Source organism: Platalea leucorodia (genome assembly GCF_965183815.1).
Source record: "Platalea leucorodia genome assembly, chromosome: 7".
NCBI classification, from domain to species: Eukaryota; Metazoa; Chordata; class Aves; order Pelecaniformes; family Threskiornithidae; genus Platalea; species Platalea leucorodia.
Window position 1 is genome coordinate 6,660,959 of NC_138829.1, and position 139,062 is coordinate 6,800,020.

General features: G+C 49.6%; 4 protein-coding genes across 7 annotated transcripts; 2 read left to right on the forward strand and 2 right to left on the reverse strand.

Moving 5' to 3' along the window:
* Nucleotides 1–38,514: 38,514 nt before the first annotated feature.
* DAAM1 (dishevelled associated activator of morphogenesis 1) lies at nt 38,515–97,843 on the forward strand (the record flags this gene model as incomplete). Of its 2 annotated transcripts, XM_082316815.1 has the most annotated exons (25): nt 38,515–38,697; nt 52,339–52,428; nt 64,121–64,192; nt 66,858–66,952; nt 68,806–69,139; nt 69,603–69,713; nt 69,831–69,934; nt 70,401–70,467; nt 70,804–70,921; nt 71,046–71,184; nt 71,671–71,729; nt 72,068–72,255; nt 72,576–72,884; nt 72,999–73,106; nt 78,106–78,135; nt 79,541–79,644; nt 84,980–85,064; nt 85,848–85,954; nt 87,702–87,790; nt 88,034–88,202; nt 88,952–89,059; nt 91,194–91,254; nt 91,903–92,034; nt 94,437–94,607; nt 95,061–97,843. In XM_082316815.1, the coding sequence occupies 25 exons, from the start codon at nt 38,515–38,517 to the stop codon at nt 95,268–95,270; spliced, it is 3,243 nt and encodes a 1,080-aa protein (XP_082172941.1). In that variant the 3' UTR covers nt 95,271–97,843. The 2 variants fall into 2 exon arrangements, with proteins under 2 accessions (XP_082172941.1, XP_082172940.1); XM_082316814.1 differs by lacking the exon at nt 78,106–78,135.
* Nucleotides 97,844–109,387: 11,544 nt separating this feature from the next.
* On the reverse strand, nt 109,388–110,677 carry GPR135 (G protein-coupled receptor 135; the record flags this gene model as incomplete). Its single annotated transcript, XM_082316924.1, has 1 exon — nt 109,388–110,677. The coding sequence occupies one exon, from the start codon at nt 110,675–110,677 to the stop codon at nt 109,388–109,390; it is 1,290 nt and encodes a 429-aa protein (XP_082173050.1).
* Nucleotides 110,678–112,633: 1,956 nt separating this feature from the next.
* Nucleotides 112,634–115,886, reverse strand: L3HYPDH (trans-L-3-hydroxyproline dehydratase; the record flags this gene model as incomplete). The annotated part of the gene is made up of 5 exons (XM_082318624.1): nt 112,634–112,915; nt 113,459–113,596; nt 114,473–114,595; nt 114,931–115,100; nt 115,346–115,886. 5 exons carry the CDS (start codon nt 115,884–115,886, stop codon nt 112,790–112,792), a joined length of 1,098 nt encoding a protein of 365 aa, XP_082174750.1. The 3' UTR covers nt 112,634–112,789.
* Nucleotides 115,887–116,028: 142 nt separating this feature from the next.
* On the forward strand, nt 116,029–121,568 carry JKAMP (JNK1/MAPK8 associated membrane protein). Of its 3 annotated transcripts, XM_082317117.1 has the most exons (7): nt 116,029–116,097; nt 116,312–116,403; nt 117,822–117,976; nt 119,044–119,250; nt 119,698–119,879; nt 120,601–120,677; nt 120,988–121,568. In XM_082317117.1, exons 1-7 carry the CDS (start codon nt 116,085–116,087, stop codon nt 121,204–121,206), a joined length of 945 nt encoding a protein of 314 aa, XP_082173243.1. In that variant the 5' UTR covers nt 116,029–116,084; the 3' UTR covers nt 121,207–121,568. The 3 variants fall into 3 exon arrangements, with proteins under 3 accessions (XP_082173243.1, XP_082173245.1, XP_082173244.1); XM_082317119.1 differs by lacking the exon at nt 116,312–116,403 and having other exon boundaries at nt 116,052–116,097; XM_082317118.1 differs by lacking the exons at nt 116,029–116,097; nt 116,312–116,403 and adding an exon at nt 117,008–117,392.
* Nucleotides 121,569–139,062: the final 17,494 nt, after the last annotated feature.

Sequence of the window (139,062 nt, forward strand, 5' to 3'; positions counted from 1 at the left end):
TGGAAATCCAGCCACGGATCAGATCGCTGCTCTGATTTATGTGAAACGGGAACCCCTGGCAAATCGATTTCTTAGATTCCGCGCTGACAAGCGGAGAATGTCGTAGCTTGGGAGAACTTTGTCAGGCAGCTGGGACGCTGATGCTGCGTGTCCACGATCACCCACGTCGCCAGCGGGATGGAACCCCATTTCTCGGCTGGGTGGGAGCTGGACCCTCCCTGCCCTGCTCCCCTCCCGCCGCCGGGAGATGCCGCGGGCTTCCTCTGCCGCACACGCAGCGGCGGGAGACCCGCACCGCGGCCCCTGCTCTGCGCCAGGCCGCCGGCCGAGGCGGTGCCCCCGGACTCGGACACCGACACTGGCCCCGGTCCCGCCGCCCTCCGCCGCCGCCCCTCCCTCCCCGCAACTCCCGGCGGCGGGAGGGGGCGTGGCGCCGGCGCCGGCGGCGGGGTGACGTCAGCGCGCGGGGCGGGGCCAAGCCGCGCGGGCGGGGCGGGGCGGCCGCGGCCCATTGTGGGCAGGGGCCGGGCGGGCTCCGCGCCGCGCAGCGCAGCGCCGCGCCGGCAGGTACGGCCGTCCGCGCCCGCGGGGTGAGTCCTCCGCGCCCGGGGCAGCGGCTCCGCCGCCGCTCGCCTCTCCGCCGCGTGTTTTTCGGTGTGTGTGTGGGGGGGGAGTTGCCGTTCTCCCGTGCCCCGGGGGCGCTGGGCGTGTTGGGGGGGTCGGGTGCGCCGGCGGCGGGGCGGGGGGGCCGGGGCCTCTCTCCGCTCGGGGGCTGCTTTCGCCCCGCCGTGAGGGAGGTGGGGAGGGCGGGAGCCGAGCCCACGCCCCACCGCAACCTGGTGCGCTGCGTGGGGTTGTCCCCGCGGCGCCCACCGCCCGCGCCCCCCCCCCCCCCCCCCCCCGCCCCGGCATCCCGGGTCTGCGGTCCGGCGGGGCCTGGCGTGCCCTCCGGCCCCGGTGTGGCCGTGGAGGGGCGCGGGGAGAAGAGCGGGGCCCCGCCGCCGTGCCCGGGCGGTGCCCGCCCCTCTGGACGCCGGGCAGGGGGCGCCCACCCGCGGGCGTGGGATGCGGGATGCTGCTGCGCTGCTTTCTCCATGGCAACGCCTCTGAGGGCTGCTTCGTCCCCGGCTCCTGCTGGCACGGCGGCTCCCACCCCTGCGGCAGCTCCCAAACCGGGCTTGGGCCCCGCAGGGGCGGGGTGTCACCCCCTGCTTATCCACAGAGCCCCGGGGTTGGGGTCCCCCGGCTGAGCAAAGCGGGTTTGGGGGGGGGTCTCTGTCTGCCCTCCCATGCCTCCCCACCAGGCACAGCAATTTGGGGCTGCTTAATCGTCTGTCTGTGCTGAGCCACCAGCGCTGGTGTAAAACACCTTGCTGCAGGCGCGCTCTGGTCCAACCCAATGCTCTGATGCAGGAGCCGGGGTGGGATTAGGATTTTGGCATGTCTTGGTGTCAGGCTACAGCCGCATCAGTGGCGGAAGATGAGCGGGTTTGTAGCTCGGGCACCAGCCTGAGAGCTGCTGTGGGTAGGTCAGGTCTGTCGCTGGCTGCACTGGGCTGGAAATTCAGGGAGATTCAGGCCAGGGGGCCTGCACGGAGGAAGGACGATGCCCTTGCTACGTGCGAGCCTTGGGGGTTGGCACCCGCTGCCATTGGCATGCGATGGCTGCAGTCGGATCCTGCCTGATCTTGACTCGCTTGGCACAAAGTCATCGGTATTAACAGTGGGGCTTCATCCTTGGGCTCCGCACAGCTTGCAGATGGCCATGCTGCCTCGCGCGTCAGCGCCTATGTGAAACAGGCTTGCTGCATCTTTAAGTGATCAAGGTTAATTTAAGGCAAAAATGGATGATAATTCTCCTCCTGATGAAAGCCACTTGAACTGGCGGGGCTGCATGCTGCCAAACGTGGGGCGAGGAGCTCCCCATGGAAATTGGAGGCGGGTGGGAGATCACGGGGCGTGGCTGAGCCCCCTTTGCCAGGTGCTGGGGTGAGGGGAGGGCATGGGCTGCCCTGGTGGTTTCGGCCAGTCCTGAGCGCTGCGGATACTTAGTATTGTACAACCAGCTGGCTTCTGGGTGCACTGAGAGGGATGGCAGAACAAGGCTTTTTCTTCCCCCCCCCCCCCCTGTCTAGAGGTTGATTCTGATACTGCATACAAAATCAAGTGGTGGTGTGTATTAAGGCCACCGTGGTGAACCACAATGCAACCTCATTATCCTCCCTTGCTGAAAACAATGTATGCCAAAGCCATTGGCATTCCCTGCCTGCCCCTCTTTCAGTCCCACCAGGAGTAAATGGGTCCTGCAGCGTCTGGACCTTTTTCCCTGGGTGCTGGGGTTCATTTCGGCATGCGTTGCCCCCCAAGCCCTGCAAGTCGGGCATCCACCTTGCTGTTCCTCGATTAATGAGCGACTCGCCTTGTTCTCCCGGTGGCCGTGCGCCGGGACCTGCCCCTGCTCCGTCAGGAGCAGGAAGCAAAAGCCAAAGTCCACGATCTCCGACCGCCCGATGTGTGACACGGGACAGCAGGAAGCACTGACGCTTCCTGGCTCCGGCCAGCTCTCGGCTGGCGTGTGGCTCTGCCGGTGGTGCCCCTGCCATGGCCCCAGGGCTTTTGGGTCCAGCCAGCCAGGCGTGCATGCCGCTCTGAGTCCCGGCCTCCGCCCTGGGGAGGCAAACAGGATGGGTGAGGTGTAAAATCAGCGCCGAATCTGCTCCCCTGGGCTTGAAACGGAGTCAAACCAGTCTTGACCTGAGCTGGCTCCTTATCTGACCCTTTGTTTGCAGCAGGGGTGCGGGAGGGAGCAGGAAAGGGATGGCTGTGGCGGGCCGATTCCTCTGGTCCCAGACCAGCCCTCCCGCAGAGGATGGGCAGGAGCTGGGGACAGCCAGTCTAACTGGGTCATGTTTATCTCCCTTTGCTTCTATGCTTTGTTTTGGTTTCTTTCCCCTCTTCTCCCGTGCTGTCATTGCCACGGCTGAGGAGCCCAGCACAGGGGAGGCACGGAGCTGTTGGGCAGCCAGGCTCCTTGCGAATACTGTTTACCAGCCGGCCAGGAGTGAGTCCCCTCTTGCTCCATACTCCTGCTTTGCAGTTTGCGTGCGTCGACCATCGGCACTGGCTTGCTACCTGAAGGTCTTTGGCTGATGTGCTTATGGCAGCCCACCACATGCACAGGTAGCAAATTTACCTGCTGTGTTTATAACCTGAGCTGGTTAAAAACCAGCTGGGGATGCCGAGAGATGCACCACCCAGACTGGGTGGTCTTCTTCTGCCCATCCTCCTGCCGTGCAGATACACACTGAGCCACTCCTACACAGACGCTTTTATCTCAGAAGTATTAATAAATGAAGCTTGTCTATTTATATGAGCCTTTTTAAGAGGCCGGCAGGGCTGCCTTGAAGGCTTGCTCGGCACTGCAAGTATTCAGAGCTTTTTTTGTGCGTGCTCTAGCAGTCGATAAGCCAGGGCATCCAGCTGTCAGCTTTGGAGATTGCCAAAGCCTGCTCAACGAGATTTCTGCAGGCTTCGCTCACAAATAAGGATTTTGTTGGACGCTTCGGTTTCTGACTTGATGCTGGTAATTAAATATCTTAACTTGGCTTCGGAAAGCTGCCACTGCCATGGAGTGACTGGTGAGGCCATGTGAAGCAGGATGCACTTGTTCTGCTGGAATTGAGTGTGACCTAACTACGGTCCTTCAGCCTGTGATTTTTTTTTTTTTTTTAAAATAAGTTTTTTATATAAGTAAAACTCTTTTAAAAGGGGAAGAAAAATCTTGTGTTTTACTGCTGTGCTGTTAAGCTTGTATGGACCTGCTGGGACAGCTGTTTATTTGCAAGTCGTGGCAGCCGAATGCTGTAAAATTCAAATCATGTCCATATTGATTCCCCCTCCCCTTTAAGGTAATCATGTATGTACTTTTCACTCCTGCACCACAACAGACGTCAGCGCTGTGCTAAAAAAAAGGGGTGATCTGAACACAGGGCTATAGATTGGGGAGGAAATACTGAATGTCTGATCCTGACTTCTGTATTGGTTAATCTAGATGCTGAGTCATATAGATTTACTTATTCTATATGCTTACCATAACTAGGGGATGAGACAAACAACTAGTAAAGGGTTGGAAAGAAGTTAAATATGCCAGCAGAAGCTCTTCTGCATATTGCATTAGCTCCCTCACCCTTAATGACATATTTCCAACTTTCTATTTCATGCAAAAAAAATAGAGGGTCCTCAGCCCCTTGCAAAGACGCTGGTTGTGATTTGCTGTTTGCCTTTGATTCTTCTTTCCCCCCACCGCTTCTTCAGCCTGAGTTGGGTTGGGAGGAAAACTGCGCTGGTGCCTTCTTACCCTCTTGCCCTCTCAGGAGATCATTTGCACTTGGTATCTCCTGTCCTTGTGGCGTGTCGTAATGTTTTGGAATACATTGAAGAACCAGGAGTTCTGGGGTAGCGTAGAAAGTCTCAGCTCAGTGAGTCATAAAGCTTTCAAATCTTTGTGGCCACTGAGAAGAAAACCAAAGGAGGTGGAGATGAAAGAAGCAGCCTGGCACACCGTGAAGATGTGGTTAGTTGACTGGAGAGTTTCATGATCTGAGCTGACAGTGCTTTGTTTCATGATTGGTGTGGCCTGAGGACCAGCCGCCTGAATTATAGCAAATTAACCAAATTAACGCGTGAAGTTTTCTGAACATCTGGCCCATGTTTTCCTCGTGGTAATGTTGGGTGGGGTCATTCCCAAGGGCATCCCATCCCGTGCTGCACCCAGGTCTGTAACAACCTCTGTGCACTCCGCATGAATTTCCGATCACCCTGTCCTGTTCGTGCTCCCTCCTGCGTTCACCCCCAGCCCTTTGGGGGAGTTTGTTGTGAATTTGCTAAATGGAAGAGGTCTGTGCTGCTTGGAGCACCTGGGCGAGGAGGTCGCTGCTGGCCTCTTCCTAAATCAGCCAAATGGATGGGGTGGCCCAACCTAGTGACAGTCATTGATGAGTCATTACTATAATGACTCAATAAATTGCTGAATATATTACTCCTTGTGGACTGAGTTGCCTTGAGCATCTTTGTACTCAAAACATTGCCTTGACCCACCGGCGGGGCAGTGTTGGTGGATGGGCATGTTCCCACTCACCACGGCATGCGCCGGCCCATCATCGCAGCGGCGCTGACTGGCCCTAACGTGTCAAACCACTGGAGCTGGGTTGCTTTTCACGCCTTGTCTCTTCCTGGAGGACACGCTGGTTGCTTTGCTGCTGATTGGATTTTTCTTTTATGCCGTTTTGGAGCTCTCTCACTGAACTCTTCTGGACTTGGCACTGAGGAAATACAGCAGCACGTCCACAGTGTGGTTAGTAAGAGGTGGTACGTTGCTGGTTTGGAGGCATCCTTGTCTTTCTCAACTCAGAACTCACCGAGCTCCCCGACGCTTGCAGGGCCTGGCAGATGATTGAAGGGTTATTCGCCTTGCCAGACAAGTGGCTTCATGTTTTGCCTTCTGCATTCCTCCGGGTGAGCATTGCATAGCTACGTGCTGCTTACCTGAATCATGTCTTCCCTGTGCACGCAGCTTCACCACCTGGAAGTCAGAGCTGTCCCTCTCCAAGCTGCTCCGTCAACGTGCAAGTGTTTTTTGGGTTTTTTGTTTGTTTGTTTGGTGTTTTTTTTTTTTTTTTTTTACAAGAGGGTAAATGAAATAACATGTGGAGGGTGTGGTGGAGAAGCAGCAGAAGGGTCCAGCTCTGGCTTCAGCAGCGAAGGTGACTGTTGCTGCTTTTGCCACCCCTCTTGAAGGGATGATTTTCAGAAGCTGAACCCAGTGACCCCATTCCCAACCTCTGGATTTGGGCTGTTGCCAGGAGTTTTGCATGGAGGTTCCTCATCCCTCCTTGCATGGGCTCAGGGTGGAAAGCAGCCACGCCAAAGCTCAAAGCAACCCGGCAGCAGCCAGACACCGGTGAGATAAAGAGAGGGGGAAGGACCCAGTTAATTGATCTGACCTGTGCCCATCCTCAGGACAGCAGAGGAAAATGCAGTAGGATCTCCAGGGGTTCGTCATTCCCTGCTGCTTGTCTTTCATGTGGGGCATTCATGCCCATCTGCCCATGGCGATGGGCTGGGTGGCTGGCAGATCCCGCCCCAGGGCACTACGGCAGGAGGAAGGCAGTTCAAAATTGTGCTATTCAGAGGCTGACTTGTGGGGGTTTTGCACGAAAGACCAGGAGCTGGGCTCTGTACCAATATGCAAAACTTAGCTACAGAGCTTGGCAGCTTTTGGGGAAGGCTCTGTGGGGCATTGGTTCTTTCCATGCTTTGCAGGGGTGAGGATCAGCTTGCTTTCCTGATGGAGATCCTTCTAACAAGCAGGGCATCCTCAGAGACTTTAGGGTTGAGCATTTGTGGGTGGACTATCAGCAAGCAGGAAAGTGCGCGCACCGGTTTTGGACAGGAACAAAACTGCCTGTACCCTGAGGCTGCAGGGCAGGTGAGCTGGGGCTGTGCTCTGCACCCAGGAGCCAGCTTTGCACTGCTTGGGCCAGGAGGAGAGGGAGCTACTTGTCCTAAAAATCAAAGAAAACTGAAGTGTGAGAATGGAGGGTGCAGAGACACTTTGTTCTGGGGCGGGACCTGCAGTTGCTCAGGTCTGGGGTATAAGGGGAAGCACAGCAGGTCAGGATGGTGGAATGACCCACAGCGTTTTATGCTGCTCAGGTGATGTCCTAGCAGCTTGGTGCCTCTGCTAGCAGCAGATCTTGCTCCTAGCTCCAGCAGGGAGGAGAAGGATGGAGGAACAGTCCAGAGACCATTCCCCCCACCCTAAACAAGCAAAATTAATTGCTTGCTATGGCATGGTCGTGGAGGCAGCGCAGCCGCGATGTTTTCTGGCTCAGATGTGTTGTATGACATTTAGCTTAGGCTCTGGTGGGTCTGCCCTGCTTCTGCTCTTGAGTGTTTCTTTTGTGCAGACCTTTCTGAGGCAGCTCTCTGGAGCCGCATGTCCATCTGCCTTTCACGTAGTCATGAGTGTGGTTTTGTTTTTGTTTTTGTTTTTTTTTTTTCTGGGTGCCTGTTCCTTGCTTGGCCTCAGCATCTTCAAAGTGAACAGTGCTTAGAGGAGCTGTGAACTCTTGCGTGCCACTCTGGAGAGTCTGTGGTAGCTGAGGTCCAGTGCAGCTGTTTTCTTCAAGGATGCTTGTGTGGATGTAAGCGACTGTAAATCTGTTTGTGTAACACTTTCTCTCCCGTGGCTGCCAGGCACCCTTCGCACTCCCATTCCTTCACGCTGCTGCTCCTGGAAACCACTGCACCTTCTTGCCCGAGCCAGAGCTGAGAATGGGGGAGATGTAGCTGGGAAGGTGGATATGCTCGCTGTGCCTGGCTTTCACAGAAATCACACGCAAAGGATGCTTCATTTGCTGATGTTTTTCTGCCCTCTGCCCCCAAGGCGCTAGGAGTGTCTTGGCTGCGGCTGTGTGCCCAGTGCAGGGAAGAGAGGCTGCTCTCTGCCTTAATATCAGGTTAAGCCTTTCGGATGCATGGTGATTTTCAACTGCCCTGTTTTGCTTGGCACTGTTCTCCTTGCATATCCCATGCATAACTTTCGGCTGCCGGGCCTCTGCCAAGGGACACTTGCCCAGCTTGCTCGTGGACACCGTGGTGTTGGAGCTCCTCCAGCTGTAAGGGAGAAGAGCAGCCCTGTGGTGATGCTGCCTTGGGTTTTCTGCCATCAGGTCCTGTGGTCAAGCATGGGGCTTCTCCCATCCCTGTTTCTCAGCCTCCATGTGCAGGAGTCGGCAGGGTTAAGGCTTTCAGGAGCCTGGGTGTTGCTCGGCAGTGCCAGGCAAACGTTGGGCAGGAGAAAAGCTGAACTTGCAAATCTGTTCCTGGGCGCTCCGGTAAGTCACACCAAGGATTGTTTGAACTGTGCTAATCCCCAGTGCCTCCAGAGCAACCTTGTTTACAAGAGCTGGTGCTTCAAACGGGTATCCTGACAGATATTTTACATAAGCCATTTGCTTACCGAAGCTCTCTGGGTACAAGAGGTTGGTTTTGAGACCTCAGCCCATGTGCTGCCTTCTTGCCCTGGCATTTCAGAAGCATCCTGCAAAGAGGCTGGAGGCTTTTTGGGGACAACTTCGATCCATTTATAAACTCCAGCCCCTTTTATCTTCTGTGGAGAGTGCTGCCTGGCAAGTTGCATGTGAAATAGCTGGTGGCTCTGGAGCCACAAGATACCTCTACCCATCACACAGAGCAAAAAGATGTCAAGGAAAATTTTTGGAGAGTGCTAAATACTGTAATCCCTACAGTCAGTTTGCTTTTGGGTATGGAGCTGGAAATGAGTCTTTATGCTCACTGTTTTCTCACATTTACTTTTGTATTAAATGCTGTTCTTCCATTCACCGGGTTCAACAAAAATTGCCATTTCTTAAGTGATGCAGCAGTGGTTGTAGTTGTGTTCAAACAGCAGTGATGTGCAATGGGCTGTGATTTGGGTTACACAGTCATGAAATTGTGCCATTCCCTTAGTTGGCATGCCAGGACTTTCCTTACATCCATAAAATACAGTATCTCCCTGGCTTTTCAAGCCATCCTATAGTGTGGCAGCTTTCAGCATGAGAAAAAGAGAGTAAAGAGGGACTTTAACCTCAAAATACTCAGCAGTTGGATTTCTAAAGGATCACTTGTAGTTGCATCAGAAGAAACTCTGTTGGCTTTGCACCGGGGATGACGCTGAACTAGGTGAGGGACGCGTGAGACAGTGGTGATAATGTATCTCGCAGCTGTAGCTCAGTTGCCTCACGTCCACACTTTCTTTCATTTGCCTTGTGCTTTGGACTACATCTTTCATTTTGGTGGGAGTCAGGGGTGAGACTGTGTCTTTGGGGTCTGGCACCCCTGGTATGCCATGGGGTGTTGGAGCAATTAAGGAGTAACCCATCCTTGGGGATGCCAAGAGCTGAGCTCCAGCTATGGCAGTGGGCTGTTACAGTCCATCCCGAGATGCATGTTCTTGTTCTGGGAAATCAACTCTTTGGACAACACAGAAAAACTGACCCGTGAAAAATGGGTGCTCATTTTTCCAGGGAGTGAAAAAAGCCAAACAAAACACATCCAGCAGTCACCTTGTCAGAAAACGTCACGGGGATGTCTGTACCGAGCCTCTGGGCTGTACTCGATGCTGCTAATTACAGCTTCTCTTGCTGCTGAAAGTAAAAGTTTGAATCTGTTCACTCTGGGGTTCCCACGGCAGCTTTTTGGGACAGCACCAGCCCCATATCTCCATGCCTGGCAGCCCTTGTGCAAGGCCAAGGACCGGGTTGCCGTTTGCTTGCACCAAGCCTTGGATTTGCGAGCACCCGTCGTGGTTGAGGAAGGTACTTGGAAAAACACCTCTCTGGCTCTCTGCCCTATAGCGAACCCACCTGCTGCAAAAGGCTCTTGCAAAGGTGCTCTGGAGCTTGAGGGATGTTGCTGTAAAGGTCCAAAACACACGACCGCTGTCCTGTCCGGTGCTGGCCTTGCTTTTGCCTCTGTCCTGCCAGAGGATCTGCAGCTCCGCTCTCCCTTGGGTGCAGTGCTTCCTGCCATGCAGAATTGGCTCGGATTCAGGAAAACAAACAGACCTTCTACGCTGGAGCTGGGAGTCCCGGGCTGCCGCACAAGGGGAGAAGGTTGTAACCAAATGGCCCTTTCATCGCCTCTCTACCTGTGCCGCTGCTGCAGCTGGCTCTGCAGCACTGTAATTGCATTGCCGTCTAATTTATAATATGCTGCGTTTGGAGGACAGCTTTATATTCTTGTTTCTAAATTCTTGTGTAGCTCCAAGAGGGGAAATTATCACTAACCTTTCCATTTTGGATGTGATTTTCTTTCTGTTCGGAGTTCTGCATTATGAAAGCTTGCGGGATGCTGCTGTTGGGGATGTGGCGTTGGCGAGCCCGTGCCACACGTCTGGGCAGAGGAGCAGGGTGGTCTCGTATCTGTGCCCATAGGATGCTCGGTGCTTTCCCAGCACCAGCTCCAGGTCTTGCAGCACCCAGTGCAGGTGGATGTTAACCGCTTGCCAGTGCTAGTCTAACCCGAAGCCTATTAAAATCCCACAGGACTGAGTCTTCCCCTTCCTCCCCCTGCTTCCTCCCCCTCCCTTGCTTTTCAACACCAGGTTTTTGAATAAATCATCTAGGATGTGATCACACAGGAAACTCGTGATTTTTCTTTTTTCCTTTTTTTTTTTTTTTTTTTTTAGCGAAGTTAGGAAGTGAATTCAGCTCTCCAGGGTTTCAGTCCTGTGCTTTTTAATCACAAGGTTCTCCATCCTTTCTACTCTGTCACTTGTGACATGACATCTCCTTGGCCGCGTAAGCTTTTTCCCTGCTTCTGCCTGCCTGCAGGAACAATAGCTGCTGGAAATGCTCTTCAGGAACCTGAAATGGATGGAGATTGCCTGTGGAAAATGCAGATTTGATCTACGTTAGGTCTTTCTGTTGCTATTTTGTTTACTACTTGGTTATCCTTTTCCTTCAAAGAAAAGCAAAGCCCTTGTTCTTGCAGAATTCATCGCTTCTGATGTGTTACTCACTGGAAGTAACATGCTCAAAATACTGCATTCCTTTGTGTCTTTATTTTCTTTTTCTTTGTCGGTGGGAGCTTAGGGAGTATAATGGGCAGATTAGCAACTGTATTTGTGGAGTAACCCATCTTTGTGCAGGTCTGGCTAGAAACCAATTAAGCTTGTCTTGATCTCTAAATGAGATTTTTGTCGAACGCCTTACTCGACTGCGTTTTGCATCCATTAATAGCAGGGCACGATGAAAATAGCTGAACTTGTAAAGATCACATGTTGGATAAGTAAAGAGGCGTTGGTTGCAGGGAGGTTCCCCAGGATGCGTGCGAACCGCTGCCTCTTTGTGCAGTGGTTTTGTAGCTCCGGTTCTTGAAATCTGGGATTAGGTATATTTGGCTGCTAGTGTGCAAACCTCCGCAGTAGCGTGCCTGGTGCGGGGTCAGAGGCAGAGCTGCTGGATAAATAGGGAACATCCCATGGACTTCATTAACATGCCGGTCCCCATCCCTGTAACATCCTTTGGATGAGACCAGGACGTGTTTGGGAGCTCCTGGTGACTCTCAGTCCCCCAAAGTGCCTTGCCCTGGGCTTATCTGCCTGGACCTGGGTTGCTTTTTAGCCTGGGAAAACCCTGTGGCTTTCCAGGGGGCATCACTGGGCTGGGGGACCCTGCCTGGGTGGTGTTTGCTGCCGCTGTGATGAAAACTGGTCCGGGAACGGCACTTCAGTGTGGTGTTTTTGAAGAGAACCGACTAAATAAAGATGCCTTTAATAAACCATGCCTTCGGGGAACCCTTATCTCTGTCCCAGACTGTTTCTGCGTCAAGATAAGATCGCAGAGCAGCTGGATTTGTGCTCTGCTTTGGGAGGTGTAGGTGGGGGAAGAGCACTGGGATTTCTTTTAGGGTGCAAACATTCGTTATGGTCACCTTTATTTGTGAAATAACTACAGACAAGCAGTGCACAGCCTAATATTTTCTTCCCTGAATGCCTGGCTTCTCTATCATGGCCAAACGGTGGGGAGAGTGATCTCAAGGGAAGGAGGGAAAGAAAACACCGGGCGAACTGTGCTCCCTTTGTTGGAAAGGATCCTGTTTTCCCCATCCCAGCCCTCCTGGCTGTCACCCGACTGCTGCTGCCCCAGCTCTGTGGGCTCTGCTGGCGGTGGGTCATGGGGTGTTGGTGGTGAGATCACGATGTTGCGCTTGTGCAAGGACGTAGCTGCTGCAAATGAGCCAAGTTGTGGAGCTAGGAGGAATAAACCCATGCGAGGCGTGGTTGATGGCAGACGAGAGCTCCTGGCGTAAACAGGCTCAGCTAATTTAATCTGCGGTGGACCCATTCTCCTTTGTCTTCCAGTTGAGTTAAATATACCCTTCAAGTTGTGGTTGCGGAGGCTAACTCCAATTTTGATTATGCTAAACGCGCTAACGCAGGATGCAGCTGGCTGCCTCCGAACAGAGCCGGGAAGAGAGTGGGATGAGGCATCCCATGGCCAAGACCCTCATTGCTCTCTCCTGCTAACCTCTATCTGGACCATGGTCGAGGTGCAGGATGCTTAATAGGCAGCCACGTGGAAACCTCTAGCTCTGGGTTTTCGGGCAATGAAGATTTTGGAAGCACTCTAGGTCTTGCAGCGTAGCTATAAGCTTTCCATCTTCTTACAGATTTTAAAGTTTAGTGGCTGTGCTGCAGCTACCTGGGCATGGCTGGTGGCTTCAGGACAGAGAAAAGGGCCCTCTGCATATTTGCAGAATTCCCAGAGGCAGCAGTTCAGTATTTCTGGATGTAAAGGAATAAAAAGCTGTTGGTCAGCTTGAGCAGCAATTGGAAGAAGTTTTAGTCTTGGAAGGCAAAAGGGAAATTAAATGACAGTGGGGAAATGTAATGTATTAGTCCAAAGGTGCTACCTGGGAATTTATGCACCTGGGATTAAGATCAGCAAGTTGTGGCTGTGTGTTGCCTGTTTGCACCCCTGTCCATCTGTGTTGGTGCTCTGCTGGAGCTGCTGTGTGGGTCTCTGGCTGCTTCATCTCCCAGGGTTTGTCTCGTGTGACAGCATCTCAGATTCTTCTGTGTCTGGCCCCATGAGAGTCCTTGAAAGACCAAAAAGTCACAACAGGTAAAAAGCGCTGCTGTATCTTCTCCGGGGTGCCAGCCTCAAAGCCAAGAATCACTTTATCTTTTCAGCCTTCTCTATTGCAGGCTTCAAAATAGCCAAGAGAGCAGTTCATCAGGAGCATTTTAACGAAATGTGGCTTCAGGGTCTCCAATATCGGCAACTTCTGAGTTAAACACCTGGCGACAGTCATGCAAGTGACTTGTGCCGGTATTTGCTGTAGGCTGGCAAACCGCTATTCGCCGTTTGCTTATCTGCAGTATGTGACCAGCTTATCCGTGAGCGGCTGGATTTAACCCTCTTATTCACCTGTGTGTTGGCAGCATGGTGTGCTCTGCCAGCCCAGCACGCTCTCCCAGTGTGCCGGGAGGAGCCCGGATGGCTGCAGCCGTGGCTGGGGGTGGGGGTTTCCAGGGGAAATGGGTGTTTGCCCTCTGTGGATGATTGATTGCTTCTGTTATTTAAAAAAAAAAAACAAAATAAACTCCTGGAGAGGGATAATTAAGCTGATTGAAGTGTTTAAGTGAATGAGTTTCCCCTTCATTTTAAAAAAAAATAAATGTGAATATATATATCTCATCATGGTACCTAAAAGAACGGCCCACTGACCTGCTTAATCCCTGATTTGGCTTACAGATGGAGAGGGGAGGCAAATTTTAGATAAAAGGTGGGGGGAATCAGCTTTACCCTTGAAAGAGCAGCTCCTTGGCTTCGGTGGCAATGCCTTCAGTTTGTTGGTTGAGAAAAGCAGAGATTGCTTTCCAAAGGCAGGGCAGTTTGTGCTTTCCTGGTGTCTGGGAGCAGAGCAGCACTTGTACAGTCAGAAGAAGGTCCCCTGGCAAGGGTGAAAACTACGGCGGGTGGTGGCGCATCCTCAGCCCTCTGTTCCTTCATCCCCGCAGCATTTGCTCGCGTTGACTTCGGCCTTGTGCTCTGCCTTTCCTCTTTGCCATTTTAAATGATTTCCAGTGAGCAAAGAAGTGGGTATTTTTGCTGGCCGCATATCCCTGCGTTGCACTTACTTTAGAGGTATATCTGTATTGCTTCATGTGTGCATGGGCAGCAGCTGAAGGGAAGCGCCTGGTGCTCAGGGATGCTCGCGGGCTTACCTGCCTTGTCTGGGTACCAGCCACGCCATGGCGAGAGCGCAGAGCTCGTTTTAGGACTGCAGCGGAGAGCAATAGTCCCCAAACACTGCTATGCCTGGCCTCAAAGATATTCACAATGAGGGTAATTTCTGAGATGGCGCAACCAGAAAGCGTTTGGACCCGGCAGCCAGGAGTGTAAGGACCTGCACAAAGCACACTTGCCAGCTCGCTCTCCCTCTCACCCAGGCTGGGAAGGGCTGATAGGGCTTGCAGCCTTCCCAGCTCCGAGCTCTGTGGTGTTATTTATTATGTCCCCGAGAGCTATGAGCAGCAGCCAGTGCCCTCCATTTCGATCGCCTGCACTCATATTGGGTGCTCCCCAGTGCTGTGTGCAGCCCGTCTGCTGCAAGGGGATGATTGCAAGCGTCCCAGGATGCTGCAGTGATACAAAACCATTGATTTTTTTTTTTATTTTTTTTTTTTTATTCTCATCATGTAAAGGAGCTGTTTTCTCCCCACCACTGCCAAATAGCAGGGTGGGGGCAGGTGGTCCACCCAGGGTGGCAGTTCCCAGTCCTCAAGCCAGAAGGATGCTATGGAGCCAGGAGCTGTGCCCTGGGGCTGGGAGGAGGGACGGTGTCACACTGGGGATGCGAAACCCGTTAGCGTTTTATTCTGCAAAGCCAATGCATGTGGGGATGGCAACCCCTCGATGGCGAGTTAAGTGAATAGATGTGACGAGACATGTTTGTTTATCAAAATACTAATCGGTGCCAGGGGGATGGGGTGTGTTTTGGGTTCGGGTGAGGCAGCATGGCAGGGCGTGGGTGACTGCGAGTGATGGGGACCACAAACACAGCTGTGTGTGCCTGCGCACCCTGATTACTTGAACTCATCGCTGCTGGGAGTCCCTGCCTCAGATTGCTGCCAGAGATGTGGTACCCTTTATTAATATCTGCAGAGATAATTGTAGTTTTAATGTTATCAGCGGGGGCGTTCGCGTGAGGCGGAGGCATTCCTAGAAGACCTCTGCAGGTACCATCCTGGAGGCATCCAATGTGACTCAGCATCTTCACTGATGGTTTTTTAAAGTAGGTCTCAAATTGGTGACAATTTTAAAAACTAGGAAATGATCTGAAGATGAGGATGGTGGGAAGTGATCCCAGAAGGTGATGTGGAGCCATGGAAAGCAGTTCAAGCTGTGATCAGCTGCAACCATTCCTGCCAAAGGTAGTTTGGGAGCAGGGCTGCTGCTGAGCCCACGGTGGAAGGGCAGTGCCTGGCCCTGCCCTCAGCATTTGTCAGGGCTGGTTTGACTGATGAGGGCGTGGGGAAGTGCCACATGTGCATAAAAGCTGGGGAAATGCTTCATTCTGGGGGAACGCGAGCGTTCCTCTCACTTTTTCATCAAGAAGCTAGAAATTGGAAGTGTCTGTTGCTTTGTCAGGGGGGCAGTGGTGGGCACCCAGTGGCTCTTCAGTCTAGCAAACAGCCTGCATCTGGAAGCCAAAGCCAGATGCGTGCTATCCAGAGCAAGGCACAGGTACATCTGTATACTTACTTATTTTTGAGCTGCATTTAAGCACTAGAACAAACACTCAGAGAAAACAGCCTCAGCCTCATCTTGACATCCTGGTTCCAGACCGCTGGCAGCTCCAAGATGGAGCTTGAGCTTGACAAAAGTGCATTTAGCCCTTGGTAACAAGAGAAGTGGGTAAGATTAACAGGCTGCAATGCTTGGGAGTCCCAGAATCCAGGAGAAATCACTCTTTCAGGGTGATGGGGCTGGAGGAGGACGATGCAGAAGAGGTCAGTGTGGATCTGTGCCATGTCTCACCAGGTCCCCACCTCCCTGCCCCATGGCAGGCAGCCCCATTTGGATGAGCGGCGCGTGGGCTGCCATCAGCAACAGCAGCTTCTGCGTCCAGCCCCTGCATCCCACCCTGCCTGGCACCTGCAGCCCTATGCGAGCCAACAAGCAGGTGTGCATGGAAGTTCTGTGGATGCAAAGCAGATGTCAAGCAGCATTTTTACATAGTTGCTTGCAAAAATCATCCATCAGGTCTGCCTGCCATGGTGCAGAGAGGTAGGGACCAGGTGAGACATGGCACAGATCCACGCTGGCCTCTGTATTGTCCTCCACCAGCCCTGTGAAGCCTTCTTGGAAGTGTCTGCTCCGAAAGAGTGGTTTCTTCTGGAATATGGGACTGAAATGATAGCGCTACAGCCTCTCACTGCTGAGGATAGCCCTCATTTTGTCTTGTCCTGTTGATCTGAATGAAGTAATTTATAAGGACGTTTTCCATGAATCAATCAATCCATGCATGCTGCTGTGCCTGGGAGGTTTAATTTGCTCTAGATACTGCACCAAATATCTCTGTCCTGAATCACATGGCAAAGTGCCGTTCTTTGGGAGAGGATGGGGATATGGCTGGATCCTCCAAGAACACGCTGCGGGCAGCTCATGGTGCCTGGTCCCTCTTAATTGTGCATCTCCCAATGTGGGCTAAAGAGGTTAGAGAGGGGGTAAGTGCAATAGTTTCTCTAGGTATGTGTGTGGAGCTTGAGGAATTTGTCCCTTGTGCCAAGCCATTCCTGATGTTACGGATCTTGGGGAAACTGAAGCCAAAAATTGAAAGAGGGGAGGGAGTGTTGGTCTTTGGAAGGAGACCAGGGTGCAGAAATCTCGGTTACAGGTAGGTTTCCCTTGCTGATCTCTGCGTGACGTTTCCTGTTGAGAGGAATTGAAAAATTCCTGTTGCACTGCACCACCTCCCCTTCCAAAAACTGCTTTTGCGAGCCAAGGAGCATGCATCTTTTGAAAGCGATGCACATGGGTTAAAGAAGCCTGCCATGAGATCTGCCTGAAAAAATTGGATTCAAAAACACAGCTCTGCTACACATAGAGAAGTCAAAAATAACCCTGAGATCCCTGATCCCAAGCTTGTTTCCCTTGCTTTGTCCGAGCACCGTGGCCTGCTGGGGCTGGAGCAGTGGTCATGAGTGTGTTCATCCCCTGGAAGGGGACCTTGCTTTCTGCCACATACCATGGGTTTGGGGTGTTTTGTTTGCGCTGAGGGGTGCAAGGCTGTTGTCATGTGTGGGAGGTTGTTTCTGACTCGTTCTTGGTGCGTGTGGGTGTTTTGGGGACCTCTGAGCTGACGGAACATGGACCGGGGTTAGCTGTCCCCATGGGCACCCAGAACCTGGCTTTCTGTTCCGTTCCGCCTGCCTGGCTGAGCACCCAGTTGACCTCTCCGCTTCTCCTCCAGAGTGGCTCTGAGACCGCCTTGCAGTTCTTGAAGGTCAGAGCTTCTGCTGGGAAATCCAGAAACGTTTCCAGAGCCAAACCACACCACGGCAAGCGGGTGTGTGCCTGGTCTCTGCTTCTCATTTCCTTCATCGCTTCAGAGAGCAGTTGAGCTGCACACGGGATTTCAGCAGGGTGTCCCCTCTTTTATTCCTATATATGAGAAACGTCTGTGCATGTGTTTATATTTAAAAATTTTTTTTTTTAAAAATAGCCGGCTGTGAGTTATGCTGCTCTGGACTGGTCTGGTTGGGTGAAGGCGGGATGTTGCTTACAGCTGCCTACCTGTTGCACTGGCAGCCATCTGATGGTCCTGATGGTCCAGCCATGCTTGCACTTGGAAAAAAAAAAAGTGTTTATAGGGAACTATCCCAAACTTGCTCAAACCCAGCTAGAAAGACTCCCTCTGATGTGAACAGTTTTTGGAGTAAGTTTCGCAGCACCGGTGGAGAGGCCCCATTGCTGTTATTTGTATCACAGCCTGGCCCAAGTCTTTCCGCATGTGCCCAGCTTGTATTTTCTGTCCCCATTTTCCCGCACACTTGCTGGCGTGTTGGGATAAAACCAATGCAGCTTCTGGTGGCAGGGCTGGATGTGGGCTTGCTGCTTGCCATGCTGCTGCCCATCCTCTGGGATGGCGAACACAAGGTCAAAGCATCGTTGTGCCAACGGCAAACTGGAGCAGCCATATAAAGTTGTCATTTTAAATAATCGCCAGGATGGTTTCTCCTCCCTTTCCCCCCCACCCCTGTGTTCTTCCCTGGCACTGTGTCCTTCCCCACCCACAGCCAGGGGGCTGCCTGGATCTGTTGAGGATTTATGTTAAAAGGGAAATCTTATGTACGTAATTAAAACGTTGTATTGCTGGGTAGAAATGGGATTTGGTGCTTACTGCTGTGACTCTTTCTCATGCGTGAGGGTGAACTGATTGATTACTGAGGTTTGAGATTAAATATTCCCCTGAGCTCTGCTGGCATTTAATGTGGTGGGGGGAGTGCAGAGAGAAGGGGAGGAGGAAAACCATCATTTTCCTCCAAGGCAAGGAGAGCAGGGGAATGTCTACTGAGCACATCCCCTTGTCTTGCTCTGCGTGCTGTCTGCTGTAACGGAGGCTCACGGCTCTGGTGTCATGGACCACAATAAATCAGGAGCCTTACTCTGCACCCACGATGGTGGGTGAGCTGCTGGTGGGCTTTGCTGGTTCCTCTCACCACCGGGTCGAGCATCCCATTCCATCCCTGTGGCTCAGCTGCATTCTTACCTCCCTGCATCCTGGTCCCCGCTCCGGTGCCTCCGAGCCTGGCAGTGGAGTAGACCTTCTGTCCCCTCCCTTCTCCCTCAGAGCATGCCTTATTTATTTCTTTTCCTTAATTTCTTTTAAATTCAATGGGAGGTTTCAATGGGAGGGGAGGAAAAACTCCAACGTGCCGCTCCTCAAGCACGCAGTAGGAGCCTCGCCGTGCCGGCGCAGGTTGGAGACACCCGCCTTCGCCTGCTTTCCTTGAAGTCTAATTTTAGCTGAAGGCGACGGGATCCCTCCGGGTTACGGCAGAGGTTTCCTATCAGCCTAGACCTTAAGAAACACGCACGCAAACAAAAACAACACGGAAGCACTTAGGTTTATTTGGGTGAATTCTTTTAAAAAAGGGTGTGACTTATTTTTGTGAGCAGTCCTGGCGCACACCGTCTTTGTTCTGCTGCAGTCGGGTATTTCAGGTCTTCCAAGATTTAATCAGAATAATTAGTTACTGTCTGTTTATACCTTCTGTTTTTGTTGCAGAGTTTCCAAAGGGCGTATTTATCTTCCAGAGTGCTGCCTAAGTGTCGCTTAATCATTAAGCATCTGATTTCCTCCAAGTTATCTGTCATGCTGCTTATGTAAGTAAATAAAAAAAAAAAAATGAAGGGAGGGTGGGGATGGTGTTGGTGGATTCTGCTTGGGGGGGTTTGCAAGGATTTTTCCTGATTGTCACGGGTTTAATTGCAAGTTGCCTTTGGTTCCCAGCCCATCATGCAGTGATCAGAGGACTGCATGTTTGGATTGGCGCTTAACGACCCAGCCGGTTTAATGAGGTTGCTTTCAGCCAAGCCTTCATGTATACCCCACTAAACTGGCAAGAGCTGTGTTACTCCCTGTCATTTCAGGAGGGAAAAAAAAAAAGACTTTACAGAAATAAAGGGCTTTTGCTTTTGCTTGTACAGTTGTGCCTTTGACTCCTTAACCCAGTGGTATCCCTTAGAAAAATCACAGCTCTGCCTGGAAATAAGTTACTGCTATAAATTTGACAGGATTGGAAATTGGGTGTTTTTCAGCCTGTTTTTGCATGTTTGGTTTGGGAACGGGGACCGGTGATGCACACATTTCCCGTCTCTTTAACGCGGGAGATGAGAAAGACACAGAAAAACACTGTGGAAGAGGATGGGATGGCTGGAAAGCCGCGCAACAAGACAGATGTGGTGCTGAACCCACCCTTGGTTTGTGCTTGGCACCTAGTTGCATCGCATGATATTTTCCCTTCAATATTTACCACTGAGAGCAGCTGAGGGCGGCCACTGTGCTGATGGCAGTGTGAGGCTGGACGGTTTGCTTTTTTTCCCTTGGTTTCTCCCTTGGGTTGGGTGCCGAGCTGATGGCTCGTCAGCTGCCCTCCCTACCTGATTTATTGTCCACCGTGCAAACTCTGGGGGCGAGGGTTCGGGGTACACACTGCTTCCGTGATGGGTTTAGATCCTTTTAAATCCAGAAGCAGCCATTGCCATCAGCTCCTTTGCTCTCCCATGTGATGGGGACTACAAATTTTCAAGGTCAGCAATTTTGTGTTAGCCCTTCTCAGGGATTACGGACACACAGAGGGGCTTTGCTCTCCTTCCCCAGGAGAAGCTCATTAGAGGGAAGGGGCCAGGGCGAGGGTGAGGTGGGACCATCGGGATCTGTGGGACTTTGGTGGCTTCAGTAGACCCAGCGAAACGCGCTTGCGTGGAGGCTAAGGTTGAAGTCCATCTCCTCTCTGCGTTTGTTGGGGTGAGTAAAGATGAACCACTGCGTTAGGGTATGTGTTGGACGCTGCTGTGGCAGAGCTGAAGATGAGCAGGTTTCCCACGTCCTGTCCGCCTCACCTAGCTCCCGAGCAACATTTTGGGGAGATGCTGGCAAATCCTCTGTCTCCTCTGGGACTGACATGGCAGCTGTCATAGCTGGCAGCAGGTTGCCAGTGGCCCTTGCTCTTTCTGCTCCAGTGTGCGTGGGGGTGGGAAAAGTCCAATTTGATAGAAATATTCTTAAGGAAGGCTGTCGACCTGATTTTTTTCCTTGACGTTTACCCAGCTGGAAGACTGGTGGAGGTTCAGATGACACCTCCTGAAGCGCTGGGGATGTGTGATGTGCAGTGCAGCCATTGCTCCTGCCCGGCATGGCCCCTCCAGCCACAGTGAGGGATGCCAGAGGGGGTGGCGGGTCTCTAATTCCCATCCTACTAGTGTGTACCTGCCTGCTTCACTCAGCCTTTTGCAGATCTGCTTGGTTTGGGCAGAGGTAGAGGTGGGGAGGGGGAGCAGAGCTGCTGGAAGTTGAGGAGGGTGAAAGCACAGAGGGGAAGGGAGGTGAGCAGCATCGTGAAGGCAGATGCTGGGAGGAAAAGGAGATGGTGTGCCTTGTTTGCCCGGTGCTTTAGAAGCTGCTTAATTAAATGAAGCATTCACTAGGGAGCTACATTTGGCTTTTAAGTAGCTTTGGAGCACGTGAATGCTCTGTGTTGCTCTCCTCCTTTCTGTGGCAGGAGTCGCCTCCTGTCCCCATCTCTCTTTGAAGAATGTCCCCCTGTTAGAATTCCGCCTTGGAACACGGGAGGTGCAGTTTGGTGGCCACGTGCTTTCAAAAAGCCCTTCCAGTTCTCCCCAGACTCCTCGTCACTCCAGGCCACTTGTCCCTTGACTTCTCCCAGTCTGGCCAGTGTGAGCCTCGGTGATTGGGACTGACCATGGGTCCCCTCTCCTGCGGAGGCTGCTGCACGCCAGGAGGTTTGGCGCTCATCATGTGGCACCGGTTGGTCTGGGATGAGCTGGCTGGTCTTCCATCACCTCTCTTTGAGCATCCCACTTAAGGCAGAGCTGATGCCCATTTGGCTTTCCTATGCTTTTGTAGGGCTGTGTGTTTCTTCTTTCCTTTCAGCCACCTGAAACACTCCTCCAAGAGACTGGAGAATGATTTTTTTTCCTGGAATACCTTATTTCCCCAGTTGTTCCTTGGTGCAGAACTGGATGTTCTTTGTGCGTTTGGGTGTCCTGCTACCTGGTAAAGGAAATTTGTAGCGCTTAGTTTTATTTAATTCCTGTAGAAAATGAAAGTGTTTCAAGCTGTTTCCTCTTCTTGGGCCCCAGAATAATGCACCCCTGTGACAGAGAATGCCAAAGGCAGACACAAATCCTAAGGATGGGGATGCAAAGGATATTTTCTCTCCAAAAAACTTCATCTCAGTCAAGGATGGGAAATATTCCCCCACACCATAGCCACCCTTGGAGGACAGGCTGTGTTCCCCCATGCAAACAGACTGTGGCTACCAGGTGCCACTGAGGTGCCCTCAGGCACGGGGCCACTTCCCTGCTCTCGCCCTCCGCCATGTGCCCAACAGCCACTTCCAGACGTGGTGGGGGAAGCTTTGGGAGGAGCACACCCCGTTTTCCTCATAAAACTCCAAACAAGAGGCTTGGCCTGGTTTAGATTTTAAAAATAACTTGCACATTTGGAAGCTAAAGTTTCAGAAGGGCTCCGAATGGGATAATGGCTTTGATCATGGCAGTCTAAGATCAAGGGAGGGCTTTTTAGGTTTGCTGGATCAGCTGGAAAATATATTGTAGTGTCTAGACTTTATCATCCTCGAGCAAGGCTTTTTTTTGCAACTCTACAAAAGGTCTAATCAAAAGCCCACGTACAGTTGATAGGAAGGCTTCTTCAGAAAGGAGCCAGCTCTGGGTTTTGATTGTGTCCAGAAGCAAGTTGAAAGAGGTGGAGATCAGCTTTGGACTTTGAAGGACCTCTGAGACTCCGCTTTACAGGCACTGCTGTTTCTGATGAGGCCATTGGGGTGGGTGGAAGCTGTTGTATCAGCAGCGAGGTGAGGAGGCTGGGGACAGGGATCTGCCGTGTGCCAGCCCCGCAGTCCCCAGAGCGGTTGGTTCTTGCAGCTGAGCGCTGCTGAGAGCTTGCTGCTCGCCCTTTGGCTGCTGCGGTTGGGGTCAGCTGCTCAGACCAGCATCTCCCACAACCGTCTCAGTTTTGGCTGTGTAATAACCATAAATGTCCATGTTTGTTGGTGTTTGGACAGAACTTCAGGATTTTTTACTTAAGTGTAGAAAAATGTATATTTTTCTCGCTTTACTTTCCATAAGTGAGTTTTTTAAATACCTTTTTTTTACTGTTTTTTTTTGTTTGGGTTTATTTTATTATTTTCCATACTTCCAAAGGATTTAGAGGCAGAGGAGTGATTTCCTAAGGTGCTTGGAATAAACTCAAAAGCCTGCCATGAAGGTGAGGACATCTAGCCACGTGCATTCAGTGACTCTCTTCCTGAAAGCCCACGTAGCAATCGAGCTCCGTCACTTTGGAAGATGCCCCCTTGAGAAAGCAGAGGCAGTTTTTCTTCGAAACGCTGTGTTTTCTGCACAAGGGTCTTGGGTGTGTTTTGGCAGGTGTGTTGTTGGAAAAGTCATCGCTAACCATCTCCTCAGTGCGCGCTGCGACGCACCGTGATGCCGCACTCAAATAATGGCACAGGCTGCAACCACAGCCCGAGGCTCTGGTGGAGTCACAGGCTAGCTGTGAAAGCTTCAGCTGGAAGCTTTGGAAAACATTTGGAAATGTTTTGGAAAACATTTGGATCGAGGATGTCATAGCTCTTCGTCTGGTTGTTTTCCTTTGCTTTGTCCTTGAGAGAGGGAACTGCTGTTGGGTTTCTGTTTTTTCTTTCCATCAGTTACTCTTTCAGACATACTTATTTCCAGGGATGAATCAGAGCAAATGCCAACCTGTAAACAGTTTGTGGTGTAAATGGTATTAAAATTGGGCTGGAAGGGATCTTGAGAGGTTACCTTGTCCCCAAGGCAGGGTCAGTTGAATCCATGCATCGAACTGGAAGGCGATCGTGTTTGTTGGGAGTTGTTTTCTCATAAATTATCTAAGGAGCAGAGGCAAAAATCTACCAAATAATGCTGTCAGTATGTGTGCGCAAACCTCCCTCAGTTTATTCAAATCATTTGCTGAATAAGTATTGAAAATTAATGCTGGGTTTGTTCCCAGACCTATTCAAAGTAATATTCCAGAGTAACCTTTTCTGCCTTGGCTTTTGTCGAAATACTGAAACTTTCATGGACGAGATGCATTTACCCATAGTCTGTATTTGACGTGGAGCCATGCCTGGTTTGCCCCATTTCTGAGACAACCAGACCCCAGAAACCCCACTGGGACGAAAAGCAGTTTTTTCTTTGGTTCTTGTGCATTAGACGTGACTTTTCAGTTCTCCAGGTGGTCTGCACTTGAGCTGGAGGGGCAGCAACAGAAAGCCCCCAGACCCACCCTGACAACACGGGGTAATTTGGGATGCTGCAACGCCAGCCCTGTGGAAATCAATGGCAACCTTTCCCCTTGGCATCTGCAGGTTTAGATAAAGCTGCGAGATCCTGGGCAGTGGTGGGAGAGAAGTCTCACTAGAAATCCTCGTCTGCTTTGAGATCGAGAGCCAAGCGATGACTTTCAATTAATTTCTCCTGCATCTTCCTCTGTCCCAGCTTTGTATCTTGAGCAATGAATTGAAAAAACTATATGGAAGAGCCCTAGCTTAATCCTCTCGCCTTTTAAAGGTGCTGCAGAGCTCCAGTGGGTCTTCTTTCCTTGCTTATAGCTCCCCATTTCAGTGATGAAAGGTTTTGAAAGAGGTTCACCTGTAGCCACCTGGATGCTGGCTTGCTCTCCAGCCACCGTTGCATTGGTATTAGCATCCACACATCCCAGATGGTGACTGGCTTTCCTTCATCTGGTCCTTTCCCCAACCAGTTTATAGTAGGCGATAGCAAAATTCATCTATTCTTTGGCTGTGTGGCAGGCTTGGCGAGGCCCTCCCCGCCCCCCGCCCCGGCCCATCTGTACATTTTAAAGTCAAGATGGCTGGCATTAGCATTATTGTTTGGCCAAACGTATGCAGAGATATCACGGCTTAGATTTGTTGCAGATGGGTTTCTGGATATAGTCTAAGGCATTCTGCCAGCCAATTTTATATCTATGTAAAAGTGATTGGCATCCCTATAAATAAAGCTGCTGTGGGGTTATAAATCTAAATATACTTATTCATTAAATTATTTTTACATCTCAAGTGGGTTGCCATCCTGGGTTATCATAAGCGAACCACGCTCTTCACATGTGTGTTATCCACAGCTCCAGAAATGCAGCTTCTGAGGCTTTGAAATATTTTTTCCTTGAAAATACATGTGTGTGAACTATGTGTGAGTCCCTGTGCCATGGTGGGATGAAGGACCTTTTCACTGGGACCTCTTCACAGTCATCACTGGGAACGATCCTGTCCTGGAGACTGTTGTAGACAGAGCTCCGCAAGTGGTAGTGGCTGTAAATAGGGGAATGTGAACTCTTTCTTTTTTGGCTCACAAATGAGTATGATTTTGCTGGGGTATTTAGTCCCCATGGCCAGGTAAATACTATTTGCCTGGCTCCTTCAGTGCTGGGAAGGACTCCCCCTCCCCTAGCATCTCCATCCATGTCCTCATGTGGGGAGTCTCACAAAGGGTTTCTTCCCTCTGCACCATGGGTTGGGCTGCGCGGGAAAGACCTTCCACCTCGTTTAACCATCACTGCTGTCATTTCGGCTACAGGAGTGAGGAAAAAAGTCCTCCATACCAGCTCCAGGCATTGCCATGAGCTGGGGAGGTGCAGAGCCAGAGGGAGAGCCCGGCCAGCCGCCCGCGCAGCCAGACAGCGATGCCGGCGCTGGTAAATCTGGCTTGGTCTTTGAACAGGCTTATGAAAACACTGCGAGCTGCAGCCTCTGGTTTCTTTGGGTTTGTTTTCCTTCTCCTTCAAAGCATTTGAATATTCATTCAGTAAATGCTGAAGCGTAGAACACATGTGCCTGAGAGGCAGAATATCAGCCGCCTCACTTTCCTCAGTAGTAACGTCCATCATTGAAAGTTAACCGAAAGGAAACTTTAAAGTTGGTCTGTCCATTTGCTTCTCCTCCCCCATCACTGACAATTGATCAAGTCCATTAGTTGGTTTTGTCCTCTCTTCCAGGTTGATTTTCATCTCAAATATGTGGAGCTGCTGCAAGTTTTGTCAAAACAGGCATCAGATTAGAAGGGTGTTGTGGAGGGTGTTTGTTAAGGGAAAGGATGCAATGAAAGCTCAGTCTGCACTAGACACCAGAGAATATGCATAAATGTTAGGAACATCCAAGCCATAAAGAGTGCTTTAGTTGGATTTACCACGTTACGAGACACCAGAGAGCCTACGCTACAGGACTCTGCACAGACATGTAGGTGTTGCAGGGGGGATGTTCGCTTATGTGAATTCTCTGATGTCTAATAAATGTAAGTTCATCCTGCAGCCTTAATATAAATGTGGCTTATATTGCTTAGGTTCACAGAGGGAAATCTCTTTGTTAGTGTTGGTATTCCTAGTACTGCTTACCCCACCAAGTGTAGTTTCTGTAGCGTAGCTTCTGGTCTGGTAGGGTCTTCAGAGGCTGGTAGCAACATTTATATGTCTTGACCCTTTGCTGGAGCTGGTTGCAGGTCTGTGTGCCATTCGACGTTGTGGAGGCAGGGGAGGACAAGCTGCTGGGATTCAGCATCCTGAAGGTGGGAGCTGGACGATGGTGTTGAAAACCTCACCATCTTCCATCACAGGAAAGCTTAGTGTGGTAGATGAGCAGCAGATGGAGAGGAGAACCTGTCAAGCCTGAGTCATGGGTCTTGTGTCCCTGCCCCTGGGTTATTTCTGGTACGCAGTGGCTGAGTTTTAGCTGCATGGTGGAGGTAAGAGGTTGGCAGCTGGGTTGCATCCTGGAGGTACCAGGGGTGATGTATGGCTTGGACAGACCGACTGTATTTGACAAACATAGAAGTGAAATGAATCACCTTGCCTGGTGCAGGTAAGGGCAGAGATAATCTTGGCTGTGGCGTGAGCCCTGCTGTGTGGCTGGTGCCAGCAAACAGGGAGGTGGTGGCCTCCAGGAATGACATTCCCTTGGTTCCCGTGTCCTGCTGCGGACCCTGATGCGGTAAGGGAACACCTTCCTCCCCAAATCAGCAAACAGCTCCTGGTTGGCATGCATTACCCAGGCTCTGGAGGTCCTGGCGTGGCTGCCCGGAGCATCAATAAGGTAGTCTGGAGGTATGGTGTGACCAGCTGTGCTCGGTGCTGCTGGGAGCCAGCTGCTGGTAGATGGGTCCTACATTGGTGTGTGAGATCCTTGCATTACCTTCTGTCTCACAGGGGGGGAAGGGAGAGACCCTGAAAGACCAGCTACTTACTTCCCTGCATGGATACGATAGGGTGCAAACAGGACTCAACGTTCATTGTGTTCTTGGTGAGCTGCCAAATGTTTGCATATCTGCTTGGCTTTTACTGGTAGGTGTCAATACTTTTTTCCATGGCTGGTTTTTGTTCTTTGCTTCCACCAGAGCTTGAATTCTTTGCAGCATTGGTTTTTTTCTCTTTGTTTCTTCTCCCCCGCCCCCCCCCCCCCCATTTGGTGCCTTAGTAAGAACACAGCTGAAGTACTGGGAGCCCAAACTAAACCTGTCTATTACGCGTTACCCGATTAGACGCCATGGTAATAAGCATTTGAATCTAAAGCTAGATTAGGCAGGGAGCAGTCTGGGGCTGGATTTGCATAGCACGCATTCCTTCTCCATATGACGTGTTGGTAAATCTACTGAAAGTGAATTTATAAAGCGCCAGCATGCTTGAAGTGCTCCTGTTGATGCCTGGGTTGCTCCTCCCATGAGGCACTCAGCTGGGCAAAAAATGCCTGCGATTGCCTGGAAGATGCTTTTTCTTCCCTCCTCCTGCTCTCACAGCTTGTGTTGCAGTCGATGGGGACGGGTAGCTCTTGCCAGCTCTAAAAACCTGCATTACTGTTTTTGTTTGTTTGTTTGTTTGTTTCTGTAGAAGCAGTTATTTCAGGGTGTTTTCTCTTTCTGTGGCAATCTCCTGCAGTAGTGAAGTGAATCTAGAGTTTTCAGGTACCTAAATCCAATGTGCAGCTTCTTCAAGCTTTTGCTGCAGTGTTACAGGTCTTGTGCTGGAAAATGCTGCAAATATTTGTTATCCAAAAGCTATTTAATTTCCTTCCCCTGTGGACAGCCACGAGATTGTGGATGATCTTAAGGTTGCTTTTTCTTTGAGTTATTTCATTAGTGTGTGTTTAGGGCATTCAAACTGGAGAGTTAACCTGAAGCAATGGGCTACCGAGGTTAGACATTGAGGAAAATGTTTTTCAGGGTTTAGTGCAGTGGCTAGGGAGCAAACCTTCAGGCTCTCCATTGTAAGGAGGGGTTTGACATGGAGGTTCTGGATGTTGGAGGTCCTGGATGTTCTTGTTCTGTTGTAGGGAGGGTTTGAGATGGGTGTGCTTGTGCTAAAAGCTAAGCAGAAAACAACCTTATCCAGCCCCTTCTCATGGTGACCTCCATCTTGTGGTGAAGCGTACGGCAAGGATTCCTATGGGTGTCTGAGCAGAGATGCTCTGATGTCGTTGCGGCCCCTGAGTCAGAAAGCACCATCCCCACTGGCTTGGCTTTGCTTTTTTGTTGTTAGGGCTTTGCTTAGCCACTTCAGGAGCCCAGTGGACGTGGCTCGCACCGCTTGAAGCCTGTGCTTGGCTGGCATGTGACCCTTGTAGCCTGGGAATGAGGAAGCACGAATCAAGGAAAAAGGCTCATCTCACTGAGCTTCAAGCTCAGTTAGGCCTGCTGGGCCCCGCTTCATTATCAACGGTGTTGCCTGGGCTGTGTTGAAAGATCTGGTGAGCTGGTTAATGGAAAGCTGCCACCCTGAGTGGCTCCTCTCGGCAAGAAGCTCAGTCGTGACCTCCGCTGCTAGAGGTGTTTCAGCTTCAAAGCTGCTAAAGGAATGGGGGGGTGTTTTGGGGTGATGGGGACGCACTTTCTCACAGGAGAGCTGGGCGGACCTGATATCAGTCAAAAACATCACCCTGAAGCCAGGAAAGGAGGTGAGCTTTGAAGGAATGTCACGAAGGTGCTGATCACCAGTGGTACTGTGAAGCCTTGCCCAGGTGGCAGATGTGAAGACCTCTGCAAGACCTGCCACCAGCAGGACTCAGGAATGCTCAAAGAGGTGAAGTTCTCCATTGCTTTGAATTGTGAGTAAACCCGACCGGTGTCGATGGGGAGAAGTACTTTCACTTTGCTGGCTAGAGTGGTGTACTCCAACCCCAAGCAAGAAGTAATCTGCAAGGAGTTGTGAGCTTGGAAAGGACCAGGAGCATCCAGCACTGGTTTGAAGACTCAGGAAGGCAAGCTAATTGATGGTATTGAACCATGGAGCATCTTTGCAGAGATAGCAGTGGGCACGCAGGAGGGAGCTGGTGAATGGAAGAGGGCAGAGCGTGGTGCTGTACCCCAACAGAAATGGGTGACATTGTGGCTTTCTGAGCCGTTGTCGTGCCTGTGGTGGCTGCGGGGAAGGTATGTCTGTGCTTGCGGGCGCGTCTGAAGTGTGGCTAGTCCCAAATATATGAACACGCAGACTGCCCTCCTGCAGCAGATGAGATTAAATTAAAAACTTCAAGCACAGTTATCTTCTCTCGGGGTGTCTGAGCCTCTCAGGATCCCCTGGGGTCACTTTTTCAAGCAGTTCTTTGCAATTGCAAGGCTATTTTTTTCCTTTTTTTTAATGAAAAGGGAGATCAGTGTATAAATATCTACAGGGATGGGAAGCTTGTATTGCTATTTGTGGCGGGTGTGAAAACCTGCAGAGAAGAGAAATCCACTTCTGTACACAGCCCTGGCAGGAAGGTGGCCACTGTTGCTGTGATATTGCACCTTCGAGGGGGGTTTCCTCACTGGAATGTTTGCTCCAGTGGGGTGGAGAGGCTCATTTTTTAAGCAACATATAGACATGGAGGCAGGCAGGATGCCTGAAGCATTAGGGATGCTATGGATGCCCTGTTTGGACTTCAAAGTGTCTGGGGAGAAACAGATTTGGTTAAATCAGTGCACAAAAGAAAAAATAAAAATCCTCTGTGTACTCAGTGTGTTCAAATTTGGTTTGTATTGATGCTGCTGATGCTGATACTTTCCTGGATTAAGCATTAAGATAGCCTCGTTGATTTTTAAATAGACCCCCTTGGGATCTCCACTGGACGGATGTTCCTCTCCAGATGCTCCTGCCGGGGAAGGGGGACCTTCCTTCAGTCCATCCCCAGCAGTGACGGGTCGGCCGACTTTGGAGTGAGCCCTTCCTTGCTCCCTGTTATCGGTGGGAGACAGGATAGTTAGGCAACTAAAGCGGTGTGCCTCCATTAAGCCGGGTTCTCCAAATTGCAGGTGATGCGTTTGAGCAGCTCTCCTGGGAAACCCGAGTCCCGCCATCCTGTGTCATGGAGTGGTGCAGCTCCATCCTGGTCAAAGCAGGGCTTTTGCCATAAGCTACATCGTGTTGCATCTGTATAAAAAAATATAATCAAGCCTTCCAATTAGTCTCGCCTGCTGTGCTCGCCTGCTTTTCTTTATTACATTTAAATGCAAACAGTCTTTTAGTGTAATGTGATAAAAATTGCTGCTTTTTCCCAGGCTGGGTGGGAGCAGGCATCATGCTGGAGCTGTTGGCATCATGTTGTGCCTGATGTGAGCTCACATATATTGTTATTCAGTGTTCATCTGCTGAAGCACAGGGAGGTATTAGTGTTGTACTGGAAGGAAAGTGGCCAGCAGGCCATTTCTGCCATCAGACATATTTATCAAGGAATTCTCAACCCCAGGTTCATACTTTAGGGGGAAAAATCACTCTGGATTAACATCAGGATTTAAAAATCTTTAAAGGGAAATCAGCATTGCAGATGGGTAGGCCAGCTGAGAGATCTGACAAATGTGGTTTGTTTGCTTTGGGCACTTTCTGGACTACAAGTTTAATGATATCTTGAAGTTTAATGATATCTACCCATCAGGGTCCCCGTTAGAAAGGACTCCTATTTACAGCAGCCTCCACCCAGTTTCCATTTTGAAGGAGGAAAAAAAAAACCAGCTTGCTACACACCACAAGCTGCATGAACACCAGTGGTTCCAGTGGCCTCACCTTAAGCATGGATAATCCTAAAAATCTCCAAACACAACCCAAAACTAGCCCGTCAGGACTCAGACAGTAGCTCCTCATTGCCTTGCTGTGGTGGTGGCCCCATGGCAGACGTTGCTGTGCTGATGGACTGGAAGCGTCTGCTACCAAGCAACTTGGAAACTCCAGTTTGCAAAGCCAAATTAATTAGGAGGCTTTAAGAGAGGAAAAACCTGCCTGCCTTCCCCCTAGGTTTTACACTCGAAGAACCCGTCTCACCCTGGGGATTACTGCTGAAATGGGGAGCAGTGAAATGGAAAGCTCAGCAGTGAGGCTTTGCATACAATAAATCAAAGTCATAGCCCAAATATTCATTGGAGGAGCAGGGCTTGAGGCTGGGGGGCGGGGGGAGGAAAAAAAGGGGGAATTAAAATAAAGGAACGTTTTTATTGAACTATTGTTCTCCAGGAAAAGGCTAATTGGCAAACAAATATCCTCCTCCAGTGGGAAATACAGCTCCTCTCTCCCCGCTTGCCAGGCTGTTGAGTTTTTATTGACAAAAGCTTTGCATCATCAAAGGGGATAGTCGGAGCCGGGAGTGATCTCAGAAATGAAGTGATTTAAATCCATGCCCTTTCGGATGAAGAGGGAATATTGAGAGGGGAGGTCTCCTTGCAGCAGCTGGGCTGGGAGGTGGTCCCGGCGCCCCTCGTGTCAGGAGGTTTCTGATCACTGAAGCTGCTCTTCCTGGCTAATTATATGTAACTTGTGATACACTGGGGTGGGCTTCACAGCTCGGTATTATTAGCCTCCTGGAGGTGTTTTGTGCTTTGTGTGAGCATTTTCCCCCAGTTGGGGCCAAAATCAGCTATGGAAGTGGAGTGGGGCTGGATGTTGGCTTGTGCTTGTGCCAGGTGATGAGGATGGAGCTGGGATGGAGGAGGATGCTCGTCCCAGGATGTTGGTGGGGCTGTAGAAGCCCCCTGAGCTGCCCAGGGGGTCTTGCATCCCTCTCTTGACTGTTCTTGGGCTCGAGGGCTGCCTGACCAAGGCTTGGCATCGCCCAGCCCAGCTCCCTGAGAGACCAGGTTCAAATGGCAAAGGACAACTTTTGTGAGGGTCTTCTCTGCAAGGCTGCAGGCTTTCAGGAGAGCCCTGGGTCAGTGCTAATCCCTCCCTGTGCATGACCTCGGCTCTGAAAGGGCTGTCTCTGCCCCTTTGAGCCCCACCACAATGCAGTGCTGGCAGCTGCCGCCCCAAAACAAGAGCGGGGTGAGGGGAGCACCCAGAGGGACGGCCCCTCGCATTGCCTTTCCTTTCTGCCGGGTTTTTCTGTGCTGCCTTTTGAAGCCAGGCTGGGGCACAGGGAGGGCAGGGGGATGCTCCTGTGTCCTTCCCGGAGAGCCCCCTGCCACCTCCACCTCCTTCTGCCTTCCTGGGAAGTCTCCTGGGCTTAACCCACCTCCAACAAGTGTTGTGCCTGGTTTTGGGGATGCAAATCATTCAGAGCATTTAAGAGAGGAATATGCAAGTTGAAAACTCTTTTCTTCCTCCCACTGCCAACCCACCCCGCTTTTTGGTTTGCTAAAGAAGGACCACAAATCCACCCGCCTGCTGGAAAAAAGGCACATGTGTGTTTGTAGAATTGGGTCGTTTAGCACCCTAGTGAGTATTAAGAAATATATATATATTTATAGAGGTTCCCAAACTGGGTCTTGTCTGTGGTTCCACGATTGTTGTCCTTGTTCCTGAAATAAATGGTATTTGCCTGAGCTGATCTGCTGGAGCTCCCGTAAGAAGCGGTCTGTAGCAGTTTAGAGGATCTGGTGCCGGCGCTCATCTTGTCACCAGTCAAGTTCACCCTTTTAATGGAGAACTCGTGACCTCATTTGGTGTTACTGTGCCACTCGCTGTCTAGCTGACTGGGAAACTTCCAGCAAAATTTGGTTTTTAATCCTCAAAAACTAAACAAAGTTTTACTCCAGCAGCATCTTCCCTGCTCGGATTCATCTGTGCACTGAGCTGTGCCGGTCTCTGTAACTGAAGGGGTTGAAGGGCTGTGCGGGGATCCCTGGGGCAGCTGATGGATGCTGCAGAATCTTCTCCTTGGACCCAGGCTTATCTCCATGCCCTGGGACAGACATGGTCCTGCAACGCACTGGCAACCATCCCCTGCTCTGGACTTTTGCTGGCTTGCCAAACCAAGCAGCGCTGCCCCGAGGATTGATTTCAGCTGGAGAGTGCTAACGCAGATCCCGTCTCACCCTGCTGTGCGCCAAGCTCTTCCCCCTGAAAAATGGACTGCAGAGTCAACAGCGCGCGTGCTTCCCTTGGCGGGGAGCTCGCTCGCACGCTGGAGAGGCAACTTGCAAGCCGGACTGTGATACTCTCGCAGTGCGAGGGAGGTTGTTGCTCTTTTCCCTGAGTAGCATCATCAACACCTCCAGATGGGAGTCCCATGCAGACATGTACAAAAAAGTCTCTCCCAGCACTTTTGCTGCTTGCAGTAAGTGTAAATTTTATTTAAATGGGGAAAGGAAGGCTTTTTCTCATGCGTTACAAATTGTGAAACTTTTTTTTTTTCCTCACTGGTGACCATATAAATGTTCACTGACTCTGTGAATAAACTGGTTTCATTTTTCTTGTTGCACACTGAATTTTACCATCGAGCCCCCGAGGCTCGTCTGCGCTGGAGCACAGCAAAATGTTTTCTTGCAAGACAGCAGGCCCAGATGTATGCTTCAGGTTGTGACAAATGCCACAATAAAAGAGAAGAATACAAAGAGGAGGCAACACATTTTAGGCAAACATTGGGTTTTTGACGATGCTGGCAGATGGAGTTTTCCGGGAGCGAGCCGAGAGCCTGTGACTGCAGCCGGCTCCTGCCGACGTCAGGGCCAGTGTGCTGGTGGCCTTCGGGTACCGGGCAGCCCAAGCAAGGTTTGGAGATGCAAAACACTCTTTGTTGGGTTCATGGAGTATAACAGGATTTCTGGGAAGGGGAAGGAGGATCTGGGGTAATTCAGGATTTGGCAGATGTATTTATAAATCCATGAAACCCAAGTCTTTGAGATTTGCTTACGCTGAGAATTACGGCTCTTGTGATTTAGTGATGAGTCAGGCTCCTCCTGGCAGCTGATCTTCCTGCGGCATCACAGGAAGGGTCCTATCCCCATCCCCTTTCGTGGCTGCTGTTTCACAGGTGGATGGAGGGGGAAAAGGCAATCGTCAAACAGTTTAAAGCCTTTTAGCTGCGTATTTTGGGTTTTTTTCCCCCTCCTGCTGCTGCACAGGGATTTCCACCAAGCACAAACATTCCCCTCTTGTGCAGCCTGTGCCTGAAAACAGCTTTACGCTGGAGAAAGGGATTTTTGAAATTGGCATGGGAGCTTGTGGCCAAAAAATCATCCTGGTGCTTTTAACAGGAACAGCCATGCCAGGGATGCCAGCACTGTGCTCAGTGCAGGATCCATGCTGGAGGTGCTGGTCATGGGCTCAGGTCCTCTGGGCTCCTGCATTGGAGGGAAGATGGCTCCTGCTTAGGGGAAAGCAATCCTGTTTCTGAGCTTTTCATTCACACAAGGGCTCAATTTCAAAGGTTTTATTTTTAAAATTAAATAACGCTTGGATCCCCCTCATTAAAAAGAGTTTCTTTGCACCGGCTTTGGTGCAAATATGAAACAGAGACCTCTTGAGTGGGATAAGCCCAAACGCTGCTGCCTGATCGGATAAGCAGAGCACAGCACACGTGTTTCAGAGGGTTCACAATCGGGACTGAACCTGAGAAGAGGTCGGGTTAGCAGGTGAGGCCAAGGAGGGTGCTGGCTGTCTTGGGTCTGTAAGGTGAAAAATCAAAACATGTCCAGGGAAGGCTCTGCTGTTTTTCAGGAGATGCCTCAAACGTACAGCTGGTCTGAAAAATGTCGTGGGAGCATTTAGCTTTTATTGCTGTGGAGGTCTGGACGTGACTTATTGTGGGAGGAAAATAATTTAGAATTGTTTGTTTAAAAAAATGATGCAAAGTAATGATGTGCAAAGGTTTGATGTGCACCCCAGCACTGTGCCGTGTGCTGAGTGTTACATGCATGGGGAGAAGCACCGATGGAGGGTGCACCATTGCTCAGCGGTGGGATGGAACAAGCATAGGGTGCAATGTGTGGGATGCCAAATTTCTGCCTTCTACGTGCTGTAAAAAGTGGTCCAGGACACCCGGCTCTAGCATTTGGTGGGGGTGACGGTGTCTTGTAAAACTGCCTGCCGAGGCCCAGCAACTCCCGGCCACCGCCAGCCAAGGAGGTCACTTTGCAAAGATGGAAGAGAGTCAGAAAATTTCCATCGGTTGGGAGCATCCCAGGCTGCACCGAAACTCTGCGGGGTGGGAGGAGGCAAAGCTTGGCGTGGCCCAGGATGCTGAAATCGGTCAGGGCTTGGCAGAGACGGTCAGTGAGCATTACTGCAATTGCACAAAAATACTCTCCCCTTGTGCAACGCGCTGAAATAAAGCTCGCCATTGAGAAAGAGCTCGCCCAGGATCTTGCATCCTTCTTTTGGGAGGGGATGGGAGAGGAGCCAGAAGAACAACATGCTAATATTCATATTTGAGGATTTAGCTCCGAGCTTCTGGGCGGGTTTGGAGGCGGGTGTGAAGGGGAGCGTGCATGCTCCTTTGCATGCGTTTGTACCCTTGCTGGGTATTTTTAGGCTGCAGACCGCAACGCTGCAATACCACTGCTGGCTTTAAACCAGCTTGTTGGGGCATCGGTCACAGACAGGCTTTGGCAGCATATTGCTCCACGCGGGCTAATTTAGCTTGCTGAGGAGGCTGTTGAATACACAAGTAGTAATTGCTGCTCTCCTTTCCTTAAAGCAAAGGCGGAAGCGACACCAGGGTCCAATTTTCTCCTAATGACTGATTCCATTTAAGCACTGCTCAGGGCAGTGTAGGCTTGGTGGTTTTTTTTAGGGCTGGGATAAACAACAAAACTCATCTCTCTCCGCATCACTGAGCTGCAGCCCATGGGCTCTGTCCTGCGTGGGGACCCTGGTTGGTCTTGGTGGTACACGTGGGCTAAGGTCCTTCTCCTCCTCCTCTCCCTGGCCTTTCAGGCTGAGCCCATCCTACACGCATTTCCACCCTTGTTTCTGTGAAAGCGAAGTTATTTGGGAACGATTCAGGCCCATCAGTCCTTCCTTGGGATTTAGGGTTTGGCTAGAAGTTCCCTCAATGACCCTTCCCATCTTATCTTCCCTGGCTCTGTATGTACAGGGGCAATTAAACTTAATTTATTCTGGCCCGCTCAATAGTAAAGGCCAGAAGGCACTATTAGATCGCAATCTGACTTAAATTTATTGATCTAATTAGTGCTCAAAGGTATAAATGGGAGGTGGGAGCAGAACACGTAATGTGTGATGCTGCATGGAACCGGTCCCTTCTGCTCTCCTTAACGCAAGCCTCCAGGTTGCCAGAGGCTGTCAGTTTTTCTCCATGAATAACTGATTTCTGTAGGATTTGCAGGGAAGGAGAAGGCTGCGTAGCTGGACTTTGTTCTGACGGTGCAATCTGTGCTGTCTGCAGCTCCCACGACCTGCCAGAGTGCCGTGTTTTGATTTTGATCCATCACGTCAATGAATATTCATCAGCCTTCTGAAGGTTTAATGCTATTTGCCTGGTAGCTAACATATTCTCCTCTAACCTTTTTTAGTCTTGGCTGCTAATAACCTACAGCCCACTCAGCCTGCATTATAGGGTGGTTTGTTTTTTTTAATTGTTTATAGATGAAAATGAGGAACCTCAGTAGCTCCAAAGCTGGAAGCAGTTCAAAAATACTTTGCCTTGGTTGCTACATGACTGTCTGCTTTAAAACCCAAAATAAAATCTTGCCTTTTGGTCTGTCATTCAAACTCCTCGTAAAACATCGTCAGGAGTGTGTATCTCTGAAGAGCAGGTGTTGTTCTGGTAAAAGCTTTTCATACATTTTTGCAAGCCCAAGTCAGAGCTCGTACGTAGCAGCAGGTTTCAAGGATGAGGTTGATGTGGTGTTGAAAAGGGGATGGAAAACACCCCATGGCAGAAGAGAACGGGTCCATTTGCACCAGACTGGCTGCAGGAGCAGGATCAGGCCCTGCTCTGGGCACGCATGGCCGTACCCACAGACTGGGAACAACCAAGTGACCAAGCTTTGCACAGCTGAGAACAGGCGGGTCAGGACTGAGGTCCCGTGCCAGGCACGAAGAGCTGGGCAGCCACCAGCATCTCCCTCTGTGCCCCGCTCCTCGCGGCTCTTTAAAACCCAAACCTGCAATGTTTTCCTCCGCGTTAGAGGGGACAGAGGTCTATGTGCCTTTGGTTTTTTGTTTCCCTCTCCCCTTTAGGAAAGAAACTCCCCAGCAGGTCCCAAAACCCTCCTAACACTGAAGGGATGCCAGCAGGCTGCTAATGGATTTGCTGCGGTGCTGGCTGCTGGGGAGCTGCGATGAGAGAGATTTCATGGCAGCTGAAATTCCTCCAGTGGTTGCATTTTTCTGCATGCAAGATGCTAAATGTGAAATGAGATTTGGGGCTCTTTGGGAAGGGGGGACCCTGTGGACTGGGCACAGAGCAGTTTCACAGCCTGGGATTATCCCCCGTGAAGACCTAATAACTGTTTCCCATCATTCGTGGTTCAGCAGATGATTACACCATGTGCTAAAAATATGCAATATCGAAGACAATTTCAAGGGTGAGATCCTCTGTTAAAGTAATGTGGGTAGAGCCTGAATTTTCTGCAAGGTCCCTATTTTGGGAGGGCAGCATTTACCATGCAAGCAGTGGTGCAGGGTCTGACCCCAGATCTTCCCCCAACCTGCCTCTGGTGCTGGCTCTCTGTGGGGCACAGCAGCAGTTTATTTGAACGTATAAATCCGTAGTTGGAGGGGAATGGCTGGCTCCAGGGAGATCAGACACTCCTCTCCAAATGCTGACCTTTTTTCCCAACTCTCTTCATAGCTTTGTTAATAAATCTGAGTCATCCATATTTCAACCTTCTGCATTAACCTTGGCTGTTTGTCCTGTCTCTTAACATCCCAGCGTCTTGTTTCACAGAGATAAAATGTGTGGGTGTGCGGCTTTATAAGACAAATGTTCAGGCTTTTTAAAACTTCTCTACCTTGCTGGTTAATTTTTCTCATTAGGGTGTTTCTCCGCCATCCTCATTCCTCGTAGGTGCCCCTCCTCTTGTATTGTTGACTTGACAGTCCCAATTTTGGGGCAATATTTGCCTGGTCCTTGCCATTATTGGTCGGGCAAGACACGTCTCCTGCCCTGAGCTTTGCTCCCAACCCGAGTTTCAGAAATCAGCAAAACCCAAGCGGCCACCGGCGCGAGCGATGCCCGACACAAGCACTGCATAGGAGAGTCTGAGCTACCGGCACTGTGTGATTTTTATCAGCTGAAATCGCATCTTGTAAATATTTACTGGAATTTCAAGTAGGGTTTATCTAATTAAAGCCAAGTAAAATTTTCCATAAAAAAGAACCGCCCAACTGGCGGTTGCCGGTGGATGTTTAGGGACACGTTTAAGAGCTGGGGGGACAATATAGGATATTTTCTCAGCTCTGCTGCTGTCTGTGGCTCAGGGCATCCTGAGCCACATGAGGTCTTCAAGCACAGAGTGACCCGTGCTGGGGACCACGTACCTGGTGGCCCTGAGCACATCCAGCTGTTCCTGGCAGCAGCCTCCCAAATTTGCCAGACTGAGATGGGGGCTGGCCTGGCTGCCACAGCATGGGGAGATCAGTGGGGATTTGCTGGGATTTGCAGCAGTGGTGGGGGTCCAGGACCCCTCTCCCCACAGGAAGAGCAGCACATCCCTCTGCCGCTGCCGGCTTGGGCACAAGGCAAGCAAATGCATCTTTTTAATTCGCGTGGTCGTCAAGGTTGCCAGCACCGTAAATGTCAAATCTGAGCAGAAATATTTGGCACGTAAACCATCTCCGCTCTTCCCCTCCGCGCTGAGCGCGTGGGTGGCTTTGATTCCTCCTCCCCTCGGTGGGACTGGAGCACAGTGCTGCGGGGCGGTTGCTCGAGCCTCCTCTCTTCTCTTCCCCTCAGGATCTAGTGCCCAGGAGGGAGGGACGCAGAGGATTTTGGCCATGGCCCCAAGGAAGAGAAGCGGTCGGGGGATCTCCTTCATCTTCTGCTGCTTTCGCAGCAGCGACCACCCTGAGATCACGTACCGGCTGCGCAATGACAGCAGCTTCGCCCTGCAGACCATGGAGCCCGCGCTGCCCATGCCGCCGGTGGAGGAGCTGGACGTCATGTTCACCGAGCTGGTGGTAAGTAGGATGCTTTTATTCTTCTTCCTCCACCACCTTTTTTTTTTCCCTTTTTCTAGTCTCTCCAGGCTTAGTTTTGAGTTTTCAGGCAAGCTTTGGTGTGAAGGGAGCATCAGAGGCTGCTGTTGGGAGCAGTTCTGCACTGAACCGTGAGCTCTGCTCATCCCTGAAGTCCTGCCAGTTTGGGGGGGTTTCTCTTTCTCGTTAGAAAGCCTTGATTTCTTAGAGCAGGGCTTGGGAGCTGGTGTGGCTTTTTGCACCTCCAGGGTGATGCAGGGGTGTCCAAGCCAGTTAAGCAGGTTGTCCCCTGTAGGTGCAAAGTGACTTTATTTGCTGGGCAATCTGCTTCACAGAAATCCATGGGTGTGGGCTAAATTGAGATTTGGAGAGTCAGGATATTGTTTCTTTATCCCTCGGTACCAAAACTCTGAAAAACACGGATCAAAAAAAAATCTGGCAGCCAAAAAAAAGCTTTAATTTCCTCTAAGTGAAAACATTTTGGTGTGGTTTGTTGGATGGACCCAGAGCACCCTACTTTGAGTTGATTCAGCAGCGAAATGGGGTTTCTTTATGGTCCTTTGATGCATAGAGGGAGCTGGGAGTCCTGATGCTGGTTGGTCACGCATCATGGTATAGCATGTCCCATTAGATGTCAGGCAGCATGGTTGTGGTGAGCCAGACCACTTGGTAGAGGAGAGCTCCAGGTCATATTACAAGATATTACAAGAGCCAGTTTTGCCCAGATGTCCTTCTCCAGGATGAGAAGGCAGACTGGGACACCGAACGCAGCACGGTGGGGATGAGACATCCCTGCAGCAGCACCTCTTTTTGCAAAGAAGCAAAACGCTGCCAGTCAGATTTGGTTTGTTCAGGTGGAGCAAATGAACACCTCTGGTCCATGTTTTTCTGCACTGATAACTTGGCCAAATATGATTTTCCTGGGGAAATTCTTTCCCGTGGAAAACTCCCGCTGTGTCCTGGCCGAATGCAGTGTAAAGGTTTGTTGCGCTGCAGCTCGGTGTCACCAGCCAGGCTGAAGGAGGCATCTGCCAGAGGCTCAGTGCACTGGAGCCCCATCAAACCTGCATGACCGCGGTGCTTTCCTCAGCTCGGGACTTTGAAAGCACCTTCCCCAAATTCAGCCAGATGCTTCGTGCAGAGGCTGTGCCGCAAGGAACCACTGTGTGTGTGTTGAGGCAGGAGTTCAGCAGCGCTTGCAGGGAGCAGTTGGGCCTGGGGCATGCCCTGGTGTGGCCCTTCTGCTCTTCGTCCCTTGCACCATTCTGTCAAGATTTTTTTTTTTTTTTTCCTCCAGCCAAGGGTGAGAATAAAGCTCAGAGGCAGCTGCTGCTTCAGGGCACGCTGGCAGCAGGAGCCGTGCTGGCTCCCCAGGGACTGAAGTCATATAGGGAGGGGGGACAGCGGGTGCCCACCATGCTCCCGTGCAAGCAGCTGCAACCCCCTGGCTCCCCAAAAAACTCATCAGGCAGATCTCAACCTGAGCCAGCACCGGGTGGGAGGGAGGGGGAAGCCGAGCTCTGCCCCACGGGTGCCAGAGGGCAGATTCCCATTCAGGGGGAGTGAAGTTGCAATTTCCCCCCTCCATTACAACAGCTCCTTCTTGCTCTCAGTAACCTGTTGGTGTCGGGTATTAAATTTCAGCATTAGTTAAATGGTTTGGAAAGTATCCCACTGTTTCTGTATAAACCCACTGTGTAACATTTGGAAGAGAGACAGAGAAAGCACTGAGAAGCGCTGGGCTGATTTTTGCGCCTGCGGGAGCCCAATGCCACCCGACCTGTCATGCTCGACCGTCCGGGGCAGGCTGGCTTGTGGCCGCTCTGTGGCACCAGGGCTCCCTCCAAAGTCCTTGGTTGTCTCGGTCAATTGGGTTGAGGGAAGTCAAAGGGGCTGGAGGGGATCTGGAGGCTTTGCCAGCTCGGGTTGGTCCTTCGCCAACTCTTCTCTTGCAGTTTAATAGTGACTTTTCTGCCCCATTTGTTCCCATTAGGGACTCAGAGTGGCAGGGGTGGAAGATTTCAGGCCTGGGACGGGTGGTATCTTTGGGGACGTTGCAGCAGTGGGTTTGGTCACTGGGATGGACAATCCTCCCACAGAGACCAGCAATCCAGCAGGGTCCCTTCTCCGCGGATCCCAGTCTGCTGCATACATCAAAGGGGAAAAACTCTTTCTTTTTCGAGCCATCCTGCAAAATATTCCCTGGGCTTTGTGTGTTTTTAAGTGTGTCTGTTCATCTGAGTCAGAAAACATCCATAGCGTGAGAAATTGGTGATTGTCCCGTGCCAGCGGCAGAGGACGAGGGCCTGAGCTGCAGAGGGACATGGAGCAGCTGTGACTCCAAGGTCAGCTAAAGGCTCGATCTGCTCTGCCAGTGTCTGGTTTATGGCCCGCTTTATGTTAGATGGACAATTTGGATTTTAACTAGAATAGTTAAATAGAATAGTTAAATAGTTAGGGTTTTATTCTGTGGCCATGCGAGTGTCTGGAGGAACAACAGGGAAACGGGATGGTTTTTTTGCCTGGGCACAAACAGGAGCAATTAGCCTGTAAGAAATGTGCCGTGTCCATCCCGGGCTGCAGGGACGATACGTCCTGTCCCAGCCAGCAGTATGCAGCAGGCAGGGGCTTTTCCCTGGCTCGGAGCAGATGCAGATGTTGTTGCTGTGGTCAATGACTGATCACTGCTTCCTCCCAGAGGAACCTTTTCCTTTTCCTTTCCATTTCCCCTGCCTGGGCTGAATGGGTTTTCGTCAGGGTATTGTTGGGATGTCGCTCAAGCGGGCACCGGCCCCGTCTGAAAGGCTTTTCTTTGTCCGCTGTCCTGCCGGGGCTCCGGCCAGGCTCAGCCACCCAGGGAGGAGCAGGTGCTGGCAGGGAGGCACAGACAAAAGCCGGGTATTTCAGGAAGATTTACTAATTTGCAGCTCCCTTGGCTGGGACAAGGCTTTGCAATTTCATGCAGCTCTCCTTGTATCGACACCGATGCATCCCACTGGCTCGGGTTGGCGGTGTTTGCTTCCCGGGGCTTGTGCAGTGGTGTGGTACCCACCAGGCAATATCCATCAGATTTAAGAAGTTTCAGGAGCCATTGATCCTCCTGTAGGACACATCAGGAGGATCGCTGTGCTGTGGGGCTGCTCAGCCCCAGCAAGGAGGAATATCAGGGGCTGCACGAGCTGCCTGCAAACCAAGAGAACAAAGCTGTGCCATCTGCCACGGCTTCTTTCAAGAGGCTCCTGCGTATCCAGACTAACAATACAGCGTTTCTTCAAAGGCTGAAATCTTGCTTGCACGCTCAGAGAAAGCACTTGCAAAGCTCCACATAATGGTGCCATATGGTAGATCTTGCCGTAACAATCCGCTCTATTTTCTGCCAGCAAATAGACTTTCCACCAGATGGGTAAATGACTGATGTCCTTTATATCTGCTTAACACTCCTTGTCACTCTGAGGTTTGTAATGAAACTCTGTGTGTGTGGTGGTGTGCATCGGCCCTGTGGGATGTGCACCGGGTGGGGAGGTGCAGGCACGGGGGGATTGAATGGCTTGGTCCGGAGAGGGCAGCGGGAGCCCTGGCACAACCCAGGAACCCTTGCTGGCTCTCTTCCCGATGGGGCGGGTCGCAGCGGCGTTTCCGTCCCAGTAGTAGGAGAGCAATGCTCCAGCAACTCCTCAGAGTGCCTGGATGCTCAGAGGAGCTGCTGGGTCCGGGGTGGCTTTGCTTGCCCCTGGAGCACAAGGTGCTGCCTCTCCCTGGTCCCACACCTCACTCCCAGCCTGCATCCCTGGCAGCGGAGGGAAAGGCTGAGAGGAGATGCTGCCCCAGCCGCCCCTCGAGGCTTGTCCTCCCGAATACCTGGGCTTTGAGGAAATCCAGTTACTGATACTGATGGGGCTTCTCAGACTTTTCACCTCCAAGTTGTTGTTAGCGATGCAGAATAAATCAGAGCAGCCACCATCTAGCCCTGCATCCCACCTGTGATATGCAGCAGCCCATTTTTAGCCTATGAAACCAGAGCAGGTGACCTTCCCTGGGTCCCTCCACCCAGGCTCCAGCAGCCAGCAGTCTTAGACCCTTGCCCGCTGATGTTGCACGGCGGTAGTGACTGCCTTCATTGGGATCTGCTGGAGGGGGGAGATATTCACACACGGTCTTCAAAGTGCTGGGCTTTATGCCTTCCCCTCCCATGATGGGGAAGGCTGCTTCCTCCCTCCCTGCTGCTCTATGAAGTAATGGAAACTCAGGAGCCTGGGGAACGAAAAAAAAGGTCTCTGGCAGCTTACAAGATTTATCACAGCATTTGTTTTTGCTGTACTTGGGGCAACTAATGCATTTCATCAGAGCCGCTCTTTGGATGCTATCTGTTAGGAGATAGCATCCCCCATCACAGAGATTAATTCTGTGTTGCCTTTGAAATGCTTCATGGTGGGTGATCGGTCTGCGGCTCACGATGTGGGGTGCTTGGGTAAGATGTTCCACACGTAACTGTCCCACAGAGCCGTGCCTTCCCACCCTGTCGGCATGCCGGGATGATTGCTATTCTCTGTGCTGCTCAAATGGAGAGTGGAGGACAACCCCAATGTGAGGAGAAGGCGGTGGTGTGAGCGCTGTTACGTGTTAATAGCAGTGCCGGGTTGGGAACTCATTGCTAGCAATATCCAGTTTTACTTAGGAACTTAAGTAATGTGATTTTCCCCCGGTTTCTAATCCAATAAGGAGAAAGTATGAAGTTTTGGGCCTTGCAGAACAACATGGCTTTTAAGTAACAGCTGAGGGATCAGCTGCAAAGCCAAGCTTTGCATTTCATGCTTGCAGGTCAGCTGTTGTTTTTTGCTGCCTGGTCTTTGCAGCATTAAGGACTTCAGGATTTTGGGAACCACTGAACGCTGGCTGAAGCCATTTTCCCCTATATCTGCAAAGAAAAGCATGCAGTTGGTACCCAAAAAAAATGTGATTGCTCTAGCCCTTGTGTTCTGGGCAAAACACCCCTTTCTGCAGACTCTATCGGGGGCCAGACACAGCACGGGGCTCCTGACCCCGTCCCATCACCACCTCCCAAGACCAAGCTCCCTTGAGCTTATGAATCACTTTTAAAGAAGAAAACCAAGTGATTCGGTAAGGTCTGCTTTTAAATTCACTCTGCAGGGAACTGTGTGGACATTTTTACTGGGCTGCCCAGGTTATTAGATGCTCATTAGATGCGAGCAGCCTGGACCTGCCACGCTCCCGTCCCAGCCCACCACTCACAGCACTTGTTTTTGTCACCTCGTGGCATTACACCCTCACAGATAATCTCTTAAACGTATGTTTTGACAGGTAAGCATCTGATACAGAAGTGACACACCTACTCGGTGAGAAAATAAGGATTTTCTGCCTACACACGTTCCATGAACCTGAATGAAGTAATCCACCAAGGAACACTATATTTCAGTTGAAGCATTCGTGTAATTGCAATATCTGTTACAGCTACAAACTAGTGGGGGGGCTTGCCCAAAAACCATGCTGCTGCCGACCGGTAATTTTACAAAGGAGCCGTGTTATGGCACAACGTGAACCCCAGCTGAAGGCAGAAAGCGCATAAGAAACTCCTTTGTATCCAGAAGAAGTACAGCTGAAGTGGAAAAATTATATGGTCTACCTGCTAAATGCTTTCCACTTTGCACTTCGTAAAAGGGGAGGCCACATCCCTGGGAGATGCCTGGGCGGCTCATTTGGTAACGCGTCGGTGACCTTAATTGGGGCATTTAGGTTTTTGGCTTGCACTGGCTCCAAGTGTTTCTGGCACAGGTCACCACAGAGGGTACCAGCCTCATTGGATGGGTCATCTGCTCAGCAGTGGTCTTCTCCTCCTTGATTGCTCAGTGGTTGGGTGGTGTTGCTGAATTTATGGCCAGGATTGAGCAGCACGTGGGTTGTGCTTCATCACCAGCCTCAGCAGGAGGTGTTCCTGCTGGGAATAGCCTGTGCCTGCCTTGTGTCTGTTGGCAGGTGCAAATGAAAGCTGTTCGTACCACTGTAGTATCTGTCGCCGGCAAAGTCCAGGCGTTCCTTGGCGTGCGAGCATCACTGGCATCGGCTTTTGGCAGCTCAGGCTTTCTGTAGCCCCGCAGGCAGGATCCTGCCTGAGTGCCTGGTGGTCCTAATTCCCATCAACTCTAGTGTTCAAATCAGTACTGGTATTTATGAGGATCAGCTTCCCTTCCCCAACAACACCTAACATCTGTAAGCCCATCTGATGCCTGCTTGCTTGCTGGATGTCAAACCTCAGTCACAAACTGACTTGTCGCAGGGTGACTCTCTGCTTTGCACCTGCTTAAGTTCTTAAAAATGACCTTAGGATGCTGGGTGCGACCAAAGCCACGGTTGTGGGGAAATGAGGACCACTTGTCCCACCCAAGCCACAGGTATGCAAGGAGCCCACTTCCATCTTACGTTGTCATCAGCATCAGGCTGTAGCTGGCTCCTGCTCCCCTCAGCCGCATCCTGAGGGTCCCACGTGCAGAGCAATAAATCTTGGGAAGCTTTTAGGATTGAGTTGGCGTGGAGCTTTGCAGCCACTAGTTCCCATCCAGCCCCTTTTCAATGCCCTTCCTAGGGCCTTAGCTGGGGAAACCTTGGAGCAGTTTAGCCCCAGACAAACCATGCACAACTTTCCTAAGTGAGCATCCACATCAGGCGGGGGGCATCTGAAGCCACACTTGACCTGTTGGTTTGACTTCCAACTTCAGTAGCTTCAGGGATACCAGCAGTGAAGGTGGCATCTAAAAACTGATTGAAAAGGGAGCTGCTTCTTTGTGTCCATAAATAGGTGGGAAATCCACATCCAAATCCTTCTTATTTATTTGCCAGACCTGTGCTTTATTATGGTACAAGGTGCACCCGCCAAAGGGCAGTCATGCCCAGCTGTGATTGACGTGAATTTAATCCATTTTAGTGATCACAGTAGTAAATAATGGGCGATACATCTTATGTTTTTGGTTTCAGGGTTTATGTACAATTGCGTGGAAAAAGCGTGCTGGTGATCCACCTGCAGGGCTTCTAGATCTGAGAGTGCTCTTCAGGGTAAAACTGCATAGATCAATAACTCAGGCTATAAAAGTATCCTGTGTTAATTAAAACGGCAGAAAGGTTTTCCAGATAATGTTGGTGAAAAGGTCACAGAAGGCCGAGCTCAATAAATAAAAAAAAAAATTATATATGCAGTTATAGATATATATTACAACAAAAACGATTGAGGAAACTAAGTAGATACTTCTCTTTTAAAAGACATTAGTATTGGAATATGAACACCTTTAAAGCCTTTAGTACATTAAAATAATTAATTAAATGAAATAATATTAAAGCAGTATGTACTGCCTGCCTCAGGTGTTTGAACTGATGGGGACATGAACCAGCTGCAGCTAGAGTTTATTGAGGAGCTAAATCAGCTATTGCTGGCCATAATCTTTCCTGCAGAAGAAGAAAGGAATACATATTTTATTTATATCTGTCCAATGCGTTCAGGTCTGAAATGCGTTCAGGTCTGAAAATTGCAGAGCAGGGTGGATTGGGGTCTTTCCTCTTCCAGTCTGGGACTGAAAATTCAATGTGGGAAGAGGTCGACTAGGGGTAAGCACTTCAAAGTGCTTACACATTATTGCTTGTTGCTGCTGCTAATTCCCTTGCTGTGGGCAATTTCATTTATTAAAAAAAAATCATTACATGATAAAGGCAAAATTAATGAAAATCTTCTATCTGTTATGCTTATTCATTAATAAATATAAATAGTTGCATTTTGCTCATGTTCTGTAATTCCAGCTGCAGGTTCTCAGGGGTAAATTACAAATATATAGTGATAATATTGGCTGGGACCAGTTTGTCTGGGATGTTGTTTTTAAGTTCTCAGGGTCCTATGGCTGAAAAGACGTGTGCTAGGGAGGAGGTATTTTTATTACTAATACTAAAAATAAAAGACTTCATTCACTACCTTCCTATTTTTAAAAAAAAAAAAAAAAAAGTAAGATAAATGTGCATATGTTGAGAATTGTAATCACCTAAATAAATGTTGCGGATAGAGGAGCTCCTCCTGCGGTGCAGGATGCGTATGAAGGCAGTTGTTCTTTGCACTGTAACAGCCACTGATTAATTAGTCTGTTTCTGTAGCAAAACAGCTTAGAAAGAAAATAACGAGCTAAGTAAGATCGATTCCGAGGTGGAGGTTTGTTGCGTGCCGGTGCAGATCGCCGTCAGGGCTGGCAGTCGCGGGCAGGCAGCTGCCCAGCTGGCCACGCGGGCAGCGCCTCCGCGCAGCGGAAGAAGATTAGATGAGGTACAGGGGGAAAAATGCTGATTGCCATTTCCCTTGACACTGCAGCGTTCTGGGATAAATCAAATTGATGAACTTGGAGAAGAATGCCTGGAAGAGAGTGAAAAAGCGATATGACCCCTGAGAAAGGAAGCTGAGGCAGGCTTCAACAGGCCATTTTTTATTTATTTTTTTAATTCCCATGCTGTACCAGTTAATGCCAAATGTTGCCAAAAAGTTCCTGCTTGTTTCTTTCTTTCTATTTTTTTTCTTTTTTTTGAGCAATCTTGGATCTCTCATGCTTTATTTGAGGATGCAGGAGATCTTGCCTTTACGGGCCGTAGTCTCACTGGTGTCCTTACAGAAGTTTCTAAACTCTCTGCATCCATCTGTCAGGAGTAAATTCACTTGCTCTTTATTATGTTGGTCATTTATTGATCCAGTGATGTCTTTCTGTATGTGTGTATATGTATACACACACATATGTATGTATATATAAACCCAGAAAAAGCCAGGAAATTTTAATTAATTTTTGTTTCAATTATGACAATGGATAACCTCCTTATTTTCCCCTGTCACCTCCATGTATTATGGTTACACAATTTATCAGCCAGAAAGGTGCATTAGACTGATTAGGTTTTCATCTTTTTTCCTATGCCCTCTGAAGGTATTCCAGAGGTGCAGACCCTGTAAAGGGAATCATCCCTTACTTAGCTCCCCAGCTACTTCTTGCAGAATTTTTGGTGGCCCGTGGGACCTGTGGGCTGTAGGGGAAGAACCAGTGATGGTCATGCTGGGACATTGCAGGCATGGGTGGGCAGCACATGGGCTCATCCAGCTCTGAGAGCCCATCTTGGAGCTTGTTTCTGAGGTGAGAGATTTGCAGCATCCTGCTCGCTTCCTGCTGTTGCCTCCATTAAAGCCCTCAGCCTGTGGAAGATGCTCATTAAAATGTCCACCATGGCATGAGTGAAGCAGCAGGGACAGGAGCTTGCACTGAAGGACCGTGCCAGCGTGACGTGAGTGTCCCTGCAACAGCCTGGGGCTGAACTTGATGCCTTCTCTGCTGGGAGGGTCAAACATTTCTTCCAGCAGCAATGCCTCACTTTTCTGCTTGATCTGTCGGTCTCTTCTCCCTAGTAACAAGCAATAGGATGAGAGGAAATGTCCTCAAGCTGCGCCAGGGGAAGTTTAAGTTGGATATTAGGAAAAACTTCTTCACCAAAAGGGCTGTCAGGCCCTGGCACAGGCTGCCCAGGGAAGTGGTTGAGTCTCCATCCCTGAAGGTATTTAAAAGAAGGGTAGACGTGGTGCTCGAGAACATGGTTTAGTGGTGAACTTGGCAGTGCTGGGTTAATGGTTGGACTCAATGATCTTAAGGGTCTTTTCCAACCTTAATGATTCTATGATTCTATGATTCTATGATCTGGCTTTGCCTTCAGAAGGTGGTTAGAGGCTACCTTGACTGCAAACCGGAGAGGTGATAAAGTCTGCCTTCTTGGAGATATTTAAATATCTGTCTGGACTTTGTCCTGGGCAATGGCCCTAGGTGGCCCTGCTTAATCAGGGGGTTGGACCAGAGGACCTCCGGTGGCCTGGGCTGCTCATACCACCCTATTGCCAGCTCCGGGAGGTAGGGACCATGGGAACATCTTTCCCCTGAGCACCTCCAAGGCAAAGGTGTAGGGAGGGATGAAAACTTGTTTGGCCCATGGGAACCTGCTCACAGCGTGCTAGCTAAGCCACATGTTTCTAAGGTAGCTTTAGGAAAATGGCATGGCATCTCCTTCACCAGAGCTCGTGCTGTGCTGGGAGAGAGGAGGAGGTTTGCTTGGATTGAGCGGAGAGACATCAGCAAAGGAAGCTGCAAGGAAGTATTTTACCTCCTAGAAATAGGAAATACACGCTGAGAATCAAATCTCCCCTCTGAGGTTTTTTTAAAATCATATTCAAATGAAGATTTAATGTTGAAACGTGTTTCCTGATCTAAAGGTGAATAGTTTAACTGTACGGGATAAATATTTAATAGGAGCATATCTCTTTCCAGTAAAAACACTCTGGGCAGAGACTTCCTTTTGGTAGCAAAATGAGGCTGTTATTCTACGTGCCTTTGACCCAATTCCAAAAAAATATTTAAAATAGCGAAGTTGGCAGATCCTGCCGTGGGAGGCAGCCAGGTGAAAGGGGCAGAGCTGTGAAAGGTGAGGCTGAAGTGAGGGGTGAGGGACACTGACTCACTGGTTATCTTCTCACTCTTCAACAGCCGCCAACATCGCTCACTGTAGAGGGAGTGCATGGCTTGCAAATGGCCTATAAAATTAATTGCCAGTTAGAATCACCTAATTATCGACCTTGTGATGATTAATTGAAGGCGCATATGGGTTTGAGGTTGTGCACGGCTTCTCTGCCGTGTTACGACTCCACCATGCAATTGCAAAAAGGCTCTGTCAGAGCTGTGTTTGTGCAGTGGTCTGTGAGCCACCGGGAAGTGACTGATGTTCCTGTCCCCTCTTGATCTTTTGGAGTTTAAAGGGCAGTTTATGAGCAGCCTGCTTGGGGCCAAGGAGTGCTGAGGTACCCATCAGTGAGTGTAAACGAAGGGCTGAAGGTGGGTGCAGGAGTCCCCATGCACATAAAACCAGCAAAGACCTGACTCTTCATGGTTAAGTCGCTGTTACAGCTCGGAATAACAGTCGTTAGTCACTGTTTGATTATGAGAATTTTCATATTCACTGGGTGCCACGTAGTATTTATTTAAACACCTCTCCCAAGCATCCTGTAAGATATCATTCGGTAGGTGTTGCTGAGTGATGCAGGGCTGCGATGACTGAACATGTTAGAGCCAGGGCACTATGAAACGCGCTGTGTGGGGCTCAGAAGCATTTCTGCGCCATTTTTGGATGTGTTTGTGCATTGTCGTGTACCAGCACCTAATATGTTCTTCTGCTTTATTCCTTCTTGCTCCCACTTAGGCTTCAGCTCAGTTTAGATTTCTTTTCTTGGTTAATAAATCTTCGCGTTTGCACAAGTTGTATTTTTAGGGTATGGGTATTTTGAAAGTTTCAATAAATATTTTCCTAAGAACCTAAGTACAGATGTGCGTGGCTCGTGCTTTCATGCCTGAATCCCAGATTCCCGTGACAGGGACACGGGGTCGCGGTGTTAGCATTTTCCTGCACTCACTTAAACCCTCACTGCAGAGGTAAATACTTATCAGGAGACCCTTGTCCTCTCCCACACTCCCAGATATACTTTTCCGACAAGCTGAATTTCAGCCAAGTCCCTGTGTCAGGTGTCATCCTGTTGGCCACCTTTAGACCTGCAGAATTGGGGCTGAAGCAGAGCTTGGGTGTCTGACCGGCTCTTAGCCTGAGGAGACGCAAAGGGAGAAGGACATCGAGTGCAATTTCTGTTTTTCACATGCACGAGATGTGGAAGGCTGACAAGACTTGCCCAAGGCTGGGAAGGAGATTGATTACTGGATATGAATCCCTGACCTCCCAAATTATAGGGGCACAGGGAGGTTTGAAAGTGGTGCTCATTGGAGGAGTCCCTAAGCCAGGGTCTCCTCCCTGGGCGCAGGGAGAGGAGAAGTGTCTCGGATTGGGCTCAGGCTTTCTCAGTCCTCACTTTTTTCCAGGCTTCTGTCATGGCAGCACATTTATTTGTGTTGTAAGGGTGTCTTGCAAGTCTGCTTCCAGACCTCCACCAACGTCAGCTGTGTGCAGCACGGTGGTTTGAAGAGTCAGTCAATATGGGGGGAAAAAGTCAAAGAAGAGGCAAAGCTCCTCCATGCGTACGTAACGGAAAAAGCTCCATGACACCTTTCCTTTCAAGGAGTAATTTCATCAGGAAGTGAAATTAATACCTGAAGTGGATGTATAAGCCTCTCCGAGATGTTCAGGACTGCTGGCAACACTCTGTTGCTGTGTTGCACTGGAGGGCCCTTGGGTTTGGGTTACAAGATAGCCGAAGGCTCCCTTCCTTGGCTGCTGGGTGCAATATGAGCTTTACTTAGATCAGCTGAATTTCTTTGTAGCCTGTGGGCTTGCTGATGCAGGGACCCATCTTTCCCCATAGGCATCTTGTTCAGCCTTCACCAAATGGTGCTTTCACCTTTGACTGCGGTACCAGGGGTTACCAGCTTTAGTTGATAAGTGTTATTATTCAGGCAGGGAAACTTTAATGGGCCTCCATGTGGTTTTTGGTTTGTTTTTGTTTTTTTCCTTTTTTAGTTGCTGGAATTAAATGTGTAATTTTTAATGGGGATCCTCTTAATTAAATCCACTGGCAGGGTGGGATGAGTTGGCTGGAGGTCACGGCAGGGCTTTCCTGTGACCTTCTACAGCATCTACAGCGCTCCCACCGCTGCGCCAACACCCCTCCAGCACGAGGGCTGTCATCAGTGGTGGTGATTTTAAGAGACATCCATGGTAGTAAGATCAATGTTGGCTTTAGCAACGAGCCTCCCAGCCCTGCCTGAATGTTTTATTTAGTTAGTTCTCTGATAAAAGCTTTGACCTACATCTAGCACCAGGAAGCAATGAGGCTTTGATAATACTCGGGCATCCCGGCGGAGGGCACACTGCTAACCAAGCCTCCAAGTCGAAAATGAATGTGTCCTTTAAAATAAAATCAGATAAACCAATAAAGGTTTCAGTCAGTAAACAGCTTTATCTCTGCCAGGCGATACATAGTCCAGTTTTGTTGGAGAGGATGTACTTCTTTATGAACTGTAGATATTAGGAAAAGCGCTTTCTATTTTTAGTTATAGGAAAACAAATCAAAAGCCAAAAAAAACGCCCAGTTTTCGATGATATGAGCGTGTCAGTGATGGAAATGGGGCTGGATCACTCAGGTTGCTCAGTGGTGAAGCAGTTATCTGAGGTGGTAAAAAAGAAAGGTCCTATTTGAATTTTTTTTTTTGCTCTACATATCTTAGATGTGTTCCATCATCCGGAGCTCTCAATCATCTGCGCGAGGCTGTCTTGCAGGCAGCTGTACCAGCTTCATGGGTGTCCTTTCTAAAATGCTTGCTGCCTTTAAAAGCAATGAAGGCGATGTCCGGGAGGAACGAGGCAGAGGGGTTTGCAGCCCTGTCCTCCCGGCAGCCAGCTGTAGCCCGGGAGTCAGGGGGAGGTCAGCAGCAGCAGGATGAGAATTAGCATCATTGCCCTGACAAATTGATAGTCACGGGGCGATGCTATGGGACCACCGCTGCACTGTGGTGTGGCCCCACATTGATTTACAGCACTTATCTGGGGGGTTGTGTCTGTGCCATCACCCGTTTGTGTACTCATGTTGCATGTTTTGTGGGCTTTTTTTCCCCTTTCCAGGATGAACTTGACCTCACGGACAAGCACAGAGAGGCCATGTTTGCGCTGCCGGCGGAGAAGAAGTGGCAGATCTACTGCAGCAAGAAGAAAGTAAGAGACCCGTCTGTGCTGTGGTCGGGGGCTGAGCCCCTTCCCTCCTGTGCAGCGTGGGGAGGAGATGTGGGGAGGGACACAGCTCTCTTGGGATGCCAAGTGGTATTTGGGGTGTCGCAGAAATGCATCTGTTGCCCGGGGTGGCCCTGGGGAAGCAAGGTCTTCACTCTCCAAAATGCAGAATCCTTCCTCCCGAGCCCATTCAGGCTGGAGGTGTCCCCACACCCCGCACGGATGTCCCCCACCCCATGCTCATCCCTGCCAGCACAAGCAGGGCCATGTGGAGCTCCATGGCCACTGAGGCTGGCATTGCGGCAGCAAGGGGCTGCTCCGTTCACCATCTCTCGTGGCCCCGCTCTTCTCTGCTGATGTCTGGGGGCTCAATCACAGCCTGCCCAAAAGCCTCCTCCTCTCCTGGGTTTCCAGTTTGCTGCCATGAAACAAGCTTGGGCGTTGTTTTTGTCCTCCCACTGGCTCTTCTACACAAATGGAAAGTGCCACTGGGGAAGCCATGGCCCCACAGCACAACCTGCAAGAGATTTGGCCTGGCAGTGCAGAGCTTGCTTTTAGGGTGAAGCTGTGTCGCCCCTGGGGCGATGAAGGGCTCTAGGTTCATGGGTGTAACTGAGATACTGCTGATAAGAGACGAGGGTTGATGCGAGTTGCTGATCTGTCTGCCGAATGTGACGTGTCTGCTCCGCAATCCTGCCCTCGCGGCTGCGTTTCTTAAGCTGAAAACATGCATGGACATCTTCCCAATGCCAAGATATACTGATGTCTGAGCTTGGTTGCGTCACCCTTTAGACAGAGGTCAAGAATTGAAGTTTGTTTGTATTTCTGCCAGTAAAGCAATGCCCGGGTGGCCAAAGCCTGTGTTGCCTGTGGGCAGGTTCACAGTTGTGGCATGCAGCGATGCCGGCGCCAGCTCTCACGGTCCGTCTGGGATGGAGCAGACTGCCTCGCCACCTTTCTCCCTCGGTTCATTTGCTTCTGCTCCTGGAGGTGGACAGCCAAAGTGGCGTGGGGTACCGCAGGCTGGCCACCTGTGAGACAGCCAAAATCACACTTTTTTCCCCCAGCAAACTGAACATTTTTGCCCCTGTATGTTGGCACAGGAGTTAGCCCCAGCTATCTGTGCTGGGACTCATTTTCCCTCCGAGCGTTGGCCAAAGCAGAGATCTTGCAGGACATAACACCGTGGGGAGAAATGGGGCAAAAATCCTCAATCTCAAAAGCAGATGGAAGGACACCGAGGCCCGCGAGGGAAATGCCCCCAGCTGGGGGCATGGAGCTGTTGGAGAGGGTCCAGAGGAGGGCCACAAAAATGATGAGAGGGCTGGAACACCTCTTCTGTGAGGACAGGCTGAGAGAGTTGAGGTTGTTCAGCCTCGAGAAGTGAAGGCTCTGGGGAGACCTTATTGCACCCTTTCAATACTTAAAGGGGGCTTATAAGAAAGATGGGGACAGACTTTTTAGCAGGGCCTGTAGCAATAAGACAAGGGGTAATGGTTTTAAACTAAAAGAGGGTAGATTCAGACTAGATATGAGGAAGAAATTTTTTGCAATGAGGGTGGTGAAACACTGGACCAGGTTGCCCAGAGAGGTGGTAGATGCCCCACCCCAGAGGCTGAAGATGTCCCTGCCCATCACAGGGGGGTTGGACTAGATGACCTTTAAAGGTCCCTTCCAACCCAAATCATTCTATGATTCTGTGATTCAGTTCCCAAATTCACCACTGCGTCCCCTAACCTGGCTGCAGGAGTTGGCTCGGCAGTGCTGGCAGTCGCCTGGCCACACTTGAAAGGCAATTGCTGCCATTAATGCCTCTTTTCTCCTGCTGTAGCAACGGCACCAGATTTTCCAGCCACATTTTAGGCCAAGAACAGGCTTACCTTGCTCATGTAGGATTAAGTTTTAAGCCTCTCATAAATACCCCTGAAATCCCTGTATTATTGTTAGACAGAGGCCTGCCATGCCCGAGATTTAAATCGGAGGGGGGAAGAGATGTTAACAAATTACAGGCACTGGTCTGAATCAACAAGAAAATGGGCAGGAGATGCTCGCTCATCGTTGCCTGTCGGATAAGTGGAGCTGTGCTCCAGTGTATCTGGATAAGGGGAGACAACGGAGATTTAAATCAAGCAAAGCCATGTAATTATTATTGCGAGTGGAGATTACGTGCTATCTAATCTCCCAAGGAAGGGTTTAGATGGGGCTGATGGTCCCTCTTTCCTATTCCAGCACCTCCTTGCGCTCACAGTTTTTTTAAAAACCATGCTGAGAAACTCTCTGCTCCTGGGGGGTGTTGAAGGAAGGAGCCACAGAAGCGCACCACAGCATCCTCAGAGGTCCTCGGAGCAGGCGCCCATCCACGGCCAGATCCTGGCTGCCACTCTGCCCTGCTCCTCCTTCCTCTGGCCACTCTCAGGCGCTTCTTCCCTACTCCTGATGTACAGGAGTCCCTTGCTCTGAAGGAGATGTGCTGATGGAGATGAATTTTTCTCCTGCTTTTTAATTAAAAATGAGCAAGACTGTATCGACGGAGGCTTCAGCAGTGGAGGAAGCCAGGAATCACATGGGCTGGAGAACATGTCTCTATGCACAGAGGCTCTAGGCAGTCCTGCTTCTATGTGATGAGGACTGGTAGGCAGCAGAAACATCGGTGGCTATCCCAGTGGCTTGTGGTAAATCTCACTCATGTACCTATGTTTTTATGAGGACAAATCACCTACAGGGTAGCCTGGCATCAAGGAGAGGGGCTGGGCTTCTCCAGCTGAGAGCAATGGCTGGGTTTTGGCCGGGGCAGTAGAGCTGGAGTCAGGGCAGGGGTCCTACCTCCCTGCCTCGGCTGCAGGCTGAGTGGCAGTGATTTGGGAAGTCCAGGACACACCCAAACCCTTTGGCCTGCCTGTGTTTAATAGCAAGTCATCACTTGAGATGCTGGTAACACCCAGTTTTGCCTGGTGGGTCCCAGGGGGCTGGCAAAGGTGGACATCAGTCACAGGCAGCTGCCTGACTTACCAAGGATCCAAAATTGTCCCCTGAACAGTTTTTGCTCTTTCCTCCGCTGCCAATTTTGGCTCCTGCTGGAAGCAAGCTGCTGAGGAGTCAGAAGACTTCAGTCAGACTTTGAGTCTGAAAGTCCAGTTTGAGACCAGTTGCAACAAGCTCCCCCTCGAAAGAGCAGCGTGAGGCAGGACGGAAACGCTGCCCAGCCTTCTCCTGGGAAGTTTCCTTGAAAATCTGCTTTGCCGGGCTCCAAAATATCTCACGCTGTGGCCATAGCCCGGGCAGCCAGGGCATTCCCCTGCCTCCATCAACATCAAAGGTGTGTGCAGCACTGAAAGCATCTGAATATTTGTCCTTTCAGCACGTTCCCTGCTGCCGTGTGCCATCTCTGGCACTTCTGCTTTGCCATTGGCATCGCCTGTCATACTCCTGTCTGCAGAGTATATCCCAGTTGTTGCACGTTTTATATATTCCCATAATAGGTAAGTTTTGGTAAAAGGTGACCAAAATGAGCCATTGTTGTGCTGGGTTGTCCTGGCAAGGGACTTGGCAGCACCTGGCCTTGGCAGTGCTCATCGAGAGGAAATAAGGGAAAACCATCATATTTCCTTCCCTGGAATATTTCCCCCTGCCCTGCAGCTCCATATCCTGGTTTCTCTGCCCTGCAAGCAGCTGTTTTTATCCCAGCCCACAGTACCGGCTTGGCAGGGCGGAGGTTTTGTCCTCACTGATTCTCCATCCATGGAGACGCCGGGTCTGATCCCAGCCCTGAGCCTGCTCGGAGCAGGGGGATGCACTAGTTGAACTCCCCATGGTTCCATCCTACCTGCATCACCCTGGGATGCTCTGGGTGGGAGCAGAGGGATAAAAAGCATTTCGTGATGCGGGCTGGTGAGTCCGTTGGCAGAGACCCAAAGGGGAACCGAAGTCTGCATTAAATCCAGCAGCCGTGCAAGCACTTGGGTCAGGAGAGAGATTTAAAGATTATTAGAGAGACCTTCTTTGAAGTCGTCAGCCCCTTCTACGGCTGTAATAAAGCAGGGAAATGCGAAGGTGGAGATGCCTTAACAGCAGGATGAAATCTGCTTTTAGAAGTGGTATTTCTGGATGATGACGTGTTTCAGACCTCATCCCAAAATATTTCACTCCCTGCTGGCCCCGCTCTCCAGGAGAGGATATTGCTCGGAAGCACAGGGAGGAAGCAGGAGGGATTCCAGCTTTACCGTTTCCTTGGCTGCGGGTTTGCTTCAGTGGAAGATGGTGACTCAGGATGGCCTTTCTCAGGAGGCCACACTCCAAAGGGAGTTAATAATTAACACTTTGCGCTTATTCTGCAGCACCTCTTAATTATAGGAGGTTTGGCTTCTGCCAGCTGGTGTACGTAATGTCAAGCTATTAAAGCAGCTCACCGGGGAATTTTTATGAGCCTCAAAATATGGGTGGATAAAGGGTGTTCAGGCAGAAGTGCAGCATAAATAAAAAGGTGGAAGGGCTTGGTAGTGAAAACCAGCTCAGGCAAATGCAGGGTCTGACTCTGCCCTCCTCCCTTTCGATTCAGCTGAGCTCTCTGAGCATCTGTAAAGCCAGGATAGGGGGAAAATGACCTACAGGGATGCCAAGCAATGCTGCACTCTTTAAGCTCGTGTTCAAAACCCATTGGCATTGCTAACGCTGGGTGTGTAGCTCTCGGCAGTGTTAAGCTGTCCCCGGCAAGCAAAGCTTACATCTAACATTTCCTCAGACATCGGATATAAAACCAGGATCCCTTTGCATTAGAAGAAGGCAGTGATGGTGTGTTTGCAGGGGAGAATGGGAAAATATGTGATAAATAGGGAAATGAGTGATGGCTCTCCAGTAACACTATTTTTCCCAGCCAGACGGCCTCTTTCCTCTCTAACTGCGCCTTCCACCCGCTCTCTCCAGAGAGCTTCGCTTTCCAGCTCGCTCTTCCACTTGTAGATCAGTCCTGCGGCTCATTCATAGGGCTTGTGTTTCCATCTATTTCCTTCATTTAAAAAACATCAATTATTTTAGAAAAACATCAAGCAAAAAGCTGCAGTAGCAGAACTAAGAGCAAAAGCTGACAAAGATGGCATGCAAGGGAAGGAGGAAAAAATAGCTCGGTGTTTTGTCGTGCTCCTGGGTCACCTGGGATCAATGAGAAACGTTTCATGGCCTCTCAGCATCCAGATATACCTGTGGTTATTGCAGCAGCAGGTTGAAATATCATCTCGGGTGTCATTTTCTCGGGCTGAGCGAGAGAAACGGTATGTTTGCATGGCTGGGGGTGTTTTTCAATAGGAAATGTTTATAGTTTTTGTCTTTAAAGATAATTCCCTTTTTAGTTCCAATCACAACACACTTTTGTTTAAGCGAGGTTTTTCTCCCTCTCCAGCCAAAAAATGCATCTGTTAGCAATCTTTTTGGATTTTATAGTAAAGCTTTTCAAACAATGAACCAGCTGACTACGAAAGGCATCTGGTCATGCTATATTTGCTTATGAGGAGCATAATTTTTAAACCCTGGGAAAAGTGTACAAGGGCACGTGTGTATTTGTAGAGCAGAGGGTATAGGAAGTGTTAGCATACAGAAAACCAGAGTGGTCTGGGATGGGACGCTTCGGACCCCAAGATCCTAACTCAGGGAGAAGCCGATGAAATTACGGCCCTTCTTGCCATCACTCCGAGAGCCTGTGGCGAAGCGAGGAGAAACAGCTTTAGTTGCATCATTTAGTTTTTGTTGCAGGGATGCCTGGGGGGAGCCGAGCAGCTGGAGGGACGAGGAAGACCTGGAGGGCTATGGAGGGCCAGAACCTCCGCCACCGCATGCCTGGCAAAGGCTCGGCCGTGTCGGTGGAGCTGGGCTGGATTTAAACTTCCCATGCAGGCTGCAGACCCGTTAGCTTTAAAATCCATCCACGCCACTGTCTGCTGCGTTTTTGACCTTGCAAACAGCATCCAGGTGGATCATCCGCGGCAGGCAGGGAGGGGGGGTTGCCAAAACACGGTGGGCTGCCAGCTGCCCCCAGCTTTCCCTTGTTCCACCATTACGGAGCAGCAAGGAGGAGCGGGGAACACTGTGCAAAATAAAAATGCAATCAGGAGGATGCGTAACAATGAAGGGGGTTGCTTCTGTTTTTGCAGCAGGTGCTGACTGAAAAGGATTTTTTTTTTTAACCCTTTGCTGTGACTTTCCTGGTGTGAAGTTTCCCTGGGGCAGACCAGCCTTGCAGGTAGTGTAGTGTCAAGAGGGAGGCAAACCATCAAAGTTATGAGCGTTGTCACTGAAGGGCTCTCCGGGGTTTGCTTGGAGCTGGCTGCTACAAGCCAGCCCTTTCCTTCTGACTTGCTTTCACCTTGAAAGATCTAACCTGGTGTGTTGGACATCAGGCAGTTGGGGAACCCGGCCAGCCGCCCTCTGGGGCTCAGTTATCTGGAGCAGCTCCAGATCCATCACCACCACCACAGGTTGCGGGCACAGGAAGGAGGGTGCATTGCTCCCAGCGGCTGCATTCCTGCAGGTCAGAGGGGCAGGAGCTCATCGAGATGCACCTTCCAGGTGTAAATAATGGTGCCCAAACATGGCCGAGACAAGCCTGCGAATTGCTTTCGTGCCACCGCTGGCTGAGCCACCACCGGCTGAGCCACCACCTCCTCTGTGCTGCTGCCCGGTGTCCCGAGGAGGGTCACTGGGAAGACCAAGGGCACTTCTGGCTGTGGGAGCTGCCGACACCCCGAGGGGGAGGCACATGGGCTGTGGAACTGTCAGGCTTGTAACCAAGACGTGGCAGGGCTGGGGAGCATGAAATCTCCCCAGGAAGAGCAAAGGGATGGCTGGAGCTGGCAGATCGGTGACCTTTGCTTGGAAAAGCTCCCGCTAATGAGGCACCTTGACTGGGCACTGCTTTCCCCGCGGCACCCGGCACCGACAGAGAGGATGGAGCTTGTTCATCAGGTTCACGCCATGACACCCCTGCGCCACTGGCACCGTGGTGCGGAGCAGCCGAGCGGCAGCATCCATCAGCCCGACGCATGGAGCGTGGGGGCAAAGGGGCGAGGGAGGAGAGGGCACAGCGATGCCAGGGCCACAGCTGATGTGATTTGTATTTTTGCCAGGTCCATGGAAGGAAGAAGTGGGTGTTGGGGCGAGCAGGTGGGAACGAAGGGGGGCACGGAAGATTGCCCTTGGCTGCACAACTTTGGCGTTTCCTAATTTTTGCAGCAGAGCATGTGTGTGGTGGCACGTCAGGGCCACTTCCTGGAGGACAACGAGGGATGTTGATGCTAATGTTACAGATGAGAAGGGATACCCGTCCCTGCACTGTGCAATTACAGCCATCAGCCTGCCTCTAAAAGAACAGCTCATAGTAAGCTGCAGCACAGCACTGGGCTGTCAGCAGGGTTTGGATCAGCCCTCACTTCTGTGTTTCTTGAGAGCAGACACAGCAAAGAAAGACCTAAACGCAGCCCAGTGAAGAAGGAATTGGGAGATGTTCATTTCCCCAGTGCCAGCTGGGGAGGATATGACGGAGCATCCTGGAGAGCTGATGTTGGCGGTACTCAGCTCTGCATCTGGGCATCCCTTGTTGAAGGCAGGCTGCAAAACTCACATCCCCAAAATCCACCCTGGGTGCTGGGAAACCATCTTACAAAATTCACCCTTTCAAACCATGATGCCCAGAGAGGTTTCTCCCTCCTCCTGGCTCCGAGCAAAGGCTTGTGAGTCACTTCCCTCTGGGCTCATCGCTTTATTGGGAGATTTCTTTACCACCCAATGTGCTAAAGGACGCTTACCAGTGTGCCGTAGACCATTAGCCGCAGTAATTACCACTGAGCAACGTCCTGCAGTGAGCCGAGGGAAGCCCATGCCCTGATCTTTGCCTGCTTTATTGTGCAGTCCCCCTTTGCCTGGGAAGCTGCTTTTGGACGAGCCTGCTCGGCTGCTCATCTGAATTAATGAGGTTCTGCTGCACTTAATTGAGAGCTTTCTCTAAATTGGGGGTTTCAGGGAGGAAATGCAATAGCCCGAGGGAGCCGAGCAAAGGGAAATATTTATAATGCAGCACGTTAATTATAAATGAGCAGTTTAGCCAATTTTGTTGTTCAGCCTCCCCTCTGCTCCCCTGGAGACCTTTATTTTTTTGCTCCACCGCTTCCTTTCAGCCTTAAACGAGCAGCAGGTCCGGATCCCTGCCTGCCTCGCAGGTGTTTGCACCATGTGGAAAGGCCCTGGGATATGGGATGAGCCGGCCCCGCTGCCTTCCCACCCCATTCCTCGGCACGGGTCTTGCTCCCTGCCCAAATCTTACGGCTGGGTACAGCCCATCATCTCTTGTTGCTGTGCAGTGATGGGACCTCAGCACCCTTCCCAGCTGGTGTCGCTGCTGGGACCACTGGTGGGAGGGGGATGCTCCTTACAAGAGGTGCTGACAGTACCCTGGGGTGGTGGGGAGGACCTCCAATGACATCTCCAGGAGATGACAGGAGCTGGTCCCTTTTTGGACCATGTTCAAGGCACATGTGGGTGCCATGGCTCCACCATCCCCCAGGGCACCGTTTGCATGCCAGCCTTTAAAGCAGGGCAGGAAAGCTGGGAAAATCACAATCTTTGCCCGCAGGCTTTGCAGGGTTTGTGCAGAGCCTTCCCGCGGCAGAGCGTAGGATGGCTCGGAGGGGTGGGTTGCAGACATGCACGGGGCTTGCAGCTCCCCAGCATCCCTCCCTTCTTCTTTAGTGCCTCCACCACATGTACATGCTCTCTCCTGTTTCTGGTGCATATAGACGGTGTGCTGTGTAGGGCTGTATGCACCAGGGAGGGGTGTACTTTTGCACACAGAAGCTGATGGGAGTGTCCTTTAGGAAGGTGTACAATGTGAGCTGAGAAACCAGAAAGACCTGGCTGCCTGGGTCAGACAGGATCGTTACTGAGCAGGAAGGTGGCCTGAGCCTCAACCCGGGTACTTGGCACCACTGAGAGACCATGGGATCATCCAGCAGGACAGGTGGGCAGCACTGAATAGGGCTAGCACCAAGAAACTGCCCTTTGATTGCAGGAAAATAATGCAAGCGATGCTCTGCGGGTTGAACCTGCCATCGGGTGCAGCCTGACCTCACATCCCCATTGGTGGCTGGCCATGGGCAGTTCCCCCATATCCTGCTCCCACCTTGCTCCTGGGGGCTGGTGGTCCCACCGGGGTTAAACTGACAGCTCTGACCCACAGGTTGCAGAAATAATGTGTGTTTCCCTAGGGTGACAAAATGCTTTGCAAAATATGATGGTTTACTTTTCCCACCCCGCTCAGGAGAAGCAGAAGATCTTCCTTCAGCTCTGCGAGAGGTGGTGGTATAATTTGTGCCTTCCCGTTTGACTCATAAATATAAATTACACCTCTGTTTCTCAAGCCCCCTGACACTTTCTCTGTGCTCCTGAGCATCTTCCTGACAACCTGGATGTCTTTCAGCAAGCTGTGTGTCAGTGGACGTGCCGGCTGCCAGGATTCCTGCAGGCACGGCAGGTGCTTTTCTGCCTAATCTGGCGGTGGGAAGCTCTGGCCCACCAGACAGCTGCAAATGGGTGTCCTTTTCCCAGCCCCTTGAGAAAGGCATTGGGTTTCCCCCACCACAGTGGAAACCTCCCCCTGGCCATAGCTTCAGGTGGCCAGACTTGATGCTGGCTGGTGACAGTCCCTGTACGTGGTCCCAGATGTGGCCAGAAATGTGGCAGAATGGGCAGCCGGACGGTCCCTGGGTTATTTGGAGAGGATTGCTTCACTGAGCCCGTTTGCCAGTGGATGGCAAGAGGTCTCTGCCCCTCTGTCCTCTTGCCTTTGCCCGAGGCAAGTTTTCGGGAGAGGGGAAAGCAGAGAGAAGCCAGCGCATACCATTTTTCCTGGTGTGAAAAGACCAAAGGCATCCCTGTCTCTCCCCATCAGGCTGGGTGTTGCACACTCAGCCAGCAAATGAGCATTTCTCTTATTTTAAGCACTATTTGGACAGTATGGGAACGGTTTTATTTGTTGCTGGCAAAAACTAGTTGTCAGAGCATGACTATGAATGGTCCTCCATCCATGCAGAGGCAGGCGGTGGGACCTCCTTCAGGTTTATTAGGTTTGGCACTAGCATGGGTAGGACAGATTTTTTTGTTGTTTTTCTAACATCTCAGAAAAAATCTTGCTCTCTGCTGATTCCCTCTTGCTTAAAAAAAATGAAATGTGGAGGGCAGGTGAATCAAGTATTTCATTTAAAACCTCGGTTCTTGGCAGGAGGAGGGGAGAACAACCAGAAGTATTAAGGCAGAGGGCAGGGGTTGCCAGGTCCCTTGTTGTTCTCAAACTTCTTTTGTCCCCATCCCGGATCCAGGCACAGCGAAGGGTCAGGTCTGCAGGGATGGGCTGCACTGCCCATGGGGGAACTGAGTCCTGTCCAAATCACCTATCGCTGACTCCGTGTGTTCTCATCTTGGCAAGCTGCAGCTGGGGAAGTTTGGATGCACAAACATTTCCCACACATGCCTCTTGAACCGCAGTAAATATTTGGGACTCTGCTCCTTGGGCTTGCTGAAATCAGCCAGAGGATCGGTAGTTGTCTGCATGCACAGACATGGGGGCAGAAGAGTAGGTCGTCCAGCTCACACCGTCACAGGCAATTGCGGTGTAGGATGACATTTGCAAACATCTCTTAAAGTTAAGGAGAGGGCAGAGCCGTGCAGCAAGTCGGGCTGTGAACTGAAGATGGTTACCGAGGGAAGTTGTCTGGGATTTGCATAGTATCGGTTAACTCCAGCCTAGACCTGTGTGGCATTTCTGCTGTGAATCCTCTTTCTTCTTTTGATATAAGTTTTTAGGAAAATACAGTGGGGAAAAGGTTTGATTTTGAAGTATTCCCTCAAAATCTGCCTACTTGCTCCACGCGTCCGTGGGGACATGCAGTGTTATTTATCTGAGCTGGGCTCAGAGGTCCTTCAGTCATGTCCTACAAGAACATGGTAGAACCTGAAAGCCCCTTGTGAGTCCCACCAGATGCAGGGCACTGTAGTCCAGGATGACCCAATGAGGCTCTGCATCATTCAGTGTCATAGATCATGGGCCCAGGGGTGACATCCTTTAACAGGGGACATTGCCAAGTGCATGTTCCCTCCTAACAACTAACGAAGCCCCCAGAGGAGTTGTCTGTTGTGTCTGGAGTCTCTCTTAGGATGTTGGTAAGTCATAGTCCTGCTCCAAGAGTGGAGCCTAGTTCGTGTCACATTTATTCACTCTTCATTACTTGTAAGGGACTTTTTTTTCCCCTCAGAGCACATTCATCAAGGCTGTGCAGCCAAACTTCAAGGGCACTGTAGAGTCGGTACAAGAGAAATCTGGATGTAAAATTTCAGTGTGTTTTCTCTGAAGCTGATAACCACAAGACTGAAAAAGTATCATTGGGGCAGAGTTTTGGTCACAGGCAGATGGTTTAACATAGATTGTATATAAAATATGCTAGTTCAATAAATCAGGTAATGTTCCCATAGCTGGAGCTGTCAGTGGTGAGCTCAGAATGTAGAAAGTCGAGCTTAATTTGATATAAAGTAATGCAAGAGCTCAAGGGCGCTTCAGAGGTGGTTGGTCATGAAGGGCAGGGGATGTCAATGCTGTTTCTACTAATCTGCTGTCTTTGTTTCACTTTTTCCACCCTCCATCCAGGACCAGGAAGAAAATAAAGGAGCCACCAGCTGGCCGGAGTTTTATATCGATCAGCTGAATTCAATGGCTGCTGTAAGTATTTCCCCAACACTTTGGTACTTGTGGACCCCGTATGGGGCGGCAGCACAGCGGTTACAATCTGCAGCACAGCCAGCATCGTACCTGAGAGGGCGACGAGTGTTGCAGCCACAAAGTTGTGACCTGGCTGTTTTCAGCCTTTCGGGTCTGCGGACCTCTCAATAATTTGGAGTTGGCAGTAGCTTGCAATTTGTCCCAGCAGTTCAGAAACCCCTGATGTAAATATTTAAAGATATCCTCCATTAGACCAACAGATACAGCTGGAAAATGGAGGTGTTCTCTATGGCAGGAAGGGCATTTCATCTTGCCCCAGGCTGGGAGGCTGCAAGATGGATGACAAACAGCAGCCTTGGGTATAAAGCCAGCAAGCTGGTTTTTAAAGACCCCGTTTAATTGTGCAATGCTGCTGGGGCACCAGGCTGCTGAGGTTGCTTTGAAGCCGATAGCTCCTGTGCTTTTTCATGGATGCCTGCTACCACCTTGCTCCCAAGAAATCCTTCTGTGCTGGGCTGCCACAGTGAAACACAATGCTGCAGGTTGTCCGTCCCACGAGGGACGTGCATGTTTAGGTGTAATTTTATGAAATACTTTCTTGTCGACATCATGCCAGGCAAGACAGAAATAGTGCTGTTTTCTGTAGAAAACAGTTGTATTTCCTGCAAGGCTGTGCAGTTCAGAGCCCCTCCATCCTCACTCCTGCTTTCAGAGGCTGAAGGTGCTGAGTTTCATGGCCACTGCACTAAGGGGTGGGAGCAGCATGGAAAATGAAAAAGAAAAGCGTTTGTTTTGGGTTTTTTTTTGCCCCTCTTTGCCCTGCTGTCACAGAGACATGGTGAGAGGGAAGGTAGGGCTGGGTGGGGGAGCAGGGACAGAGGGGCGAGCAGGGGCTGCGAGCCAGGAGGGAGCATGCTGCTCCCCTCCGGGAAGGCAGGGACATCCGGGGCCAGCCGGACGAAGCCCTGAGCCTGAGCAGAGCTTGTGATCAAAGCCTGCCAGGTACCTGGAGTGTGGCTTTGATCTCCCTGACACACTGCCAAAGAGGAGCTGGGTTACATGCGGGGGTCAGCACAGCTCTTTATATCTGCTGGGACCCTGTCTCTCTCCTTTGGCTTAGCCTCAGCCAGTGCTGGCAGGGCTCACTCTGACACCTCTGAGGGCCCAGCACTGTCGGATCGTGCAGGAAGCACCCGGGGTGTTGCTTTAGCTGTGGCCTTGGTTGCATGAGTTGGGGTGAGCAAACCATACCACATGCATGCCTAGGGCTGCAGGCAGCCGTGCTACCCAGGTAGAGCTGCAGGAATCAGGGTCCCAGCCCCCAGTGCCAGCCAGATAGCAAAATCCAATGTAGGAGATGCCAAGGGCATCCAGTGCACATAGCCACTGTCCCTAACCCAGATGCCCACTGGTGGGTTGCACTGGGAGGCCTGGGAGTGACAGGGTTGGCAGGACCCACCTGGCTGACCCTGAGCATGGTTGCAGCATCCCATCCCCTCCAGGTTGCAGGGCATCCCCTGAGCCCCCCGCCTCCTCTGCAGGGGCACGTGGGTACCTGTTGGGATGCATGAGTACCAGGGGAGGCTAAAGGACCTCTCCTTGTTCCCTGTCCCAATTTCACACCTTCCCGCTGTGGACCCCCCATTAGCACTGGCTTAGCCCCCTGCATCCTCACAGCGCCCCCCAGCCCTGGGATCGTCCTCTGGAAACGCATCAAGGTTCACGTCACCCAGATGTCACCTGCAGCATCTCTGAGCAGGGTTCAGCCAGACACTTTCTTATGGGATACTGTGATGCGCTTATTTACCTCTTTCTTTTACACAGTGTGTTTCTGGGAGGGTCATGGGCTGTAGGGGATGTGCCAGGATTTACATTCCGAGCCCATGAGTTGGGATGCTCCTCTCCTGAATCGCAGCCTTTCCCTCTCGCTGCTCTGAGTCTGTGGGTTGCAGGGGGACAGTCGTGAGCATTCTCCAACATTGGCTTGTCTGGATGAGTTGCAGGTCAGCAGTTTGGGGTGACACCACTCCTACCAGCAGGACGTTAATTCTGGAACTTAATGATTATGCAGGACAATGCTAAGTGTGTCCTCTCAAGATGGTGATCCAGCTGTCCCAGTCATCTTGGGGCAGTGAAGCCTGGTGTCTTGCCAGGACTTGCTGGGGATAAGGACTGGTTTGGGGAAGAGAGCACTGGGTTCCTGCAGCCTCGCTCAGCACTGGCCAATGTTTGTTTCCCACTGCTTTGAAACAAAACCCAAGTGGCTGGGGAGATGCGAGGCCATCAGCAACGCTGCTCCAAAGCCAGTGTGGGTTTGCGTGTTGCTGACTTGTGATGCTCCAAACACTCGCAGGTTAATGTTACATGTGCTAGCGAGTTGTCTGGGTGCTTGCAGGCAGCATCTTCAGCCTAAAGGGACGTGTTCACCCTGCTGTCCCCAGCCCAGGCCATCTCCTTGCAGACCACAGGGGTTTTTCCAAACTGCCCCTTTTCCCGAGTCCTGCGATTGCCATAAGGATCTGCCCTTTTAGACTTCCAGAGTCGGTTTAGGGTCCCAGCTCCATCCCTGCAGCTTGATATGGCGAGGCAGCAGGCGCTCCCACTCCTCGGGCATGAGCTTTGCAGGGAAACCTCCCCTCTCCCATCTGCCTTTCTTCTTTCGCAGAGAAGATCACTGATTGCCTTGGAAAAAGAAGATGAGGAGGAGAGAAATAAAACAATCGAAAGTTTGAAGACTGCACTGCGGACAAAACCAATGAGGCAATTCCCTTCTGTTTCCTGGCTTTATCGCTGCGGTCATGGCTTTGGATTTGAGTTCTCTGGTGGAGCAGGGGGTTAAATGGAAATATAAATGGGGGCTACACAGGATGAGGGAGACAATACTCACTTACTTCAGTGGAACACCACTTACTTTTTTTCGATTCATCTCATGTCATTTTGTTCCTTTTCCTCAGTTCTTTTAGTGGCTGAGAGCCACCAGGACCTTCACATCTGTGCAGGCAAATCAGGCGACTTCTTTTTTTTTCAAATTTGCTTTTGTTCTCATTGGAACAGAATGTAAAAATTCCTTCCAGATTGAATTTTAAAAAAAAAAAAATCCATTTTTGTTGGTCGACCAGGCCCTTTGTTTCAACTTCAACTTCTCTTCCACTTTCTAAAGGAATAAAATCACATGAATCCTCAGGCTTTTATGAAATGCAAAAAAAAATGTTGCTAGGAGGTTTTGATGGGGAAGATAAAGAAAGGGTGGGACTCTTTCTGAATGTCTGTAGTTTTTCCTAAATTCAGTCTCTCTGGAGTCCGCATGCACACATCTGCAAAACCCTTAAGATGCCTCAGGTCAACATTTTCTGATGGGAAAATGTTTCATTAAGAAATGCGTGACCTGTTCTGGTTATGGAAGAAACAAATTTGCTCTTGCTTGCAAACACATTCCCCTCTTCCATTTCTCTTTTGCAATGGTTCTGGTGATGGTACTTGGTAAGAAATTCCCAGGGTCGAGGGTGAGCACCCAATTTCTGTGAAACGTGGACCTCTTGGGTGCTGGCTCCCCACAGTGCCCTGGGAGCAGGGCTGGTACCCAGCCATGAAACTTTGCAAAGTCCTTAAAAGTGGTTTGTGAGTCTGTCTCACTGCAAGTCAGAAGGATTCAGCAGGCTCTATAGAAAATTTTACCTGTTGGACCTGCTTTTGCTCCCAGGGAACTGAACGTCAAATTTCCTGTTGACTTTGGCTGGAAGAAGAGCAGGCTTTGAAGCAAAGAAATCAGTTTTCCCCAAGCCTGCAATTACCCCTTTTGTTGCTGCGCATCAGCATGGCTTGTTTCGAATTAAAATCATCCCAGTGCTGGGATGTTCTTGGCTCATTTTCTTTCTGAGCCTGTGCCTTTTGCCAAACCAGAATACACCCAGCCTGGATGGCACTGGGCAGGGAGGTCCTAAAATGAGCAGTGTGCAGTGTTATGTCTGGCTGCTCTAGTGAATCTGCCTGGGGCACTGCCATGCGTTTGCTCTCTGCTTTCTATTTAGTGGTGTTATAAGTCATCATAAAAATCAGAAATCCCTTAAAATTGGTGAGATGTGCCTAAGGGAGGCAAAGGATATGGGTGGTGAGGCAGGAGAGGTAGCAGGAGGCAGAAAGTCTGACAGGTATCATGGGCTCGGCTGGTGTTGGGGTGTCTGCGGATGATGAGGTGACAGCAGGGCTTGGGAGTTTCTTCCAGTCCTGTGCAAAACTGGTCTCAAGTGAGTGGGATTTAAGACTCAGGTTGGGACTGGGGAGGTTTTGCAGCAGCGTGGCTGCAAACTCCTAACCTCCACCCTGGGGCTTGTGCTGACAGCTGGGTTAGCTGGTCCTCTTTCAAATACCCTAGCTCTGGACAACCTTGTGCAGATGATGCCTGGTTGCCTATGCTACCAGGCACCGATTAAATTGCTAAGATTTTCGCAACCTTGTCCCTGTGCTCTAAGCCTGCAGGCTTTCTGCTATCCAAAGTCCAGGAAAAAATAGATAAGGAGATTCTGGGTTTACAACAACAGACAAGTCAGCCCTGTTTGAGGTTAAAAGGGTCCTTCAGCATTTGGTTTTAAAGCTAAAAAGCCTCTTTCTGGCAGGTTTGTAACCCGGTTCATCGACCTGGATGGCTTGTCATGTATTCTGAACTTTCTCAAAAGCATGGACTATGAGACGGCAGAGTCTCGAATACATACCTCGCTCATTGGATGTATAAAAGCACTAATGAACAACTCCCTGGGCCGGGCTCATGTCCTGGCCCATTCGGAGAGTATTAACGTAATCGCTCAGAGTCTGAGCACGGAGAATATTAAGACGAAGGTGGCAGTGCTGGAAATCATGGGCGCTGTGTGCCTGGTTCCCGGGGGCCACAAAAAGGTACTGGAGGCGATGCTGCATTACCAGAAATATGCCAGCGAACGGACTCGTTTTCAGGTAGGTGGGTCTCAACTCACCTCTTGGCTCCCAGAATTCAGCGTTCTTGTCCCTTCCTCCTCCTGGATATCTAAATGCCACTTGCAAATGATCTATTATGGCTGTTTGCAACTTAGATACTCTGGGAATTACTCCTGAACCATGTCTGATGAGGTCTGCAGCTGAGCAAAGAGTGAGGAACCAGTTACTTAAGGCAGCAACCCCCCCAAAAAAATGCTTGCTTCTGCAAGGTCACTGGGATTGCAGCTCTGCAAGGCTGTAGCACATCTGGATAGGCTGATGTTAGCCAAAATGGGTGCTGGGGTGGGCTGCATTACAGCAGGCAGCAGCCAATGGTCCATCACCAGTGGGTTGCTACAGGGGCTGTAGGAGCACCATGAGTTGTTCCTGCACGCGTCCCCTGGCCATTTGTGCAGCATTGGGGCTGTCACTGGGCGTTTAACTGACGTTGCATGTTTGGCAGACGCTGATCAATGACTTGGACAAGAGCACGGGGCGGTATCGGGATGAAGTGAGCCTCAAGACAGCCATCATGTCCTTCATCAACGCAGTCCTGAGCCAAGGGGCAGGCGTGGTGAGCACCGGGGCTCTTGGAGAGGGAGGTGTTTTGGTGGGTTTGGGTGTTTTTATTTCAGTAAGGTTTCCAAGGACGTGCACCTTGCTGTGTTGACCCCACAACTGTCCCCTGCAGGAAAGCCTGGATTTCAGACTCCACCTGAGATATGAATTTCTAATGCTTGGGATCCAGCCAGTCATTGATAAACTACGAGAGCATGAAAATTCAACCCTCGACCGGTGAGTAGTAACCCACAGCCTGATGGTTATTTTTGCCCTTGCCTTGCACCCTTGCTTTCTGGTTTCTGGACTTGGCCTTTGGGGAAAGCATGTGGGTCTAGACTGTCGATCTGGCCCCTCTTGAGGAAATTTTTTGCTGTCACCAGAGAGGGAGAGGAAAAACCCTGGTGCCATTTCACTGGGCTCTAATGTAGGGTTGAGCTGAGGGAAGGATGTGCGATTGTGGGCCTAGGGGATGGCAGCTGTCCTCCTCTTGTCGTCCCAAAAGGCTCCTTGGAAAGGCTTTAATGACTGGGAAGCTCAAGACTGAAGATCCAATTGATGTTTCAAGTCCCGGTTTTCTCTGGGCCACTGCCGGCTAGTGGGCAGCTCTGGAAGCTCTGCCAGACTGGCTGCCCGCAGTTTATTAATTGTCACATTCGTATCTACTTTTAACAGTCTTTTTTTCCCCCCTTTCTTTCCTCAGGCATTTAGATTTTTTTGAAATGCTTAGAAATGAAGACGAACTGGAATTTGCCAAAAGATTTGAGCTGGTGAGTACAAACATTGCTGATGCAGACACCAGCACTCAATGTCAAGGTTCCTTTTAAAAGCACCTACATGGACTGGGACGAAGTGCGGCCTTTTGGATAAAATTTAGAGGTTGGAAATCTGTCTCCTGTTGCCCTGCTCTGTTGTGGCCTCCATCCTACAGCCTGCTTCATCCCTGGCTGCTGACCAGAACTCTTTGCCCCTTGCAGGGCAGTGGGGGTTGTCTGTCCATCAGGCGCGGGGTGGGCATGACTCGTGGGGTTTGGAGCTGAGACTCGGGAAACAGGCGGTGCCGTCGCCAGGCCAAGGGCCTGACCTCGCTTTGCTCCTGTCTGCAGGTCCACATCGACACCAAAAGTGCGACTCAGATGTTCGAGCTGACAAGGAAGAGGCTGACACACACCGAGGCATACCCGCACTTTATGTCTATCCTGCACCACTGTCTCCAAATGCCGTGTGAGTCCCAGGGGAGGCGAGGAAACCCGTGGCTGCGGGGGACTTGGCAGCCCACACCTCCTCCCCAGGGGTGGCAGCGACCTCCCTGCTGCTCCCCTCAGTCTCTCCCCTTCTTCCCCTCCAGATAAAAGAAGCGGCAACACTGTTCAGTACTGGCTGCTGCTCGACAGGATCGTGCAGCAGATCGTCATCCAGAGTGACAAAGGGCAGGACCCCGATGCCACTCCCCTGGAAAACTTCAATATTAAAAACGTCGTCCGAATGTAAGTGCTCACCCGCCTTTCCTGGGGCTGGCTGCTGAGCGGCACTGGCATGGGACACCACGGCTTCGCTGCCTCCCGCTCCGGCAGGCGAGAGGGCCAGGGCTGGGGGTTGTCCCTGCCAAGCTGCCATTGCTTCAACCTCTTGAGCACGATGTGCGGGTGTATTAAGCTCAAGCTCTGTGTCCTCAGTGAGCTATTTCCCCTGACTGCTGCTGTCACTGTTCCTTATTCATCACCTACTGTCACCCAGTGATGTTTCTGCTCCTTGGTTGGACAAGCCAGCATCCCCGGGGCTGTTGAGACGGCGCTGCATCCCAGCCTGCAAAACCCTGCCAGGGGGGAGGCAGAGCAGAGGTGTTGGAAATACCAGTTTGGGAGCCTTAAATCCCACTGCCCAGGCTTGTTCAGTTGAGTTTCTTGCTGGTGATGGCCGCTTGTTTACTGCAGTAGGATTGTCTCATTGCACTACTTGTCTTTTCCTTTTAGGTTAGTCAATGAAAATGAAGTGAAACAGTGGAAAGAACAAGCAGAAAAAATGCGAAAAGGTGAGTGATGGAGAGAGAGACAGCGTTAACTTTAACCTTAGAGAGCACAGTAAACTAAACAGATAATGTATACATGTATTTAACTGGACAGACTCTGCAGGCTTTATTGAGTGGCTAAGATAATGTCACGCCATGGGGCTCACAAGGGAAACAGCCAAAGCAGATATTCATTTTTTCATGGGGAAACCCTGGCCGGGCCATTAAGACACAGCACACACTCCCTTTTCTTAACTGCGCTGCTTCTCCGCAGGGCAGCATGGGGGTTAGTCCCCCGCCTGCTGCCGTTTGCCAAAAGGGAGTGTTTGTCACCCAAAAGTGGTCTCGTGGGGCTGTTTCAGAGCACAGCGAGCTTCAGCAGAAGCTGGAGAAGAAGGAGCGGGAGTGCGACGCCAAGACCCAGGAGAAGGAAGAAATGATGCAGACACTGAACAAGATGAAGGAGAAGCTGGAGAAGGAGTCCAGCGAGCACAAGCAGGTCAAGCAGCAGGTGGCGGATCTCACAGCACAGCTCCACGAGATGAGCAGGGTGAGGCCCCGAACCTCCTCCCCATTGTGGCCCAGTCCCAAACCCCCTGCAAACACCACGGGGTGATTTCTGGAGGCTGAGCTGCACAGGGGGCTGAGAAAGGTGCTTGTTGGGCAGGCCACCAAGATGTCTGTCCCTGGTGACGACGTGATTTTGCCTCTCCAGATGCATTGGACTTCAGTCAGGAGTGCTGAAGCCTTTGAGTGCTACCTATGCTGGTTAAATTTTGGCCACAATAATTAAAAATCGGGATGGGAGTGTTTCTTGGGTGGTGTCCCCCAGCTCCGTATGACCAGTCCCCCCTCCTCTTTCTCTCTCAGAGGGCGATCTGTGCTGCTGGCCCCGGAGGACCTCCCTTGCCACCAGGAGCTCCTGGTGGCCCTTTACCTTCTCCAGCTCCCGGATCTCTTCTTCCCCCTCCACCACCACCACCGCCCCCAGGGGGATGTCCCCCACCGCCTCCCCCACCACCACCCCCTCCAGGTGGTCCCCCACCACCCCCCGGGCCCCCACCCCTGGATGGGGTGATGCCTCCCCCCGGAGCACCTCTGGGCTTTGCCCTCAAGAAGAAGAGCATCCCACAGCCGACGAACGCCCTCAAGTCCTTTAACTGGTCCAAGCTGCCAGAGGTAAGCCAAGCAATAATTCGGGCAGTGAAACTGGAGGTGCCAGACGGCCACCTGGTGATGTAAGGGCAGGTGAGCAGGGGAACCCCAACCTGCAATGCTCCCACTGTCTTGCAGAACAAGCTGGCAGGCACCGTGTGGACTGACATAGATGATACAAAAGTGTTCAAAATCCTGGACCTTGAAGACCTGGAAAGGACGTTCTCCGCCTACCAAAGACAGCAGGTAACAGCTGGCCCGGGGCGCACGCGGGCATCTGGGCAAGGTGCCGCCATTACAAGATTGTGTGGTTTCACTTGTGGTCTCAAAACATGTCTCCCGTCATTATTTCATACCAACACAGTGTTTGCCAGATCGACTCGATCTGCTTTATCCTCTCATCCACATGCCGGTGCCTTTGCATTAAAATGGCCGCTCATGGCTCGATGTGCCTGATTTCACCCCTGCCCACGCACCTGACCACGTGTGTCAGGAAGATGGATCACCAAAAAAACAAAAAAAAAAAAGAGACAGGGAATGTATGAAAATAGCCCCCAGATGTGGCCACAATTGGGTAATATTTTTGGATCGCTTTTAACAGCAACTGCTTCATGTCTCTGTATCGGGTGGAAAATTTCTATCCCTCTCTGGCCAAGAAGGACTAAGTTTTGCCCACATCTACCATGGGTGGATCTCTTCTTTTATTTTTGTAGCGAGCCCAGAGCAAAATGTGAGCTTTGAACAAAAAAGCAAATCCCAAACCAAAATAATGACACTGCAGGCACAAGCCTCTGCTTTTTAATCTCCTGCTCAAGCAATATGGCCCCAGTTTGCAAGGCATCAAAGCACACAAGAAAATTAGACACTGATTTTACCCCAGGCAGGACCACGATGGGCAAAAGCAGTAAGTTTTTCAAGTAGGCAGGAGAAGAAGCAAGGAGAGAGGCTGAAAAAGTCACGTTCACCTGCTGAACGTCTGGCTGCATTGCTGGGAGGAGAGAACAGCTTGTCCTGCTCTTGCCAGGTTCAGGCAGAGGGACAGTGCTGGAAAGGAGTGAACCCAACACATAAGCTCTTTAGGCAACGTGAGAGTTTAATCTCTTCCAGGGGCTACTTGAGGGAAAGATCAGGGCGGATTAGAGCAGGGCAAATATCAAGAGTAACCCACCAGATGTATGTACTGCCCCAGTGTGTTTCGGGACCAGGTGACCACGGTGCTGGCTCTTTCCCCCGGCATTTTTGGAGCTTGACTTGTACGTACTGAAGAGCACATCTGAAGACAAGATGGAAATGGAAGGGAAGCAGGAATAGAAACCTGGTGTGTCAGAGGGACGGTTTGCCCTCTGGCTTGCCTGCCTGAGTCCATGAATCACCTGGTGTGCTGTGGATTATTGCCAGGCAGGAATTTAAAAATAATTTGGCTTGGCCGAGGTCCCGCTGGGTGAAGCGGCTGGTTAGGTCCAGGGCCAGCAAGAAGGGGAAGATGCTGCAAGGAGAGCTGTGACACAGGCTTCCACCCCGGATGGGATATGGACCAAAAGGGAGCTGAACGTGGGAGCCAGGGACTGAGGTGGGACTGCAGAAGATGCTTGCGAGAGTGTCTGGAAGGGAGACTGGGAGAGAGGAGGCAAAATACCACCCATGAGATGCTGCTGGGGCTGGAGCTGCCCTTGGGAGCATGATGCACAAGTTCCTTGTGGCTCACCCAGGCTTCATGGTAGCACCGTTTTGTGTGAGTCGAGCGATGGGACACATCCCCTGGACCCGAGGGCACGTGATTGCTCACCTGCAAGTCCCCAGGGTGCCCCAATTTGCAATCGCAGCACTGGGAGAAGGTGCCTGGCTGCATGCCCCAACGTTGCTGGCAGCACAGCTCCACAGACAGCTGCCGTGCACACACCGGCATGCGGGGTTAGATGCACTCCTTGAGATAACAGATGCACCACGGGGCACTTTGCATATGGTGTGGGGCTGGGGGAGCTCCATGTGAATGGCCTGTCCCTGCAGGGAAGGAGGATGAACTAATGCTTTAATGATTTGCAGCATTTTTGAGCTCTAGCAAAAGTTGGTTTCTGTTCTGAGCAAGCAGTAGAGGAGCAGGGATTTCTCCTCCCCGCTCCCCGTTTTGAGTCCTTGGCCAAAAATCACTTCTTTGGTGATCACATTTCTCACTTGTCCTCAGATACAATGTGGGACGTCGGGGGCTGCCTGCCTGCCTGTGCCCTGAGCAAACCGGGGCTCCAAAATCGCATGGCCGGGTGGTACATCGCTGTGGCTGATGTCCCAGCAGGGCTTGGGGGCAGCGTGCAGAGGTGTGCATGGTGCGGAGAGCTCTCAGACTCCCCATGAGTAGCTGTTGTGGGGCTGCTGTTGATGGGGCTTGTCTGTTTTTATTGCCATAGTGCCTGGGAATCCCTAAGTAGTGCACAGACCCGAGACTTAATGATGTACTTAATTTTAAGCATCTCTTTAAATGCTTTTCCCATGTCACAGGCTGGGATGTAAACGCAGGCTATGAAGTGAGCTCTGCAGCTCTCGGGAAAGGCCCTTTCCACTCGGGGAGGATGGGAGCCCTCTGGGCTTCCTGGGGCTCAGCCTGGGAGCATCCCTACCCCGTGCTGTCAGGAGAGCCTGTATCCTCCCTGTCCTCCCTGCTGAAGCTCTGCAGATGTTCCCATCCCTGGCAGAGGGCTCAGCCCCGCAGCTGTGTGTGATACCAGCGTTTACCAATCTTGCTAAATACAGGAGAAAAACCTGCAGGACCTCTGTGTTTCAGGCTGTGGCGTGAGGACCCAGCAGGACTGGGGGTAGCTGCTTCAGGACATGCATGCGGTGATGGGGAAAAGCAAGTCTAGGGCCATCGGGGCTTAGATGTGCTACGCAAGGGTCTGCGCCTCTGTCGGAGATGTTTTGAGAGCCTGCAAGGCAAAGAGGCTGGGAGTGATGCTGATAAGTGGCAGTGACACAGCCAGGGCAGTCCTGGCAGGTCCCGCAGCGGTGAGTGATGTAAAAGAGCCGGGGCCAAGTGAAAAAAAATACATGTTGTTGAACAAGGGACTTAGCAGTGAGCTGGGAAAGAATTCATCTCCCAAAAAAGGATGAAAGAAAAGCCTCCAGCTCCTCCGTGCAAGCGAGAGTGACCTGCGCAGGGGCCAGGGGCAGCAGGGGTGGGGAACGTTTGTGGGGATGGTGACAGCAGATTTAAAGCTGCTCCTTCTTACACCGCCATCCTGCAGCAGAGACTAATCACAGTTTATGCAAGGGAAAGGGGCAGAGATGAGGCTGGTTTGAGGCAGAGAGGGAGGGGTTTTGTAACAAGCCTCTACCTTAATGCATAGGGAGCCCTCCCTCTCCTGGAGCAGGGGACTGCAGGAGGACCACCGTGTATTTCTTCTCTCCAGCAGCGTAGGGCAAGTCTGAGCAGCGTGGGGTAGTTCTGAGCATCGGGATGGAAGGAAGGCTTCCTAATTAAGGACCAGTTAAACGAACAAGAAGATACCCGTTGCTGCTTGTAGGTGTGCTTTGTGCCTGTCCCACAAAGGAGCCTGCTGGGAAGAGGTTGCTTTATGAAACACCAATCCTTTACAACCTTGACTGATCCATGGAGTTAATTCTGCCTTTGCAACAGCCTCACATCCAGCTAAATTGTATGGGTTTTCATCTGACCTCCCTGAAGTACAGCAGTGGCAGCTCAGGTGTCCTTATTCAGGGTCTACAGGTTCCCCTTGCCTTGCAAAGCCCCCAGCGTGGTGGTATTGCCAGAGCTCTGCGCCTGGGGAGGGTCGTGGCAGCTCTTCGACACGTGTTTCTATGCAGATGGGTGCAACGCTGCCTGAGGGAACCGCTCGGCACAGTGCTGCTCCGGGGTGCCCGCGCTGCACCCCATGGGTGCCCATCGCTCTGCCAAAGAAAGGGTCAGTCGCTCCTTTTCTTGGCTGAAGTTTCCTTGCCTCCTGGCACGTTTTGTTCCTCTTCATGGCCACAACATTTCCATGAGCTTGAGGAAAGCCTGATGCATTGTTTTTCAGCCAGGGGCTTGCAGTCAGCACAGCTCAGCCCGCCAGTGAGTGCTGGTCCCCCAGCCCTGGGTGTTCGGTGGCATCTAATGGAGCCCTTTCCCATCCTCCTGCCCAGAGCCATGTGTGGGTCCTGGGCTGATCCAGCCTTGGCAGCTAGTCAGGGGAAAACCTGCGTAAAAACGTTTCCTTTAACAAGGCAGCAGTGATGGGCTGTGTTTGGAGATGACCAGCTCGAATGAGGTACATGGGCCATTGGCCGCCTTGGCACAGAGGGGCTGAAGGGGAAGCGCCCTTGTAAACCAGCTGTGTTTGGACCCACTTACCTCTTTCGCTCACTGCCTGCCTTCTCTTTTCACTAAAAAAAAAATAAAACAAGCCATTTATGCACCATTGAAACCTCCCTCCCCATCATGGAGCTACTGGATGGTCTCTTGAGCCGAGCACAAAAAAAAAAAAAATGATGCAGCCCGGGGAACGAGGCGGTAAAACCCTCGTGCGTGCGTGCACGTGTGTGGTGCTGGCTTTGCCACGCGTGCTTCCAGGCTGGTGGGGGGAGCCCAGCAGGACAACCAGGTCTTCAGAGGAGCGTGGTGCTGTTGGGGTGTCGGGGTGGCACTTGGCCAGGCTGCCGAGCCCTGGAGAAGGGGGGTTGTCTCTGTCAGAGGAGAAATCAAGGGGAAATGTGTTGCCACGGCAAATGGTAAAGTTTTGCTGCGGCCAGATTTGCTCCGGGATGAGCCTCTCGTTATTTCCACTTGAAAGCCCTGTTTTTCCTGGCAGTCGCATTGGCATTTCAGTCTCTCGGATTCGCAAAAACTAGCAATTTTCTTCCCTGGCACAGCAGGCCGAGCAGTGCTGTGCCTTTGGGCCAGCACTTGCTGACTCTCATGCAGAGCGGTGGCAGGGCTTGGCCAGCATCCTCCCACCTTGTCCCATGGCCCCTCCTCACCTCCTTGCACACCAGCGCCTTGGCCTGATCCATTCATGGAGCTGTCTCTCCCTCTCCCATCTGCTCTCCCTTTCTGCGCATCCTTTAATCCTCACCACATTTTCATGTGCATCCCACCTATTTCGGCGCTGGCAAACCCCAAGTGCTTCCCCATGCTGCCGAGCTCCCCGTGTTGCACCCTTCCCTTGACTGTGCTTTGAATCCTTTTGGTTTCACTGAGATCACTGAACTGCATGTGTTTTTACTGCCTTTTTCCATGCTTCTGCTATGGCCGTAGGACTTCTTTGTGAACGGTAACTCCAGACAGGTAAGCCAGCATCTGCAGGAGCCCGGTGCCTGCAAGCGGCAAGGGCAGGGTGAGCGCGGTGCTGGGGACTCAAGGGACATGCGCAGTGCTTTGGGGGGGTTAACCTGTGGAGAAGTGGGGGTTAAATCAGAGAGGTACAAAGACCACCAGGAGGAGCAACTTGAAAGTTGATGCTGGGGAGGGTGGTAAGTACAAAGCTGCCCTCTCTGCTGTCTGGCCACAAGTTGAAGCCAACCTCTGAGTCCAGGGGTAGAGTTTTCAGATGCAGCTCAACACAGAGAAGGTCCTACCCCTGAGCATTTTTGCTTTTCAAAGGATGGAAATATCCTGCCTACGGGTTGAAGCTCTCTGTTTCATCACGGTCAGAGCAGGCAAGGCGCACGAGAGGGGCAGCTGGTGGTAGGTGACGTGGGGCTCGCCTTCCTTCACCTGCCACTGCCTTCGCTCTGCACCGCCTGTCCCAGCAGCTTCCCGCTTCTCATAGCTGGGGTTTTTTTTCATTCAAACACGAAAAAGAATAAAAAATGGGAACTTCTGTGCTCACTCTCAACCCGTGCAGTGGCTGTGTGCCAGGTCCCCTATGCTCATAAACGTTTAGTGCGGATCTGTAGCGCGTGGGACCTTGCAGCTCCAGGTTGTGTTCCTTCCAGAAGGATTGAATAGCCGGCTTTTAATTGATTAACCTTACTAAAACATGCGATATGGTAAATTAAAACCAGGGCAACATGAACCCCTTGGGCAACCCTGCAAGATTGCTGTTATGTAGATCTGCCCATTTGCCTGCAACTGCAATTTGGTATATTGTTACTCATTTGAAGGTAGTGTATTTAAGCTGCTTAGGAGATGTAGGTGCTTATGCCACACAGATTCCTGCTTTCAAATCCCTTATTTGGGGAGAATTTCCCTGAAAGAGTAGCAAATGCTGCAGGTTGCGTTTGCAAGTCTGGTAGCTTGTATTGGTTAGCTTGCTCGGGAGGACTGATGCGTGAAGGGTGACTGCAGATGTTTGGAGTGGGGGTGAAGAACAAGAGTGATGCTGAGTGTGTGCAGCAGCCCGTAATGAAATATTTCATGCGAAGATTTAATGAAGTATCACAAATATGTATGCTAAGAAAGCCCGGCTTTATTTATTCAGCAGCGCCTGTGTGTTTGCAGATTCTTAAATCTTCCCTGTCTGAGAAAATATTTACATTTCTAACCAGTGGCTTCAAAGCCAGCTGTGGTTTATGAAACGACTTACTGTGTTTCAGTTACAGGCGATGGGTTTTACGCGTAACCCGTGGTGACACTCCTGATTAATGGGGGTCCGCTGTGTATCACGCTGCTATGTGCTGAGAGTACTAAATGTCTTTGCTTCTCCATGGCTTTTCTCCAGGCTTTTTTTTTTCCCCCCGTTTTTTTGTAGAAGGAAGATGCTATCGATGACACCTTGAGTTCCCGACATAAAGTCAAGGAGCTTTCAGTCATAGATGGCCGGAGAGCTCAGAATTGCAATATCCTCCTCTCCAGGTACATTTAACGCCTTCTCGCCCTCCGGGGAGTAGGGGGATGCTTGATAACCTGCCCTGGGCTGGAGGGGATGCTCCTCATCCCCAGGGGGGGTTTAATGACAGGAGCCAGCATGGGAGGAGAGCCAGCGATACCTGAACCCAGCTATAGCCTTACACCGTTCATGGCGGGGTGGTGCGGGGGGGAGATGGGATTAACTGGATACGTGGCAATTTGGTGTCCCTGGAAAGGCCCCGAAGGGCTGGGGTACCCAGGGAGCCTTTATAGGGGATGGGAGGGCGTTTGATTTCACCTCTTATCTTCCTCTTGCTCTTTGGTGGCGGTTGAAGAGGGTCTCTGTTAGGCTGGGAAAAGCACTGGGTATTGGCAGGGTGCAGGGAGCAGCAGCGTAATTCATCCAGGGCCTGGCTGCCTGCACAGGTGTCCCGTGCCACATCTGGATTTCGGGAAGGGGACGTCCCCCTCTTCCAGCTGCCCAGCCCTGCTGGGATGACAGCCTCCCACGCGCCCCTCACCAGGCAGGCTCAGCGCTACTACCAGCAATTTAATCCAATCCCCAGATTGCTGCCAAGAGGATGAAAAGGGCCTTTTTTGGCAAGATAAACTACACCAATAAGACTGACTTCTAAGAAAGGAGAAGCCAGGCTGAGGTGGTCTGAAAGGATCAACCATCAGCGTAGCTACTTGAAAAAAAACCCAAACAGCAGCAGAAAATGCCACTTGTTTCTGACTCACTCAGAAAAAAAAAAATCCCAACAGCAGTAAAATATAGCTCCATTCAGAAATATGCGCTCTGCTGCCTGGAAGCGCAGAAGCTTTTGTGCCACTCAGGTCTGGCTGGGATGGAGCAGCATTGGTAGCAGGTTGGGCTTGCAGCCGCAGCGCACGAATTCCTTGCTTTCCTGGACCATGGGTCGGTGGAGCCAGTGCCTCGCCTGGGCAGCCTGGCTGGATTCCTTCCCTAGAAAGCGTGCAGAGGCTGATGTCTGGAAAAAAAAAAAAACTCTGGGTGGGTAACTCGCAGTCCCTGGTGCTTCTTCAAGCTCTCCCGGAGGTGGTCTGCAGCCCCACGGGCAGCAGGAGCGATGAGTGAAGTGAGCCGTGTGCTGCAGCGTTTGGTGGTAAAATTGCCGTGTTTATGGCTGTCTCTGCTCTGGTTTGCTTCTGGGGATCTTCATACTTCCTAGCAGTCCAAATAAAAAGGATGATGATGAAAGTGGAGTTTAAAGCAGCGGGCAAATGAGTACGTCTATGGCAGCCAGCTATTAGCAAGTAAAGCGATGGGATTCGAGGCACTGGCTGGGCTGCTCCCCAGCATACTTAGGCTGAGCATAGTCAGAGTGGGTTTAGGTGTAATTCAGCCAGAGGTTTAAGTGTATAATTGAAAGTTAAGCACACAAATAGCTCCTTCGGTGGGAGGGGGAGCTACCCAAGCACTTAACTTCAAAGGCATCGTGCATGTCTTACTGGGTAAAGGTCTTAATTTAATCTCGCCAGCAAACCTTTCGCTTCCAAGAAAGCGATGGCTGGAAATGAGTCGCCAGTAATTAATCCCAGAAAAAAGGCATGATGGAGGCTGCTGCCTGTCTGCCCTCACCTTTGGGTCATTTCCTAGGGGAGAAGCGGGATCAGACCTGCCCTGCAGGGTGGTCCCCAGGACTCATACGGCTTTTCCTGGGCACAGTCAGCAGCATCGGGGCCCTGTGGGGACGAGTGGCTCTGGGGAAGCAGTGCCTTGTGCCAGCCACTGCTTTGGAGGTGCTTTGGGGTTCGTCCCATGGTGCTCCCGGGGATGCGCAGGCAGAGGGGCCAGCTGGGCAGGGCATTTCTCTAGCACTGCAGCAGCAGCCAAATCTGCTCCTTCCCCATTTCTGCAAGGGACCACAATCGAGTTTCTCTCCCCAAAATCCCTTTGGGCAATTTACTCTTGATGCCAAGCGGCTAAAAGGAAGGGCAGTGTCGGGATGAAGCCCAAGCATCCTGCTGGTGGGCTCAGGTCCAGCCCCTGCATCTCCAGCAGGCTCCGTGTGACCTTGGGCAAACTCTTTCATCTCTGCCTACCCCAGCTGCCCATCCCTAAGCTGGGCAGAGTGGTGGGTTCCTGGTCCCAGTGTTGCAAAGGGACTGGTCTCACAGGGTGGCTCACTGCAGCCGGGCTGCTGCTCTCCTGCCTCACTTGCATGGCCACCACGGGGACAAGCACTTTCACATGCGAAAGGACCTGCAAGCTTGGCCCCTGATTCAGCCCAGACGTTTGTAAGCTCACCAGGCATTGTCTGGCTTGCAGCGTGGAAAGATTACGGCCAGCAAGATACTTTATCTCTCTCTGTAGATTTATTTTTTTGCCTGTTTCCCTTGCTTTGGGAGAAATTACTGTACAGTGAGATCACTGGATTTTCCTGCGGCTTGTAATGCAGCACAAGAATATTTTTAACACTTGCTTTTTTCTTCTTTTTTTTTTTTGAGAACGCTTTGGCAATGTCAGTGCGTTATCGGGTCTTCCTCTGTGAACACACCATGTCCTTGCTTTTGCTCCCTGTGTACGTGTGTGTATTTTTAGTGCTGCATTCTGCAAGATGCAAATCAAGCCCTTGCTCCATCGCTTTCTGCTTGTGCCGGCAGTAAATGGCTTGTTTGATTCCTCTCTTCGGCAAGGCGGCGTGGAGCATTTTTCTCAAATGAATGTGGCTTTTCAAGAGGGCGCGTCCCTTTCCCGGTGGAATTCGTTTTTCCCCTTCACACTTATTACGTCCTCTGCGGGATTCTACAAAAGCCACGCAAAATAGCCCCGCGCTTGTCAGGCTGGCGAGCTGTCACTTCGCATAGGCAGGCTGCTGGCTTTAAATCCTTGTGACAGCAAGTCCTGTGACCCCGTTCCTCTCAGACGGCTCGCGTTCGACAGCTGCTGCCAACAATGATAATTATTGTGGTTATAGATAAGCTTCTAGCTTTCACTGGCCCCTTTCCCATCAAATTGTCTGAGAAGCTGTTTTCTTCTGGCGCCTTGCGCTTGCTCTCTGCCGATGCCGGGGCAGGCTCTTGTTCTTGGCACTGGGTTTTGATGATTCCTGAGAAGAGTTTTTTCAGCCTCTTTTTTTTTTAAATATATTCTATAATTGACTTTGCTTTTAATGAGCAGGGCTTACAAAAGTCACCGTCGGCTTTCACCACTTTCCTGGACGATCACGGTGGAATGTGTGCGCTTTAGGTGTTCACTTTGGCTTTGGACGAGGGGTAGCTGCCTACCCGCCCCTTTCTCCTAGGAGCTTTTTTGCTTCACAGGGATCCCCCAGATGTTCAAACCCAGCCAGTGTCTGCTTTTCACCAGGGTGGGGACCGATGTGACATTTGTTGGTGGTCTGAGCTTTCATGTCACTGCTTGGGTATAACAGGAGTCCTCCTGCAGCTTCCTATCCCACCTCAGGTCGCGTCCATCCCAGCCACTGCCCTCGTACGGGACAGGTAGGGTGTCCCCAGGAGGTGGCTGCTCATCACAGCAAGCATCAGAGAGGATATTTTCCATGGATCCTGGGTTTGCTCCTTGTGGGGTGATGCTCGCAATTGTCTTGGCCACTGCTCAGTGCAACCTTTGTGCTTCATCCCCTGGCCGAGCTGAGATTTTCACTCACTCCTTGTTTAACAAACCCTCTCTTGGGCAGGCTCCATCGAGCAGGAGGTGAGAGAGGACCGGGTACGGGATGAGAAACATGAGCTCATAAGGAACAAATATTTACTTGCCAGGTCTGTAAGATCCACCAGCCTCAATAAAGCTAATCCTTCACTTCAGGGCTTGAGCAAAAGATTTCAAGCTAAACCAAGCTCTTGCTACCCTGGTCTTAGAGACCAGCACCCTTCCTGCTTCATCTTCATCTTCCAAAAGCCAGCTCTACAGTCTCAGTCTGCTCCCTGAAGAGATGCCAAGTTGAAAAATACCCTCCTCATTTAATTACTTGGGGTGATCAAGTCAGCTCCCAATCTTCTTTTTGATCTGCTGATCAGGTTAACACAAGGTCTCACATCCTGCCATAGGATGTGTTTCTGGTTTCAGCTTTGAGCCACATCCAGTGTTTCAGCATCCCTTGGCAGCACTGATCACCAAGACTGGGGCAATGGGTTTCCTTAGAGCCCACAAACAGGTCTTTTCGACTGTGCGACTTTTCCCTGCGTGCAAGAACAGGGGATTTTTGTTTAAACCGTACCTATTGCAGTGGCTTTAACCATCACTGCAGGCTGGGCAAGGGATAGGGTACTAGCAGAGTTGCAGGAGTTTCTGGGCTTTCCCTCTTTTGCATTTAGATTATTTTCTCAACCACAATGCAAAAACGTGAAGAAAAATATGTGTGGTTTTGCAATCAAAGTCATTGCAGGGAACGGTCACGGGGTTTGCTGCAGACGTGTTAAACTGTAATTAATGGCTGCTGTAGCCCAGGAAGAGCTGAGGACATCTTTCTATCTATCTATTGCCTCGGCTCGGTGCAGGCTGCTGGGGAAAGACCAGCCCGTTGTTGCTTGCTGTGATACAATGGTGTGTGGTTTTAGAAATCCCCAATTAGAGGCTACATCTTCAACTCCTGTTAGGTGAAGTGGAGGAAGAAAAAGGTGGAGGGAGGGCTGTTTTCCAACCTGTTAAACTTCAAAGCACATTGAATCCCCACCCCTCTAAAAAAAACCTGATGGGTTTCCTGGGATGCTGAGCATCCGTTTCCCCAAATTTTGGATTTCTTTCTCTTTCTTCCTAGAGGGAGACTCCAACCAAAGGCAGCTGGGAGAGGTGGGGGAGGCAACATTCAAATCCAAGAAAAGCAGCAGAAATTGGCCAAATTTTCCTTAGGGGTTGTGGCAATGGGTTCAGGAGCAGTGCTGAGCTGTGCTCTTGAGCCTGGGCTGGGCTGGGCTGTGCTGCCAACGGGGAGCGTGACCCCCACTGGCCCCATGGCCCTCGGGGATGCTGGCACTGCAGGAGCAGCATTGCTACGGGCAAGAGTTACATACAAAAGTTATATATTTTTAATATATGTATAATATGCTACTTACAATAATCATATAAAATACTATAAAATAGGGGATGACAGCTGCTGTGCGGGAAGAAGGAATTGGCCATTGGGTTTGACCCCCTGTCGCAGCGGGCCAGGGCTGCTTTCTGCTGTGCCTTGGCAGGGCACGGTCCTGCCAAGTTTCTCGCACGTCCTTCTTTGTAACTTGCTGTGTAGTGTTATTTGCAATGCTGCTGGCCAGGAGTTAGCCTGTTCATGTTGCATGGGTGTGTAAGGAAATGCTCCTGAACCTTGCCCGATTGCTGGGCTGGGAATAACTCTCCTTCCCCTCCACCTCCCAGGCTGAAACTCTCGAACGAGGAGATCAAACGAGCGATTTTGACGATGGACGAGCAGGAGGACCTCCCGAAAGACATGCTGGAGCAGGTGGGCAATGTGTCTCGTGCTCTTCCGTGTTTGCCTCATGCTGAGACCATGCTGTGCAAGGCGCTCGGAACCAAACCACAGCTTTGAGAAGTGTGTCGGGGTCCCAGATTATTTACCAACTGCATGTTGAAAAACCACCCAAGTGGGCTGGAGCAGCAGGAAAGCAGCTCAGTCATAGCATTGGCGCCGGGAGCAGCATGGCCTCCACGTGCCATGCCTGTACCTGGATCTGCCCTGGGACCCTGAGGCTGGGCCAGTTGCACATTTTGAGTCTGCGGCTTGAAGTTCGTGCTCGGTGCAGTTTTAGTTTTGAAAGCTTGTTCAGCATTTGTGCGGTCCTCAAAAAGGGGATCCCGTTTTCACCCCCTTTGAATCCCTTTGGAAGCATTTTATTCACCTGTCCTTAAAGCTAGGCTGGTAATTGCCCTTTCAGCAGAGACGTGGGAGGACTCATTGCACAAAATTTCCATCTGCAAATAGGTAGAGTTGCAGCAAATGAGAGTCTCTCAGATCTCCTCTGGCAGAGTGGATGTCGAAACCTCCGTGGAGCAGACACAGTACATCTATTGTAAAACCAGAGTGATGGCAGGGCAGAAGCAAGGGACACTAATGTGATGCGGTAATGGGAGGTCACAGGGACAGCGATAACACTTATTTCATAGGTGCCTTGGGGTGACTTTCTGTACATACTGAAAAGTAGTAGATTCAAGTGACAGTCACCATTTTGCCCCTGAAAAGCTGTGCATGGACCTCATGTCCACCAGTGTGCTTTCCCCTGTTTAGCTCCTGAAGTTCGTTCCTGAGAAGGGTGACATTGACCTGCTGGAAGAGCATAAGCACGAGCTGGACCGCATGGCCAAGGCTGACCGGTTCCTCTTCGAAATGAGCAGGTTGGTGGCCCAGGGGACACGTGTTTTGGCCAGTGGCTGCACGGGCCATTCGCGAGGTGGCTGTTTCATGGAGCCTGGTTGGGAAATAAGCCCTGCTTACTGTTTTTCATATCAAGAAATGAGCAGGCCAAAGGGACAGGAGGGCAAGCAGGGGGCTCCCACCCATAAGGATTGCTTGTGATGCTGAGCTTCTAAAATCCGGGCTGTGCATCCCAGACAACCAGCAGCTGGATGGAGCAGGGGGGAGGGATGGGGAGATGGATCCACTGGAGAGAGGTGTTGGCTTCCCAGGTCATGTCCCAGCACATTTGCCCTCTCATTTGGGGGAGAAATGCTCAGTCTGGCACAACTCTGCGAAAGACTGCATCATCTGCATCGTGGTCCATGCGGGAAGTGCTGTTTGAATGATAACACAGTGCTCCTTTCCCCTTCACACGAACATATCCTAATGAATACTCAAGACTGATGTATGTAAATTTTGCACTGCTGTGTAGATGAATCCCACTCCTCACCTCAGGAATGACTTGTCCCTGAGGCTCCTGAGAATATTTGAGACAGAAAGGAAATGTCATTTCTTTCTGCTCCTGGTAGCAATCATTTGAGGCTTAGAATTCTGTCTTCAGGGATGAATAACCTTATCTTTTGCATGCACATCCTCTAGAAGTGCTGGTTTAAAATCTTGAAGCTCCTTATTTAAATCCAACTGAGTATTGAGCTCTTTGAATTTCTTAGCTGAACTTCAAGCAAGTCACTTGTTTGCAAAGTCGGTGAGTTTTACAATTTGAGATCTGGGAGATCAAAAATAGAAACACTCCTGTCCTCCCTGAGAAACGCACCAATGAACACCGGGGCAATGCACCATGTAGTTGCTGAGTATCAAAGACAGGCAGGACAGAGCTGTGAAGTTCAGACCTGAGCCCTTGGGGCTGGAAGATGCTCAGAATTAGCTTTCCTGCCACAGGTCACCTTTCTTCTTCACAGTCTCTTGCCCAAGTGTTGCTCCTGTGCCTTCATCTTTTGGAAAGCACAACATGCCAATGCAAATATTTTCCTTGATTTCCAGCACAGCTTTTTAATTTGCCCTGTGGTCTGTAAGCAAGTGTGATGTCTTTGTCACCTCTGATTAGTACAATGACAGTGTAGCCCATGGCCTTGTCTGTGAGCACGTCTCCCATGGGTCCTTGGTCCAAATGACTCAAATCAGACTGCAATTTGTGTACAACTGAGATCTTGTGTAGCCTAAATACAACTGACATGAGCAGAGCCATCCCTAACTTGCCCAGGAAAGGGCTGGATTGGGCTGTGTTGGTGGCTTTCTGGCCCAGGCCATTATTTTGAGGATCTGAAGGTCCAGTTTTGTTAGTGCTGATAGTTGGTGTGCCTGTGTCCAGCCACAGCTCATCACAAAGCCATTGGGAGCCCAGACCTCATCAGCATCTTTGCTAAGGAGTGGTTGTAAATGAACTGTTTGTTCATAGCAATAGGGTGTAAAAATGTGCTTGTTGAACCTGATGAGTTAAGGATAGGCTTAAGCATGTGCTTAAGAGCCCACCTGGATCCACCCCAGGACAGCTGTAGCTTCAGTTGTCATTTTTTCCCATCCCAGCATAGTTTCAGGGAGAAATGCGGTCATTATTTTTTAATCACTGTGGCTCAAGCATGCTTTGTAAGCACAGCTGCGAGCAGCAGAGCAACTGAGCTCTGCCTGGAGCAAGCAAAGCTTAACCTGCACCTCTTTTTTTTCCAGGATAAACCATTATCAGCAAAGGCTGCAGTCCCTCTACTTCAAGAAGAAGTTTGCAGAGAGAGTTGCAGAAGTCAAACCCAAGGTGGAAGGCAAGTGACCGGACCTGCTAAGGTCACTAAGGGGCTCTGTGCCAGCACAGGGAGCATTCGTAGGAAGAGCATCCCTCCGTGCCAGGGCGAGCCTCGTCTGCATGGAGGTTGCAGTGATGCAGGGGAAGGGAGGGCGCTGGTGGTCACTCTTTGGCCACTGGGGAACCAAAGGGTTGCTGCAAGGAAAGGGGTCTGGTGTGCTGTCGTGGCAGAGGGTAATGTCCCGCACCTCTCTGCTTTCAGCCATCCGCGCAGGCTCCAAGGCGGTGCTGCAGAGCAGCAGCCTCCAGCAGCTGCTGGAGGTGGTCCTGGCCTTCGGGAACTACATGAACAAAGGCCAGAGGGGCAACGCCTTTGGGTTTAAGATCTCCAGCCTCAACAAGATCGCGGACACCAAGTCCAGCATTGACAAGTGAGCAGCCCCTGCTCTCGTCTGCGGTAGCGTCCGTGGGCCCCAGGATGCTGGGGTAACGGAGGGATCCTTAGCATTGCCTCTGGGACATGGGTAGGTGGGAGCGGTCCCCTCCCTCCTGCCACCCCATCTGCCACATCCGATGGTGCAAGCACCTGTGTTTGGAGAGGACAGATTTTGAGGGAAGCCGAGCTGCATATCAGTGTGGGGATCGATGGGGGCTTTCCTTCCTGGGCTGGCTAAACGGGAGCCAAGGCTGATTGGGAGGATCATCCTCCAAATGCTGTTTTCCCCCTTTGAGAAGCCAATAGCCATGGTGCTGTGGCACAGTGGCTGGAGGAGGGGTCCCAGGGGTTTCTCTCCACGGGAACCGCCCCTGCAGCCCCCCCAGGCTGCTGCAGCCATCGCCTGGTTCGCTCTCCCTGCTGAGCTCTGTGCACAGAGAGAGAGGAGCTGGGTCAGGTCTCAAACCTGCCTGGTCTCATCCATCAGTAAAGACAATGGAGGACAGGAGTGGTGATGCTCAAGTCACCTCCCCTGGGTCCCTCCTGTGGAGGGACCAGGCTGCTCTGCACTGTGGCTGTGCATGGGACAGACCCATCCCGTGTCCTCAGACAGGCAGCGAGCAGCATCCTTGCAGAAATCCCAAAACAGTTCATTACCAGGGTTGAGATTTAACCAGGGTTTTTGACTGAGCTCTCGGCTCCCCATGGTGCCACCACACTGACGTCGCCACTCCTTTGTCCTAGGAACATCACCCTTCTGCACTATCTCATCACAATCGTTGAAAAGAAATATCCCAAAGTCCTCCGCCTGCATGAGGAGCTGCGAGACATCCCACAGGCAGCCAAAGTCAAGTAAGCAGGGATTTAGGTGGCGCTTAGGGAGTGCTGGGAGCACCTCTCCCATCGCTTCAGCCTACCTTTCCATGTCACCCTCCCCTGCTTGCACTCCTGGCCGCATCCTGGCTGCAGGGCTGGGCCCTCTGCTGTGGCCACACTGGCCCGAGAGCAGCCCTGGAGGCAGGAGCAAACATCACCTGGTGGCTTTAAATCTCAGCCCTTGCAGCAAAGGGCTGCAAGCCTCCGACAGCGAGGGAGGGGAGCTGCTTGGAGCAGCCGTTTCCTGTTGTTATCTCACCGCAGAAGCATTTAATTAATTTCTAATGGTACATTAAGTAATCCGGGAGGAAGCGGTTGCGGTGTGGCTGCAGATAAAGGGCAGCTGTTTATCTGCATGTGGTGGGGAGGCTTTGCCTGCAGCGCCAGCAGGACCAGGCAGCAGTGTGAGGGGCTCACCTGCCTCTGGGTCCTGCCTGGCCCTTGTTTCACCACCAACACAGAGCTTCTGGTGTTTGCAACAAGCTTTTAAACCCTGCCCGCCTCCCAGTGACCTGTTCGGAGCAGGCTGCCGCTCTCTCTTTGCCGGTGGAGGCCCCCCTTTAGCAAAGCCCTTAAACACACGCTGAACTTTTAAGTGCAGGAGGAATCTGCTGTTGCGTTGCAAAGCCCTCAAGTATGTGCTGAAGTCCTTCTGAAATCAATGAGGCTCTGTGTCAGTTTTAAAGTTCAGTGGGAGCTTATGGGCTTTGCTGCTTCGGGGACCTGAGCAGCAAAGATCACACGTGTCTGCAGTCAACACGCGTTCATGTTAGCTGGGGACATGAAAGGGCCTGAAACTGCACCTTTTTAGAGGGGGGATGGCAAATATGTACAGAGTTTACGGTGGCTCAAGGGTCTTTCAAGTTCCAAAATGCTCTTGTAGCAATAGTGGCTTCTCTATGGAAGATCTGTAACGTGCAAAGCAAGCATCCTCACGTCTAAAATGTAAAATAATTGTCAGCCATAGGGATTAAACAAAGTGACAGGACAAATCTTCGCGTGCGAGGAGGAGCGTGTGGCGGCTGCACTCGTAGGCATTGGCTGAGAACATGGTTGAGCAGGGCATGCTCCTCGCCAGTGGAGGCTCCGGCTTTCTCATGCTCCTGTATCTGCAGCTGTTGTACAGATACACGTATGGCAAAGAAAACGTCTGCATAGAGGTTTTTTTTTTTCCCCTTAAACTTTATCATTTTGCTCTAAACTGGACACCATATGTAATATTTGGGTTTGGTCCAATCTAGAGTGAAACCAGAAAGTTTCTAAAGCTCTGGAAAACCCTAAATTCCCCCCAGCCCTGCAGCTGTGAAGCAAAATTGCCGCCTCTGTCAATCCCACCGCTAGTAATGAACTGCTGGAGCACAGGGCTCCCAAAACTGCATTTTCCCAGACTAAACCTGCCAGAAAAGCTTGCCCCATGACCTGACGTCAGCGTTTCCAGGGACCCCAGCCCTAGGACAGACACCCCTGGAAAGACATCAAGCCTGTGGTCATCGAGCCTTTGTGAGAAAGCTTCCACTCAGATGTAGTGGTAGAAACCCGTAAGCACTTGAACTTGACGCTCATCAGGGGCTTGAGCCTTGTGTAAACACAGTCAGCACCAGACGCGATGATTTATTTTTGTTTCTCTATATTTGGGTTGTCTCCCTTTATGAAATCCTTGCTGCTCGGAAGGATGCTTTTCATGGCATTCACCTAAGTATGGTTCCCTGAAAAATTGTCCACTGTGCAACGGGACATCAAGCCTATCTTCTGCTGGCCCTTGAGAGGGGAAGAGAAATCTGTGCCCAACAAAACTCTCTCCTGAGCTCTCCTTTTGCTTGGAGAGGTCTGGAGGCTGCTGAGCTTGCTAAGCCTGCACAGTCCCCTTGATTAAAAATACAGAAAAGTGCTTTGCTTTAAAACAAGCAACTGCAGCCACTTTGAGATGGGTGGCTGTCCTAGCTTAGAGGCTATCAGCACAATTTGCTGCTCAAAACATGCTGGTCTGCAAACAGGAGGCAATGTGTGCAGTGCTGGGGTCTTTTCAGTGGAAAAACACGGTCGACTTGGTCAGAAAGCTGTAGAATTTGCTGGGGAAGGCTGAAAATTAACATCCTGCCATTTCCAACAGCATGACTGAACTGGAGAAAGAAATAAACACTCTGAGGAGCGGCCTGAGAGCGGTAGAGACTGTAAGTATTATTTAAATCAAATATAGTCCAGCCTTGCTCCAAGCACCACGGCATCCCTCCGTAGGGAGGCAGGCGAGGGAGCTCCCAGCGAAGCTGCTTTTATCTCACATCCTGGAAATCTGTTTGTCTTTCCTTCCTGCCCTGCACGTGCGCCTGTCCTCTTAGGGCTGTTTTGGCACTGAAGTTACTGTATGTGGTTAGGCATGTGTGTCGTTTGTATCTAATATGCGAAGGGAGGCTGAGTAAGTCTAATGATAATGCCCGTGGAGAACCTGTGATGTGCCGAGGGGTCTGTCTCTGGCTGTAAAACTGCAGCGGGCTGGGGCTCGGGCTGGAGCGCTTCTGCAGCCCGGCTGGAATGGTGATGAAATGGTGGAGGTATCCCGAAGGACTCGCTGCCTTGCTAAATTATGCTGCTTCCACGATCTCTCCTGCAGGATTTGGCCTTAAAAGCATACTGCAGGCATGATATTGTAGAACAGGATAATCCATGGTCTCACACATGGCAGGAGGGAGCAGTAGTGGTGGTGCAGCCAGTACCTGTGGCTCTGATACAGGCACACACCCAAAGGCACTACCAGAGGCTGATGGTATTTGTGTTACCCATCAGCCAGGGCCTGACCAGATTTACATTTTTGTTCCCCAAAGGAGCTGGACTTCCAGAAGTCTCAGGTTCAGCAAACAGGTGACAAGTTTGTGTCTGTCGTCAGCCAGTTCATCACATTAGCCAGCTTCAGCTTCTCGGATGTCGAAGATCTTCTGATGGAAGCAAAAGAGCTGGTAAGGTCACCAACGTCCTTGAGAGCTGGGGCTATCCATGGGAGAGTTGTGTCCATCAAGGGAGGAGATGATAGGTCATTTGTGAGGATCTGAGTTTTGATGAAGAGCTTTCACTCAAGCCTAGAGGGCTTGCTTTGCTTTCCGTGTCTTAAAATGGAAATATCCCAATTTTGGTGGCTTTAGAGTTAGGAGTGTCGCAGCTGGGGCATCTTGGCCAATGAAGGCTGAAGGTGGCAAGAAAGCAGGCTGTTCTGTCTGGTGTTGATGGAAGAGGAGGAAAAAATGCAACCAGGTCTTCAGGCTGGACATGAGGTCACCCAGAGGTTGATATCAGACAACCCAGGCTGCCTGAGTGACCCCACTTCTATAGGGCAAAATAACACCCAATGCGTAACTTCGGTCTGAGACCTGCCCAGCTCTTCTCTCCAGAGAAGAGGGAGAGGAGCTCAGTGACATGAATTGAGGCCAACTTCAGACCTGGTTAGAGAAGCTACTTAAAAGGTTCATCTTCCCCAGAGTAACGCCTTGGTGAGTGCTTTGTAGCCATGTGCAATGATCTCTTGCCATGTTGTCCTTTTCTCCCTACCAGGCTGTTTAAGCCACAGCAAAGGAGTGGCCGCTGGCTGACATCTGTGATTCCCAAGCACCTTTTGCTTCCCCTGTTTCAGCAAAGAGGCACACAGCTAGTTTCCATTTCCTCCAAGAACAGTCCTCCAGTGTCTCTCCCCCTGGCCTGGCCTTCATCTTGATTGAAGTGGCAGGGAGATAGTCCAGCACAAGCCATTTTAGAGGTCCCATCCTTGTCCTACTGCATGAGCTACCTCTCCAAAGACAGAAGTTACCAAGTGTCACCACCTCCTTCTCCCTGGTTGTACCAATGTCCAATTGGCACTGTCCTTCAGACCATCCACCCATGCTTGGGCATTATGATTGACCATTGCCTTCCTGAGGCTATGGATAAACAAGGCCACCTTTTTAAACTGTTGACGGTAACCTGGCAGATCTTGCCTGCAGTGAGTTAGGACTGTGGAGGTGGTAGCAAATGCTCTGCAAATTGTATCATCTTCTGCTGACTTCGCATCTGATCTGAAGGAAGAGGTCTGGTCATGGTCCCCAGAGCCCACTGAAGCACTCTGAAGCAAGCACAGCTGTTCCCATGGTTATGGAATAGGATGGGCTGTGCGAAGTGCACCAGCTCTTCGTTTTTTAAACACATGTCCAGATTCAAATTGTTACTGCTTTCTCTTAGGAAAGCAGAAACATCATTATTTTGTAAACTTTATATCCTGCGAGGATAACATCTTCAGCTTTTCCCCCCACCAGAATCTCCTGTAACATGGCAAGAATCCAGTATCTTGATGAAAATCAACAAGAATAACCTCAATTATTTTGACTTATATAGTGGCACCTCTCAGATTCCTCCCTGCATCTTGAAGTGCTAAGTCTCTTAAGTAAACAAAGAAATAAAAATGTCCTAGATGTCTTTTGAAGAGCCTGGGGCACTCCCGCAAATAAAACTAAATCATATAGGCAGGCTTTAAAAATGTTCCTCTTGGTCTACCCAACAAAATCAAAGCAACTAATAAATCTGTTTGTGCTTTGATTTTGTTTTTCTTTTCTTTTAAGTGTGCTTATCTCCAGAATGCGCCATCACAATTTTAACAAACTTTCTGTGCACAAAGAGTCTCCTTCAAGCTGGAAGTGAGAACAAAGGATGTCAGTCCCAAGGATGACTTGTGGGCTCCTTGGGGACCAGGACACATCGGCAGATCATGGATGTCCTGTCCTGACCCTTGCTGTGGCCTCATTCGACTCCCTTACGTTAATGGTGTGCAAACAGCACGAAAGGCCGGAAAACTCCCTATTTCCCTACCCAGGGCTGTGCCTGAGCCCAGGCAGAAATGTCTTTTAGAAGTTTCACCAACACATTTGGTTTCAATAGCAGAGCATGTGGCAATGATAAATAATACCCCAAAAATACTTCAAAGAAAAACTTAAAAGTGTGAGTTTCCCTTCCCCTGCCGTGTTTACTATTAGTTTTATGTCTTCAGTCTTCGGTCCCACAATATTTTGCTTCCTTGTTTTTACTGCTGCTTAGTTAATAAAGTTGAGCTGGGGCGGGGGGAGGCTCAGCAGAGCCAGAGGCGAGAAGGGTTGTGTGGGGGATGTTTTAGGAGAGGGAGCTCGGGAGCGATCCAGGTCAGCTCTTACAGGGCAGCAGGTAAAACGTCAGATGATTTATTTCATATTTAAGTCAAGGCTTGATGAAGCAAAGCCTTGCTCTCAGCTGTGGCTGCTGGAAGCATTTCTCTGCTCTGTCAGGTCGAAGGCTTCCCATGGGGCGTTTCACTGGTGCGGTGGATACCTCCAAGACTGACATACCCCTGTCTTCTCTCTCCCAGTTTTCCAAGGCTGTGAAGCACTTTGGAGAAGACACAGACAAAATGCAGCCCGATGAGTTCTTTGGCATCTTTGACCAGTTCCTTCAAGCCGTGACCGAGGCCAAGCAGGAGAACGAGAACATGAGGAGGAGGAAGGAGGAGGAGGAGCGCCGGGCGCGCATGGAGGCACAGGTGAGTGGGCACCGGCAAGTCCAGCAGCAACCCCAGGACACCCGGGGATGGCAACCGTGCCATGCTGTCCCCAACAGCTGCCCTTGGCCATGGTGGCACAGGGAGCACTGAAGGCTGGGCAAGGAGCTTCTGCGCTCTTAGACCCACCTGCTTTTCGCTGTTGATTGCTTAATTAACTAATGACCTTGGGTTGGTGAGATCCTGGAGCTAAAACGTGCAGCAGAACTGGTGCTGCCTGTGAGCTGCTGTGACCCACCAACAGCAGCCATGGGGCTATGGACCTCAGCCCATGGGTTGTATCAATAACCCTGACCACCTCTTGCATGCGAAGCACTGAGGTGGGAAACCGCTCTTGTTTCATGGGTTTGGGGGTCACCGCACGTCTGTTGGGCACCCCCACAACCACCTGCATAAGGGTGAGATGTCTCCTTTCCCCCCCACCATGGCACATAGCTGAAGGAGCAGCGGGAGCGGGAGCGCAAGGCGAGGAAGGCGAAGGAGAGCGGGGAGGAAGGTGGCGAATTCGACGACCTCGTCTCGGCCCTGCGCTCAGGAGAAGTCTTCGACAAGGACCTCTCCAAGCTCAAGCGCAACCGCAAGCGCATCGCCAACCAGCTGGCCGACAGTGGCCGCGAGAGGCCTGTCACCAAGCTCAACTTCTGAAAAACAAACAACAACAACAAAACCCAACAAAAAAACACGGGTTAGTCTCTTTGAAGTGGCTAGGGGTTTTTTTTATTCCCATTATACTGCCTTGTGATTCAAAGCGAAACAGTGGCACGCTCTTTCTCCCTGCGAGCGAGTGTGTGTGTGTATATACTGTGTATATAGTCAGGTCGGGGGCACGGATGGAGGTGCATGGGCAGCCTGCCTTGATGGGTGCCAGCGCCGCCTGCTCCCCTCCAACCCACTCCGAAAAGTAGTTCTCCCCATGCACAAGCACAATGCCGCGTCCGCGGAGCAAGAGAGGACCCAACCCGCAGACGCCGGCGGTCCCTGTGGTCCCCAAAGGCAATGGGAAGCCGCTCCCCGCCACTCTCCTGCTTGGACCCCCCCGGGCCGTTTGCGGGTGACGCCTTGCGCACAAGCCGAGTGGTTTAAAGAAGAAAAGAAAAAAACAAAGTTGACTGAACTTTAATCTGTTGGTTGTTTTTTTTTTTCTCGTTGTTGTGATTATTCCAAAAAACTCACAGATCTGTGCTTTCGCACTGGTTCCTGAGCTCGGTGCCGCGGGCACTCCCGGCAATGCTCTTCCCGTCGTCCTTGGGAAACGCTCTTTTTCCTCTTACCACTACCTTGCTAAAGGAAAAAGTTTACCCCAAAGTGATTATCGCTCTAACGCCACACAGATGTATTTATACTTTTATAACATTTTCTGGCCCAAGACAGTGGGAAAGGTCGGTTCTCGGAGGAGACGAAGAGCATAAACTTTTGCGTTATAATTTTTATTCTGGCTTTCTGTTCAATGGGACAAACTGTATCCTCTGTAAAGGTGGGTCAGGACCAAAGGTCTCTGAAATACAAAGGGGCTGGTGCAAAACCCCGCCGGCTTTCACCCACCTTCTTTTCTCTTTTCTTTATCGGACACACAGAAGCAGCGATGCCAAGAAACGCTTGTCTCTTAGCCAGGTCTTTTTTCAACTGGTTTGCTGTTCATTGTAATTGCAAATTTGTAAGCAGAACTACCTGTCAAATGTCAGTCCAAAAAAAGATAAAAAAAAAAAAAATAAAAATAATTCAAAGCTCTCAGGGAGTAATAATTTAAAGGTTTAGAAAATTAAGAATTGGAGAATAAAAAGTAACCATCATTAACATATTAACATTTCTATTCTTAAATTATGCTGAGTATATAGAGGACTGTTACTTTTTACTTTTATTTATTTGTGGTGTGTTTTTTAAGAAAACAAAACAAAACCTTTTTATACCACCAATACTTTTGTGATCCTTTTTTTTTTGTTTGTTTGTTCTTTTTCCTGTGGAGAGATGAGTTTGTCCCTGTTGCACTAGATATTAACACTATTTGAAATAAGGTTGTTGTTTTTTTTTTTTTTTTCAGATAATCGGTATTACTGGTGGGGTATGGGATGTCAGTTAACTATATGTACTGTATAGCAAAAGTGCTGTTTAAACTAATTTGTATAAAAAAATATGGTTCTAAGCACCTGAAGGCCACGGAGTCTGTGTGCTGAGTGAAAGCTGTGAAATCTCTCTCTAACCAGAGTTGTCAAGAGCTGTGGTTTTACCATTTTGTTCTTTTCTTCATTGCAACTTTTGACGCACTGTAGATTAAAAAAAAAAAAAAGAAAAAGAAAAGAAAAAAAAAACAACTTTCTGAGTAGCATATAAAGCAGTAATAAATAAAGCAGGTAAGCGCAAAAAAAAGTCCAGCACCTCGTATCCAAGCAGCTGCAAAACCTGCGGATTATATTCAAAGGTGGAGTTAAGCACTTTGCTTTAAGAAGGAGGGGGAAATAAAGACAAAAGGTAATGATAATACTATTCCTTAACTAAAGTGCCTCTATTTATATTTTTTATTTATGGCTGAAAAAATGGGGCTGATACAATTGAGGGAATGGACTTGGGGGGGAATTTAAAATATAAAAAAAAGAAGAAAAAAAAAAAGGTTAAAAAAAGAAGTCTGGCCTCTGATGGTTTAAGGAATGGTTGGTCACATGTGTTCAATTCGAAAGGCGGTGGGAGTCGGAAAGGCCGATCGCCTCCTGGGGTCCCTGGGTGTGGGGCTCGGCCACCAGCACCCACCCCTGGCTCCTGCCTCCGCGACCCCAGTGCCACATCAGGACCTTTCCTGACAGATTTCCTCTTGCCCTTCCAAACCTGTTTGTTTTTTTTTTTTTAATTGTTTTACAACAGCCTTGTTATCGGGCTGAGTTTGCCATTTCTTTGTTTTCTTTCAAAAAAAAAGAAAAAAGAAAAAAAAGTATTATATCTCTATAAATAAATACAAAGGCTGTGTGCAGGTAATTCCATGTGCCATTGTCGAAAACTACTTTTAGATTGGTGCTGGTGTAAGTAGCCACTCTTTTCTCTTGGGTGTGTATTTTAAAGATGATTTTTTTTTTAATAATGCCAAAAAGGAAAAAAAAAATCCATAATAATTTGTAAACTGAAGTATATGTCTTGGACCTTATTAGCTTCGTAGTGACCAAGGTAGTCTGTTAGGTGCAAGGATGTTGGTAGTCTTAGCTAGCGGGAAATGCTGTGTAATGTTATGAGACTGTACATTTTCTAAGACGGCAATATGCAATAAAGAAAAACAATTTTGGTGAGTGTACATGGCAGAGCCACGAGTTATTTTTGGGGGGGGAAAAATTGCGATATTTGGGGATTGAGACAGGTGTTGAAGAAATGGCCCTCCACGGATTGCTTTTTTTTTGGTGTAGTTGCAGTCATTGCTGCGGTTGGCTGATAACCCCACTTCACCGCTTTCCTGCGTGCTGGGTTTTAAGCGGTCAGGGGTTTTTCCACCCTCCTGGCTCTCAGCATCCTCATGGTCACCCACCTGTGGGCTCTGAAACGCCTCCCAGTTAGCGACCCCATTCATTTCTCCCCGCTGCGTTGTTGCTAATGCCTGTTCCCGCCTCGGTGACCGGCTTTTCTAGGAGCCTGCGTTGAGGCAGCTGCCAGTTTTGCATCGCGGGATCAGATCGTCTCCCTTTCTCCAGCTGACGGAGCTGAGCCAGTGCTGGCTGGACTGGCCAGCGTGCCTCTAGCAAGCCTATCTAGATGCACCAGAGATGTTTTCTTGGCAGTAGTCCAAACCCCTCTTGGCCTATTTACACTCACCATTGCCTTTCCCGCACACCTCTCCATCTGGGCTCTGTGTTATTTTTCTTCTTTTTCCAATGCTTTTTGCATTGAGGGACCTTTGCAGCACCCAGCATCCCCAGACCCTGCTGTCTCTAGCGATGGAAGCACCTGCATCGTTCTCAGACCCATACACTCCACCCTTTGATCAGGGCTTTCCCCAGTATAACCAGTAAGCCAGCAGCGAGCCAGCACAGATGGGGTGTCTAACACATCCCTGGGCTTCTTGGGGCTTCCTTTAATGTGATCCCACCCAGTGCCATGGCTGGCAGACACAGCAGCTTTCTTCTGTTTATATCCCATGGCCATTGTTTCCTACCCCGGAGCATATTTATGACCCAGCGTTGGTCAGATTTGGGCTGGCGGGGAGCACATGGCGGTGGTGAAGAGCATGGATACCATCGCAGCGCCCAGCAGTCGGGTGGGCTGCTGATGCCATGCAAAAGCAGCCCTGGGCTGTGTAGTGAAAGGACCCAAGCAAAAGGGGAATGGTTTCAGCTGCTCTTCCCTTCATAAATCCCTGTTTTCCCAGCACAAGGGTGCTCTGAGGTGCATCCATACATGGATGTGAACAAGCCGGCCAAACTCTACAACCCAATGAGGACCTGACATTCTGGTTGATGGCAGGTTGCAGGTTTCCTGGGCCACACCAGTGTGACACAGGACGGTCCCCAGAATGGGGCTGGGGTGGCAGTGGGAGATGTGAACCAGGAGAGGGCATAGCTTTTTATTCAACCAAGATATTTGAGGGGGGAAAAAGCCTAGTAACGTACAAGCTTCCTAGCCTGCAAACCCTTCCTCAGGGCTGAAATAGCAGCATCTATGGCTTGAGAACATAAATTTGAGATAAAACCTTTGTCATCGCAGAGGAAAGGGGACTTGGATGGACACTGCTGGACTGGCACGTCTGTGCAGTGTGAGCCCATGTCACCAGGAGCTCATGTCTACCAATGGCCTGGCTGTTTGGGTTTTCACTTGAAAAAGAGCTTCTGTGCCCCAAATCCTGGCTGGTCCCTCCAGTTAAAGCCACGAAGAGGGTGTGCTGCATGGGCCAAACCTGCCCAGACCTGCCGGTGCCAGGGGAGCTGCCGGGCATGGCGCTCCCAGAGGAATTGCCCCATGGGGCCACCCGGGTTGGTGGCACCAAACCTGCTGAGCCAGCCTTGGCTGTGCTCCACTCCAGCCCGGCGGCTTTCCCCGTTGCAGAAGGCTGGGGCAACTGGGAGTCCCGCCGGAGCGAGGAGCGTCAGGTGTCATCTCCCGCACTCAACCTGTTATACTTGGCATCACGTCCTGGCTTGGAAAAGATGAGTCAAGAAGTTGGGGCAATGACCTGATGCAGACACAGCATTGCATGCAAAACTCAGCTCAGCAAGTAGGGCAGACACGGCTTGACGGGGAGATACTAGGCTCCCAGCCCCGCTGGCAGCACTGCTGCTTTGGTGCCACTGGCAAGGGGTCGGAGGGTGCCAGGTTGGCAGGAGCTTGCTGGACTTCGTGTCTAAAAATATTTATTTACTCTCAAGGGAGGGTACAATGGGACCGATGGATCTGTCAGGAGTTGACGTCCCTCCTGGACACCCTCGGGAAAGGGTAAGCAAAGCGGGGACGTTGCCAGTCCTGCTCCCACCTGTGTTGCGGCCGGACCTGGCTCTGTCCCCTATGCCAGTGCTTATGTCACAGGTCAAGCCGATGTTCTGCGGTAAAATTGCACTTTGCCAACGTCATGATCTTGTAGAGCCCGATCACCAGATCTGTGGCCCTTGTGCAGGGCTGGCACTGCTGGAGCGCCCCAGGAACAGGCTTATCCTTCAATGCAGAGACCAGCTTAGCAATAAAACCCCATAAAAGCACCTGGGTATTTCTGTACCAGCCTGTGCTGTGGGGTGAACGTGCCCTTCGAGCTGTGCTTCTGGGGAGGAGGGGAGAGGCCAAGCTGACACGAAGGCCGATGGGTGGAGGAGGGAGGCTGTGAGCCAGCACCATCCCCATCCCCTCTCCCGCAGCAAATCCTGCAGACATCTCTCCTGCAAGCTCTCTCCCTGGCATTGCTCAGAGTCCTGCAATATACACATGCGAAAAGGAGAGTTCTCCGTTTTAATCAGAGGTGCTCTGACCTGAAACCTCTGAGCATTTTATATTATTTTTAGCCTAAAACCAGGCTTGATGAGCGTGCGCAGGTGAGCCAGGGAGAAGGTCGGGAGCTTGTGCTGCTGGGCCCCAGCAGAGCCTCAGGAAAGGCAGCACCACCATCTGCTGGCACTTTCCAGACTTCACGGTTTTAGAGCTGTCCTGAGTATAAAATCAATCCTGCCTCTTGCTTTCCTCTGCCAGATCTCTACTGTGGTCTGAAAAGTTCAGTGGTCTCTGGCTGTGAAACAGTCAAAATGCTAAATTTTGTATTTAAGTTTCCTCCAATGTAGTTGAGGAGGGATAATTTTAATTCTACCCATCATAATTCAAGTCAAATAGCCAAAGGTCACAACCTGTGGCTTCGCTGCAGTTCTGCACTGCCTGAGTTTCAGGCTGGTGCAAGCTGTGCGTGTGTGCGCGCATGCAGGCAACACAAACTCATGTATGTGTAAGATAAACTAACTCAGAATACTTTCATGGGTCATCTGAACTTACCTCCATGGCTTTTGAAATCGGAGTGCCCCACTCCACTACAGTCCCCCCACAGGACTTGTCCCGATGCGAGGGTTTGTGTTGGGAGCCTGTTTCGTGCAAGCTTCCCTTGCTAAAACCCAGCTTTCCTTGCACTCTGTTGTCACGTTGCATGAACTCGACATTAAGGTGGAGTTTCCCAGTTCCCAGGGCAGCTCTGTGAAGGTAAGTCATTGCATTGTCATTTTTCTATTACTTTCTTTACTGGCCCATATTCCAGTGTTTGCTCACATGCCCGTGTGCTCAGCTGTGGCTCTGCAGGAGGGGGTAGGACACATGCACTGTGTCCTTGGGCAATGGCAAGCAGAGCTGCCCTAAACCAGGATTATCATAGAATCACAGAATGCTTTGGGATGGAAGGGACCTTTAAAGGTCATCTAGTCCATCCCCCCTGGCATGGGCAGGGACATCTACAACCAGATCAGGTTGCTCAGAGCCCCATCCAGCCTGGCCTTGAATGTTTCCAAGGATGGGGCATCTCCCACCTCTCTGGGCAACCCGTGTTTCACCACTCTCATCATGAAAATTTTTTTCCTTGTGTTTAGTCTAAATCTACTCTCCTTTAGTTTAAAACCATTACCCCTTATCCTGTCGCAGCAGGCCTTGCTGAAAAGACTATCCCCATCTTTCTTGTAGGCCCCCTTCGAGTATTGAAAGGCTGCAATAAGGTTTTCCCGCAGCCTTCTCTACTCTAGGCTGAACAACTCCAGCTCTTTCAGCTTTTCCTCATAGGAGAGGTGTTCCAGCCCTCTGATCATTTTTGTGGCACCTGGGCACCACATTATCCTGGGCACCACAACAGCAAGCCTGGAGGAAACGGAACAGCCAAACACAGCTATGCTCCTGCTGCCTAACCCATCCCTTTGGCTTTCCAGGACACTGCTGTAAGCAAAGCCATGCTGGGATAGTGCCCACAGCTTTCCCTGGGCTTTGGGTGCTGTGAGGTACCGGGAGCTTTTCCGTCTGCTTGAATTTGCACTTGTGTATGTTCACATGGATTTACTTTTTGCCAAGCTCTGTACAGAGCATCCCCCGGGCAGAAGGAAAGGCGAGGAAGCCCCAGCCATGCACTTCCCCCAGCAGAGGCTGGGACCCTTTTTACTGTGCAGAGTGTGAAGTACTCAGGCAAGACCTAGTTTCTATGGCAAACATTTCCAATTTAATAGCAGGGGGCGATTACTGTTTGAGTTACATTTTCTGGAAAGAATCCACAATTCAGATGCTTTATTCAAAACTTGATGTGACCGCAGGGATGGTATATTACCAAATGTTCTGTAAAATGCACCAGACGGAGCACAGCAGCCACAGGCACAAGTCAGGGAGGAGCTGCAGCACATTAGATTTCACTGGAGAAATAAGTGACCTGGTTACTCTTTTTTTTTTTTTTTTGCCTGATGCTGAGATTAGTTCAGAGTATATTGCTAGATCAGATAAGCAAACTACATTTACATGGTTGCGAGGGAATTTATAGGTGAGAGATTTAAGAGAAATTTATCTTGCTGCTTTTGTCCACGTCTATCACCCTTAGGGTTTTTAATTCATAGGACTCATCCAGGGGGTTTCGTTCCTCACTAGCCGCAGCACCGGCATCTCCCCAGCTGCCTTCCACTGTGGTGGGGTGGGCTAGCCCAGTGCTAACCATCAGCCTCGCCTAGGAGCCAGCCCAGCGCCCACATGCAGCCCCAAGCTGGGGACAATTTCCACCTGCTCCGAGCATACATGCTTCAGGGAAGCCCTCTGGGCAAGCCCCCCAGCATAAATCTAAGTGTTTAAGCCTGCACATCAGTACTGCTGGCAGAAGCACCTGGAGAGATACCTGCTGCCTTCAGCCAGACTTGCTCCGTCCCCTGGGAGAACCAAAGATGTTCCTCCAGATGCAGAAGGGCAGCACTGAATATTTCCACCCCTGATCTCCACCCCGGGAGCTGAGGAGTGTTGTCTTTCTACGTGACCTCCCCAAATCACCCCCACTGCACCCTTCTGCTGCTCCTTACGGTGGGGGCAAGGAGGAGCGGGTGTCCCCCTGTCTGAAGAGAAAGCACCCACAACGTGTGAAGCACTGAGGTTTACAAATGCCTTTAACTCTTCAACGCACACAACAATAAAAGCCCCTCTGAGAAAAGGTGCAATCCTCTTTTCAGAGCAAAGCTTTAAAAAAAAAAATATTTTCAGTTTATGACTCTCCTTAGATGCTCCCTTTCTGATCTATCTATTTATGGAAGAGCTAAGGTTGAAAATAGTTTATAAAGGCAATGATAAAGGATGCATAAAATTAAGGAGCTCAAGTATTTGGAAATTGCTCCCCAATCTGTTTTGTGGGGTTTTGCCAGTGCTTGCCTTTTTGAAACCAGCTGAACCTGGAGGAGCTCAGTGCCAGTGAGACAAGAAATAGCACAAATAACAAATGGCTCCTCTCAGATTTAATTTACTTTCTCTGCTGAATCATAGCTGGATCCAGCTCATCTTTCATGATCATCCCAGAAGCCTGTGGGCATGTTGGTGTGCTGCTTCACCCAATACAAACAGCCCGAGCAAGGCTTCAGGGCTTGATTGCTGCCTGAGCAGCAAGTACCAGCATGACCCCTCCAGTTGGGGTGGCAAGATGAGCGCAACGATCCCTGCAGAAAACACATGAATTGTTCTTCAGTTGTGGCTATTACATATTGCACTAGAAAAGCTTGGGTTTAAGGCTCAGCCAAAAACCCATCCCTGAGGTGTGTGGAGCTGAGCACAGAGTGGCGATGCCCACAGTGATGGGGACAGGAGCAGGGCAGGGCTGCCACCTCCCCAGGACAGAAATGCTGGAGGGTGTCACCACCCGCCTTCCTTCTGGCACGGCTGCCTGACGAGGAGGGGGTCTTTGCGGGTGAATCCAGTGCAGGATCTGACCCCCAGCACACATCATGCTGTGCCAGTATTCCCTTCGCCTTTGAGTCCCCCTGGCTTCGGTCACAGCCTCCTGGGGTCGTCTTGGCTTGGCAGATCATCCATCACTCTCCAGCCAGACTAATGCAGGCCCTGGTGTTAAGCCCTAGGCTTTCTGCTACTTTCACTTTGATTTCCCCAGTGACTCATCCATTTTGTGCCACCGAGAGGGATTTACAGTCTGTCTCTCCATGTCACTTTTCCTTCTGCTTCTCACAGTGGTGATTTCCTAGGAAAAAATACCTAGAAAAGCAGAGTTGTTCCCCAAGCACTTCAGCTGGGGTGAATGTAGATGCTTCAAGACTCAGGCAGTGTGCTGCCAGCAGCACATTAGCAACCCATTGCTCCTTTGGAAACTGGGAACAGCAAGAGGGCTGACCATGGTATGGGTTGCACCTCGTCCTCCCACATCCAGCCCCAGTGAAGCCACTGGGACTCACCCCGCTGATCCTGGCAAGCTCACGGCTTGCAGCAGCAGAGCAGCACAGCGCAGCTGGGCACGGGGTCACCCAAGCCGGGATCCCATTGCGGGTTACTCCTCCTGCAGGATTTGGGACCATTTTATTCTTCCGGTGCTTAGTTACTACCTTGTACCTATGTAATACTTTGCAAGCAGATCTAGAGGCTCACCCATTTATTGTTAATAATCAGAGTCACCATATAAAAATACAAATGCAGCTAGAGGGGAGAGGCAGCTCTGCTGCTGAACTACAGGCCCTGCCAGCATCAGGACTGATCTCACCAGGCATCCAGGCTGCAGCTTTTGCAGCTCTGGAGAGCGTGCAGCACAGATATGAGCCAGCGTTGCACAAAATGTCACTTTTCTGATGTGCTTTCCAAATTATTCATTTCAGCCTCTATGACAAACCTTTCAAAGAGCAGCATGTGTTGAGTTTAACGATGACTACTGAATCCATCCTTGAAAGTAGGTTTCAGAGAGGTACATTTAGGGCTTGCACTGTATTGGTTGCAACCCTTGGTCTGGATGCTTTTAGCTGGGATGTGGCAGCGCTGAGGGCAGAGTGGTTGATCTCATTAACAGAAGGAGGCTTTTCTTAGGATCATTAGCAGAAAACCTGTGCTGGCTGCTCAGATCTCTGCTGGCATCTACTGGACATGCAAACCAACACCAGTGCTGAAAGAGAAGCAGGGATGGGGGATCTAATTCACATGAGCTATTCCGGTTCTGGTGATTATTGTCAGCTAATACAGCCCATCAGGCTGTCACTTATAAACAGCTAATTGTTCATACTTTGTAAGTTATGCACGAAGCATTTGCTTTGAACCCAGACTTCATCGAGAGATTAGGAAGGGAGCAGAAAATAATGACTTGAATGAATCCGATGATTAAATCAATGGCAAAACTACCACTGACACGAGTTGGAAAAGTAATTTTTAAAGTGCTTTACATTCATCATGACTTAATGTTTCCTTTCTAAGATATATCAGTGACGTGTATCACTGCCAAATAGTATGGCATTCTTAAACTGAGGATAAATACGCTGGAAAGTAGACAAGGGACTGAAGAGCCCAAGGACTAATGTTTAGATTTGGCTTTGACTAACACCACTGGTATTTAGGGCTGAACTGGTCTTCAAATCATGTGAAGTGCTCTCTCTCTTATGCCAAATATCCTGCACTGAATCACTCGTGATTTCTGAATTGGGGTGCTAAAAAGTATCCCAATGTCCTTCACAGAGCCCTTGTGCAAATGAGATTGCGGTTTGCCTTGCATCCAGGCTCGTCTCAAGGGAGGATGAAGGAAAGAAGTATTGCAGAGCCATGGCTGGAGGGTTGGAGCCTCAACACTAGTTTTCAAGTGTCATCTTGCTGCCTTCTGAGTTCCTCTTCAGCCCAAAGAAAGGGGATCTCTAAGTGGAGTGACACCAGCATGGGCATGTAGGAGGTGTGGAGCTGATGTCCCCAGAGAGGCTTGGCCAGGAGCCACCTCCTGCAACGTTTTCTTACCCGGGAACAAGCAGCTGCGACCATGGGCAGAGCTTTCAGAGCTAGGGTAAAACAGCGAGGTAACCCTCAGGTCTCCTTCTCCTGGGTGAACCCATGGAGCTATTGTCGCGTACAAGGACAGACTGGCACGCTGGCTTGTGTGTTAGCATGGCCAAGACCTTTTCGCCCACTCTGCGTCGTTGGTGAGAGGCAGCAACCTTCAGCACAGCTGGGACACAGAGGCATTTCAAGTACTGTTTCAGCAGGCAGCCTGCACCCTTTGGCGTGTTTTATGTGCATCTTGTGTGCGTTTCTGTGCGTGTCTCTCTGTGGTTTATTTAAGACGCTTCACCCTTTGGTTGTATTTTTTTCAAGCACACTTAAAAATGTGGCTATAGACACTCCTGTACCTGACTTGCTCAACAGTGCTGTGATTATGAGTGCAGGACAGGTACAGCTTTAAAACACAGGCTGGCTCTCTCCTGGAGCTGCAGCAGGTCCACTTCAAAAAGGATCTGGTCAAGAATCTCCCCTTGCTACAGCCCAAGTTAGTGTTTAACAGAAAAGTGCTAACTTGTGACGGCTCAAAGACCACAGCCAGTTGCCCTCATTCAGCTCTGCACATACAAGTCCAACATACGGGCACTGGCCAGTGCTTGTTAAAAATAAGCTGAAATCACAGTCCTGCCCTTGCCAGTAGCAACTGCCACAAGGATGCTTACCTGGTGTGTGGTATGCTGGTCAGGGCATTAAACCAGTAGAAAATTAAACTGGTTAGCGAGTCAGCTGGGGTGGTGGGGACAGAAGAAACTGGGAAGGTGGCCAGAGTTGAGCACTGAGGGGAGCACAACTACCCTTTTCAGGGGCTTTTAGCCATATGATCAATGCAGCCATGGCACTGAACAGCATGCCATGAGTCAGGCACAGCAGTGCTGGACCTTCATCTTCCTTGTTCTCTTAACCCAAGAACTATCCCTTAGTTCATCTACTCTGTTCCAACTGGCAGAGAAAGCTCTTCTTGCATGCAAGAAGTGGAAAAAAAAATCCAACTGTAAATCTGTGTGGTGCTACAGAGAGGAAGGCTCTAAATGATCACTTCTGGTCAAAGTGCAGGTTCTGCTTCAGAGCTGCAGAGCAGCCAAGCTGAAGTGACATCCTTTCTCCTACCGCACGGATTTCTTACCACAATAAAGGATACGTGCCAAACATGCTAGCTGTACCACGGCCAGAGGATCGGAGTTCGGGTGCTGCTCTGCAGGCGATGCATGAACTACAAGTGGTCTGCCTTTGCCTGCTGTCTATACTACACACCCATAAGGCTGATGAGTATTGTCCTCCCCACAGCATTACAGAGCACAGGAACTTACTCTGAGGACTGTGGCAACAGCTCATGGAGAAATGTCCCTTCTGGGAAGGCAGAACCCCGTGGGTTTTCTTTGCTATTTATCTCCTGAATCGCAGTTGAATTTTTCTATAGATAATATAAGAGTCAATGACTATTGGGACTCAGAAAGCTCTGGAAGCTGTTTCAAACACCAGAGCACTCTGTACGGCAAATTAGCCCGCACCAATCTCCTTGTTACCACCTGCCAGCTACCTAGGTAAGAGTTAAATCTAATCTCATAATTTACAACCACCTCTTTCACTTTACGCTAGCCATACCTTGCTGCGGAAGAGCAGGTATGCAAGAAATTCCTGTCCTACCCTTCTAACAAGTCACTAGTGTTCACTTGCTGTCAAACAGCTTCTGTGAAAAGCTGTGGGTTTTCTGTACAGCTTCTCTTTGAAACAGTACGAATACACTGCTCAACTTGCAAAATCCAGGATCTGCAGGGCAAAGTATCACTGCTGAGAAGCAGTCAAGGGTCAAATCATTTCCTCGTGGACTTCAGGAGCATCACAGAAGGAAATTACATTAGTGCTCACAACACGAAAAACAGCTGCATTAAAATCTCACAAACAATTAGGTCTGTCCCTACTATCATTCATCTGGCAATTTTTTACAGAAGTTCCCTTCTCAAGGCTGGGCTGAGAATGATGCCAGGCTGAGACACTTAAATCTCCTGCATAAAAGACAATTTATTTCTTGTCTCACTTACAAAATAATGATAGTATGTTCACTTGGGTCACAAACAGTTGAAAAAGCCAGTAAAACAGTAACATTGTATGTTTAAAGCCTCTACAAGGAAAAACATTGCCGGTCTTTCACATTTAACTCTGGCAAAGATAAAGGAAGGCCCAATCTTAGTTTCTGATTCAAAATACTAATTTAAGGCTTTAGGCCTTTGGACAAAAAAATTATACTGATAAATTCGTATGAATTTATGCCATGCAATTGCACTTCCATTATGTTATTTTCCTTTTTTTCAATGGCAAACAGAGCTGGTTTTTAAATATTACACTCCAGATGGGTTGCCGCCATCAATACAATATCTGTTCCCTGCATATACACATTTATGGTTAAGATCACACGAAGAGCACATGGTATTGCTTTACCTCTCCTTTCAGATACTCACCTCTCTGGCATGGCTCCTCTAAACATGGTTAAACTCTTAAGAGATCTGAGACACTTCAGATGAGCTCAAAAAGAAAATGCACACCTTGTGCACAAACTCAGTGATACCATAGTCTACACCCACCCCCTTTTCCTCAGTCTGTCTGAAGAACTCTCATTTCTCATGTTCATCATAGTATTTTAAGCTGACTGTACCTGCAAAAAGAAAGGCTGCTGAGATTCTGACAACTGAGGTTTCATCTTCCTTTCCTTCCCTCCCAGTATCATACATCTTCCCTGTCACAAAAATTACTGTTTTGTTATGCTTGGGAGTTTGAAAAAAAAAAAATCATCTTAATAAATCACTTTTTTAGCCTGTCCTACAGTCTATGACTTTCTGACTATCAGCACTTCCTCATGTAATGGGTTAAAGCAGCATTTTCCTGCCATAATGCGGTTTTCACAGTGTGGTGTTTTCAGAGTGTCTTCCAGCTGCCAGTGCTCAGCTTTCAATTGCTTTTTTGGCACTTAACAAACAGCTCACACAGTCAGTAGGTTTGGGCTGTATTCGTGTGTCTGTCTCTTAGCTTCACGGTGGCACTTTCTGCAGGGCTGGAGCAAATGCTGTTTCATTCTTGCAGTCAGACTCTTGTGCTGGCTGGGTTCGTCGGCTATCACCAGTGCGTCAAGCCTGCTGAAAGGGAACGGGCACTCCCTTTCCCCATGGATCTCTCGCTGCTCGCAGACGGGGTCACCAAACCAGAGCTTGCACGATGGAGAAGAAACCACACTGTGGCTCACGCAGTCCCGTCTCTCTGATGTCCTGGCAGTCTGGCTGCAAAGGGCTCCAAGGGCCAGGGCTCCCTGCATTTCTTCAGGGAGACAGCCCCAGGGCCCAAACCCTCCATCCCGGACCCTGATCCCTTCAGAGGCTGGTGTCAACGGTGTCCACTTTGGCCTGCAAGGTGGCCTCGGAGATGGTGTCCGGCTGCCCATCCCGACAGAAGAGGACGGCGGGGTTCTTGCAGGCCCACATGGCCACCTCTCCCCCGCTCGCCGGGCTGGAGGAGGACAGGGCACTGCCCACGGGGCCGCTGTGCCGGTTGACATAGCGCTCCCGGACGCGGTCAGCCCGGCTCCGGGGCTCTGGCCGGCGGCCTGGGGCCGAGAGGTAGGCCGCCACGTTGTTCCTAGTCCTGTAGCCGCCCTCACGGCTGCGCCGCAGCAGCACGGAGATGTTGGGGTTACGGGCGGCATAGATGAGGGGGTTGATGGCGCCATTGGCCCAGGCCATCCCGCTGGCCACGGCGTCCATGGTGGGCGAGAAGGGCAGGTGGCCGGCGGCGGCGGCCAGCCCCAGGATGCAGTAGGGCCCCCAGCAGCAGATGATGGAGACGATCATGATGAGGACGGTGGTGGCCGTGCGCATCTCCCCGTAGGCCCGCAGCAGGTGCCCGTAGGTGGTGAGGGGCCGGACGCGGCTCTCGGCCAGCCGCACCGCCCGGCAGATGTTGTAGTGGCAGAAGCACATGAGGGCGAAGGGCAGGAGGTAGCAGAGCACGATGAGGGCCGCGCCGTAGGGCGGCCCCAGCCGGGAGGAGCCCCAGGGCAGCACATAGACGCAACGGTAGGCCCCGGGCCGGGCCTCTCGGCGCCCCTCGCCCGCCAGCCCGTACCAGGGCCCGGCCAGGGCCAGGGCGGCCAGCCAGACGGCGGCCAGGAGCTGGGCGGCGCGGCGGCGGCCCATCTTGTGTCGGGGCTGGCGGACGATGGCGCAGTAGCGGTCGAAGGAGAGGAGGGCCATGGTGAGGGTGGCGGCGATGCCCAGCCCGGCGTGGAGGGCGGCGCTGGCCAGGCAGAGGCGCTGCCCGAAGAGCCAGGCGCCGGGCGGGCGGCTGAGGAGGCTGAGGAAGGCCAGGGGCAGGCAGAGCAAGGCGCCCAGCAGCTCCGACAGCGACAGCGACAGCACGAAGGCGTTGGTGACCGTGCGGAGCTGCCGGTGCCGGGCGATCACCAGCACCACCGCCCCGTTCCCCAGCGCCGAGATGGCGAAGATGAGCAGCAGCGCCAGCGCCTGCGAGGCCAGCGCCGCCGCAGACCACCCCGCCGCCCCCGCCGCCGCCGCCGCCGCCCCGCCGCTCTCATTGCCGCCCCCGCCGCCGCCGCGGGAGAGGTTGCCCGGCACGGCCGCCGCCGGCTCCATGCGCAGCCTCATGCCCCGGCCCCCGCCGCGGCCGCAGAGGCGCTGCCCGCCCGCCGCGCTCCCCGCCCGCCCGGGGCCGCCGGCCCCGCCAGCCGCTGACGTCGCCCGGCCGCCGTTGCCGGGGAACCGGCCCGGCCCGCCCGCCCCGCCGACCGGGAGCGGGGGAGCGGCGCCCCCGCGGCCGAACGGCGGCGCCGGCAGAGCCCGGCCATCGCGGCCAGGCTGGGGACGGGGACCCCCCTTCCCCCCACACCCGCACCATCCCCATCCCAGCGTCGGGGACGGGACCCCACAGCCCCTCTCCCCGCAGGGCCCCTCTCCCCTCGCAGCCCCTCTCCCCTCGCGGCCCCTCTCCCCTGGCAGCCCTCTCCCTTCACAGCTCCTCTCCCCTCATGGCCCTGCAGCCCATCAGGAAGGGCACCCAGCCGCCCCCAGACACTCCAGCAGAGGCCAGGACCACCCCCATGCTCTCCGGGCTGGGGTCCCACCAGCTGAGGGGTTGAGGGGTCAGGCCAGGGACCCCCGAACGGGCAGCAGGTCCTCCCTGTCTCCCCGCTCTCTGCCACGCTGGAGCTGCCTGCCCCTACGTGAAAAATTTCTCAGGGATGGGGATAGTGAATGGATAATGAAGGCTGTGACTCAATTAATGGCTGAAGAGCTTCTGACCTTTCTGTGCCGGGCTTTGTGACTTGCTGCCCCAGCTCCAGGAGCCAGGCTCGGGGGCTGATCACAAGGGAGATGCCCAGAAGCTAGAAACACACGGATGAGTTTGCTCCTGCAAGCATGGAGGATGCGTGTGTCACTTCTTGCCCCCCCGGACCAGAGGCTATACGGGATTTATCCGAGGGTTACAGGAAAGCTGGGGGAGCAAGAGCCCCAAACACCAGCCTAGAAAACCTCCATTGGCAGCGCAGCCGCTCTCTGAACATGGGGATTTTTGTTTCTTCCTGTTCCAAAGCTAGAATTTTCAATTTGCCAGAAGAAATTCTTCTCAGGCTTTTCTATGCCAGCCTTTTCCAAACTCTCCAGTGTGACTTGCTCCCTTCTGCTCCATGAGCTACTGGGAGACGATCATTCTCATGTTCATGTCTCACTTTAACAAGGCACACTCCCACGAGCATCTTCAATAAACGAACACCATTTTGTCCAGAGACATGGTGAAAATTACAGCCCGCAAGTGGTCTGAAGCTCTGCTTCTGCCACTGCAAAAGCCTGCCTACAGCCCAAGGCTTCGTTTTTTTCCACCAGCAACCCTCCCTCGATGGACCCTGGCAAAGCACACATTCACCGCACTCTGCTGTGCAAGCTGCCCCCAGCCTGAGAAAAAATCATCAGTAAATAAATTTGTAATCAAAGGTCACCGTGCATCAGACCTTCGAGTACAGCTGTTGAAAGTTAACCACAGGGTATTTGCAGCCAATGGTCCAAGATAAGCAAAAGAGGAAGGTTTAGGGAAGCAGCATTACTTGGACACGCAGCAGGGACAGCAGGAACTTCTGAGCACCTGCATCCAGCGCCAGGATGCAGGAGGGCTCCGGCAGGGGTGAAGCGAGCGCAGTGAGGAAGGGGGCGTCCGGACAGGCCTGAGCAGGGCAAGCTGGGGAAGTTGGGGCATGAAACAGAGCAGCACGGTCGTCTGAGCAGGGGGCATCAAGGAAGAGCAGGGAATCCAAACCAACAGCCACAGTACACTCGGCAGAGTCCTGGAAATGAGCTCCAGGAGTGAAAACAAGAGGAGAAAGGCAGTGTCTTCAGCTGGCGTTTAATAGGAAGCTAGCTTTGAAATTAGTAATTTGCAGACGTAGAGAAGGCACATAAATTTGAAGACAGCTCTCCAAGATTAGCTCCATTTTCTGTGAATAATTATTGAAAAAAAAGAAGAAAAATATTATGGCTTCTCAGAGCAGCCTATATATGCTAATCACATTGCACCCAATATGCTAATCACAGCAAGGGAATATGGCCTGTTATCTTGAAACACGGCAGATGCTGTCACACCACCAAAGGCTGTTCCTGTTGCTCCAGCATATTGCAACAAGCCGTGTGGAGAAGCAGAACAGGAATGCGTGGGCAGGAGAAGTACAGCACCATCGGTGAGACTTTGCCACTGCCCAGTGGCTCAGGTCACTTGAAGAAGAAGCCGTATTTCAGCGGGTCCTCCTCTTCGACAGTGAAGGTGGCTGTACCAGTGTAAAAGGCTTCTCCCGAGACTTCCACGATGACAGCGTTGTAGTCCCCAAACTTGGCTTCCTGCAGAGGGATTAGGATCAGGACAGAGGCGACAGGAGGTTCTCCACTCTCCCAACCCCATGAAATGCCAGTGCTACCTGGCACTTAGGCAGAGTCACCCCTCACCGAGCGCTCTGCCCTGCCCAGGTACATCCCGAAGTGTGTGGCAGCCCTTTTACCACCTCGCTTTGCCTGCACGAGCTCCACGCCTGCACGACTGCTGCTGCCCCTGCTCTGAGCTCGCGAGCTCCCGCACTGCCACAGCCCGGGTTTGCCTCAAAGGAGGCCAACAAGCTGCCGAGGCGCCCAGTCCTTCCTGATGGCTGAGGGAGGATTTGAAGGGAAGCCACGCAGCAGAACATGGTCTTACTGTTACTTGCTTCCCTAATAAAAAAATCCTGAAGCGTGAGGCTCATGGGAAGGCAAGACCCCCAGGCACCTCCCTCCTTCCATATGCCCTTCCCCGGGCACAGAAAGGCTTTTCTGCTTCTCCACTGAGTCAAGCCAACAGCACTTTTCCAGCAGTCCTCAAGACAGAGGGAAAGTCCAGCACAAGCCACTTGCCTGCACTGCCTTCCCAGTGAACAAGGACCCCGTGGTACTGCTCCGAAAGGTTCTGGTCTGATTCAGCTGGATGAGTCCCTTATGGTACTGCAAGGCGATGCGAGCTGTCACACCCGAACCTGTGGGACTTCGGTCAACCTACGTTCAGAAGAGAAGATGAACCAGCTCTAGTATTTTGGGTTTTAATAGAAAACAAAATTGCTGCCCTCAGTTCTCTTTGCCACCTTTATACTGTGCTTGGGGGAATCCACCTAGCCCAGGGGTTTGTACAGAATCAGGATACATCACAAATGAGAAGACAAAATAAGCAGGGTTGGGGGACTTTTGGATTGTGATCAGCTTTGGCAAACTGGTAGGGATGAGTGATCTCATAAATACTGAGGCTATTTAGGGAGTGCCTGAAAGTTTCCCAGCATCATAGCGAAAGGACTGAGAGGGGCAGAGGCCACCTTGCCCATTCTCACACGTCAAGGTAGGACCAGTTCTCTTCACACCAACTGTGAGAGCTGCTGGCCAGCGTGGTCTTTAAAACCTCCAAAAACACAGCACTGGCCAGCTTCCACGGCGATCTGTTCCACTCCGCACTGCTGGGAAGTCCAACTGAAACTTCCCCTGCTATTTATGTGGTACCTTATCCACCGCAGACACGGATAAAAGTTCACACACCCTCTTTTCTCTCCTGCTCTGTTGATCCCCAGCAGCTGTTCCCCAGATTAGGACTTTAAGAACATGCACTATTTCTGTTGGGATCCTGCCTCAGCCCCTGAACTCCTGGGAAATTCCTAGCTATGGGGTGTGGGTATGAACCTTTTTAAAATGCCACCATCTAAGATGTGCAGAAGTATTTCTGTCATTAGGAGCTAAAACTGCATGTGTTGAGTGACACTCAGCTCTTCAGAGACATCACCGTAGCAGAAGGAACGATCACTGCCCAAAATGAGAAGAAACAGAACCGTCCCTCGGCTCCGCAGAGGATATAAGAAGGGAAAAAGGTGGCGGCGTGTGTTTCTGTACCTGTTCATCCGCAAACACACAGATGTTGGTGGTGGGCTCCTCACTAAAGGCATCCTTCCCATCTGTCAGTATGGTGCCGTAGAGGAAAGCCAGGTCTTCGCTTTCAGGGTGATGAAGCTTGAACTGGGAACAGCAGAGACAGGTTCACCACCGCGTGCAGCAGCTGGGCAGCTGGCAGGACGTGCAGTACAGCCTCCTCGAGAGACCAGAGGAAGGGGACGAGGCCACACTGCTGCGTTTCCACCTCTGCTTCTCCAGTAACAGAGGTGGACGCAGCAGCAGGAAAGCAAACTCCTTCTCATGTCCTTGTGAGGCTGGAGGAGGACTGAGAAATTCACCACAGGGCTGGAAGCACGGGACTCCCTCCCATCTCGAGTGTCTCAGGGGAATAAAGGGTCTTGGTCTGGTGCAGTCACCCCGAAGGGGACACGCTGGGGTACCGCAGCGCTCCACCATACCTGTTCCTTCACCGCTTCTGTCACCGCGCTCGCCGCATCAACGAGGTCTCTGGTCTTTGAAGAGCACACATTGAGGCCCAGCTGCTCAGCGCTGAGAAAGGCGTAGAAGGTGCCACCGTAGCCGATGTCGACCACCACCTTCCCGTGACCGGGAACGTCGATGGCCAAGTCTGGGCAGAGGAAGGGAGGGCAGTGAGGAGGGGAAAACGTGCCGAGCAAAAGAACCGAGCTGCATGCAGGGGCGGGACGGGGACGACGACATAAGCGCTCCCATGCCAGAGAGCGGCACGTGACACCTTATGGCCTCATCCAGCCTCTGGGGGACATTGGAATCGGGGAGGGATTTGCCAGCCCCCACCCTGGCACGGCCACCACCAAACCCCCATAAAACCGGCGCGGCAGGCTCGGTCCCCACCGGTGGCGGCGGCGAAGGCGGGCACGCTGTGGAATCGGACGGGGTTGCCGCTGCGGCGGCCGTCCCAGGGCACGAAGGCGGTGACGGGCCCGCAGGGGCAGCGCAGGCGGACGGCGGTCTCGGGGCAGCTGGGTGCCGCCACCAGCCCGTAGTCGAGGGCGAAGCGGCCGAGGGCCATGACGGCGTGGCCGCACATGGCGCTGTAGCCGGCGCCGTGCAGGAAGAGGGCCGCCAGGTGGGCGTCGGCGGCGGCCGGCCCGCCGCGCACCACCACCGCCCCGTACATGCCGGCGTGGCCCCGCGGCTCGTGCATCAGCGCCCGCCGCACGTGGTCCTGCCTGCCCGCCACCTCCCGCCGCAGCGACAGCAGCGACAGCCCCCCCGCCGCCACCGCCTCCTCCGCCGCCTCCAGCCGCGGGATGATGCGCAGCGGCTCGCCGCCCGTGTGCATCTCCACCGTCTGCAGCACCAGGCCCGAGGGCGAGTGCGGCGGCAGCCCCCGGCCCGCGCCGCCGCCGCCGCCGCCGGCCTCCGCCGCCATCGCCCCCGCCACGGCGGGGCGGGAACCACGCCCGGCCACGCCCCGCACGAGGCCACGCCCCCCGGGCGGGGCATTCCCGTCCCGGGCGTGACCACGCCCCCTTTCTCGGGGGGCGGCGCGTTCCCCGCGTCGGAAGCGGAAGTGACGTCTGCGGAAGTCGTTCGGCGGAGCCGGAGGGCCTGTTGCTGCGTTACTGGGATGTCTCACTCCGGTAGCAGCGGGGGCAGCGGGCCCGTCCGTACCGGGCTGGGAGTGGGAGTGGGGGTGGGGGGGTTGTCAGTGGCTGGACAGGGCCGGGGGTGGCGCTCGGTGCCTCTCGGCTGCGGGGGAGCGGCGGTGCGCGGTGCGAGGCCGGGCGGGGCGGTCCGGTCCGGTCCGGTCCGGTCCGGAGCGCCGCGGTAACGCGGGCTGCGCTCTCCCCTCAGCTGTGGACATCCAGCCCGCCTGCCTCGGGCTGTACTGCGGCAGGACCGTCCTGTCGGTCAACGGCTCGGTGGAGACCTACGGGGACTGCGGGGTAAGCGGGGCGCGGGCCCGGGGAGGGGGGGTGGCCCCGCTCCGGAGGCTGATGCGGATCCCGCTGTGAGCGGCACCGCAGCCCAGCCCCGAGGCGCCTTGGGGAGCAGGCGGAGATGAGAGCTGCAAAAGGTGGATAGGGCTCCCTTACCAAAATGCAAGGCTGCAGGCTGGGGGAGGAGTGGCTGGGAACTGCCTGGAGGAAAAGGACCTGGGGGCGCTGCTTGACAGCTGCCTGAACATGAGCCAGCAGTGTGCCCAGGTGGCCAAGAGGGCCAATGGCATCCTGGCTTGTATCAGGAATAGTGTGGCCAGCAGGGCCAGAGCAGTGATTGTCCCCCTGTACTCAGCACTGGTGAGGCCGCACCTCGAGTACTGTGTTCAGGTTTGGGCCCCTCACTACAAGAAGGACATGGAGGTGCTGGAGCGTGGCCAGAGAAGGGTAACGAAGCTGGTGAAGGGTCTAGAGAATAAGTCATACAAGGAGCAGCTGAGGGAGCTGGGGTTGTTTAGCCTGGAGAAGAGGAGGCTGAGGGGAGACCTTATTGCTCTCTACAACTACCTGAAAGGAGGCTGTAGCGAGGTGGGGGTCGGTCTCTTCTCCCCAGTAACAAGCGATAGGACGAGAGGAAACGGCCTCAAGCTGCGCCAGGGGAGGTTTATGTTGGATATTAGGAAGAACTTCTTCACCGAAAAGGTTGTCAGGCCCTGGCACAGGCTGCTCAGGGAAGTGGCTGAGTCCCCATCCCTGGAGGTATTTAAAAGCGGGGGAGATGTGGTGCTTGAGGACATGGTTTAGTGGTGGACTTGGCAGTGCTGGGTTAACGGTTGGACTTGATGATCTTAAGGGTCTTTTCCAACCTCAACTATTATATGATTCTATGAAAGCAGGAGCTGCTCAGTGAAACATTTCCCGAAGGAGGTGCTGAAGGCTCGGTGGTAAACCGGAGCTGAGCAGAGGAGCTGTGAAAGCTGGAACAGAACGGGATGGTGCGGAGAGCTGTGCTGAAATCGCTCTGCCCAGTGATTTTAGTGGAGTACTAAGGGAGAGCAAGATCCAGGGAGGGTGGAATGAATGGGGAGCAAGAAACTCGGGGGGGGGGGGCGGGGCAGTGGTTGTGAGCAGCCTGGTTAGTGAGAGTAGCGATGAAAGGGAGGTGGAGTGACAGCGAGAGAGCAAAAGGGAGTCTCGGATGAAGCCTTTTAAAACACACTTCACCTTTGTTTATATTAAGAAATGAGGGCCAGAGAGAGCAAGGCCAGCGTAAGCTGAGAAATCGCTGAGGTTTATGTTTCATCTCTTTAAAAACCTGATAACGTTTCTTGCCCTGGTACTAGTTCAAGCTGTCCTTCCAGGAACTGCAATGGTTTGTCATTGGTACTCGAATGCTTTGTAAATACAGCCTCTGCTTTTTGCAGGTGTGCCCTAGAGGTCAAAGAACCGATGACAACAAAATCTGCCGGGAATGTATGGGATCTCCAGACCGCTATGACTGGCTGTACCTTGGCTTCATGGCCATGCTTCCCCTGGTTTTACACTGGTTCTTTATTGAATGGTATTCAGGAAAAAAGAGGTTTGTATGCCCCTCCTTTTAAAAAGTTATTTAAAAATGGAAATCTTGCATCCGTGAGTGATCAATCTGAGATGCTGAACTGAACTGTCCAGCAGTTCATGCTGTTTGTTGAGCTGATACGGCAGCGTGTACGCTTTGGGCAGCTGGAGGGGGGGTTATTTACCAATGTAAGAGTCCTGCAGGTCCTTCTTGCCAGTCACTGCCCCCAGGACATGATCTGTACCTCTTTAATGTGGTGGTGCCCTGGCAGTCCATCTGGCAATTTGGGCTGGACTGGGTTTCACAGGAGCAGTGCGTGGCATCATCCCCTCTCTCCCGGGCCAGACCTACCGCCTGCGGAGGCCCTGGTCAGCGGTGCTGCGCACATGCAACGAGAGAATGGGTTTGAGTTTTCTCTTTAGGAATATGTATGCTGGGTTTTGGTTCTGATAGCATAGCTGATAGCATCAGCTGATAACTGATAGCATCAGCTATCAGCATGGTGCATCAAGGAAGTTCTGTAAAACAGGCGTTTAAAACCACAGCTGCATGTGGCCATTAGGTGCTAGACTGGAATTTTTAAGAAGTAATGACTCTGGAAGAAGTGATGAATGAGTAAACACTGAAAACATAGGGGACTGAGAGAGTTTAATATATGAATATATATCATCTTTAACCAGAACTTGCAGCTTTGAATATTTTGCTTATATCATGTGTAATGATGTCATCCCTTCTGAGACGCGTGGTGTCTCATCCTCACTGCTCCTTTCTTTGAAACTGCAAATGCGTGAGCGTTGCTGTCCCTCACCTGACAGGATGCTTATGCTACAGCAAGCTTTCATTTAAGAAGCCAGAATGTTGTTCAATCACATTTTACACACTAAATCATCTGAGATTGTAGATGAGTTTTCGCATTCAGCTTCAAATACTTAACTTTTCATTCAAGCAGCATTGTCCTATCCTTGGTCATGGTGAGTATTACCTCTGTAGGAGGTTCTGTACTGCATGGGCCTCCACTTCTCAGTCGGCGTTTAGATTCCCTTTAGTGTTAGCAAAATAGCAGTAAATCTCTGTTTCTCCTTCCGCAGCTCCAGCGCGTTGTTGCAGCATGTCACTGCCTTGTTCGAGTGCAGCATTGCAGCAATTGTTACGCTGCTCGTCAGCGACCCTGTCGGCTCTCTGCATATCCGCTCCTGCAAGGTGAAGAAGCTTTCGGACTGGTACACGATGCTTTACAATCCAAGTCCTGACTACATCACCACAGTGCACTGCACTCATGAAGCAGTCTATCCCCTGTGAGTGTAAAGGCTTTTTTGTACTCCTGTCTGTCCCTTCCTTTTATACAAGCATGTTTCTGTCCGTGCCTCTTCTCACAGCTGCAAAAAGTGTTCAGATATAACACGGACCAATGAGAATCAATCCCTGAAGTCTTTTCATGCATTGAGCTGTTTTATGCATGAAACACTTAGCAACACCTAATGACTTTCTGAGTCACCAAAGAAGGTGGCATTGTCCAGGCTATTTAGCTATGAAGTGTAAGACTTCATTTTTGTTCCTTTTTGCTGCATCTCGACCGTTTCCCCTAGGAAAAGAGAGCCCATCGTTCTGTGTTTATATCCTTTGATTGTAAATTCTTTAGACTTGACTGACTAACGCCAAATTTGCTGGTTCTGAGTTGAGTCTGCAGCAGAAAAAGAACTGCACATTTTAAGGAATTTATCTTCTTTTTTTTTTTTTTCCAGGTACACCATTGTGTTTATATATTATGCCTTCTGTCTTGTGTTAATGATGCTACTTCGGCCTCTTCTGGTTAAGAAAATCGCCTGTGGTTTAGGAAAGTCTGATCGATTTAAAAGCATTTATGCAGCACTGTACTTCTTCCCTGTCCTCACTGTGCTTCAGGCCGTGGGAGGAGGCCTGCTCTGTGAGTTCTCTCCTAATAACACTGATGAACATACCTATAAACACACGCTAACAAATGACTTATGGGAGGGAGGGAGGGAAGGGACATGACACTCTTTTTGCTCTGAGAATAAGAACATTGTTTAAGGTTATTGTGAGGAGTCTTACCTGAGAAGGTTGCTCATTAGTAGCCCTGTTCTAGCCGGGCTTCTGCCCAACACTGCTTTGCCTCTGCTGGTGCTGCTAGAGACTGTCCCTTTCCCAAAAAGGGAGTAGAGGGGGTATGAGAGGAAATTCCGCTTTCTGCTAAGGTAGAGTTTGTCTGTCATTTGTCTGTCATCTCAGAGATGGATTAAAGTATAAGTTTGGGGAGATCAGCTATTTTTGGTTTGGCTTCCAGCATACTTGTCACATGAAGGGGCAAGTGCCACAAAATCCCCGCTCAGCCTACTTGTCTCGTTATCTGCCTTTTTCAATTAGTGATTTCAGTGTACAGTAACTCCACCTAGAAATACTTGCATCCATTATATTTGACAAAAGTTAAATTTGAAAACCGAAGACAGAACTGTTGAATAGTTGTGCTTGGCTGACCCTTACTGCTGTGCATGTTTGAGGTGATGATAAAAGGTGGGCTATAGTAGCTTAGTTTACTTCACACTCGTGGTTATATGTGGAAAAACACTCTGCTGAAATATATTTAATGCATTCTTTTTCCTGCTAATGTGTTCCATGTTTGCCTTTAGATTATGCCTTCCCTTACATCATACTGGTGTTGTCTTTGGTCACGCTGGCTGTGTACATGTCTGCTTCTGAAGTGGAGGTAGGTAAACGTTTCCTGTGTTAAAACTCATAATATAAAATACTCGAACGAGCAGAGACTACTCTGTCTCTTGCCTTTTCTCAGTGGCATATTCTGCGTTTAAGCCTCTTCCTTTATGACTTCTCTTAGCTGGAGGAAGCTCCTGCGAGACTTCCCTCTTGTGGTGCACTGAGAAACTGTGTTATGTGCTGGAAGGGCTCAAACCCAGCAGGCTTCACGCAGCCTCTGTGCACAACCTATAACATCTCTTAAACATCGGGAGCTAGGTAACGGGCTGAATGTTAACAGGATTCTGTGTTTGTTTTGCAAGTCTTTCAAGGATCTTCTTGTCAGGAAGAAAAGACTTGTTGTCCTCTTCAGCCACTGGTTACTTCATGCCTATGGAATCATCTCCATTTCCAAACTGGATAAGCTCGAGCAGGACCTCCCGTTGCTTGCCTTGGTACCTGCACCTGCCCTCTTCTACTTACTGACAGCGAAGTACACCGAGCCATCACGCATACTCTCAGAAGGTGGAAATGGACATTAAAAGGAGCCTGTGCCAACAACGCTGTCCTAGTAGTCTGGATTAAGCAATTTTAGTGCTTGTTACGCTTTGGAAACTTCTGTTTTAAAAGAAGTTGTTTATGTACAAGCCTTCTAGGTGAAACACCTCTGAGGGAGACTGTATAATATTAAAAAGCTGCACTTTGTATTCTTTGTAAGTATCTGGTATAGATCGAAGGGAATGTCTTTGTATCTATTTATCACTGTGAATCTGTATAAAAAGCTTGTGACATATTCTAGTACAGCAGTTTGCTTGTATATGTTTATTTCCTAATACAATATTTTAGCTATTGTTTGAATAAAACAATAGAGCCTGGTTTTCAGTAGACTTGCAATAAAACAAGTAGAGCTTGAATATACCATAGAGCTTGGTTTTCTCATCACATACTCTAGCTTCTTTCCCCCACCAGTGGAAACAGACTTTCATCTTCCTTCCATCAACAAATAAAATATGTTGAGCATCTCCTCACTTATTCCTCATGATGCTTCAGTCTGACTGCTAGGAAGAAGGAGAGGAAATGCATTGTGAAGTTCTCTATAGTTTATGCTCTGTGTACTTTGTGTATGGAGACCTCTTCCTGGAGGCGATGAAACGGTAGCATCCTTCCCACTAAATCCATTATACCTTGACTATAAATTTCCATCTAAGATCAGATTAAAGATTTTCTTTTCCTGGTAGTTGTCAGCAAACCACTGACTGCGGGTAAGCCTGTGAAGCATCTGTTAACTACGCGTGGGTGAAGCCTTCTCCACGCCTTTCAGCACAGTCGCCTTGGCTTCCTCCTGTGAGCGCGCTTTGTGCCTCTTTCATCCGTTTATCAGTGGTGCCCACAGCTCGCATCTCTTGCTGCGTGGCCGCAGCTGTGCCCGTACTGCAGCGGTCAGACAGGAGTGGAGTTTAGCACCTGAGACAGGAGCGGCTCTTTATGCAAATTCACCACTGCGATGACAGGAACCGCTGGAATGACTGGAGTACAAAACCAGCACAGATTTAATACAAAGAACTGGAGATTCCTTATCTCCTTAAAGTGATACCATTACCTCTGCTCTATATGCATCAACATCTTTATGTGAACACCTCAATAAGAACGGCTAAAACTTCTGAGGCTGCTCAGAAGTGAGGTTTTGGCCTTGCTGAAGCCAAATATCCACTGACAGACTCTAGTCTTCTCTCTGTGCTGTGCAGGAAGATACGCAAAGCGTGTATCCTGTATGTTTGTTAGTCACCAGTAACTCAGCGCTATAGAGGGTCTAGAAGAAGACGCAGAGCAGTGCTGAAGGTCTAAACACAGAGGGAAGAGTAATAGGAAGATCTTCTCAGCTTAAACTTTTCCTACCATATGGATCGTTGGCTGTAGCAGTGCAAATAACTGTATATTTCTATATTTAAGTGTGACAGTAATGCTTTTTTTAAATTCTATTACCTATCAACATTGCTAAGGGCTTTGAGGGGTGTCATCTCGGCCAGGCTGCCTCGAGATGTCGCTCTCCCCTTTCTCCACAGAAGGTTTGATTTCATTACATCTGATACGCCTTTCCTGATAGCTTTTTTTCTGTGAAATGCCAATTGACAGGTTTACTGCTTCTAAAAACAGTGTGCAGACAAACTAGGTCTTGCATGCTTCTGCAATTTATTTAGGGATTAAGGAAGTAACTAACTGATCTCCTAAGGAAATCAAATAAACTCTGTCTATACTGCTATGTACAAAATGTAATTTGCAGATACACAAATTTAGAGGACAGTTCTAAAAGCATAGTTTTAAAACTCATGTGTTAAAATACCATTTCCATAACTGAGTCATAGGTATAATCATCTTCAAAATGTCATAAACACAGTTTTGTATCTACATTTGCACAGCTGTCACATCAGTACACGCACGGCAAGCACGCGAGCAGCCGGTGCAGCACCGCGCAGGAAAAGCCATTTGCAAAGGTGCAGTACTGAGGACTGTACACCTTGATGTGCATTTCCATGTATGGGCTATATGTATTGGGTTTAAATGTTGGGCTGTATCTTGTTTTTTTAAAAAGAAAAGTAACTAGCATAAAAAAAAATGTAATGGCAGCCAAAGAGTTAGGTAGATGCAGCTAAAATAATACCTGCAGTTTTGAATGACTAAGCAATGTTTTTGCACAGGCTTCTTGTGAAGAAACCTGCCCTGCACAATTGGCCCAGAAACTAATACTGGTGCTGGCCTTCAGGTGAAGCAGGATTCTCTTCTGCTGTATATTCACCATCCTTCCTCCTCTGCCTGACCTCCTTCCAGGGCCACTCCCTTCCTCTAAAAATTCATCTTTCCTCTCCCTGGTTTCCTCTCACATTACCCAAACCCAACGATTTCAAAGCAGCCTGTATACCATGGCCTTTCAGCTTTAGTATGTATTAAAAAACCACATTCTGTAACAAGACTGGTCATACAGTGACCAAACCTGTGCCTCATTACAAATGAGACCTCTGTGAACCAACAAGCAGAGCAGGTATCTATAGGTTTGAGTTAAAAGGAGGCCCTGGAGCAAGTGATTTGTATGCACCTAGTGCCCCTGTGTAATATCACTCCTCCGAAAGACAAGAGTATAGAATATTGTTCATTTAAATGGAAACAGCAGTACAAATTGCCCACATGTAAAATTCTAGAGAATATAAATATTAACTAACCATATAGTCCTACAGTGATAACCATGCAACCACAAGCTGTGGGAGTTGGGGGGTCTGTTAGCTTTATTTAGCCTTTGTGGAAAAGCAAACATAGTTCTGGAAAGATCAGTGCTGCTCAGACTATTTTACAGCTCCCTCGCTGTTATTATCACAAGCCTTTAGAAAGTGGAAATTAAAGATAATAATATCCAGGCTGAGTTATAAAGCACGCCTAGTTGTTCTAATAAATATACTGCTAGGTCTCGATCTGCAGCAGAGTGATCAGCTAGAACATGGCTGTACTATTTGCATTTTATCACAAACTGCTAAGAATTAACATATTCTGGGATTTAAAAAAAAAAAAAAAAGAAAAAAAAGAAAAAAGGGTGAAAAAGAAAAAGTTTAGTGTATCTTACAGTGATCATCCATTCCAGATTTTTTTGTCAAACAGATAAGTCAGTCCTTCCAGCTTATTTTGTAGCCTGTTATTAATATCACCAATCTTTTCCTCTTGATGAATTTTTGTTGTTAGAGCTGTCACTGTGCTCAGTATTTCCTGCTCATTCTCCAGAAATTCCTGTAATGACACAGAGTTAAGAAACTTGTTTTGTTTATCTTGTTTTCCCACTGCTTGAGACCTGTAGCTCTCCTGAAAGTTTTCATTAACTACCCAATCCTTGCATAAAAAAAACCCAAAGTTTGTCTTTCTAATAGAATAACTGGTGAAAAACTTTCTTACATGATAGTTTGCTTTCATTCCCGTTCAAAATGAAGGCTATCCCCAACTGGAAAAATATTACAAGGCTGATGAGCTGAATGTAGAACAGCGTTATTAGGCAGACCAATAACTGTCTCCCTGTTACTACAGGGAGACTGCACAGGTTTAAGGATTGAATATAAGACCAGCAAAAGGAACAATACTGGGAAAAATTTTTATAGCCAGGAATTTATACAGTGCTGGAAAACATAGGTTTAATACTTTGCCCCTGCTTGACTTCAAGAACTGTAGTGCTTTATTTGCAATATGAGATTTTATTCTTGACATGGTGACTGAACTACATTTATGCAAAACAGTATCATAGAAAATTGAAATTCACCTTCTGAATAAAGCTCTCCTCTGACCATCCCTTCAGAAGATCTACAACAGAGTCAACAGTTAAAATGCAGTAGTTTGCTGTGCCCAAAAAAAGACACAAGGACTGAAAGATATTCTTAAAAAAAAGTCACTTTTTTGTTTTGAAATCATTATTAACGTTACCATCAAGCTCTGCTAGGTCATTCGGGATTTTGACTGTTGTTGACTTGTGGTTTTCTGCTTCAGAATCCATTACAAAAATATCTTCTTTTATTTGCGCATTGCACTGTGAAAAAAATAATTACAACAGAATACTTGCCACAGTTTTCTAAACAATTTCCAAATGGTTTCACTGTTTCTAGAGAGATCAGGAAGAACAAGCTGAGTTTTAGCTTATGGAGATAGAAAGCTTAATGTATTCCTCTGGACACGCTTTCTTTCAACAACAGAACCCATTTCATCTTGTTGAATGAATTTTAACAGTTGCCAAAATCAACCCAAGCCAGCTACGTCTATGCTAGCGGATAAAATGGCTGAGAACAGCTGGAGCAGCACAGGTCGTGCGCAAACGGGGAAACTGTTCCTCACTCGCTCCCCCAACGCAGGATGGATTCATTCACATTGGCTCAGCCCTACCAGAAGCCAGCTTGTACCATCCTAGCTTTGGCTGAAATGTCTTGTGCGGCCCAGGTTGGGCACAATAAACAGCATTCCCTGGTGTAATATAGGCATCAGAAAAATCAGAGCTGCTTAGCTTCTGTTAGTGAACTGAACCTAAGGAGAGGGATGTTTGTGGTGTAACCAAGAATCTTCTTCCTGAGGGAAACCTTTTTTTCCATAAGGATATAATCAGATAGAGCTGCAGAGTAGCTGGTACCTAGCATCTGCAGTGCTAGCACACACAGATTCAGGCAGCTGCCCTTGCAGGAGTAGAGCTCCGTGCTCGCAGGCAGCAAAGAGCGCACAGGGTTCCGATCGGCTCAGAAATGCAGCCCAACGTGGCTGCGCAACCGCGGGCTCAGGTGCGGGTGGCAACCTGGAAACAGCTGGCAATAAGACCACTTTTACTTCATGTGTTTTACGGGAAAGGAGATTTGACTACTCTGATAGCCTGGGGCCTGAAAGGTATACAGAATATTTTTCAAAAGCATATATTCCAAATTGCACAGGCCTATTCTACATCTCACGTTCATCTCAGCCCCCTTCATGGGGCAGGAAGGCCTTTTCCTACGATCCCTGGCTGAACACAGCAGATACACAGAATTGATTATGCCTCGGGGAGATGCCTTGCCCTTGGATATTCCTCTTTGTTTTCTTCCAAATTAAACACAGCCCCACACATTCATTTTAAAGGCCAGGTTTGTCCTGTGCTGTTTATGTTTCATCATCTTCCACAGTTAGTTCTCTGTGAAATGAAAAAGGAACAGAGAACTTCACACTGAGAAGGAACACTGTCAAGCTTCAATATACTCACTAATTTGAACCGGCAGCTCTCGGTGTTCACAATGTCAAGTTTCCTGTTGATCTCGTAGATGACTCGCTCTAGCAGCTTCATATTCTCTGTATGATTTTTCAGCGTCACATTTGATCTGCAATTCGTTCCTCAGCTCCAGCTGTTAGCAACAAACTCTTCAGTGCTCACTGACCTTTATATACAATTTTTGTAATTAAATAAAGCGAAAAGAGTTTTTGTTATCTGGCAGCTTTCATTTAAAAATTTCGAAGTACCATCTGAGACAGGTGTTTATGCCCTCTGACCAACAAAGAGGAAGAGATACAGAGTGGGGAAGCAATCGCTTATGGTCCACAAGAAAGGACCCAGCTCTGACATGAAGAGACCCTTCCTGCTGCGGAGTCACCCAGTGACAGGAGCATCACTCTTCTGTCACTGGCGGCTCAGGTGTACACAACTGTTCTGTCGTGCTGTTCCTATTCTGATAGGATTGGAGAAACAGGTCTCCCTCTTCTGAACAGAAACAATTTCTGTGTTGATGTGGCTTCTGTGGAGTTCATCAGAGAGCTTTGCCCATTACCAGACCACTGGGGCACGAATCCTGCAATCTGACCAGCCTCATAAGAGCCCATTATGTAGCTTATTGAGCTTGTCTTGTGCTTCTGAGTAACTAAAGACACTTTAATTCTTCCTATTAACAGCAGAAGGTATGACAGTGTTCCTCTTCCACCTAGAAGTTTTGTTCTGGCAGAGAAAGAGAAAGCAGAAGCAATCTGATTGTTTGCCTGGGATGTACAGCCCAGCTGAAGCACGCTCTGGCCAGGCTGCCTGAAGCCCAGCAGCTGTAAGCAAATGGCCCCAGTACACACTGGGACTGGTTGTGTACGCACCATAGAAATGGCCAGCGCGGGCACAGCAGGTCTAACGTGCACTGTGGCTACCGTACTCGGGCTCACCAGCTGTAGCAGGGCTGGGGGTGGCTGTCAGGCAGAGTCACTGCGCGAGCTCTGCAGGGACACTCTGTCTGGGAGCAGTAGGTGCCCCGTGCCTCCGATATTTTGAGCCGCTGCGACTATCCCACAGCCATACAAGTCTCTCTCTCTCCTCACACTGGTGCTGATTGAATGGCTGAAGTCAGAAAAGAGAAATACAGGTAAAGAGGCAAGGGTACAGAAAGATTTTTCAAATATGAGTTAATGAAGTGGCAGAAATTCCTGCCCTAGCAGTAGCAAGCATCTGAACAGAAGCAGGTTCACAAACGCCCTTAGTTCACCAGCTTCTTTTGGACTTGCTCACATGCCTAAGGGACGCAAAATCAAGCACAAGGGCAGCTTGATATAAATGCTGGGTTACAGGCTGAGCTGGGGTCTGAGGCATCCCCCAGATGGCGATGCTCAGTGACAGAGAGGAAGGTAGGTCCCCAGCCCCAGCCTGTCTCCCCCAGTCCCAGTCTCTATGGGTGCCTGGTCTTTACTGGGAGGAAATACAGCTGGTGGTGGAAACTTTGCAGAAGTAGTATAGTTAAGTTTTAAGTTATTACCATGTCCTCCTTGAGCTTCCCAGTAGTTTTGATTGATTGCTGAATGGCTCTTTTGACTCATACCTCTTCATCTTCCTTTTCTACAAAGCAGAGAAAGGGTTTTTAGACAGTGTAATGACCGAACATTAGAGTTAAGCTGTTATAAATAAAAATAGGTTCTATCAGTAAGTGACTTGTTTAACTGGTCTGGCATTTTTTTAAAATTGCCTTATATTTGTGTTATGGCCATGTCTATAGATTCCAGTTGTTGCAAAAAGCTCAATTTATATGTGTTTCATGCTTCACCTGACCCATAGGCAGACAAAGGGCTATGGCACACAATTTTTGGAAACAGCAAGAGAAAGCCCCACTATGTAGAGGAGCTACTTAATTCTTACTTAAAAATTATTTCCTCAGTTCTTCATATTTTGTATACTTCTGTTCTGTTTCTCTCTGGGTTTCTTCCAAGGTTAGCCTGCTTATGCTGAATTCTTGTTCTTTTTTAAGTAGATTTTCAGTTGCAGTTTTGACATCATTCTTTAATGAAACTAAATATTAATCAATAATCTATCAAAGCAGCATTTAATGCATTAATAACTCAACATATCCAGAGGAAAAAAAAAACAGAGAAAAGAATACTGGAAGTGATCCCAAGAGGTCGTCTTAGTCCATCTCTCTGCTCTACAGCAGAATCAATTAGACCTAAGTACACATGACAGATGTTTGATTTGTCCTTAAAAACCCTAATGGTAGAGATACCATGTCTCAGACAACTGATCCCAGGGTTTTACTATTTGTGCTGTCAATGCTTTCTTAGGGCCTAATTTTTCTTAAGTTAAATCTATTCTGTTCCCTGTTATTTGTCTCAACAAGTGGACAAGGAGAAAAGCTTATCATCTTGCTATGAATTCTTATTTACTTGGTAGTTACTGCCATGTCTTCTCTTAGATTTACCTATTTTAAAAGGAAAACCTGCACATTTCTTCAATTTTTTTTTTTAATCATCTTTACTGAACACCTCTTGGATCTCAAAATAATCTACATTCTCCTTTAAATGAGGTGATCAATACCCGACACTGTACTCCAGCTGTGTCCTACCAAAACCAGCTAGAGTAGAGCACATACATCATAAGCCTTGCCAGGCTATCTGCCTTTTTATACAAACTGGTTTTACAGGTGCTTTTTTCATTACTACAAATCTTTGTTGACTTATGTTCAACTTTGCAGCTTTAGTTCTATTTATCACTGCCTAGATATCTCCCTCATGATGGATTTGTCCAGACAACTGTTTCTACATAAAGGCAAAAATGTGGATTTTTTTTTTTTTTTTTTGTTATGCCCTTTTTTCCCCCAATTTACTTCTCCAACTTGCTAAAATAATTCTGAATTCTAGTTCTGCCCTGCAGAGGGTGCTCCCACTCTTATCGTGTTTGTCATCTGCAGATACGGTAAGCGTTGTCTCTATCTTATCACCCGAGTCATAAAGGAAAAAACAGATTAATTCCAGTATGAGAGCAGACCTCCTGCAAACTAACGGGGACCATTATTCTATTTTGTCAGTAAAGCATGGGTAACTATTATCTAGGATGGTTTTTCCAACTGTTTTTGTACCTGGGATTCTTCAGCCTGGAAAAGAGACAACTGAAGGGGCATACAATAAAAGTGTGTAAAAATCACACATCTTTGCTGGAGAAGATGAGAAGACAACAGTTATTCACTGTTTCTCATAACACAAGAACCGCAAGATGCCAATAAACTTTTGAGACAGCAGGTTTAAACCAAAAGACAATTTTTGTCCTTATTAAATAAATTATATGTTAGAGGTTGTTATGGAGGATAAATGTATATGTGAGCTAAAATAATCGATCAGCGATAGGAGAATATTGCACTGAAGGTCCAGCATAGCATAAAATTCAATCAAAAGCTATTAAATGCAGATACCATCTCCATCCAAAGAAGTTCCTGATATGTCGTTTGTCATGGAGATTATACAGAAGAAGGTTCATTCTATATTTGATTGCTCTTACATTACTTCTCCAAGCAGGACTATTGATCACTGCAGAAGACAGGATCCTGGTAAGACCAAATTGTGTCTTACCCAGTATGGCTATTTTGGGAACTGAAGTTGATTTGAGTGTCACTCATCTATTCTTGACGTGCACTTAAATATAATCATGAATAGCTCTGAAATGGCTTCAGCTACTTAACTACCTGAAGGTGAATTTCATTAGACTCAGATGATGTGAAGGCATCTGAGTTCTCTAGGTATGCTTGCTAACTGGTTCCTTCCCTATCCTTGCCCGAGATGTTACTTTCCTTATGCTGGCATGAGTATACTAGGCATTTGATTCTGCTGACCCATCAGTGAAGCAAAACAAACAAATATTTCTTGGTCTTACCACAAATATGGAGTGCTTTCACGTTATTCCACATGTCCTTTCCTATCAGCATGTCATTCTCTGGCTTGATCTGTCTCATTGTCTGTTGTTGCTCCATGCTCATCCATAAGCATATTTTTTTTAATTATACTAATATTTGTTTAATACAAATGTAACTACAATGTTCCTGGATCTGAGCTGTACATCCCCCTATACAGGGCTGCACAGACGTACCAGCCTGGGAATCTTTGCACTCTGTTACATCAACATGGAGAAGAAGAACTATTAGCTCTTAAAGACTAGGCAGATCATCACCTAAATACCATGTTTTTGTTCCCTCTGAGACTCTGAAGTCGGGTAAGTCATATCCACTCCTGTGATCAAAGACTAAAAATATCAGAAAACCTCAAAGTATAGAAGTTTGGATATGCTCATGAGCTGTATTTTTTTTTTTTTTTTTTTTTTTTTTTAAGGACTGTAGCAGAAGGATGGGTAAAAAGAATGAAAAAACTGGAAAATATGGAGGAGAACAGATGAAATGGCCCCCTTGGCAGATATAGGTAGGTGAAGGCGGCGGAGAAAGAAAGGTGATCTGAGTCTCATTTCTGTGGACTACTTTGATGATGTGCATCATCATGATGCTCCAGACAGAGCAGCATGAACCTGACCTGACGTGACTCTTACAAAGGAATTTATTCCACTTACAGAGACCACCTCCATGAGACAGCGTTCAGACAGAATCATTTTGCAGATGAAAATAGTGGAGAGCAAGTGCAAGAAAATGCTGAAATCTCCAAAAGCAAAATGGAGAAGAAAAAAAAGCAACTTCAATTGTTTCATCAAAATGGTAGGAAATGAAAGCAAAGCAGGAAAACAGTTAAAAAAGGAGAACATGTTAGAGTGTGTCGCTGAATGAAAACAAACAGTTACAATTAGTTTTTCAACCTGGCTCTGTCCAGGCCACAAAACAAAGGGCAACCCTCTGATAACAGTTTCATCAGCACTATACTAGATGAGGGAAAAACTCTTTTAGAATGGATCGTATTAAAGAAAAGACGGAGAGAGTGTCAAGGTAAATTTAGCATCTCTTTTGTATATTCTGCAGAGCTCAACTGCCAGAAGGAGCATGAGAATGAATCTACACAACTGTTTACAGTCTCAGCCCTGAGTTTTAGGGAAGCTTGAGCTTCCCTACATGATCGTAACTGTCTTGCATGATATGGGAGCATAACCTCTCCACCAGCAAAATGAGAAAGATCGTCAAGGCCTTCTGTAAATCTACCTTTCTAAGGTCAGACATACAAAGAGGATATTTCCTACACTCCTGGCATCTGATTTATCCTATCTTAAATCAGACTGTTGACCAAGAGTCAGACACTTTCCCTGGGGACAGAGCATATGCTATATACCAAAGACTGGAGAAGCGCTTGAAATCTTTGAAAGCTCTGCATAGTTCATATTCAGCATTTCAGTGTCCTACTTTCTTTGGGAAAGAAAGCTCATCAGTGTTTTAAAGAGCACTGACACTAAGTAGCCTTGGGTTATGTCTTGCACACCATCAGTCACTCCAATAGATTTACAACAACAATAATTCAGAGGAGAATTTGACCAGCATCTAAAATCAAGCTGTCATATTTCCATGAATGTTGGCCTGTTTACCCAAAAATGGTGAAACAAATTCTATATTAACAGGTTACACATTGGGAGGCTCACTACAAAGCTAAACTGGCCTCATCTCAGGACTGACTCTGGTCCTGCACATATTTTTCTTTTAAAATGGGAGGCATCCCTTCTGAGAAACACCTTCACTGCATTCTTTTGACATAGATGCCCATATGTACAGGAATACATATATGAATATATACATGTATGGTTGTGTACTGATTCCAGTGTCTCAATCTGAGGGTCTTAAGTGCTTTTGACCATAAAAAAAAAAACCAAAACAGCAATGTGAAAAGTAGAGAATTTTCTTGAAACACTTGCTGACAGATGGGTCACATCTGAGCATAGGTCCAATGAGCATAGCTGCAACAAGATGCAATAAACACTGCTAATTCATCCATCAGAGAACTTCCCAAGGTTGACAAAAAGAACAATAAAACTTACCTCCAGACATTATACTTTGTTAGTAAAATACTCATTATAATTCCTGTAAATCATTTTCCCTCTTACTTGCTTCTTCACTCAGGGCTTTGACTTGGTTTTCAGACTGAAAAAGCTCTTTCTCAAGGTCTTCAGTCTCATAACGGAAAGCAAAATGAAGGTCAGTGATTTCTGAAATACATAGTGTCTACGTAGACCACTCAGAAATAAACAATTAGAGCAAAATGAGAGCAATCTGCATTTAAAACACAACATCTGTTAACATAAATAATTGCTTTAAAATTGTTATTAATAGGAATTAAGGTCATATTACAGAATTACAGAATGGTTGATGTTGGAAGGGACCTCTGCAGGTCATCTTGTCCAACCCCCCTGCTGAAGCAAACTTAAAGCAAGTTGCCCAGGACCGTGTCCAAATGCCTTTGAATATCTCCAAGAATGGATATATTTAGATCTTTAGATACCTCTTTGTTGTGTGAAGTTTCATACCAGCCTACTAGTATAGTTTATAAACCCATTTAACTTCCCTATTGAAGGTTACATTTCAGAATCTCTTAAACAAGCTGAACTCCTGAGTAAATGGTACTGAGACCATTTACTATCGTCAATATTGAAAGGTAACATACAGTAGGCTATCTTCAAGATTTTCAATTTCCTTCTCTAGGTTTTTCTTTTCCATCATATGATTTGCCAGAAATCCAAGCTTTTCATTCAAGAAAACAGACAATTTTCCCAATCTACCAGAAGAAAAAAAGAAATGTTAGATACTTTGTCAGAAACATGATCTCACTATATAGCAAGAAAAGCCTTAGTCATAAAATCACAAACTTAATCTGTATTCAAAAGCTGACAGGTAAAACCTACTTTGCCACCACCTCATCCTTTTTTATAGCCCAGTGTTGTTGTTCTTCCAGTACTTGTTCATGCTTTTGGTGCACAGCTTTGTTTTCTAATTTAAGTTTTTTTTATTCAGGCATTTAGCATTGCACAGATCTTCCTTAGTCTAGAAATAAGGACCACAGATGATAGGTTAATATTTCTGTCTCTGTCTTACCTTATAATAACATTCTATACTGCTACAGTGCCTTTCATCAAAAAATCATAGAGAACTTTATAATGAATCAAGATTCATAGCAGGTATGTAATTAACAAATATGGATATCACATCAGGATCATGGTTCTGGATCTTCATTTCCAAAGCCTCATTCAAACCAACCACTCTGAAACAGCCTGCAAGCTGTGTGCTGCTCCGAGACACATGGTACCTTGCTCCAGCTGGAGGTAGTGACTTCCACTGTGTGGACTAGAAAGAGTCGTAAAGTGGGAATGGGGAAGGATTGACAATGAAGGAACACTGGGATGGTGGGCACACAATGTCAAGGTGGAGGGAAGTAGGAGTCATGGGTCCTGGCTGAAAGAGGCAAGGGCAGGAAGATGGAAGAGAAAAAGGATATAGGAAGATGATGATTGGGGTCCTGGCTTTTGATGGTAGGAATGCAGTAGAAGAGCAAGTGGAGTGGCCGTGGGATGGGGAGAATGTAGCTCCCACCTAGTGCTGCCTAACATCAGTGTGGCAGAGTTTTTAATGGATCACCACCTTTTTTTGATATGGACACATCTGGAGGAGAGGCTATGAACATAACTAGGAAACCACCCCCGATAGATGTGTGTAGTCTACATAACAACAATAATCTCAGGCAGCTGACGTTCCTTCACAGGTTCAGCAGATGGAGTGCCACCACTAGTTAGCTTTTCTCCACATGCAATAAAAGTTAATAATAATATAAAAAAGCATGGAGCAAGTCAGCAAGAATGACTATGAAAACTGCACACTCAGCTTTCTAGACCAGGAGCCCAACCTCATCCTTGTTAACAAATCTCCCTACAATCCTACCTACATCTGTCTGCCCCATTCTCCTATTGCACATATACTCCCTCCCAAATCAACATCCTAATCTCATAACCCTCTATTCCCTTGCATCCCAGCTCACAAGACCACACCCTCAAGCTCACCCCACCTTACGTCTTTCAACAACAGCCCATGGTCTCAGTTGAAGGGCAGATCTTGCCCTTACCTCCAGCACTGCCTCCAGAGCTCAAGTTGAGTAGAAGGCAGAGGCCATGTCCTGCAAATGTTTGTGCCCCTTTTCGCTGCTCCCACTCATCAAGCACAGAGGCACAGGCAAATCAAAGCACCTCATGTTGCACTTTGTGCAGGCCTGTTCTTATCGAGTGTTTCAACAAGACAAGGCCTAGTAAAAATGCTGAGCCAGAATAAAAATACCTCTCTTACCTTTTCAAGTTCCTTATTGAAATCCTGCTTTTCTTGGGCCATTTTTGGTTGTAAAAGTAATAACTGAGAATCAAGCTGAATTCTATTAAACAAATCCAATGCAGACATATTTAGGAGCATATTAACAAAAATATTTTAAAAACTAGTAAAAATTATACATTCTTATTCTCATGCCCCTCATGTGAACATAAGCTATGTGAATGTCTGCATATATTTGAACTGTATTCCATTTAGATATCCTTATTCATTACTTTCCTCTAATATATCTGATGAGAATAAAACCTGAAAAGAAGGTAAGGACATACAGAACTGGTGGGATTTCTACTGCAAGATCTTCAAATGCAAGCCAAAGAAGGCTTGTGGGGAGAGGCAATAGTTTCTATAGACAAACTGATAGAAATAGTACACAAGGAGAAAGCAGACAGGCTTTCAGGTAGGTAAGTAAGTCCTACCAGCAACAGGTCTACAGGTTAAAATGAGAAAAATTCAAACATAGATTTATCCTTCTTGCTTCTGATGGACATTGTGTGTTTGTACGTTTTGCAGGATGTAGTTAGGACAAGGGATACTCGCTTCCTTTTTCTATCTTCTATAGAAACCAGGAGTCATGCAAGAAGCATGAGCCTACCTAAAGAAATGTTTAAAGAAAGAAATCCGATATAGAGGAGGAGAGGATATCAAAAGGAAAAAAGAGGAAAAGAAAGCCCCAGCATCATACTAGTTTCACAGCAAACAAATATAGACGCAGAAATCCGTATTGACCAGGCTTTGAGAGCATGTGCCAAACATTGTGAAGAAAAAAATGCATTGCCCAGAACCTTTCTTTAACTTAACTGCCTAACTCATCTGTTACATCAAATAGTAGAGTAAGTTATGAAGGATAAACACTCTAAAATAAATAAAGACATTCACAAAACTGGGCAGCTATAAAAATGCAGCACAAAAAAACCAGAACGACAATGCTTCTGTTACACTCAGGCTATGAAATTCCCCATAGCCCACAGGTCTGTGGCCATCACCAAGTCATAACTGTTTGGACCCTTGAAATGTAAGTATGATCAGCTTCCCTAGCATGAATATTCCTACTGAAGTTAATACTCAGGAGAGTAAAGATAAGCAATTTATAACTGCCTACAGGATCAAGGGCCACGGAAGGATGCTGGCTGCAGCTCATTTTTTACAGTAATTACATTGTTAATTAATGGCAACATTCATTTCATGAAGACATTAACGAATTAGTTCTGCCATCAAGAAAAATAGTAGAGTTCAGAGCAATAATTTTACCCAAGTTTCCAAGAACTCATATTTTCTTCTTTGTAGGGATTCTTAGCTCAGCTTGTAGAGGGAAATGGGTTCAAACAAGAAGTTTGAATCACCAGGAAGAGTCTCAATTTTTTTCCCCATCACTTTGGTCATATAACCCTTCAGAAGGCCTATGGCAGAGTCAGAAGAGAAGAAGCTATGGAGCTAGCCTGGATAATGCTAAACTGAGGATCTCCACATTGAGTTCCATGGGTGTAACACAGACAAGCCCATAGAATGATATTTGGATTATTTTGCTTATTCACATCATTTGTGATGCTTTGCATCTCAGGTAACCTAGAGAAGAAGAAATCTGTGTGCCATAGCAAATGTAAGTATTCCAGCTGATGGGACGATGATAGCATATGCAGCGAGTAATGACTGACTTTCTTACTGTGCATATTGTTAGAATAACAGTATAACTCCAGTCCAAAGGGCATCATTTGTGAATATTTGTTCCCCGACAGCTAATTTAGATTAACTCCATCTATCCTCCAAGTCTTTACTGTATGCCCACTGAAGCCAATAGAAAGATTCCCATGACATAATTCACATACTTTATAGAATTTGCTGGTTCTTCTTAAATATTGGGGGAAAATTCCCTCAGAAAACACTAATGCAGGTTTAGCAAAAAGATCAAATCAAACTGTCTAATAATTCTTACTTCTTTTCTGAGAGTGCCAGCATGTCTGCCTTTTTAAATTCCAGGTTTTTCTTCTAGTTGCTTGCTTTTTACTTTCGGTTTTGCTATGAGAATTTCCTCATTAAATATAGCCTATAAAAAATATAACAGACTATGTCAAAACATATGAAATGTCCAAAACAGCAGATAATGAATCCCTTTACTGCCACTGGTCTATTTTTTTTTTTAAGATTTCATAATATCTGCATGAGACTCTACTATTTTCTAGCCACTCTCAGATTTCACAGTCAAAATTACTACAGCCTGCAAAGAAAGAAAACTAAGGAAGCAGTGGTTAAGGCTGTATTTATTGTATTTAATCACTGAAGGAGTTAAAAATAATCAATGCAGGTTGGTAATGAAAAGAAACTTTAAAAAAATTAACCTATGACATCCGTCACTTAAGGGAACCTCACTGCAGAGTTAACTCAGGTACAATTCTGGAATTTTTACTAACATGATACTCATTCAGACAGAAAGGACTTTCACTGGGAAGGCAGCAGTGCTTCTAACAGAAGTTGGCAAGACTAGGGCAGAAAATGGTGGTTTATATCTCGATTTGGCTCAACTCATTACACAAGCATTAGTTTTGCAGTTCGGTTGCTTTCAGTAGTGCTGAGGTAGCTCAGCAGATGTTAAACTGAATGCACATAGTTTGAGTTAACTCTGCAAGAAATCATAAAAAGAAAGATGAAGGCACTGATCTTTCCTTACTTTTCTCTGATAAGTTATCCCTGCAAAAAGGGAAAAGTAGTTCTAGAGTAGGCAGGGTTGAACTGGAAGCCAATATTAAACAGGTGGCAGCCAGAGAAAGCCTGGTTGTCTTTTAGCCTTATTAGGTTTGACTTGCCAGACCCTGAGCCTCCTTAAAATTGTCATGTCCACCAGTGCAGAGTTACTTACACTGCTGAATGCATTCCCAGGCAGTTGGGCATAATATAGTCTCCTTGCTTGTTTTAGTTCCTACAACACTTTTCCAGTACAAATTTTTTCGTAATATCTGAACAGAGTCTTCTTTTCTGAATTTCTTCCTATTTCTTCCCCCTATATCGTAGTTTGCGACCACTAAATATCTGTTGATTATCATTTCTCTTTTTCAGCTAGTCCTCCAACTAGGTCCACCAGAGGCATGTGCTGGACTGGGATCCAAGTCATCCTCTCACTGACTTTTTTTAATATTCCTTCTAAGAATGTCCTGATAAATAGATTGACCAGCACAGCATAGCCAACTGTTTCATTAAGCTGGTAAAAACAGTCTATACAGACCTTCTGTTTTTGAAAGTAACTTTATAACAGAGTAACTAACAGTTAATAATGTCAGTCAATTAGACATCATGCAAGCTTATTTTTCTTCTTAAAAGGTAGGGATTGCATTTCTCTATAAATTCCTCTCACTTTGACCAATTATGAAATCGAATTTTGATCTTTGCGCTAATGAACAAAAAGAATTTTGTATATAACTTACCATTGAATTCAGACTTACTAAATGCTGTAGGTCCAAAAATTTTATATTCAAGTTTTCAAAGTCATGCTTTTTCTTGGAAGTTTTTGCCTTCTAAGTATGAAGGATTTTTTAAATTCCTCTTTTCTACATTAAAAATAATACAATTAATTGAGGAATGTACTGTGCCTTGTTTAAAAATGTATATTAAAACATCTGAAGCCTTCCAAAATTAAATGAGGACAAAATTTACACTGGAAGAAAATAATTTTCTGCAAAAGCCACAGCTATGTACCAAATGACCAAATTCTATAGGAAAAAGAAACAAAATTAATTAATATAACATGCAAATTAGGACATGATCTGTGAAAATTTCATGTGATTTTATTCCAGTGTAGGAACCTGATTATATCATATTTTCTACTAGAAAGTTTTCTTTTAATCTGATCATCTGTTTTTATGTTATCATTCAAAACAGATATCAAATATACACAACTGAAAGTAGGGCAGAATATAAAAAACAGTAAAACCTTCTCTCAGAGCTTGCTGGAAAATATAGGTACCTTTATTTTAAGCAGTTTGCCTGGAGGGGTTGAATTCCCAGTACATGATTATTCGTCCCACAGTCAGTAAGAAGCACCAATACAGACATGACATTCTGAGACGTGCTGCTAGAAAACGAATTTCATATACCATGCAATTTTGATGTGTGCATGTTTGTGTGTGTGTATATATATATACACACATATACACACACCACACATGCACAGAAGCACATGTATACAGAAGTCAAAACAGCACGTGTGCACCCGATGCCAAGAGAGTCACTTTTCTGTTTGTGCTGCTGTGAAGACATATGTTAGCTCCATATGAGAAAGCAAAATACAACATCTGGAATAATTTCTAAGGTCATTTCATTTTTGGCACCACATAACTATCTGTAAAACTGTGAAGTACA

Excerpts from the sequence above, each read along its gene's own strand:
- JKAMP (XM_082317117.1), top strand. Across the intron at positions 116,404-117,821 it reads AGACCTACGGGGACTGCGGG|GTGTGCCCTAGAGGTCAAAG; the intron begins GTAAGCGGGGCG and ends TGCTTTTTGCAG. Across the intron at positions 119,880-120,600 it reads CGTGGGAGGAGGCCTGCTCT|ATTATGCCTTCCCTTACATC; the intron begins GTGAGTTCTCTC and ends GTTTGCCTTTAG.